Source organism: Eschrichtius robustus, chromosome X (assembly GCF_028021215.1).
Source record: "Eschrichtius robustus isolate mEscRob2 chromosome X, mEscRob2.pri, whole genome shotgun sequence".
In the NCBI taxonomy this organism is placed as follows: domain Eukaryota; kingdom Metazoa; phylum Chordata; class Mammalia; order Artiodactyla; family Eschrichtiidae; genus Eschrichtius; species Eschrichtius robustus.
The window spans coordinates 12566034-12710212 of record NC_090845.1 but is presented as its reverse complement, the minus strand read 5'-3'; the positions used below and the strand labels follow the sequence as shown (position 1 = coordinate 12710212).

Sequence of the window (144179 nt, the reverse complement as noted above, 5' to 3'; positions counted from 1 at the left end):
AAGTGGAAGAGCCTGACTGTGAGCAGAAGGGTTGGCTCCAAGTCTTGCCCGTAACCACTAAGCTACAGTGCTTTAGGTCTTTGGGGCTCAGAGAGCCTAAGTGATTGGCTCAAAGTCACAAAGCCAGTTATTTCAGGACTGAGACTAGAGTTGAAGTCTCCTCGTTTCCAGTTCAGTGCTTCACCCCTATTTCCAGGCACCACCATCCACACTCGTTGTTCCTTTTCCAAAGCACAGTGAAACTCTTGGAATGTCAGGAGCTAATCTGAACATGCTCTCAGGAACCATTTGAGCAACAGAATAAAGTAGTGTTAGATTATAACCCAAAGTATAAGATAAATAGGCGTGCATCTACACTAATATCTGTAAATGACTGACAAAATAAATAAATTGGGGAGAAAAGAATTCTTTGACTTTCACTCTACCTGAATAACTCAAAAATAGGTAAGAAGTCTCAATTACATATATTTGTGGTCCCAGGTTGAAAGTCGAATAGAGAGAAAAACTTTGTCACTGGTTTAGTTTCCCGACAGGATTCTGATGATTGTCTCAGAGCTGATGGCAATTCAGAATTTCTTAGGCTTTGCAGATATTGTCCTGACCGTTCTTGACTTTTTTTGATCCTTGAGGTTTACCTTTGTTTACACTGACTTTATAATTAATATCTTTTGGCACCCTTGGGAGTGTTACCTTCGTATATGTTCTCTGTAGTTGGATAGTAGTGTTGATTAACACCAGTTGTTCTCTTCAAAATGTTTCATTTTAAAATGGAAGCATGACTTTCAAGGTTTGTAGGCTTTGGGAATGCTGTTAAGATTTTTTCCAAACCCTGAAACTATCTTTCCTGCTGTAGTATTCAGATTGACGCTGAAAGATTGCGGAATACTAACGGTGATCATATTTTCTTTAAAAATATGTCAATATCTCAGGGTTTCTTGGATTTTCATGGAAAGTGGGTTGAAATTCTTAATTGAGAAAATTATCACTTGGATTCATGATTTAATTGTATTATGGTCTGAAAATAATCAAACTGAAGAAAAGCATTTCCAAATTTAGCAGCAATTGTAATAAACATAAAATTTGTAAAGGGCATTTCCATTTCCAAAATGTTCTTATTCGTGTTTTCTCCCTAGAGTCTAACAAAACCCAGTGAAGTTGGCATTATTGCCTTTCTTTTTATAAGTGAAGAAATGACCCAAGTTCACTCAGCTAGTTGTGGGCTAAGCTGAGATACCATCATTTCATGTTACCTTGAGTCCTTAAAAAGGGAGGATTATAGTAAGGCAAAATCTTGGCAACATGTCAATAATCATTGCTTTGACAGATACTACGTATTAATTCATTATTCTTAGATATGCCACTTTCATCAAAATGACAACCAACATTCACTAGTTTATTATGGTAATAGAAGATGAAATAAAATCAAGATCAGTAGTGGCCATTTATTATGATTTTACCCACATTTCAGAAGTGGGAATTTTAAAAGTCATTGTGAAGCAAATGTCTACCATAACATAGTGGGATAACAGATCAAATCTCTCAAAGATAAATTTTGTAAAAGAAAAGATCACAGTGCCTTAAAAATACCTAGCATAAAAATTGATATTCAGTAATTATTTTTTAAAAATAGTAAGTGATGCATGGTGAGGGTGGGATCTTCAGTCTTGGACTTCAACCTCTGGGACTTATTAGTTGGGATGTTTAATAGGGATGATAGAATCTTCCTTGCAAGGTTGTTGTATTAGAAATGAGAAATTTTATTTCCCTTGGCTAAGACACTATCTGGCACTCAATATTCATATTTTTGTTTATATTTTTATTAAATCATTGAATGTCCAGCTACCTGATTTAGGTAATCTATGAATAAAAGCTTTCTTTTCCCTGGAGTAGAAAATGTCAACCTTGAGATTTGTTCTTTTTCCATAGTTGCTACCATCCAGTGCTTTCAAAATTAATGTGCCAGAGAATTACTTGTTTAAGGCTCATAAAACCACTTCTTACTCTATTTACTTGGAAATGAATTCCATGGAGGGGAAAACAGCAGGCAATAGGGCAGGAGGAGAATTTTCTCTAAATGTGATATCAAGGAAGTGTGATGAGTATTGAACCAGCAGGTACTTCCGATGAAGAAGTGTATGCTTTTCAAATAAGGACGAAAGCCACATGAAGCAGAACAGTAGAGACAAGTCCAATCTGTTAAACAATCTTAAGATATAGAAGTAAAAGTTCAAACATATTCAGCCTCTGCCTTCACACCTGAAAGGAGTTTTCTTCCAGTAACCATGGTTACGTTATGTACTATTCAAATACTCATAAAGTGAAAGAGATGAGTGAAGAGTAAAGATAAGCCCTACTAAGGCAGGGACTGGTAAGACAATGGAATTTCCTTTTGCTTTGAAGATTTAAATTTGCATAGACACTGATCTATGCAAAAAATTTTTTTCCCTTTTTCTAAAAAATTTATTTATTTATTTGTTTATTTTTGGCTGTGTTGGGGCTTCGTTGCTGCGCATGGCTTTCTCTAGTTGCGGTGAGCGGAGGCTACTCTTTGTTGCGGTGCACGGGCTTCTCATTGTGGTGGCTTCTCTTGTTGTGGAGCACGGGCTCTAGGCGCGCGGGCTTCAGTAGTTGTGGCACACGGGCTCAGTAGTTGTGGCTCGCGGGCTCTAGAGTGCAGGCTCAGTAGTTGTGGCTCAACGGTCTTGGTGGCTCTGCGGCATGTGGGATCTTCCCGGACCAGGGCTCAAACCAGTGTCCCCTGCATTGGCAGGCGGATTCTTAACCACTGCGCCACCAGGGAAGTCCCTGTTCTAGTTATTTCTGTATGTGTATTTTACACATTTGATCAGGTAGATAATAATGTCTTATAATCTAAAAACGCAAAACTTCTCATAGAAAAATAGTATACTAACTGGTGGTAGGATAATGAAAATAATATGGCAGTAATCAATTAAGCATAGCATATCAATCGTAAGAAACACTACAAATCACAGTGTTTATGAGAAGGACACACAATTACAGTCAAGGATAAAAAAAATACAGGAACTCTTCCCCAGCATAAAGCAATAAGTGAGTCCAAAAAGCTGAATTGTGTTACTGCATGATGAATGAATCATTTGCTGCAAGCCTGTGCAGCTAGCTGACCACAAACCCATTCTTTTTTTTTAATTAATTTTTATTGGAGTATAGTTGATTTACAATGTTGCATTAGTTTCAGGTGTACAGCAAAGTGAGTCAGTTACACATATACACATAGCCGCTCTTTTTTAGATTCTTTTCCCATATAGGTCATTACAGAGTAGTGAGTAGAGTTCCTGTACTATTAAGAGTTCCCTGTCCTTATTAGTTATCTATTTCACAACCCATTCTTGTCCTTGCTCTGGTTTAACATCACCTGGTGACAGTTGTCTGCTCCAGCTTAAATCTTGATGGGGATGATTCTGGGTTCCATGGATAATTCTAAGAATCTTTCTGTTATATGGTACCCCTTTTGTTAACCCAATGTATGAAAGTTGATCCAAGAGAACGCTCAGGTCACAAAGGCATACATTCCACCTCTGCTTCCCAAAGTAAGGTTCGCTCCCATTTATTTTTCTAACAGATAACAATTTTAGAAAGGCCCTTAATATTAGTTGAAAGTCCCACTAATATTTCCTAGTCAACTCTCCTACTCTCTACAATGTCTAATTTTCATTTTAAAAATGATTGAACTGAAGCATCTGCATAGTAAAAAGCAAAGAGGACTGGAGAGCTTATGAAGAAAAAGAATAATCTCTTACTTCACCCCATACTACCATCCAGTGATATTCCTTGATGGGTCTCTTTAACCATTTCTATTTTTAGTTCTCCTAGTGATGATTTCTATAATTCTAAATAATATTCTTGACTTATCAATTATGATAATTTTACTGATGCCTCTAGGAAATGTGAGAATTAGCTCATTATATACTTTCCTCCACCTGTTTCCCATATCCTATGTCCAGTGTTTATAGTTATGTTATTATTGTAAGTTTTTCTTTTGGTTACTTTTGTAATTTTAAATAATGTATTTATATACCTGTTCTTGTTCCATCAGGAATAAGAGATCCTTTAGTTAGATTCCAAACTTGATGTAAGATAACACTATTATGTTCCTGAAAAAGGGGAAATTAGCAACAGAAAACAAATAAAACAAATATTAAAAAATAGAAAGATGATAGATTTAACCCCAAACGTAGAAATAATCACAGTATGTGACTTCCCTGGTGGTCCAGTGGTTAAGACTCAGCGCTCCCAATGCAGGGGGCCTGGGTTTGATCCCTGGTCAGGGAACTAGATCCTGCATGCATGCCGCAACTAAGAGCCCGCATGCCACAACTAAAGATCCCGCATGCCGCAACTAAGACCCAGTGCAGCCAAATAAATAAATAAATAAATAATCACAGTAAATGTAAATGGTCTAAACACTCCAATTAAAAGAGAGAAATCATGAGATTAAATAAACAATCAAGACCCAACTGGGGGAAGGGATAGTTAGGGAGTTTGTGATTTCCATGTACACACTGCTATATCTGCTCAATATTATGTAACAACCTAAATGGGAAAAGAAGTTGAAAAAGAATAGGTACATGTATATGTATAACTGAATCACTTTGCTGTACACCTGAAACTATCACAACATTGCTAATCAACTATACTCCAATATAAAATAAAAAGTTAAAAAAAAAGACCCAACTATATATTGCCAACAAAAAAATCACTTTAAATATTAAAATACAAATAGCTTCGAAGTAGAAGGATGGAAAAGATATTTCATGATAACCCTAATCAAAAGAAATCTAGAGTGGCTATATTAATATCAAACAAAGTAGATTTCAGAATGAAGCATATTACCAATGATAAAAAGGCAAGTTTCAAAATGATAAAGGGATTAATTAATCAAAAGGACATCATAGTTCTAAATGACCTTAGACCTAAAACAGCTTCAAAATGCATAAAGCAAAAATTGATAGAACTCCATGGAGAAATAAATTCCCACAATTATAGTGAGAGATTCTAACGTATCTTTCTCAATAATTGATTAGAACAAGAAGAAAATCCACAAGGATATGGAAGACATAACGTGATCAACCAACTTGACCCCTTGACAGTTATAGAACAAACTAGTGAACAACAAAAAGTGCACATGAAACATTGACCAAGATAGATAATATTTTGGGCCAGAAAACAAGTGTCAATAGATTTTAAAGGATTTAAATTGTACAAAGTGTATCATCTGGTCACAATGGAATTAAATGAGAAATAACTAAATATATCTGGAAAAATTCCCCAAATATTTAGAGACTAAATGCATTAGTTCGCCAGGGCTGTTGTAACAACAATGACAACAACAAAAACAAAAACTGTGTGGCTTAAACAAGAGAAATTTATTGTCTCACCGTTTTGGAGTCTAGAAGTCCAAAATCAAGTTGTAGCAAGGTTGCTTCCTTCTCAGTGCTGTGAAAGAATCCAGGATCCCTTCTTTATTCTTTTGTAGTAGCCACTTTCTTTTCCTTCTCACCATCTATTTCTCATGTCTCACATTTCAAGCAACCCTCTATTTCCATTGGAGACCCATGGGTTTTAGGTGCACTTACTTTTCTCTCAGGCCTGTGAGTCAAACATGAATTCAGGCAAGCTAGTCAGAACATTTCATCTTTCTGGCCATCTACTCATGGGCGGGCGCATCTCCTATGCCTGTCCAATGGAATGAATCTCAGGACTGTTGGGGGGAACTCTGAAACACAAACCCTTTCTCCTTATGGACACTTTGGTATGCAAATGTGAAGACTGGAACTTCTTCCACAGTTTACCATTATGGTGAAAGCCTGTCTTGGAAGAGTGCTGACTCCTGAAAAAGGGAAGGGCTGAGGGGATGACAAAGAAATGGAGCCAGAGCCCTGCTCAAACCACACCTGAAGCATGACATTTAGTCAGGTGAGCTCTCTATCTCTACCACAAATTCAGCAGATAATTTTTCCTTTTATTTCAAGGAGGAAGAAGAAATTATTAAACAGCCCATCACCAAATTTGCAAACCAAATTTACAGTGGTGGAATGTCTTTTCCTTTCTAAGCCTCGGGTGTCTCCCATGCTCCGGATCCCAGGTCTTTCTCTCTCTCCATTAACATTCAAAGTCACTTACACCTCTCCCAGTTAAAAATCCCTCACTCTATCCAATTTTCATCAAACAGATGCTCTATTTTTTCTCCCTCTTCTCACCCAAACACCACAAAAGGATGCTCAATACTTTCCATTTCTTCACTTTTCTCTCACACCTCACATTCTGATTCCACAACTTCCATGTGATCAAAACTGCTTTTACCAAGATCATTGGTGACCTCCATGTTGCTAAATCCAATGGACAGTCTTCGGACTTCTGACTTAACATCTCACTACCTTTGACAGTATTGTGCTCTCTGTCTCTTTCTTGAAACTCTCTCTCTCTCTGTGGTTTACGTCCACCATGCCTTTCTGGCCGCTCTAAGGCCCTCTTCTTTTAATCAACTCTTAAATGTTAGAGTTCCTGAGACACTGACCCTAAGCCTGCTTTTCTTCTTCATTCTTACTCTCTACCTGAATGATCTCACCACTTGCCATGGCCTCATTATTGTCTGTGTGTCAGTGGCTTCAGACTGGTTCTCTCTCATGAACTCTAGATACATTTATTATCTCTGGGGCATATTAGGCTAATTGTATCTAAACTTGAACTCATCATTTTCGCTTCCAAAACCTGCTTCACCTTCAGGGTTTGTATCTTAGTAGATAGCCTTCCATAATGTTGTCCAATGCTAAAAGCAGAAACCTGAGAGTCAAAAGTTGATGACCGCCTCATCCTCTATCAAGTCCTGTCATAGGAGTAAGAGAATGAGATAACCATACCATACGAAGTTATGAACTGAGAGCAGTACTTCAGAGTCCAAGATTTTAGAGGTGGAAAACTTTCAGGCAATGTTATGTTCCAAAAGGTGACTAGGAGTGTAGAAGTCCTAAGTGGATGGGGAGTGAAGATCATAGATTGAGAAGGTTAAGGCAGTTATGACATTAACATGTTGGAAGTTTCTACATCATTCTAGAAAAAGCTTAAATATCTGCATACATTTAATTAAAAACAAGCATTAGGGGGGCTTCCCTGGTGGCGCAGTGGTTGAGAATCTGCCTGCTAATGCAGGGGACACAGGTTCGAGCCCTGGTCTGGGAGGATCCCACATGCCGTGGAGCAACTGGGCCCGTGAACCACAACTGCTGAGCCTGCGCGTCTGGAGCCTGTGCTCCGCAACAGGAGAAGCCGCGATAGTGAGAGGCCCGCGCACCGCGATGAAGAGTGGCCCCCACTTGCCGCAGCTAGAGAAAGCCCTAGCACAGAAACGAAGACCCAACATAGCAATCAATCAATCGATTAATAAATAAATCTTTAAAAAAAAAAAAACAAGCGTTAGTTTTTCTTAATTAACATTCCCTCAGTGCAAATTGTTTTGCCAGGAGTTAGTGGACACATGGTTCTAAATGATTTCCAGCAACATGCAAATGAATTCTGAGACAAATAGAGACATTCTATACAGTTAAACATTAAACTGCATACTTCTTTTTTCCCCAATTAGGAGAAAATGATTTTTTTTTCCTCCTAACCTTGCCCATTGAAGATAGAACTAATTTAAAAGCTCTGGTCTCTTAACAACCATAGCTGATTCACACACTTAGCGTGGATAGTACATGTGCTTTTCTGGAAAAATTTGAAGTTACTATCTAAACTTCCCATAGAATGTTTTTAAAATGTATTTAAACAGGATAGAGCAAGGGTATTTTAACAGAGATAAGAGTACTTTCATCTCAGTAGTCATACCTTATACATAATCTTCATGACAAATCTACTCCAAGTTTCTTGACTTCCCACTCTTACCTGGCTACAGTGGTAGAACACGTTGGCTTGCTCTAATTCAGGGATTTGCATTCAAATTTGGTCTTCTATGCCACTCACAATAAAATGTTAGTAAATTGTTATTCATTACAACACTGTGTTTTTCCAGCCACTATACTGGTTGATGCACAAGTACATTCTGACTATAGACTCACTCCCTTGTTCGGGATTCAACTTCTACACTTCTTAACTCAAGAGCCACAAACTTTGTTGAAAAATCTCTTGTCACAGTCAAGGTTATTAATTATGGTTGTAGAGGAAGCTGTCAAAAAATGGCACAGTAAGCTCTTTGTGGGAAATTTAGTCATGGCCGCGTGTTTTGTTTTGTTCTTTTTCCAGGGCAGAAATACACATTCATGTAATTGCTTTCAACGTACATCAGTAAGAGGAAGGTCAGAAGTTCTCACGTTTGATTTTTGTATTTACCCCATAGGCTCCAACACTTAGTCAGGGGCTTTCAAATTGATGGAATTTGATTTAGTTTCCTCCAAATAATGAATGTTATAGGTGCTTGGTCAGTAGTTTAAGGAAATTAAGAAAAAACATTCTTACAGGCAATGTAGAAAGAGCACAAAGAACCAGAGAGAGAAGTCAAGCAATTTTCAAATAAGCTTGAGGATAGAGCTCAAACCTGAGGAGGAAATTCATTAGAGAATAAAGTTCCTCCCAGATGTAAGAGGTTTCTGGGACCATTTACAGTCTTTTGGCTCTATTCAGTCACCAGTTTTTCTGTTCCTTTCATCCCTAACTGGAACATCTTCCAATCATCCTCTGTTGATAACTCTAACTAAATAAAATCAGTGAAATTCCCTTAGTCTCCCTTGGTTCTCTTCTGCCTCACCTGGTTTAAATCATGAGCTATCTCTAGCACAAGCCCAGGTACCCTAGGCGTCCGTTAAATATTTATGGCATAAATAAACTCATCTTTCTGAAATACCAGTGAAATAAGTTTCTTTAATGTTTCATCTTGTGATACAACATACAACATGTGCATAAGACATAAATATTTAGTTTAACAAATTATTGACAAACACCCGTGTGTCTTCCCTGCAGGTCAAAACATAGAATGGCATCTGCCCCCTAGAAGGCCTCCACCTGTCTCTTCCTGATCACAATCCCAAACTACCTCCTATTGGAGACCGTTATCCTGACTTCCACTGTATTGTTTTGCTTCCTTTGGAGTTGTGCATAATTATTATATAGTTATATTATCAGTATTGTATTGTATAATAATAATTTAATTTGGCCAATATTTGAAATATAAATATATCAATGGGATCATACAGTATGTAGTCTGGCTTCCTTAGCTCAGTCTTTTGTGCTTCAGATTTATCCATGCTGTCGTATGGAGGTGTAGTTCATTCATTTTCTCGCTGTAGAGTATGGTGTGGACCTACCTCCATTTGCTTACCAGTTCTACTGTTGAGTTGTTCTTATTTGAAGCATCTACTAACAATGCTATTGGGAACATGCTAGGGCATGTTTCCTGGTGCACATAAGCATGCATTTCTGTGGGGTATAGAGAGCCAGAAATAGAATCGCTAGGTCATAGTGTGTACACATTTTCAACTTTATTGTCAGACACTGCTTAAATGTGATTTTACACTGTTTAGTCCCATCAACAGTGCATGAGAGTTCTCATTGCTCCACATCCTTGTTAATATCTACCAAACCCATATATGTAAAAAAATCTTGCCATTCTGATACACGCGTATTATCAGATGCCACTCTGACGTGTATGTAGTGACATCTTGCTGTAGTTTCAACTTGCATTTACCTAGTGGCCAATGAGGTTGAACACCTTTCCATATGATATTGACCACTTGAATTTCCTCTATTGGAATGTGCGTGTTCAGGTGGTTTTCCTATTTTCCCCTTGCATTGTCTGTCTTTTTCTTATTCATTTGTAAGAGGTCTTTATATATCAATAGAAAGGTTGATCTTAATCTTCTAATTTGCCCTCACCAGGCACTGGACGTGCTAATGTGTACATTTTATCTGTATGTACTTTATGGTATTAATTTCCTTGATGGTTCATAGTGGGCTATCTGTAAAGTTGAAAAAGATTAAGATGATTAAGCTAAAATCTATTTAATTTTCAACGTACCTTCCATTTTAATTCTTATGCAGTTCTATTATCAATATTTTCCTTTTGTTTTCATTATTTATAATGAAATGGTTTACTTAGCAACCATTTTATCACTTGGAAGTGTCTATCGATCAGTCCATCTAATCTTTCCCAAGTACAGGACAAATTAAAGTATATTTTTCAATGGAACCATGTTTACTAATACGTGTAATAATAACCTGAAAGGGATAGTATTCTAAAGTGATTAGCACATAGTATGAGCTCAATTGCACTAGTTATTAGATTCTATTTAAGAATAGCATTAATATTACCTTCCTAAATCCTGATTCCTTAAAAGTAGATAATCTATATCTCGTTAAAGTTTTAGGAAACAGAACTTTGATTAACCAGAATACTTTATTTCATCTAAACTATTGCATAACTGCACTCTCATTCAAATCTAGAAGAGAAAAATAGTTATAGTCTTTTATATCTGACTTACAATATTTCATTTTAATACACCTTCAACTATCCTATATCTTTGCAAACATTCTTTCTATTTTTCCTCCTCCTGAGCTCTACCAAAAGAGAAAGCATTTATCTGAGAACAATATCAGTTCTCTAGAGGACTTGGTTTAATATGGAACCCTGCCTCCTGTGGTTACGTAACAAATTGCAAAAGGATATTTGCATAAATGAAAACACAACTCAAATTCCAATACATTACAAATTTCTCATCATTTTGCAACTCATTGGGCCTAAAACTTGTAAGACTAAATGAGAAATTTTAGTATTAGCTGTAGAAGGCAATTTCTGGCAACTCTCCCTGAAGAAAAAGAATTCTAACAGAGAAAAATATTTCTTCTGATACTTTCTGAAGAATTTCTGTTTGCTTTAGAACGCACTTGGGACAGAAAGACACCAAGGGCTCCAATGATCAATGTCTCCTTGGCATCATTGGAAACTGTGCTGGAGGAAACTTATGGACTCCAGAACCTCCCTCTTTAGCAGTTACAGCCTAAGTGGCCCCCTTAGGTATTTTACAAAATGTAAATGCTCAATGCTTTGATAGACACCCTCAGCCTTAGAGCAGTGCAGGATCCTTTCATCATAAATGGTCTTTGAGAATCAAAGGTTCCCCATCCTCAATGTGAAGACCCATGAGGCTAACATCTGAAGTGCTTTTGTAACTTCTTCTAACTTACTACTTTAGCTCTAGGGCACCAGAATTGTGATTTCTCTTCCTTTTCAGAGAACACATTTTACAGTGGATTTAAATATTATGTTCTCATACAAATTCAGCATGACAGAAAATGTATGGAGACTCTTTGAAGGCTTCGAATTTGATGGGATCCTTTCATCAAACTGATGGAACTGGATGTTAGCAGCATAATCTATATTTCTGCTTGGAGCTGGAGTCTATATACTGTGATTATATTGGACCAGACTCTTAATAGGATACAGACCCTCTATTAAGAAATGACTGAACTGTGAGAAGCTATCTCTGCTGAATTTGCATTACTATTCTAGGTGTAGATATGATTTTTTAATAATGAAAAGAAATATAATGACCCAAATACGTTCTGCCCATAGCATTCATGAATTACCAAGTGAACATGGAAATGGAATACTGAGATTATTGAGTTAAGCAGGGGTGCTTTGTAAAATAAAACAAACATTAGATATTTCATGGTGAATAACTCACCTACACCACTGACCGCTAATGGCATATATCAAGGTCCCTTTTACTAAAAAGCACAGAAAGGCTGCCTATAAAACATGCCTGGGAGTGTCCACATCTTAAAAAAAAAAAAAAAAAAAAAAAGGAGGAGGGGCTTCCCTGGTGGTGCAGTGGTTAAGAATCTGCCTGCCAATGCAGGGAACACGGGTTCAATCCCTTGTCCGGGAAGATCCCACATGCCGCAGAACAACTAAGCCCATGCACCACAACTACCGAGCTCTGTGCTCTAGAGCCCACGAGCCACAACTACTGAGCCTGCTTGATGCAACTACTGAAGCTCACGTGCCTAGAGCCCATGCTCCACAACAAGAGAAGCCACCACAATGAGAAGCCCGCACACCACAACGAAGAGTAGCCTGTGCTCGCCACAACTAGAGAGAGCCTGCACGTAGCAACAAAGACCCAATGCAGCCAAAAATAAATAAATAAATAAATAAATTTTTAAAAAACTCTAACCATTATTATTCATATTTCTACATATAGATAAGTTAGGAAGCTGCCATCTTTGCTTGTCAGTAATGGTCAACTATCAGGGACTTCCCTGGTGGTCCAGTGGTTAGGACTCCGCACTTTCACTGCTGAGGACCCGGGTTCAATCCCTAGTCGGGGAACTAAAATCCCACAAGCCACGTGGTGCAGGCAAAAAGACAAAACAAAACGGTCAACTATCAGCACTTTCATACGGTTCAACCTAACACACACCATGAGAGCCCCTCTGATCTTGGGACCCGGCAGTTTACCCTTTAAGGCTTTGATTCAGTGAGCTAGAAGCCAGCACCTGCTTTCCTAACCCTTAGCTACACTTAGAATTCTTGGAGCCTAAAAGTATTTATCACCTTGTACTATTTCTTGTGAGTAAGGCTCTTCGTGTCAAATTCCCCTTGTGAGGACCTGGGCTTTTGCTGCCCTCATCAAGCGGTGGGCAAACTATAGCCATGGGCCAAATGGGCTGCCACATGTTTTTGTAAATAAAGTTTTATTGGAACACAGCTATGCTCGTTCATTCATGTATTGTCTGTGCCTGCTTCTGCACAGTAACAGCAGAGTTGTGTAGTTGCAAACACTATGTGGTTCACAAAGTAGAAAATATTTACTCTCTGCCCCTTTACAGAGGAAGTTTGCTGCCCCCTGGTCGAGACTAGAGATCTGTAAGAAATAGAGTCCACACCTTTTAGGGATGCACAAGATGTTCTAGTGTAGTACAGGGGAAAGAAAACTTTTCTTTACGGTTATTTTTCTCATTATTAATAAAAGGGAACAATTAGATCTTCTAGTATGTCCCCAGATGGGCTCATGCATCTGGAGAAAGTACTGGCATCTCATAGTAGGGAGGAGTGGCCAGTGGCCCCTTTGCCTTCATTTTCTGGCTGTCAGTGTATCGTGAAATAGTGGACTTTACAAATGCCCATGCAGTGTGTCTCCAGATTGTATTATCGAGTGGTAACTAACTTGAACCCCCCAAATGGACAAATGACTTTAAAAGATACCAGTAAACAACAATAATATTAATAACACTAATAATGCCAGCACCAGGGGGAAGAAAATGAGATGTGTATCAGTCATGTTAGGAATGAAAACCAATCAAATCTAATTTTAAAAGGTCCGCTAAGAGAAATCCAAAATGATCAAGAAGTTTACTTGAAATAAAGCTTCTCATGCAGTGCAATTAAGAATAAAATTCACCTGAAACTAACACAACATTGTAAATCAACTATACTCCAATAAAAATTTTTAAAAAAAGAAAAAAATTCACATTAAGTATCTGTTGTGTTTCAGACTTTTAAGATCTCTTTTATTTCATCTGTATCATATTAAGTTTGCAAATTTGCTTTCTTTTACAATCTATGTACTGTATCAACTATAATATATGCATATAATTTAAAAATAAACATACAACCAAGCATGTAACAGTAGGTGGGTACTCAAATTTCCCTTTATTTCCCCTTAGAGCAGTAAGGGGAATACAATACATCAAAACTGGGCACCATAAGTCCAGGCTTCTGTGTGCTGGAGCTCCTTTGTAATGCCTGTATTCAATGGTGTTTCTGTGGGTGCCCCCTCCTCCCTTCCCATGTTGACTTGTACCTACAGTCTCCTTGTTCAGCTAAGCTAGTGAAGTATCCAAGGCCTTGCTGGATGACTATTGGGTAACCTTTTTACTTTGAATCAATTTCCTCCAGACTCTGTCTTAAATATCTCTGCGGGAGTGGGGGGAAGCTGTAGCGACTAGAGAGCAATGTGTTAGAGTAGAAAAGTCATGCAAGTCCTGGGGATGTAGTGCTAATGTAAAGCAGACTTTCCCAACTAGCTCAGTACCCACGTGTGCTAGCACATTTGTTCCCCCAGCCTCCAAGGTGGAGGGCAGAGTCTAGGACAGCCAGAGACCACAGGTTGGTGGCCTCTGGCCAGAAGTAGCCTCTTCCTCTGGTTATTGCCGTTTCCCTTATAAATATCATTTTGCTCCTTGTGCCATGATGCGGGAAAAGGTTAGGAAGCAATTAAAAACCATAGGCAAACCCCTAACCTCACTGAGTTTTCATCCTATTACAAGACCATACATATATTAAACAATAGTTTGTATAGTTATTATTTATGATTACTTCATTACCTTTGTGATAAGTGCTAAGAAGAAGTACTAGATGCTAAGAAATCATATAACGGAGGTCTCACCTATCTGGGAATCAGGAAAGAGGTTTTTTGGTGGAAAATATACTTAAACTGAGAGCTACATGATGAGCAGAAAGTTTTCTATGTTGGGGGTGGAGGATTGGAGGAAGGAATGAGGACGTGAAATACCCTGGTAAGAATTTTGAATTTTATACTAAGGAGCAAGTGGAAGAAATTGAAATGCTTCAATATGAGCAGGTTTGCGTTTTAAAAGGTTATCATTAGTAAACTGATTGAAGGGGACAAATTGCTTTTAAGGAACACAGCATTGTTGTAGCAAGCCAGTACTAGGCTGGGGCCATGGGGATGGAGCAAAGTACAGAGTGTCAGATGTTTAACTGTCTGGATTTGGGATGTAGACATGAAGAAGGAGGTATCAGGAGTGATTCCTGGGCCTCTGACTTTTCTAAACTGTGTGGGTAGGTGATGGGGCCATTCCCAGAGAGGGGCATCCCTAGGATGGGAGAAAGGGCGCATGTCCAGTTTGCAGCATGTTAAGATGGAGACGCTTCTGCAACAACTGGATAAAGATGGCAAGTCAAGAGTTAGGCATACAGGTCTTTAACCCGTGGCTGAGAGAGGTACAATGGGTAAATCAAGCCAGAGAGTGAATGACACGGGTAGAAAATAGGAAGAAGAAAGGGGAGAAACAAAGGGGAAGGACTAGGCTTCAAGGTCAAGTAGAAGAGACAAGGGGATTCCGAGGGAGCATCCAGAGCCTTAGGAAGACAACCAGAAAAACTGGTGTCATGCCAGCACCATGAAGAGGATGATTTTGGAAAGGGAGCAGTCACCTGTGTTTAATGATGCCAAGAACTCAGGAAGGATGGGGGCAGAAGAGTTTTTCTGGGATTTAGTGGCTTGCAAATCCTGATGACACGAGAGGGAGTTGTTTGGTGAAAGCCTTGTTGGGAAGTGAATAAATGCTGAAAGTTCAGACACAAGGTGTAGTTTAAAGGGAGAGGGAAAGGGGAGCACTTTCTGGGGGTAGGAGGTGGGGTCGAAATGGACTCGAAGGAGGTTTTCTTTCTTTTTATCCAGATGAGAGAGACTTGATCATGATCAAAACCTAATAGAAAGGTTCTTTGCTCAAAAGTCAGCTGTGTTCTAATTTTAATACCGTCTTATTCACGTGGGGAACACTGGTTCCCCCTAAATGCTAGATTAACGTCACCTGGTCCCTAATTACGAATGCAGAAAATGGGTTGAAATAGTTACATAGGGGGCTTCCCTGGCGGTCCAGCAGTTAAGACTCTGTGCTTCCACTGCAGGGGGCACAGGTTCGATCCCTGGTTGGGGAACTAAGATCCCGCGTGCCGCGTGGTATGGCCAAAAAATTTTTTTAAAAAAATAGTTAAACAGTAGCACATACTTTCTAGTAAAAAAAAAAAAATATATATATATATATATATATATATATATAATTTCTAATTCCAATTCTCCATATCTTACATTCATTCACTATTCAGCAAATATTTACTGAGCATGTACTATGTGCTAGACTCTGAGTGAAGCCTGGATACAGAGGTAACCAAGATCTTTTGTGGAGAAGACAGAATGTAAGTAGGTTAAAATAAATAATTTATACATATATTATTATTATTAAAAATAATATGATTTTATTATAATATTATGAAAATAAATAATGTATTTTAAGTGGAGTTCAGTGCTCTGAGGACAGTAAAGCAATGTAAAGGTGTGGAGAGAGACAGATGACAGGGGTGGAAGCAATTGACAAGGGGTGGTCTAGGAAGGCCTTTCTGTGACTCACTGTTGGTCAGAGACCTGAATTATAAGGAGGAAGGAGGCAGCAATGAAAAGACCTGGAAGGAGAGCATTCCAGGGAGAAGGACCAGAAAACAGAAGTCTGAGGAAAGTGAGTGACGGCAGCAGGATAAGACCTGGGTGACGCCCCAACCTGAGATGTAGCGTGTAAGGCATGGTAAGGGCTTTATTATATGTGCTCCCGGAAATCACTGGAGGCTTGTCTGCGGGAGAATGACATCATTTTAACCTTGCTCAGCTTTTGCCAGTAACATCTTTCCCATTCCAACTTTAATAAAGGATCAGTTTTGTTCCACGGGTGCAGAAGTCTGTCCTAACAGATTTTCCATGAGATTAGAGTCTTGCTTTGGTTATTCTTGGTGTGTAAAGCAAAGTCATTCTTGAGTGCAGTATTAGAGAGAGGAATTATGGTGTGTGATCGTATAGTGATTTCTGCCTATTTGCAACATCCACGGAGAGCAGCTGGTTGGAGGGTGACATGAGCCACAGGGAACTGCCCTAGTGGTGCTTTGCAGCTGATCAAGGCAGCAGAAGCATGCCTGGCAGCGTCAAGATGTCCATCACCTTGGCCATGTTCATTAATTAGATAGGGGGAATCCTTTCACAGTATATATGTGTATCAAATCATCATGATGTATATTTACAATTTTATTTGTCAATTGTACTTCAATAAAGCTGTGGGAATAAAAGGATATCTGTCACCTGCTTGCTCGCTGGCATTCGAGGAAGAGAGGGAGGACAGGAGTTAAACATGGCATTGAATTCAACTTGAGAGTGTGTCTGAATTCCCGTGAGGTCTACTCAACTCCAAAAGAGTTCTCTGAGGATGCGAGGCCAGGTAGCAGGTGTTTATTAAGCAGCTGACCTCTCACAGAAAGACACATAAACCAGTGGAGTAGAAATCAGACTTGTGGGCTTTTGGCATTTGGAATATGTCAGAACATTTGCAATCATCCCCTGCTGCTCCCCAACCTGGTTTTGTTTTATTCATTTTGCATAAAAGTTTGCCTCTGGCTTTGGATTTAAATCTCTTGATAGGAAAGGATGCCCCAGAGCTGGCTTCTGGCATGATTGTGCGGCTTTTACAAGGCGGGTCTCATAGTCATTGTAGTGAAATTTCTACAGGAGAATGACTGGACCCGGAAATTATGGAATGGCCCTAGAAATCTCAACAGAATGCAGAGGGGGCATGTGACCTCTGTAAATTCGGGCTAAGAATGCAGTTGATGCTTCTAACTCAATGTTTCTGATTCTCTACATAAAGCAAAGGGGATTCGTCTGGAACTAGGCTCAGGGATGGATGTGTGCTTAATGGTGGAATTATTCAGTTAAGTAATGAACGGGAATGCAATGGGTGAGGGAAACGCTGGAGGATCAGTCTTCCATAGATGGCCCAAGATCTCGTTATGTGACATGAAAAATGGTGGTTGGCTGTAAACATACCGTTTCTTGAGGTGTTTCAGTGTTCAACTCCAAGACTTCTTATGGTTTACCAGACTGAGCAGTTCATTTCCAAGAATTGCTTTTCTTCTTTCTTCAGTTCTAAGAGTCCTGATCACAGTTCTGGAAAAATGAGCTTTTCAAATGCACTTCCTAGGCTGGCAAGAAAGAAGGAAATCTATAAAGGTCAAAGGGGAAGGGAAAGTGGGAATCCCAAGAATTGAGGCGGGCTCAACCTGGTTTTCACCCTGAAGGTGTCTGATGACCCCCAAGTTCTGTTTTAGAGGCTTCATGGGGCCCAGGGAGCAGAAAATAAAGCTTAGGAAATACTAAGGTAGAGACTTTAATAGGAGAACCCTCCGTAAGGCTAGGATCATGAAGAGTTTCACCCTTAGGGTTAGAGTGAACAAGAAATCCACCCATAATGCAGAGGAGACAGCTCAGAAACTCCCCTGTCTCCACTTTTTCCCCAGATGGAAGGAGTGGGGAACCAGGCATATTGATGCGGTGGAATACTATACAGCAGAGAAAATGAATACACTATAGACAGCTCCATGCACCAGCCTGGGTAAATCTCAGACACGTAATACTGATCAAAAAAGCAGCAAGTCACAGAAGAACACACGTATGATTCCATGTATGTAGAGTTATATGACACCAGTCATGCTGGATTAAAGACCCACCCTACTCCAGTATAATCTCATCTTAACTAATTACATCTACTACCACCCTATTTTCAAACAAAGTTGCATTTGAGGTACTGGGAGTTAGGACTTCAGTATATCCTTGCGGGGGGTATAATTCAACTCATAACAGCATAGGCCAGCGCCCCACAACAAAAGATTATCCCATCAAAAATGCCAATATTGCTGCTACTGAGAAAACCTGGAGTACGGCAAAAAAGAAAGCAAGGGAATGATTGAAATAATTTTGAATACCTTTTGGGGGTCGGGGAGTAAAAATATGAGACTAGGGAGGGTACTTCAAAGATCCTGGAATGTCTTCTAGCTTCAGCTTGCTGGTGGGTACACAGATGTGCATTTTATAATCCTCAAATATACTTATATATTGCATACACTTTTTGCCTGTATAATTAAATTTTTACAAGATAATAAAATTCAAGAATTATGAGGATACAGATAAGTTATAAGTGTAAGGAAACAGGCATAGAAGAAAATGAGCCTATTCTGATGCCTGCCTGCATTAATTCATTTAAGGTTCCCATAAGGTTATGTTTGAAGGTGTTATTTTGGGTCTCAGCCAGGAGCAGTCGTGAAAAATAGACCACGTGGTTGGCCAGGTGTGAGCTACCTGAGAGCTTCTTCTTATGACTATGCCACATGTGTTGAGGGTTCCCCAGTTGTTGGGGTTCCCTGATTCTGCCAGATCCCTGCTCTGTTCAGCTGCAGTTTCATTCCTGAGAGAGAAGAGAAACCACACACACACACACACATTACCTTCCACTGGTGGTTGGATCTCCTCTCCCAGACCCTGAAACTGCCTAGTTCAGTGGATACAAGCATGAGATCTGGAGGGAGACTGCCTTGGCTCTTGGCTCTGCCACTTGCAGAGTGGTCAAGTTCATTTCTCTGGGCCTCTGTTTTTGCCCTTACAAAAGGAGAATATTAATAGTACTTAATAATCGGGTTGTTCTGGAGGGTAAATGAGGTAATCTGTGTAAAACTGTGTAACAGTGGTGGCACGTGATTACCCCTTAATAGTGTTAGTTATCTCATCATCATCATCATCACCATCACCATCATCATCACCATCACCATCATCATCACCATCACTGTTATTATCCCTGCCTTGTCTCCTCTGGTGAGGTTACTTGGACACTGTGTGAATCCGTCTTTTCATCATTCTCATCCTTTTTTTTTATTGAAGTATAGCTGATTTGTAATGTCGTATTAGTTTCAAGTGTACGGTGAAGTGATTCAGTTATATATATATATAATATATATAGAAAAGAATCTGAAAAAGAATATATAAATATATATTAATTAACCATATGTTAATTATATAATTAATATCAATATCTATTAATAATAATTATTTATTATTAATCACCACTTATTGTTAATTGTATAATTAATATTGATTATTGTTTATTGTATAATTAATATTATAAATTATAATATAGTTATAATGATATTACTAACATATTCTTAATATATTAATTAATAAATGACATATTAATTAATAATCATTCCATCAATCAATTAAAATTAATATATTAATTATTAACTAATATATATTAATTATTTATATTGATATGTATATTCTTTTCCAGATTCTTTTCCATTATAGGTTATTACAGGACAGTGAGTATAGTTCCCTGTGCTATACAGTAGGACCTTGTTGTTTATGTATTTTATATATAGTAGTTTGTATGTGCTAATCCCAAACTCCTAATTTATCCCCCCACCTTTCCCCTTTGGTAACCATAAGCTTGTTTTCTATGTCTGTGAGTCTATTTCTATTTTGTAAATAAGTTCATTTGTATCTTTTTTTTAGATTCCACCTATAAATGATATCATATGATATTTGTCTTTGTCTGACTGACTTCACTTATATGATGATTAATCTCTAGGTTCATCTTTGTTGCTGCAAATGGCATTATTTCATTCTTTTTCATGGCTGAGTAGTATTCCATTGTATACGTGTACCACATCTTCTTTATCCATTCGTCTGGCGATGGGCATTTAGGTTGCTTCCATGTCTTGGCTATTGTGAATAGTGCTGCAATGAACATTGGGGTGCGTGTATCATCATTCTCATTCTTAAAACCAACACAAGAAGTAGACCTAAGCAATCAGCTTCTCCTTCTTTGGATCCCCATACTCTTCTCTTAGTAGAGGGACTCTCCCAAGCCCAATTGCAACAGTCTAGCAGCAGAGAGGCATAGCAAGAGGGGTCCACAAGGAGGAAGAGACTCTCTTCCAGTCCTCTGACAAATACCTTGCTCTCTAGGATGGGATGGGGGCTGTGCTGTGAACTGGGTGACCCATGGTTCTCTCTCCACATCCCTAAGTTCTGCTTCTCCATGGAAGGTAGACCGTGTTGGTTGCAAGGTATACTAATTAAAATATGGCTAGCTGCTGTAAAGAATTACAAAAGGTGGAATGATTCAAACACAAAAGAACTGTATTTCTCCATAAAGTCAAAAAGAAGCGTTCCGAATTGGCAGGAAGCTCCCTTTCCATCTTGTGGCTCTGCCATCTGCAACACATGGCTTCCAAGTTGCTGAACTCATTTGCACAAAGTTGGCAGAGGGGAGAGCACTTAGAAGATCACGTGGGGAGAGATTTTTATGGGCCTGGTCTGCATGCCACGCGCATTATTTCTACTTACATTCCATTGGCTACAGTCCAGTCACATGACCATACCTAAGAGCAAAGGAGGCTGTGATTGGTAGACCACTAGGGAAGAAGATGATGGGATTTGGTGAACAGCTAGTGTGGGAAGGAAGGGGGGGGGATGTTATTGAATAACATGTCCAATGCAAATCACACATTTCACAGAATTTTGGTGGTGGAGGGAAAGGGGAATGCCTGACGACTTAGAAATTCATTTGCAAGGCTTAGGCCGATGCACATCATATGGAAGAATATCCTGTCCTCTGAAATCTGATTTCACTGAGCAATGCTAAACATCGGATTGCTAAGGGCTCATTGAATCCAGCAGTCTATCCAGAGGGGCACAATATTCTATGCCAGGAAATCTGGAGCATTTCATGCAGTGAGGCTAGGTAAGAGAAATGAGTATTTCAGCTGTTTCTGGAGTTTCCTTGCCTCCTCACCAAAGACAGGATATTAACACGCTCAATGGGGCTGAACAGCAGACATCCTCCTGACATTATCTGGGGTTTGCTCTGACTCCAGGCAAGCAGGAGGGTCTCAGCAGCAGGAGATCTTCGCATTCAATGGAGCACAACTTTGCCAGTCATTTTGCCGCTTTTCTTGCACTTGAGATACATTGCGGCATCAGCCCCATCTAGGAGCTTGTTAGAAATGCAGAATCTCAGGCCCCACCCCAGACCTACTAAGTTGGAATCTGCATTTTAGCAAGATCCCCGGGGGAATCCTATGCAATTTAAAATGTTAGAAGTGCCCTTCAGGACACTGACTCTTGAGCTTGGTTGCACGTTGGCATCACCTGGGCAGCTTCAAAAATGCTAATGCTTGAATCCACCTGCAGAGATGATATTGTAATAGGTCTGGGCTAGGGCCCGGGCTTTGGATTTATAAAAGCTCCCCAGGTGATGCCATTTTGCAGTGAAGTTCGAGAACCACCACTTTAAACAGCCCACTCTTCCTCTCCAAAGATTCCTCCTTGGTCAGTGTGGGCGCTTGTTTAAAGGATTGTTCCAGGGCGTGTTTGAGAGCTAATCCAACAGTCCAGATCCATTCACCTGAAACTGAAAAAGACTAGGGGTATTGTGTGGACCGTGGTCGGCAGAGAAGCAGCTGACCACGGTGTCACAGCTGGGGGCTATGTTACAAAAGGCTTGGGCTGATAAACAACGACTACTTTTTCCCCTAAAGGCCGCTGCAGGTACCCAACACCGCCACCAGCACCTTCTTCCTGTTTGGCACAAGCTTGGATAGAAGAAAAAGAGTTTCAAATAATTTTTTTCTGTTCCTCTGTATCATTTTCTCAGAACACACAATTGATATAATGTTCTGATTTGAAGACAGTCCTGTATTTCAGGTTTGAAATATGCACAGAAATAGGTTACTGGCATTTTTTCCCATTTCTTGAAAGGTCCTAATAACGCTAGAAGACATCCTTTCCTTTAATTTCACGCTCCGCCCCAATCCCATCATACGCTTAATAAACAATGAAAGAGTAAACCTGGGTTGCTCCTGTCTGCTTGGGAAAAATGTAAAATGTATAAGAAGATCGCTCGCGGTGTATAAAACTTGGCCTGCATTTCTTCTTAGGTTGTGTTGCCCTGTGTTTATTTTTATTCACTGTTGGCCGGCAAAGCCTAGAGCAGTGGTTCAGCTGTGGACTCTAAGCCTGCATCGTCATTATCCCTTGAGAACTTGCTAGAAATGCAAAGTCCACAACCCACCCCAGGTGTTTTAACAAGCCCTCCAGCTGATCCTGATGAACACTCAAGTTTGAGAACTGCTGGGCTAGAGGTTGAGTTCAACTCGAGAAGCAAACGGACCACGCTCTGCCGTCTTCTGTCTCCGTAAGTTTTTCAAACTGTGAACCACAGTTTCCTCAACTGTAAAGTAGCGATAATAATAATGGTACCTAATCTGTGGAGTTGATGTGAGTTTTAAATGTGTTAGTGCAAGGAAAGTTATTTGCATGCAGATAGCCAATGTCCCATGAATGTTAATCATCATTGTTTGCTGTTACTCAGTTACGTACTTTTGTATTAAGTATCATTTATACATTTGTAAACAGTTTTAAGTACATTCCACGTGCCAGTGGAATTGTCTTAGGTAATGTAGATGCCAATTGGGACAAGGTCCCACACTCACCCCCAAGGGGTTTGTTAACGCAAGTTCGTGCGCCCGAGAGACACAGTGACGCCAAACAAACTGAAACGTAGGAGTTTGGCGCAGAGAGAGGTTTATTGCCAGGCCATGCAAGGAGACAGGTGACTTATGCCCTAAAAAGCCCTGAGCTCCCCGAAGGGTTTCGGCAAAGCACTTTAAAAAGCCAGGTGAGGGGTGATGTCGCAGGGTCTGTGATCAGCTTGCGCACAATTCTCTGATTGGCTGATGGTGCAGTAGCAGGGTGGTGTCATAGGGGTTAACATTATCAGTCCTTAGGCTCCAGGAGGCCTGGGGCTCTGTGCTCATGGTCCTCAAGCAGTTCTTCAATTTTTTGGAGAGGGGGAGGGTTTTTTTTTTACATCTGCAAAACGACTCAGGAAGTGTGCATCAAATGCTATCATCTAGTTACTTCAGAGAGGAGCTAAAGCAGAGGACGTGGCGGAAGGCCCCCATGGGGTTCTGCTCGGTTACAGGTTCTTGATCTAAAGGAAGAGTCAGACAGGACAAGCAGAGAGTTCCTAACTGGAGTGAATCAGGCCTTGGGTGGTGTTCTCTTCAGGGAGTCTGGGGAAGGGTAGGGAGGGGAACACTTTGTTCATGAGGAACACGAAGGAGAGCGGAATATGCCGCCCCAAAATATGCCTCTTTGGCATAAGGATTATTTTGAGCTGATTATTGTTAAGAAACAGCTGACACAGGAGAAGCTCTGAGAACAGAGTAGAAGTTACCCTTTTATTAGAGACATTAACATTTATAAGGGAAATCTCCATTTGTAAAGGTGTCTCCCTCTCTGTACCAGGAAGAAAAGGATGACTGTAAATCTCTAGACACTCTCTCGGTGGCGAAGGCATCAATTTAAATCTGCATAACAGTTTTACCCTTGTTTACTGTGCTTTGCCTGAAAACTTCCCCTTAACCCACTCCCCTCAACCCGACATCTTTTGTCTTTAGCTGAAGATGGTATTTAAAGTGGTGGCTTGGGCCCTTTTGGGGAGATACTCAGTTTTGCTGGGTCTCTCCCATGTATACAGGAGGTATACATGCTGTTAAACTGCTGTTTGTTTTTATCCTGTTAATCTGTCTTTTATTACGGGGCTCAGCCAAGCATCAATACCTAGAAGGGTAGAGGGAAAATTATTTTTCCCTTCTACAAACACAACTTAGAGTCTGAGTCTGGAAGCAGAAATTCCAATCCCAGTGGAACAGGGAAGAGCCAAATCTGACTACATGTTGGATCTGTTTCTTTTACTTTAACCTTTGCTTCCTGTTGCTTTTGTTCACTAAAAGGATACTGTCTATACATAATGGCCTGCCTCAGGGAACCCTGCCCCTCTGCCTGAATGTTAAACGAAAGTGCCTTTGTTCAGGGAAACATCCGGACCCTGTCCACCTGTGAATGGCTACAGGCAAGAAGAAATTAACACATCCCTTCCCCGAGGCTGGCCATTCAGGGGATATTTGCAAATCCTATGGCCTTTTTACTTCACTTCCTCATCTCCTCGCGCTCTGTGTGCTATAAAAGAAACTGGCATCCAAACCCCGATAAGATCGTTATTTTGAGACTTTAGTCCGCCATCTTCTCGGTCTGCGGGCTTTCCGGATAAAGTCGTCTTCCTTGCATCAACACCTCGTCTCTGATTTATTGGCCTGTCCTGTGGCGAGCAGAGCGAGCTTGGTCTCGGTAACACCAGGTCAGCTTCACCTGGCTGTGAGGCCCCAGGGCATGTCACTTATCTCTTGGCATTGGGTTCTTAACTACAAAATGATGGGGTGATCCAAGATCAGTTCCAACTGTCCTCCCGCTACAGATACCTAAGTTTTAATACTAAAAACAAAGGAACCCAGTGATGTTGTAACCAGTTAAGCCATCCATCTGAAAAACAGACACGTTTATGGATCAAGATTATTCAAATGAATATGCAAATGGAGACTGACCTGTAATACTTCGGCTGGCCTTTGTCCCCGTAGTTCCCGGGAGGGAAATTTTAATCCTTGGAATTTCCTGAGTGTTTGAAGCGTCTGTTATTCATGGTGGGTCCTTGGACCACGACTGGGTTTATGCTAAGGAGACGACTCATGTGATTAGACCAACCGTTACCGAATCCAGGCTCGCTCTGCTCGCTGCACGACAGGCCAACATATGGAGAGATAAGGTGCTGAGGCAAGGAATAGCGACTTTATTCGGAAAGCCGGCGGATCGAGAAGATGGTGGACTAGGGTCCCCAAAAAGCCATCTTATTGGGGTCTGGATGCCAGTTTCTTTTATAGAACAGAGAGGGGGAGGAGGTGAGGAAGTAAAGTAAAAAGGCCGTTTATCTTGCAAAATAGGAGGGGATGTGTTAATTTTTTCTTTTCTGCAGCCATTCACAGGTGGGCAGGGTCAAAATGTCTCTCTCTGAGTTGAACAAAGGCCTTTCGGTTTAACAGTCAGGCAGAGGGGCAGGGTTCCCTGTGACAGGCTATTATGTATGCTTGCAGCTATAGACAGTGATTATAATAACAAAAGCAACGAGAAGCAAAGGTTAAAGTCAAAGAAACAGATCCAACATGCAGTCAGAATTGGCTCTTCCCTGTTACACAAACCTTGTGATTAGAGGGTTGGGGCTTTGAGCCAGGTGATGTCAGCTGGACCTTCAGGGAGCGGAGGGGGACTGGATATTGAGTCCAGTCATGTAGCCAATTATCCAATTAATGATGCCTATGTAATGAGACCCCAGTAAAAACTCAGGACACCAGGCTCCAGTGAGCTTCCTGGTGCGTGAACACACGTGTGCTGAGTATGACGTGCCCTGATTCCACGGGAAGAGGACACAGTAGCTCTGTGTTTGAGACCCTCTCGGACCTCACCCTATGTGTCTCTTCATTTGACTGGTCCTCATTTGTATCCTTTATCATAAAACTGTAATCTTAGGTATAGAGGTTTCCTGAGTTCCATGAGTCATTCTCATGAATTCTCAAACATGAAGGAGTAGTGGGCCTCCCTGAATTTGTAGCCAGCTAGTCAGAAGCGCTGGTAGCTTGAAGACCCCCACACTTGCAGCTGGCATCTGAAATGAGGGCAGTCTTGTTGGGGACCTTGCCCTTAGCCTGCTGAGTCCACCCTAACTCAGAATGGTATTGCTGAATGGTAGAGATAAAACCAGCTTCTTCCTTCTTCCCATGGGGGAGGGAAGTTGATGGACCCTCCATTTGCATGTCTATAGGCAATAATTGTTTCGCTATCAGTTATCTCCAGCTTACAAAGTTGTTAAATAGCTTTCATAGACTCAGAATGAGATCATGGGGAAGGGTGAACTATAGACATAGCATAGCTTCCCCTTGAAGCACTGACTTTCCTTTACATGCTCTCTTTACCTAAAGAAGAAATAGCACTTGAGACATCATTAAATCCATTCTCCTGCATCTAGGACAGTCTAACTAAAACCAGCTCTGGCTGACCAATAAACAGTGGTCAAGTCCCAAATTTAAATCTTCAGGGAAGATGAACTCCACTTCCACTGGCACCGTATCCCAACATCACAAACGTCCCAACTATGATATTCTTTCAGATGTGTAACTCAGCACAACCCTGTGCACCCTGTGGGCATTAATAATCATGAAATTAGTAAATAAATAACCAAAACCCTCCTGCTCCATCCCTCAAGGCTGGTCTGTCTTCCATATAAAAGATGAGCATCTCATCCACAAAATAACATCCCTTCATCTTCTGAGTCCTTCCCCAGTCCCACACAGACTCTGCATTCTGCATGTGGGGTTTGGTATTTCCCTTTACGCTCCCACCAGTTTTTTAATGTTATTTTTCTTGTTTTGCAGTCAGCTGCTGTTTCGTATATGAAACCAGACGTTGCTGTCGCACCAGTCACATCATGGGCATCCGCAGTCAGCATCTTCCATGTGACTCCAAATCCTGTGCTCACTTGACCTACTGGGGTCCCAAATATCTACAAAGAAAGAGGTACTTGGGTGCAAGTGCTCAGAGTCATGTGTAAGTCATCCTTTGTGGTTAAAAAATACCCAGAGTTGTCCTCAGAGCAGTGGCTCGCAGAGTATGATCCCTGGCCCATCAGCATCTTCTGGGGACTTGTTGGAGATGCAAATTCTCAGGCCCTAGCACAGACCTGCAGCACCAGAAACACTGAAACGCTGGGGGTGCATCTTAACAGGCTCTCCAGGGGATTCTGATGCACGCTGAAGTGTGAGAACCACTTGTATAGATTTTTAATTGTACTGGAATTTGAAACTCAGTACGGAAAAGCCAGTGAGCTTCATGAAATGCAATTGCTTCTCGTCTCTCTATTTCTGGCTGTAACCTGGAGACACAGGTTTGCCAGCAGAATCTCCTGAGCTTCCCGGCTGAACCTAACAGAGTCATTCTATTCCCTGGTTGAGTCATCTGTTTACCCCAGGACAGACTGCCCTTTGTGTGGGAAGAGGACCATGTCAAACCAGTGGGAAGTTTAGAAGTAACATTTTCCTTCTAACCCGCATTTTTCTCGAGTCCACATCTCCCATCTGCATGTGGTGAGAGCTTCCAGGGGGCTCAGCTGGGCGAAACCACCACAGTGTCTCCCAGACGTTCTGTGTGTTTGCTTCCAGATCGCTCAGCCCAAGAAAATCTGAGGCAGCAAGATTTCATCCCACTTGTCTGCCTTTAGCCATGGTTCAGAAGGCCCCTGTTACATGCTGTTCCTTGCTATTCACACTCACATCCCACTCGGTGTGACTCATCTTCTGGCATTCATCCCTTGCAGGCAGAGGATGGACTTTTAACCACAGTGCAAAACACCCGATTCTCTCTTAATGACATTTATTTAAACTTCTCTTCCAAATCTCCCTAAAGATTGCTGCCAGGGGTGGCACCTCCCCTCGGATGCTCATCTGGAAACTGAAAGTGTCCTCTGAAAAGGGGCAGAGAGGATATTTTAACTGGGGAAAGTGTCTTCCACTACTGTGGAACCTGGGAATGAATGCAGGCGGATAGCTTCAAAATGAAGCTGTGTAATTAGGCACGTCTGGTGAAAATGACAGTCCGCAGGTGGCACACCGCTTTGGAGGTGTGATCACAAACGCCAGCCCCCCTCGGGAGATGAGGTAGAGGCAGTTAGGACTTAAATTAGTTTATCTTTAATTTGCATTTGATGTTGGTATAACATTGGCCCACCAGGAGGTAGAGAGTTGATGAGTTGAGAGTCACTGATTTGCATAAGAAGTACTTTGCCTTCACATCTGTAGAACTGGGCATGCGCGTGAACTCTGCATAGATCATGCCAGAGACTCTGATACACTGTAGGCCTCTTGGCTGTGGGAGGGGGCGACTTAGATTTGGAATACGGTGTTCCCAGGAATGATTCACCTACAAGCATTCTCTGTTGCATTTATGAACGCTTCACCACATTGTTTAGGAGTCCTTAGCTTGAACATACGACACATTCTGCATGCCTGCTTACCTTGTTGACTATTTTTGTTAGGATCTTTTGGTGCAAAGTCAGTTTCCCAACACTAAATCAAATCTCAGTTGGATCAATTGTTTTCAAACTTAGCTGAATCTTAGGATCCGTGGAGAATCTTAAAAATCCCAAGGCCCTGGGAATTCCCTGGCGGTCCAGTGGTTCGGACTCCACGTTCCCACTGTCGAGGGCCTGGGTTCAGTCCCTGGTTGGGGAACGAAGATCCCACAAGCCTTGCGGCACAGCAAAAAACAAAACAAAACAAAAACAAAAACCCAAGGCCCAGGTTGCACCCCAGACCAGTTACATCAGACCATCTGGGGTTGGGGGCCAGGCATTGGTATTTTTTAAAAGTCTCCAGGAGATTCTAAAACGCAGCAAATTGAGAACCACTGACTTAGGCAATTTACATGGCCATTGGATGGGTGGTTGGGAAGGGTCTTGTGGGCTCAGGATAGGTGAATCCATTTCACGAGGGAAAGGGGATATTGTGCTATGCCCTGGTAATGAGGCTAAGTGGCAAAAGTTGCCCAGCCTTAAAAACAGGTAAAGTAATCAGTGATTTTGGAGAAACAGACAGGGTTCTCTCCCGCCCCCCAGCCTGTAAAGTTTTCTCCTACCTATGAAAGCATTCACTCTTGAATCCTGTGTGCCAAAACACAGCTGATATTGAAGCCAAATCCAGCCTCTGTACCCCAACACCAAATTAAATCTTGGAGGTAGAGTTTTGGGTGAAGTAGAAAAGAATAGCTTTATGGCTTTGCCAGGCAAAGGGGGACACAGCAGGCTAATGCCCTCAAAACCGTGTGTCCCGACCTGGAGGGGGTAGTGAGGAGTTTTATAGTAATGGTTCACAGAGGGCGTGATCAGCTCGTGGACATTCTTCTGATTGGTTGGTGGGGAGGTAAGTGGGCGTCAGCATCATCAACCTTCTGGTTCCAGCTGGTCTGGGGTCTGCGTGCTTGTGGGCAGCATGCAGTTAACTTCTGCCACCTGGCGGGGCTTTCAGTATCTGCTAAACAGCTCAAAGATATTGTTATGTGTGTCCCTTGAGGGGAACCAGGACCCTGCCCCAAGGCTGCACTGTTGTTTCTCTTGACTGTTCCTCCCTTGTCTCCACATCCCCTCCCTTCCCTAATTAGCATCGGTTTGAACCTGCTCCTTGGAACTCAGTGAAGGTCAGGGAGGCTGAATGAAGCCTATTTCCTGTAATCAAGAAATGGGGGACACAGAAGGGCTTTTGTGCTCAGGAGCCCCACAGGGTCCTGCTCCCGTAAGGATATTGCTGTTGAAGATAAGGGAAGATGAATACCTAAACTAGTGGTTTTCAATCTTGACTCCATGTTAGAAGCCCTTGGGGAGCTTTAAAAATCCAGCTGACCTGACCACACCCCAGAGCAATTAAATCAGGGTCTTTGGCTGTCAGGCATCAGGATACTGAAAAGCTCCCATAAGTAATTCCAACTTGCAGGCAAGGTTGAGAGCCAGTGGCCTAAAACAGTGGTCCTCAAATTTCCTTGCTGTAGGGGAGGAAAAATAATTTCCCTCAACCCTTCCGAGTTCTTAGCTGAGACCCTGTGATAAAAGATTAACAAGAGAAATACAAAGAGAAGTTTATTGACATGTATACCTCATGTACACATGGGAAACACCCAAGGAAAATGAGTAACTCCTTGAGGTGGCCTCGAGACGGCCTAAGTCACCACCTTAAGTACCACCTTCCACTAAAGACAAAAGAAAAGTGGTGGGGAGAGGGAGTCCAGTTATGGGAGGTGACCAGGAAAAGCACAGTAAACAAGGGTAAGTTTTGTTACGAAGACTAAGGCAGTGCCTTCTCCACTGATGAGTTTCTGGTGATTTAGTCATCTTTCTCTTCCTGGTAGAGAGAGGGAGACCCTCTTACAAATAGAGAGTTCCCTTGTAAATGTAAATGTCCCCTACAAGAAGGTAACTTCTACTCTGTCTTCAGATCTTTTCCTGTGCCTGCTGTCTCTCAAAAGAATCTTTGTGCCAAAGAGTACAGCCTCTCTGTACACTGGTGCCAAATCGAATCTTGGAGACAGAGGTTTGGGTGAAGTAGTAAAGGGTAGCTTTATTGCTTTGCCAGGCAAAGGGGGACACAGCAGGCTCCTGCCTCGAAAAACTATGTGTCCCAACCCAGGAGGATTTGCTGAGGAGTTTTATAGCAATGCTTCCCAAGGGTGGGGTTGCTGACAAGATTAGGGTGTGTGCAGGGTCTCAGGTGGTGGGTCTCCTAATCTTTTTTTTTTTTTTTTTTTTTTATTTAAACATCTTTATTGAAGTATAATTGCCTTACAATGGTGTGTTAAATTCTGCTTTATAACAAAGTGAATCAGTTATACATATACAATATGTTCCCATTTCTCTTCCCTCTTGCATCTCCCTCCCTCCCACCCTCCCCATCCCACCCCTCTAGGTGGTCACAAAGCACCGAGCTGATCTCCCTGTGCTATGCGGCTGCTTCCCACTAGTTATCTATTTTACATTTGGTAGTGTATATATGTCCATGACACTCTCTTACCCTGTCACATCTCACCCCACCCCCTCCCCATATCCTCAAGTCCATTCTCTAGTAGGTCTGTGTCTTTATTCCCGTCTTGCCACTAGGTTCTTCATGGCCTTTTTTTTTTTTTTTCCCTTAGATTCCGTATATATGTGTTAGCATACTGTATTTGTTTTTCTCTTTCTGACTTACTTCACTCTGTATGACAGACTCTAACTCCATCCACCTCATTACAAATACCTCCATTTCATTTCTTTTTATGGCTGAGTAATATTCCATTGTATATATGTGCCACATCTTCTTTATCCATTCATCTGTCGATGGACATTTAGGTTGCTTCCATGTCCTGGCTATTGTAAATAGAGCTGCAATGAACATTTTGGTACATGACTCTTTTTGACCTATGGTTTTCTCAGGGTATATGCCCAGTATTGGGATTGCTGGGTCGTATGGTAGTTCTATTTGTAGTTTTTTCAGGAACCTCCATAATGTTCTCCATAGTGGCTGTATCAATTTGCATTCCCACCAGCAGTGCAAGAGTGTTCCCTTTCCTCCACACCCTCTCCAGCATTTATTGTTTGTAGATTTTTTGATGATGGCCATTCTGACCGGTGTGAGATGATATCTCATTGTAGTTTTGATTTGCATTTCTCTAATGATTAATGATGTTGAGCATTCTTTCATGTGTCTGTAGGCCATCTGTATATCTTCTTTGGGGGTCTCCTAATCTTGATGAGCTTCTCTGGTCCCTTTAATCTTGCCTCAGGTGGTTTCTTGGCTGTTCCTCCCTTGATTAGGAACTGTTCTAATGTGTCCTTTGGAACTCAGGGAAGGTCATGGAGGCTGGTGTCTTGCCTACAAGAAAGGGGGACCAAAAAGAGGCCTCCGTGCCTGGGAACCTCACAAAGCCCCGCTCGGTTTCAGAAGGTGAGAGAATATAAGAAGGCATCACAATTTAATCCCACCTGGTCAGGTTGCCCAAATCCTGTTCTTTCTAGTGGATAGAAATAGCTGGATCTCTGGCTAGACATTATGCTGGAACATAAAACATCCTGAGAACAAGCCGCATTCTCTTATTTGGGAACTGAGTGTGAAGATAACCCTCAATCAGAAAGCTCCAAGTCACTACCTTCCCTCACCTGCCTTCAGGCTCTATTTTATCAATTCCTATTAAGCTACATTCTTTATCCCCGAAGAATTGTCCTTAACCTTAGCCACACGTTAAAATCACGAGGGGGAGATTTTAAACTCTCAATGCCCAGGCCATACTCTAGACCACTTAAATCAGAGTCTAGAGGAGTGGGAGGGTGGGAAGGGGGGTGGTAGTACTTTTTAAAATTGAAATTTGTATTGAGATCATTGTAGATTCCAGTGCAATGGTTTTAATTTGCATTTCGCTAATGGCTGATGATGTTGAATGTCTTTTCATGTGCTGATTTGCCGTCTCTGTATCCTCCTTCAGTGAAATAATCTGTTCGTGTCTTTTGCCCATACTCTCATTAGATGATTTGTATTTTTACTGTTGAGTTTGAGCCTTCTCTGGGTAGTCTAGATATGCGGTTTGCCAGTATTTTCTCCCAGTCTGTAGTTTGTCTTCTTCAGTGGGCTTTCACAGAACAAAAGCTTTTGATTTTCATGAGTCCAATTTATCCATTTTTCCCTTTATGGATGGTGCTTACGGTATAAAGTCTAAGAACTTGCTGCCTAGCCCTAGATCCTGAAACTCTTCCCCTTTGTTTCCTTCTACAAGTTTATAGTTGGACATTTTACATTTAAATCTGTTGATCCATTTTGAGGTAAATTTTGTGTAAGATATGGGATTTAGGTCTAGAGTTTTGTTGCTTTGTTTTTGCTGATGGATATTTTCTATATATATATATATATGTATATATATATATATATATATATATATATACATATATATATATATATACACAAAATTAAAAATTTTCTAGTAGCCCCATTCAAAATTAGGCCAAATTAATTTTAATAATATATTTTATTTAACCCAGTATATTGAAAAATTACTTCAACTTGTAATCAAACTAAATATTGTTGAGACATTTTGCATTCTTTTTTCCGGACTAAGTCTTTGAAAGCCAGTATGTATTTTGTATTTATAGCACATCTAAGCTGGACTCACCACTTTCTAAGTACTCAACAGCCACATGTGGTTGGTGACTACTAAACTGAAAAATAGAGTTTTAGACAAAGACACTCTTGTTCCCCACCCCCTGTTCTTTGCATGTTTGCTGACTGAATATGAAATTCTTGCGCTATTTCTACCTGGCACAAATGTAAGGCTACTCATTTCAAATAATACGGGCTGTATTTAGAAAACCTTGCTTCTTCTTACAGCCGCGTGAAACAATTCTCTTCTAGACACATGCACTCGCGGTGGAATGTACTTTCATAAATATTTATGTTGCGCCAACAGTGATGGGCCCCCAGCCTTGGAGTCACGATGCTCTCCCCCCACCCTTGGATTCTTACCTTATTTTCCCTCAACTCAAATTATTAAGTTCACTTGAGTGTGCAGTGTTCTAAGTTCATGAGGACCCTGTTGATAGATGGCACTGTGCAGCAGTGAGGGCGGAACAAGGTAAATTTTACATGTCATCATTTAAACTGTCTAAGGAACAAAGAGCAGAGCAGGACTGATTTCCATTCGACCAAGCACGGCAGTTTAAATAAATGTCCCCTTAGCCGTACGGCGTGGGCTAGAACCGAGTTTCTCATCCTCGGCGCTGTTGACCTTTTGGATTGGAGCACTCTTTGTATGGGGGCTGGTGGGGCTCTTCTCTGCACCGGACGATGTTTAGCAGCGTCTCTAGGATCTACACATTCCACAGGTGTGACTACACACAGTGTCTCCAGACATTACCAGATGTTCCCTAGGGATCAAAATCGCCCCCCCCCCCCAGCTGAGAATCACTGGGCTGGAATGAAATGAATTTCTGAGTCATGTATGGCCTTTTTGGTGGATTTGGTTTTGTTTTGGGTTTTTCTGGCCTAATTCGAACTTTTACATGACTGTGTTCGAACTCTTAAAAGATAAACTGAGGCTTATTAAAGAATTTGAGTTTATTTAAGCAACAGTGATTCAAACTGAGCATCCAATTTAGCAGACGGAAAACTCTGCAGAGCTGTACAAAATGAAAACATGAAAGACTCTCACAGAAAGAAGGGAGTGGAAACAAGGAAGTTACATAGGGGAGAAAAGCAGGTTGGTTACTGCAAGGTGACTTTCCTTTCGGGCAGGTGACCTAACTAGTGCTGATCAGGTGATTTCTGATTGACTGGTTTAAGATTCCATTTTGGGGAGAGCTAAAACTGGAATTAACTCTTGGGTTGGTGATGTGGAGCTTAGCATAAGCCACTTCATTTGGGGCCTGTTGTCTGGTTTTGTAACACTTCAAATTATGGAATATTTCATTCTCCAATTTGTTTTCTTCTTTGGGGGAAATTATGTTTCTAAATGTACCTATAACAGACTTTAATCGTTGGGAAAATGGCACCCTTAGTTTCAGGCCACGGTACTGTGGACTCTTTGAGACACAAAAACAGATTCTCATCTACTCTACGATGTAAGATTTATCTTCGAAAAAGACCTCTATTGGCTGCTTGATGAATTCTCTCTCCTCCTGTAAGGCCAGCCCAAATGCCGCCTCATTTGTAAAGTCTTTGCTAATTTCCAAAGAAAAATGACGCCTTTGTCAGAGGTCTGAAGCTCCGCTAAAAGCATCTATTCGTTATTACAGTTATCCCTGCATAGTGAGCGAATGAAGGAATGATTCCAAGTGACATTATGGGCAGGAGCTGGAGGATGAGGCACAGCCAACTCTTATTAAACCAAGAAGCATGTTTCATGCACCCACAGTCAATGGACAGAGCAAAAGCAATCAGAAGTAGATGCATGCTTGGAACATGGCCGAGAAGCTCTGCAAAAATATTTAAAAATTAATTAAGGGGGTGATAGCATCCATAAAGAGAACACCCAAGACCAGAATTGTTAAGAAAAATGGTCATCAGTGCTGTTCATACCCTTAAGTAAACTGGAATCAATGTTGCAAACTCCTCTCGCCCTGTAATTTGTGACTTTCAAGATGTCTGAATCGACGTTCACAGTAAATGTCCTTTAACAGTCAAGAATCTCTATAAAAAGTTATTGTGCAGATGCTGAAATACTCATTTACACAAAACATGACACTACTGTCACTAGATGGAAATTTTATTTTTTTATAAATTTATTTATTTTTGGCTGCGTTGGGTCTTCGTTGCTGTGCGCGGGCTTTCTCTAGTTGCGGCGAGCGGGGGCTACTCTTGGTTGCGGTGTGCGGTCTTCTCATTGCGGTGGCTTCTCTTATTGCGGAGCACGGGCTCTAGGCGTGCGGACTTCAGTAGCTGTGGCACGCAGGCTCAGTAGTAGTGGCTCGGGGGCTCAGTAGTTGTGGCTCGCGGGCTCTAGAGCGCAGACTCAGCAGTTGTGGCGCACAGGCTTAGTTGTTCCGCAGCATGTGGGATGTTCCTGGTCCAGGGCTCAAACCCGTGTCCCCTGCATTGGCAGGCGGATTCTTAACCACTGTGCCACCAGGGAAGCCCAGGTGGAAATTTTAGAGTTTTACTTTATCTCAGTGCACATCAGGGAGATGGCTAAACTCTCCAAGTAGGTCTGTCTGGCTAAGCTGGAATGTTTGGAAGAAACATAAATCAATTCACTTCCACCTGTGATCAAGAACAAGGATTCCAAACACGCCGAATTTTGCTTTCCTAAGCACCAACATCAAATTCAATTTGCCTTTAAGAAGAAATACTCAATTCAGTCGTTCTCCACCTTGAAGGTACTTGAGAATTTCAGACACTCAAGCTGCCTGATTTCCTGGAGGATTCTGATTCAGGAGGCCTGCTGGGGCTTAATAATCTGCTTTTCAAATAAGCCCTGCAGATAATTGTGATGTGCATTGGCCTATAATCATTCTTGCAGAGAGAATGATGACCTCTAACCTAGTGATTCCCAACTGGGGGTGATTTTGCCCCCACCCCCATTCCACCACCAGGGGCGTTTGCTAATGTCTGGATACACTTTTGGCTGTGACAGCTGAGAGAGGGGTGCTGTTGGACAGAGCCCTGGGTTGCTCCTAAACATCCTACAGCGAACAGAAGAGCCCCGACAATAGAGAATGATCTGCCTCAAAATGTCAGTGTCGTCACAGTTGAGGAACCCTGTGCAAACCCACTGGTTCTGAACCTCGGCTCCATACTGGAATTACCTGGAGAGCTTTAAGAGATTCTTATGCCTATGTCTCAGCCCCAGAAAGTCTAATTAGTCTGGCCTGTAGCCTGGAATTTGGGACTTTTAAAACTCCCAAGGTGATTTTTAATATGCAATCAGGGTTGAGAATCATGAATCTATGCCAGCGGTTCTCAAACTTGACAGTGCATCAGAATCACCAGGAGAACATTAAAAACAGAGATTGCAGGCCTCCACCCTTAGCGGGTCTGATTCAGTAGGTCTTGGGTGGGATCTGAGAGTCTGCATTTCTGCAAGTTCCCAGGCTGTCCTGGGATGCATTGAAAAGTAATTCTCACTCTTTGGTCTCATTCTGAGCTGCGATTTTAATTTTGAGACTGCTAAGCTACAAATAGTCCTGACGACATGAAGAAGAAGAGAGGAAGAAACTTTAATTGACATGTACACACTGCTATATTTTAAATGGGTAACCAACAGGGACCTACTGTACAGCACAGGGAACTCTGCTCAATACTCTGTAATGACCCAAATGGGAAAAGAATCTGAAAAAGAACAGATACATGTGTATGTATAACTGAATCACTTTGCTGTACACCTGAAAGTAACACAGCATTGTTAATCAACTATACTCCAATATAAAATTTAAAAAAAATTTTAAAATAAGTAAAATAAAGACCAAAAAAAACCACAGAAACTTTAGATACCTTGACTTGAAGGAATGAAAAGCTCACCAGGGGCAGGGGAGGCAATCCTAACCATTGTTCAGCATCCGTCCCCTCTTTTGCGGAAAGGGGCCTGAGACTTCCCATCCCAGAGCGGCTGAACAGCAAAGGTGCTCAGGATTTTGTCTTTTAATCTACCTTGAACATCAGCTTCCACGATCCCTGCTGAGGACGAACAGGCAGCTAGAGATAGTGACAGAGCGTAGCACAGATGTGTGACTGTGGCTCACGGGTTGTCCTCAGGGTCTGCCCGGGGAGAGAATGCCCGGTTTCGTAGCTACTGCTTCCAGACCAGACTTGCAAATTACAGAGGGGTGAAGATGGAGTGAGTGGAGAACGAGGATGTGAGTGACCAGCTTCTAGTGTGGGGCAACGCTCCCAATACTGACTGCCCGCTCGTTCTGTGAGAGGCACTCCTATGGTACCCAACAAGCCTGTGGGAGAAACAAGGATGGGTAGGATGCATTTCCTAAAGGTACGGAACTTATTTACATTAGTTTCTTCATGGTGCTTCTCATGACCAGCCTGAGAGCACACAAATCATAACTTCCAATTTCTTATTCTACTGGCATTTCTTGTTTAAGTGACTCTCACCTTGCAAGACAGGGGAGATGGGTAGAATCGCAGTTTTGGATCCATTGCGCTTGGGTTGGAATCTTAGCCCGGCTGCTCACTACTTTTATAAGCTTGGCCAACTCTTGTCACCTCTGTGTGCCTCACTTTCTTCAACGGTAAAGAGGGAACAATGATAGTACATGTTGTGTAGGTTGGTCACAATGATTAAGTGAGATAATATATTTAAAGTGCTTAGCACTGTAACCCACACATAGTGAGCTCTCCAAAAGTATTAGTTCTTATTATAGCATCCCAATCAGAACTCTTATTATGGAATATAAGCTTTATGAGCAGCATTTTAATAAATCAACAAAGAAGTAAAATCAACCATGTTCTTTATTTTTAAAAAAATACCAGGCAATAGCAGAGGGCAGATTATTTTTAAGAAGAGCTTCAGTAAAGATTGCAAAGACCTCATTTCCAAGAACTTCAGGAAATCTGTTAGGTTCAGTTGTTCACATGCATTGGCCCAATTGCCAATGAGCATGTTTATCTTCAAAGAGTCATTGACCCTGCCAAAGTGAAAAAAGGCTCAGGTCATTGAATGAAAACTCTCCGAAATGAAATGATTTCTCGGAGCAATGCAAATAAGCATGAACAACTTTAGATCCATCGCTTCCTATTTTTCTTCAGCAAAACTTGTGAGAGCCTATTGACGTGTGTTTGGAAAGTTATATTCAAAGAGGCTTAAACAGCAACTGCAAGTCCAACAAGAAAAGAGTTTTCATTTAGTCCTGTTCGAGATGGTTGCCAGAAGGGTCAGCAGAGGATTTTGTGTAACATGAACATCTAAGCATTGCTTTCACATTAGCGCTCGCACACATTCTAAATGCAAGATTGAGAAACCACAGAGCCAGCTGTCAAAAAAAAAAAAAAACTGATGAGAGGGGAAAAGAGTCATGAGGCCCTCTTGCAGCAAAATCATCAGACTGTGCTTCTCTTTTTGCTCTGCCTCGAAGGAATCAAGGGTGTCAGGAAGAGGGAAGAATCTTTGACACAAAGAAGAAGAAGGGCAGAAGATTATCATCAAGTCTAACCCTGTGAGCATGTTGAGCACGTGACTTTTCCGTTGGTGGTTCTGATGGGAAGAAGCAACTCACCAGCTGAGAAGAGGCACAAGAAAACAAAAGTCTTAGGCCCTAAACTGGCTTCAGATTGTGGGTTTAGATCTTTAGGTCAGGGTTTCTCAACCTCACACTACTGACATTTGGGGCTGGATCATTCTTGGTGGGCGGGGGTCGGGGGGGTGGCTCTGTCCTGTGCATTGTGGGGTGCTGTTGAGCTGCAACCCTGGTCTCTCCCCACCACATGCTAGTAGGACCTGCCCCTCCTCTGCAGTTGTGAGGATCAACAATGTCTACAGACATTGACTGGTGTCCCCTGAGAGGCAGGATGACCCCCAAGTTGAGAACCACTGCTTTAGATCTGACCCAGATGAGAAAACTTCAGAGTGGTCCCCAAATGATCTGCAGAGAAAACCGGTTTTGAAAACGTTTCCAATCCATCGTGAACCAAGACATTCCGAAACACGATAAAAATGAATTACTTAAAAAAAGTAAAGTAGCAAAAGGACGTAAAATACAAACCAATTTTTTAATGGTTAGATTCAAATGAAACAAAATTACTCTATGAAGTTGGCAAAAAGGTTTCCAAATGCCTACTCTCCATTTCTGTACTTACCTCATATGGATGAGTAATGACCAGTAGACTGGCTTCAGTCCTCAGTAGTACTTATTTGGAGCAAGTTTGACTTAGAAAAAATGCATTGAATCAAGTAATTGCAGCATAGTAAGAAATTGTTCTAAAGTCTTTATATCATGTTCAACATTTCGTCACCTTTAAATTAGATGATTTAGGGCTTCCCTACTGGCGCAGTGGTTAAGAATACGCCTGCCAATGCAGGGGACATGGGCTTGAGCCCTGGTCCGGGAAGATCCCACAGGCCCCGGAGCAACTAAGCCCGTGCGCCACAACTACTGAGCCTGCGCTCTAGAGCCCGTGAGCCATGACTGCTGAACCCGCATGCCACAACCACTGAAGCCTGCACCCTAGAGCCTGTGCTCTGCAACAGGAGAAGCCTCCGCAATGAGAAGCCTGCGCACTGCAACGAAGAGTAGCCCCCGCTCACTGCAACCAGAGAAAAGTCTGCATGCAGCAACGGAGACCCAGTGCGGCCAAAAAAAAAATAATAATAATAAAACAAAATAATAGAATAAATTTATAAAAATATATAAATAAGATGATTTAGGTTAGCTTTAGTGGTTTTGTTGGTGACTTCTATTTAGTTTTTAAAAGGAGTACATGCCTTTGGAAAGGCATGATAATTTTGTTTGTTTGTTTTGTTTTTTTGGCATGATAATTTATAGCTGTTATCCACCAGAAAGCTGGCTATGAAGACTCCCGCTGAAAAATAGCATTTGTCTTGTAGATAGTACATCATTTCTTTGATTCATTCATTGATTCATTAATTCAACATGTATTTGTTCAACAGTCCACAGTGTACCAGGCATTGGGTTGGGCACTGGGGATCCAAAGATAAGTGAGGAAGAAGTTCCACCTCTGAGAGGAGGGTAGTGGCATTCAGAGAACCTTCCTGGAGGAAGTGATATCCAGCAGGACCCAATGCATGACTAACAATTCACAGGACGAAGCAGAGGAGGCAGAGAGTGAGTTTCAGGCAGAGGGTACTGCATGCGAGGCAGTCAGCAGTCACCACCCTTCCAGGGAAGTGAAAGTAAAGCATGGCTGGAGTTGAGAGTAGAAGGGGAAGAGGCAAAAAAGATGATGCTGTAGAAATAATGCAGGGATCAGATCATGAAGTCCTTGTCGGCCCTTGCCATGCCAGCTATGGTGCCAAGGACCAGTAGCACTAGCATCACCTGGGAACTTTTCGGAAAGGCAGACTTTCAGGCCCTACCCCCGGATCGGCTGAATCAGAGTCTGTGTTTTGATAAGAACCCCAGGGGATTCTCAGTAGAGCCTGGGAAGCACTTCTGAGACATAGGAAGGCTGAATTTTTTATTGAGCCTTTATCCTCAGGGATACAGGTAACGATTACAAGGTTTTTAGGCACTGGAGGTTGGCTAAACTAGTATCCCGAGGCACTCTTGCCTGCCTTTGCCATAGGTGCCAGGTAGATGTGCACGTAGCTCAATATTGACTTTCCCAGACTCCCTTGCTGCTGGAGGAAGGGCAGAGCACCTCAGTGGAGATCTTTAAGAAAGCTACTGCTTTCCTGATTAAAATAACATGTGTGGCCGGCAGGTCCCTTGGCTGTTTCTTTCTGCGTTTAATGAGGTTGTATTCCTGGAGCTGTGGCAGCCATCTTGACTATGGGAGAAAGGCCAGTGTTAGGCTAGCCTTGATCTGTTGGACTGTGGAACCGAAGTCAGGAGACACTTCCTCCAGATACTATTTGTGGTTTTTTTTGTTACTTGCAGCTGAAAGCCCTCCTATGACTAGCCTAGAATGATACATCATTAACATATCACTTAGTGTTGTGTTTGTACATACACAAAATCCAAAACAACATTTACTTAAGCAAGAAATATATTTACCGCTCTCACATAGAGAAAATACAGCAATATGCAGTCTAGACTAGAATGGCAGTTCCTTACCACAGAACACCAGGAACTATGTTTATTATCTTTGTCTTTTTCACTGCTTGACTTCTATCCTCATGATAGCTGCTGACATTCCACCCATCACATCTCCCCGCCAGGTCAGTGGACCACTTCCTAATTTTTCAGGAGTCTTCCTTGAAATCCCACACCATACTTCTACATACAGTTCATTGGCCAGGACTTGCTACGTATTTACACTTTGCTGTGAAGGAGGCTAGGTGATGTATTTGTTTTTCTGGGTTGCCATGTACTAAACTAAAGACTAGAACTGTATGACATAGTAAGTAGGAGGAAGAAGATGTTTGATATCCATACCTCTCTGGAAAATTCTATCACAGTCAGGTTGACATTTCAGGAAGATCATTCTGCTAGCAGTGAGGAGAACAGGTTGTAGGGAAAGAACACTGGAGGTGGGCAGAACAATGGATTAGGCGGTGGAATACTCGAAGGGGGGGGGGGTGACAAACTACTGGCCATAAGCTAAATTTGGCCTCCTGGGACTTCCCTGGCGGTCCAGTGATTAAGACTCTGCACTTCCACTTCAGGGGGCGTGGGTTCAATCCCTGGTCGGGGGACTAAGATCCTGCATGCTGCGCGTGCGGCCAGAAACAAAAAACAAAAAAACCCCAAAAGAAACCCCAAACAAATAAATAAATAAACGTGGCCTCCTGCTTGTTTTTGTAAAGAAAGTTTTATTGCATCATAGTGAGGTCACACACTTAGATATAGTTGTGTAGAGGGAAACAATCATTTTTTCCCTGTATCCTTCTGAGTTCTCAGCTGGGAACCTTGTAATCAAAGACAGTTTAATAATAATGTATACCTCCTGTATATATGGGAGAGACCCAGAAAAATTGAGTAAGAGTCCCTGAAATGGCCCCAAGCCACCACTTTAAATGTCTTCTACTTAGTTAAAGACAGAAGACACATGTTGGAGAGGGGAGGGAGCCAGTTATGGAAGGTTAGCAGGAAGTGAAGCATGGTCAACAAGGGTCAGGTTATGCGGATTTAAGTGGGTGCCTTCTCCATGGAGAAGAGTTTCTGGAGATTTAGTGTCATCCTCTTCCTGGTACAGAGAGGGAGATGTTAACAAATAGAGATTTCCCTTAAAAATGTAAATGTCCTTTACAAGAGAGTAGCTTCTACCGTGTTTCTGGAGAGTCTTCTGTGTCTGCTGAATATTTTATTTCTTAAAAATAATCAGCTCAAAATAATCCTCAGGCCAAAGAGGCACATTTTGGGGTGGCATATTCTGCTCCCCTTCAGCTGCTTTCTCGGTATGACAGCGGAGTTGAGTAGTTTCTACAGAGACTTGAGATGTATCATTATTTATGGTCCATTAACTAAAGAACCAGAAAAGTAATTCAAGTTTTGAGATCTTGGCTATAATGAATAAAAAATGAAAGGGCCCTAGTGCTAGAACGGCCATGGAAACATGGAGTGTCTACAACATGTCATAGACTGTGCTAGAGTTGTGTTTATGCTGCTTGTTAATACCCAGTGACAGTTCTTTTTTTTTTTAAATTTATTTTATTTATTTTTGGCTGCATTGGGTCTTCGTTGCTGCGCGGGCTTTCTCTAGTTGCAGGGAGCGGGGGCTACTCTTCGTTGCTGTACGCAGGCTTCTCACTGCGGTGGCTTCTCGTTGCGGAGCACGGGCTCTAGGCGCGCAGGCTCCAGTAGTTGTGGCACGTGGGCTCAGTAGTTGTGGCTCGCGGGCTCTAGAGCACAGGCTCAGTAGTTGTGGCACACGGGCTTAGTTGCTCCACGGCATGTGGGATCTTCCTGGACCAGGGCTTGAACCCGTGTCCTCTGCATTGGCAGGCGGATTCTTAACCACTGAGCCACCAGGGAAGCCCCAGTGACAGTTCTTTTTAATTTTGTTTTTTGATGATTGATAGTTAACATTTTTAAAGTATCAAAATATCATATAACTAACGTAAGTCACAATTTGTTTTTATTTTGTCCTGTATCTTTATCCTTTGTCATTGTATGATCTTTGCCTCGTTTTGAGTTCTGTTAAAAAACAAAATTCAAGTGAGTAAATTTGAAAGATCTTATTGGCTTTATTCAACGATTCATGAAGGGCAGCATCCTGTCTAGCAGATAGAAAGGAGCTCTGAGGAGCTGTACTAAGTGAAAGACTTTTTACAGGCAGAAGGGAGCAGGAACAAGGAAGTCATTCTGGACAAAAAAGCAGGTTGGTTATTGCAAGGTTCCTTTCCTTCAGGGGATGGCAGGGGTCTATCACGTGGATTACCTAACTAGTGCTGATCAGGTGATTTCCTTATCGACTGGTTTAAGTTTCCGTTTCTGGGAGAGCCGAAAATGTAATTAAGTCTTGGTTCGGTGACATGAGGCTTAGCATAAGCAATTCCATTTGGGGCCTGCTGTCTTGTTTTGAACAGTTCAAAACCATTCTGAGGATTTGTGGGAGGTGCCTGGATTTGCACAGACCTATGTGAATTTCAGAGGTCCTATATTTCCTAACCTGGAGAGACACGTCCTCCACATAATATCCTGAACATCCCACCATCTACTCAAAGGGCTTTTTGAGCCAAGAGCCCTTTCCAGTACAACCAAGCACTTTCCTCACTTGGGAAGAAGGAATCTAATCGTTGTGTTGGCAGCGAAGCCTGCGAGTTGCTGCTTTTGTTCGGTGGCTATTTGTAGAACCTATTTGTAGATGCAAACTTGCCCTTTTACTCTCCCCTTACGAGTGACAGGCAGGGTTGCTATAGCATGCAAAACAACTCTTCTTTCCCCATCTGCCTTCCAGTGACATTTCTTGGCTCTAATCATAATCTAAAAGCCCTGCCCTTCTCTCCAGTCCTGGCAATACTTGGTAGCTAGCCCTAGATTCAGGAATCCCCCCCTTTTAAAAAACATTTATTATTTGTTTATTTTTTTATTTTTTGGCTGCATCGGGTCTTAGTTGCAGCTCAGGTCTTAGTTGCGGCACGCGGGGTCTTCGTTGAGGCGCGCGGCTTTCTCTCTAGTTGTGGCGTGTGGGTTTTCTCTTCACTAGTTGTGGCGCGAGAGCTCCAGGGTGCATGGGCTCTATAGCCGTGGCACGCGAGCTTAGTTGCCCCGAAGCACGTGGGATCTTAGTTCCCTGACGAGGTATCGAGCCTGCATCCCCTTCATTGGAAGGCGGATTCTTTACCACTGGACCACCAGGGAAGTCCCTGGGAATCCCTTTTTGATATAAAGAAAATAAAGGAGACCAAGTAGTGGAGTTACGGGTTATCTAAAGGAGCTAAATAAGAAATGGAGTAATTTCACAGATCCAGCAAAGCAAAAATCCATTTAATTAGCACCCAAAGAAAACATACTTAATAGGAGCGATTGCCAGGAGAGGATTCGGTTAGTATTTTCTGTTTCCGAGGACCATCTTAGAGGGTAGAAAGTTGTTAATGGCACCTGTCAAGGTGTCTCTTTTATAGGTGCTTTGGAGAGCCTCAGAATGTTGAATAATTGGTCCCCAGAATAAACTCTGTTTAGCTAATGGGTTTCAAACATTAAATGAATCCATTAATTCTCAGTGGAGCATTAAGCATCTGAATTCGTTTTGCAAAGCTGAATATCAAAGTAATTTTTGAAATGAGACTAAACCTAGAGCCACTTATTACTAGTGATTACACCAGCAGTTCTAACAACTAGACCCAACCAAACAGAGGTCAGGCCATACCCTGCCTTTTTTTTTTTTTTTTTTTTTACTGTGCAAGATGAACCCTGCACAAGGGGTATGCTTCCACCAGTGCGGAAGAGGGTAATCATTAATTGCCTCAAGACCAGTGCAGGGATGTGTTATGGTTAGTGTTCTAAGCTGTTTCCCCTAAGGCAGATTTACATTGTCTTTCATTCAGCAAATATTTATTGAATGCCTCCCCTGCTTCAGATGCTACATTTCCAGGATGAGTTTTGTTAGAATAAGGTCAACTATTTTCCACATAAGTCTTTTGGAAATTTGCCTCTCCTGTCCTTCTGCCTCTGAAAAGCCCACACTCTCTAAACAGTGTGCTTCATTAGCCAGCTCCCAGCATGACACAGCTGTATAAGTGGGAAGGAAAGAGTTAACAGCTGATCTGCAATCCAGCTTTTCCCACCTTGGGGTCACACCAGGGGAAAATGACCGGAGCAAATCTTGTAGATTTGCTAGCTGGACTTCATGATGGTATTTGCTAATGGGGAGTCCTTACCTATGGGATGTTTTTGTCAGGATATACCAGGTTTGTATAGGATTACTTATGGTAAATGTACCTGGAATCTATGGATTTCACGGCCAGCTGGAAAATGTCAGTGTCATCCTTTTAATTATCAGAGTATACAATGAATAAGTTTCATGACAAAAATAGCTCCTTTTGTGTAAGTGATACCCCATATGTTAAACCTGGGCCAGGGCCACCCCATCCGAAGGCTGTGATTCCCTGAGGATATAGAGCCCACGTCTTATTCCTCTTTGTAACGCTGTGCCCAGCACAGTACCCAGTACCTAGAGAACAGTCAATAAATGTTTAGCTTATTTTAAAGAATATACATACGTAGCCCACTTATAAATGGCCACAAACTATTTAGCTAGCAAAATCCATAAAAAGAGCATAACAGCTTCTAACCAAAACTGTTGCAGCCAAGGGAATGATGAAAAGTCAAATAAAATGGGAAGGCCCTTAGGAAAAAGGACTTTGGAGCAAAAGGAAGGAGTTTAGATCAGTGTTTTTTAAACTTTAATGTGCATATGAACCACCTGGGATCGTGTCTATATGCAATTTCTAATGCAGGGGATCTGCTGTGGGCCCTGAGATGGTCTTTTCTAACATTTCTAAAGCCTTGTGGTCGGGAGCTGCAGCATCAGCATGACCTAGATGCTTGTTAGAAATGCAGAATCTTCAGCCCCGCCCAGCCTTTCTTAATCAGATTCTGGCTCTTTTTTCATAGGTTCTTGATTCCTTCGAACTCACTCTTTGAAAAGGGCCAAGGACTCTCTATTGTGCTTGCTGTCTCTGTCTCTGTCTCTGTCTCTCTCAGGTTACCAGGTCCTTCTTGAGAAGTGATATTTTCTTTGGTGCCTCTATAGCTCCTTCATAATTGATTGGCTTTTCCAGGCTTATGGTTGAGGGGCAACAAAGCAGATTTCTATCTCTTGTAACTTCCTGAAACCATAAAACTTTGAACTTGCAGTCCAGTTGATTCAAGCCGTGTTTGTTTAGGGGCTGCCTGGCAAACAGTCTAATACTATTATGCATGCTCTTTACTGGAGGACGGGCAAATCCAATATTGAATAATGAGTCCTGTGGGCAAGGAAAGGCACGTGGAAATTTCACCTATAATTGAGTCAAAGAACATTAGATTCAATAGCTAGAGAAAATTGTACCTGGAGTAAATAAAATGCATTTGTATTCAGGTACCTCACAGGAGTCAGTCACCTTTTTATTCTCCCCTGAACCTTGAACAAAAAATGTATACTGATTTTTTTTTTTTTTTTTACATATTTATTTATTTTGGCTGAGTTAGGTCTTTGTTGCTGCGCACGGGCTTTCTCTAGCTGCGGCGAGCGGGGGCTACTCTTCGTTGCAGTGCGCAGGCTTATTGCAGTGGCTTCTCTTGTTGCGGAGCATGGGCTCTAGGTGCGTGGGCTTCAGTAGCTGTGGCTTGCGGGCTCTAGAGTGCAGTCTCAGTAGTTGTGACACACAAGCCTAGTTGCTCCGCGGCATGTGGGATCCTCTTGGACCAGGGCTCGAACCCATGTCCCCTGCATTGGCAGGCAGACTCCCAACCACTGCGCCACCAGGGAAGCCCCTGTATACTGATTTTTAAGCCATGAAATGGAAGGGTTAATAGGTACAAGTAGCCAAAGATCAGTGCCAGAACCTTTGAAATTCAAAGATGTAAGTGAAGAAGAAACTACTACTGGCATGAAGTGAAGTACTCAGCAGAATTTCTGTCTTCAGAGAAACATCAAGATGGAAAAGAAGACTCAAAAAGGAAATGCCATTAACACAGGGAGAGAGGCAGGCTGAGATGATAGGATTATATGCAGTTATATCCAAGTCTGCCAATACTTAGAAAAATGCCATTAACTTGAAACATACTTACATTTAGTGGCTGTAATGAAATCCCCTAAATTAGGATTCTCATAATGGCCTTGAGGTCTATTTGGATTTGCCCTTAGTGAAGGAAAGCCAACAAAAGCGGGTGTGTTTCCCGGAGGTAATAGCTGCCTATGGGCTATGAGCTGTTCATGATAAGCTTCCATCTAAGGGAGTCCCAAACACGTTTCACATATTTGATCCACAGAAATGTAACCGACAAATATTGGTCCAGATAGGGTTAGGGAGGAAGGGAGAGTCAGACATAGGCAGTCTGGTCATGACTAAAATATAAACTAGCTATAGGGGGGAAAGTGGACATCGAAATGCAAATCCACAGGAAGGTCTTGGAGCGTGCAGGTAGCATTGAGTTAAAATACACTTTCTGCCATATTCAGTTACTTTTACAAATGGAATTTAGAAAATGAGAGTCTAAAGAGCTATACCAGGCTGAACAGTATAGATCTTTATATTTACACGTGTCATGGCATTTTAACTTGGAAGCGTCACCTTTGGCTCTGACAAATTTCTGTTGCAGGCTGGGCTTACAGGCATACAGGATCCCTTCAACATGTGTTAATACTCCTAACACAATGTTTTCCCAAGTGTATTCTTAGGATACTTAGTCCCAAAATATAGTGCTTGAAAAGAGGATTCCATGGTTATAAAAATTGGGGAAATACATAATATTCTCAGAGATTTGTCAGGCACATTAGTACACTAAAGAGTCTGAGAAAGTTTATGGGGGGAAAACTTCAGTTTTGTTTAATAGTGTTTCTCAAAATTGTATGACGATGGAAACCTTTTGGCCCAGAGTAAACTATAGAATTAGTATTCTAAGGGGTCTCCTTGGGGGGAAATGCAGGCCTATGGAGAGAGAAAGCAGCACTTGAGAAACTGCTCGGGCATGATATTAATGAAGCTATAGTCATTTCTGCTGAGATGCGAGTAGGGTAAGAAAAGCTCGGGGAAGCTCCCTGCTCACTCAACATCTGGGTGAGCCTGAACACTGTCCGGCTCTAGTGAGCCCATGACGAATGACGGAAGGAATTCCATCATTGTGACGCTTGGAAAGACAATGGCCTTGCTGACCTATAATTCCCCTCAGGGCTGCAAACCAGCTATTCTAGGTTCTTTGAGAACAGCCACTGTCTCTTTTACTTGATATTTTTCCTATGCCACCAAGTTACATGCTTTGCCTAAAGCTGTGCTTGGTAAATGTTAATTAATTGACATGAACGATTAATTAATTCTTAATTAACAAAAGCTAGAAACGAGGATGGGAAAGGCTAACCTTGAACTTCAGAAGAGTCTATTTTTTAAAGCTAAGGAATTAATTCCTTCATCAAGTAGGCTCCACCCGTGTGGCAGGTAGGTGCTAGGTGCTAGGGACTGGAGGGTGAATGTCATCCCTTCCCCTTGTGGAGTTTATAGTCTAATGGGGAGAAAGTCATTAATAAATGTCACACAAGCAGCAACATGGATGGACCTAGGGATCATCATATTAAGTGAAGTAAATGAGAGAAAGACAAATATCATATGATATCACTTATATGTGGAATCTAAAAAAATGTTACAAATGAACTTATTTACAAAACAGAAATGGATTCACAGGCATAGAAAACAAATTTATGGTTACGAAAGTGGTGGGGGGGAGATAAATTAGGAGTTTTGGATTAACATATACACAGTACTATAGGGCTTCCCTGGTGGCGCAGTGGTTAAGAATCTGCCTGCCAATGCAGGGGACAAGGGTTCGAGCCCTGGTCCGGGAAGATCCCACATGCCATGGAGCAACTAAGCCCATGCGCCACAGCTACTGAGCCTGCGCTCTAGAGCCCGCGAGCCACAACTACTGAAGCCCACGCGCCTAGAGCCTGTGCTCCGCAACAAGAGAAGCCACTGCAATGAGAAGCCCGCACACCGCAACGAAGACCCAAAGCAGCCAAAAATTTAAAAAAACAAAAAAATATATACACACTAATATATATAAAATAGATGAATCTGAAAAAGAATATATATATGTGCATATATATATGTATAACTGAATCACTTTGCTGTGCATTTGAAACTAACATAGCATTGTAAATTATACTTCAGTTTTAAAAAAAGTCACATAAATATCTAAATATAAGCAGCAATAAGTGCTATGAAGAAAACATGGTGGTATCATGGGAACATCTGATAGCGGAAACTGATCAACCACGTCCTTGGAAAGAGAGAGGCCTTTTCTTTTTGAGATAGCATTGATATAGAACATTATATTAGTTTTAGGTGTAAAACATAAGGATTCAATATTGGTATATATTGCAAAATGATCACAACAAATCTAGTTAACATCTATCACCACATGTAGTTACAGAATTTTTTTTTCTTGTGTTGAGAACTTTTAAGATCTACTCTCTTAGCAACTTTCAAATATCCAATACAGTATTATTGACTGTAGTCACCATGTTGTACATTACATCCCCAGAACTTATTTATTTTATAACTAGAACTTTGTACCTTTTGACCCCTGCACCCATTTCGCCCACCCTCCACCTCCATGCTCCGTAGCTATGAGCTCATTTTTTTGGTGATTTTTTTTAAGAGTCTAGAAATAAGTGAGATCATATGGTATTTGTCTTTCTCTATCTGATTTATTTCACTTAGCATAATGTCCTCAAGGTCCATCCATGTTGTCATTAATAGCAAGATTTCTTATTTTTTTATGGCTAAATAATATTCTGTTATGTATATATTGTGTATTTATCCATTCATCCACCAGTGGACACAGGTTGTTTCCATGTCTTGGCTATTGTAAATAATGCTGCAGTGAACGTGGGGGTGCGTATATCTTTTTGAATTAGTATTTTCATTCTCTTCGGATAAATACCCAGGAGAGGAATTGCTGGATCATATGGTAGTTCTGTTTTTAGTTTGTTTGAGGAACCTCCGTACTGTTTTCCGTAGTGGTTGCACTAATTTACATTCCCACCAACAGTGCATAAGTGTTCTCTTTTCTCTACATCCTCGCTAACACTTGTTATTACTTGTCTTTTTGGTGATAACCATTCTGACAGGTGTGAGGTGATATCTCATTGTGGTTTTGATTTGCATGTCCCTGATGATTAGTGATGTTGATCATATTTTCATGTGCCTTATACAGTTGACCAAAGGTACCTTGCTTACTGGCCATCTGTATGTCATCTTTGAAAAAATGTCTCTTCAGATCTTCTGCCTATTTTTCAACTGTATTGTTTTTTTTTTGTTTGTTTGTTTGCTATTGGGTTGTATGAGTTCTTTATGTATTTTGGATATTAGCCCCTTATCAGAAATATGATTTGCAAATATTTTCTCCCATTCTGCTAGTTGCCTTTTTTATTTTTGTCTGTGAAGAAGCTTTTTAGCTTGATGTTGTCCCACTTGCTTATTTTTACTTTTATTGCCTTTGATTTTTGGTGTTAAATCCAAAAAATCATAGCCAAGACCACTGTCAAGGAGCTTACCCTCATGTATTCTAAGAGTTTTATGATTTCAGGTCTTACATTCAAGTCTTTCAGGTCTTACATTCAATTTGGAGTTAACTTTTGTGTATGGTGTAAGATAGTGGTCCAGTTTCAGTCTTTTGCATGTGCCTATCTAATTTTTCCAACACCATCTACTGAAGAGACTATCCTTTTCCCATTACATATTCTTGGCTTCTTTGTCATGAATTAATTGACCATATATGCATGGGTTTTTTTCTGGGCTCTCTGTTCTTTTCCATTGATCTATATGCCTGTTTTTATGCCAATACCATACTGTTTTGATTACTATAGCTTTATAGTAGAGTTTGAAATCGGGAAGCATTATGCCTCCGCTTTGTTCTTTGTTCTCAGGATTGCTTTGGCTACTCAGGGTCTTTGTGGTTCCATACAAATTTTAGGATTGCTTGTTCAATTTCTGTGAAAAAATGGACCGGAATTTTGGTAGGGATTACATTGAATCTGTAGGTTGCTTGCTTTGGGCAATATGGACCATTTTAACAGTATTAATTCTTCTAATCCATGAACACAGAGTATCTTTTCATTTATTTGTGTCTTCTTCAGTTTCTTTCACTAATATTGCTTCACTGTACATGTCTTTCACCTCCTTGGTTAAACTTATTCCTTGGTCTTTTATTCTCTTTGATGCACTTGTGTATGAGATTATTTTCGTAATTTCTCTGATAGTTCATTATTAGTGTATAGAAATGCAACGTATTTTTGTATATTGATTTTGTATCCTGCCAGTTTATTGAATTCATATGTTCTAACATTTTTTGGTGGGGTCTTTAGGGTTTTCTATATATAATATCATGTCATCTGACAGTTTTATTCTTTATTTACAACTTGAATGCCTTTTATTTTATTTATTTTTTTGCCTAATTGCTCTGGCTAGGACTTCCAATACCATGTTGAAGAAAAGTGGTGAGAGTGTGCAGAGAGGTACCTTTTATGAACAAATGAGGAGCTGAGAGCCACCTTGAAGAGGTGAAGGTGGGAGGTTGGGATGGGGGGAAGTTCCAGGCATAGAGATGGAACCAGACTATTTAGAGGGAGAGAGAGGGGGAAAATGAGGCTGGGAAGGTCATCCTTCAGCAGCTTGTAGGCCAAGTTAAGAAATTTAATCATGGGCTGAGAGCCATGGAAGACACTTAAGGTTTTAACCTGGGGAGTGATATGATAGGATGTGCATTTTCAAAGGGTCCTCAATGTCGCTGACTACAATATGAAAGAATGACTGCAGAGAGTCAGAGGGGAGGCCCAGACACTGCCTGAGATTGTTGCAGAAGTCCAGGTGAGAGATGCTGTGGATTGAAGAAGGGGGATGGCAGTGGAGAGGGCAGGGGCCCTGTACGGTCAAGGATGAAGGTCAGGTTTCTAGCTGGTGTAAATGTGTTACTGAACCAAACTGGGTTCTGCTCGCTCACGTGCAGTAAAGCTGATCTATTGACACTGGGTTGTGGTGAAGGAAAGTGCAGCATTTATTGCAAGGCCAAGCAGGGAGTATGGGTGGCTAAGGCTCAAAAGACCTGTTGGCTTTCAGGGAAAGGTTTTTAAAGATGAGGTGAGGGAGAAGGTTCTAGGGTGTGTGATCAGCTCGTGGACATTCTTCTGATTGGTTGGTGGTGAGGTAATCGGGACTCAGCATCATCAACCATCTGGTTCCAACTGGTCTAGGGTCTATGTGCTTGTGGCTAACATGCAGTTAACTTCTTCCTCCTGGTGGGAGTTTCAGTATTTGCAAAACAGCTCAAGGATATGGCTCAGAAAATTATCTGTAGTCCTTGAGGAGGAACTAAATTTGTTCCGTAGCTAAACTATTGTTATTTTGTCTTGCTTGTTTTCCTTTGTTTCTGCTTTTTCTCACTCCTCTGATTAAATTTGCTCTTTGTAACTCGGGGAAGGCCTAAAAGGCTAAAGTTTTTCTATAAACAGGAGGCAGGCAGAGGACCTGGCAGGGGGAATGTCTGTCCCAGGAAGGCCCCATAGGGTCCCGCTTGATTACAATCCTCCCTTTTCCTTGATACTCCTAAATCTTGAGGGGAAATAGGTGTGGAACAAGAAAGGGAATAGAGTTTTAGATAGAGAGGTTAATCATAAACTCAGCAGAGGAACTCAGTTTTAGGGGTACTTGGTTTTACATGGATGGAGGGTGGTACCATCCATTGAGATAGGAACTGGAAAACTAGGTCTGGGGGAGGATCATGAGTTGTTTTTGACATTTTGTGATGGACACCTGGAACTGCTGAGTTGATGATGGATACATATATCTAGACCTAGAACAGGAGGTATGGTTAGAATATCGAAGGGTTAATGGCTTGCTGGTGCTAATTGCAGCCCTGGGTGTAGAGGAGATCACCTATGGAGAGAAAGGAAAGAGAGCCCAGTTCTAACTTTAACGTCTTGAAGACTTGGTGGAGGAAGGTGAGCCAGTAAAGGACACTAAAGTGGGAGAAAAGAAAAGCAGGAGTTTGTTGTCTCAGAAACCTAGTGGTTGATACAGCCAAATGCTGCTGCAAGAACTCACTTCGGATTCAGGCTGAAGCAAGTGCAGTGGAAGAAGTGATAAGGAGGTCGTTGCTGGACCTTAGCAAGTACTGTTTTGCTAGAATGATGGGAATAGACACTAGGATGGAGTGAGACAGCAGGGAGCAAGGTGGAAGTGGAGATGTGGTGAGGACCCTTGTTAAAGAGGTTTGTCTAAGAGGAAGCCCATATTTTACTTCTGATTTTGGCCTTAACTATGTGAGAAACCTCACTTATATCTGGCTCTCAGCTCTTAGAATCAAGATGGTCTATTCCACTGTATATAGAATGGTAAATATGAATGTTTTCCTTTCATTCATTCCCAATTCTCTTGTGTCTCTTAAGAGAATCTTGCTGATGGTGATTCTAGTTTTAAAGACAATACATATATTTATTATACTACATGACCCCCCCCCCAACACACACACACACTATGAAGCAAACCAAATGCTTTATCTGGTGTTAGAAAGGTTTGGACTCACCAAGATATGGTTACCATATCCATCTCTATTTTGGCACCTTCCCAATGAATTTAGGAAAGAAAATTCTGACTATACTCAATTCTACCCTAAGCACTGAGTTTAGGATATAATTCCTCTATAAGGTACACCTCCACCTTTAATGACTAAGATCTTAAGTGGTTTAAGAGATCTCAGAGCAGTAAATACTGGGTTTACAAGGAAGCTTTGCTTTTTACATCAGTTTCCTTTTAAGCAACTTATTAGTTCAGCCACATGAAAAAAATTTAAATTTTGGTAGACTGCATCATACCATTGTTATTCCCCCTAATTATAACCTTCTCCCTCTCCACCCCTGCAAAAGGAAGTAGCTGGAGTCACGGAGTATTGGAAAAGTACCTAAAACACATTTTTGACATTTAGTTTATGCCTGAGAACAGTGATTTGGTATTTGACTCAAGCACATTTGCCTGTTAGTGGGTGAAAGCAGTTCAGGGCAAATTTAACTGCAAATAGTAAAGTTCTACTGAATGAATCTGTATGACAATATTAGGGTGAGGGTTTGCTGCAGAAAAGAGAGAGGAATATTGGCATGGGAAAGACAAATGATTCACGTCTTAGTTTGTTATAGTCCCAGATCCTGCAAAAGGGGACAGTCATAATATTAGTAGTTTTAAAGTTTCTTGCCGTCAGAAACAAACATACATAGAAGGTAAAATCAAGTTTGAATTCATGGGGCAATAGCAAATCCATGCAGAAGGAGTTTTGGGTGACTTACAAAAGCTAGTGACATTTTCAACACACATACACATACACTGCTCTATAATGACCTGAAAATTTGCAGGGGACTTTTTGGAATAATAGAATTCAAGGCACTGGACTTTGATACAAAGTAAATTAGACAGTAAATATGCTGGGAATCATGATGCAAGTCTCCATAAGAAAAGGATTTTTTTCCTTTCTTAGTTTTAATCTTTTCTCATAGCTACCTTAACAGAGCATATGTATGTCTGAGAACACTAATTTAAATAAACTAACTGAAATGGATTATTCGGGAAAAAAAAAAAGGAAAGTTAAAAAAAAATGAATTGTTTTTCACTACAGCTTCGTTTACAAAAGCACACAATTACTGGAAGTCCTCTTTGCCCTAGCACATTAACTCGTCGTGAGAATGTTTCTCGAGTGTTTATGATTGAATCAATGTTTAAAATAGTGGAGACATACTTTCCCTTAACAAATGATTTATAAAAGTTTGAATATTTGTGTGCACTGAAGTTATGAGACTGGAGAAAGCCAACCAGGATAGAGACATACTGTCCTCCATGACTATCATTTGATGCCTAACACAGAAGTTCTAGTCTATTTCTTTTCATGTGAGGACATCTGTGAATTCAAAGCAGTCAGACTGGGTAAGATTGGGTTCAGCTTTCTGACCCTCTGTCTCCTGGTCTGCAAAGTGAGGGGACCAGATTGGATGAGCTTGCAGGTTCTACCAACACACGCTCTATATAACCCTTTCCCTTGAGTGGGGGCTGGGGCTAGTGAATGTGATGGGATAACACTCCCATGATTTAGGTAAGCTTACACAGAAGGAGGGATTTGTCAGATGTAATGTTTCTAATCAGTTACCTTTGAGTTCATCAGAAGGGAGATTTGTCCTGGGTGGATCTGATCTAATCAGGTGAGCCCTTGGAAGTGGATCTTTATCCAGTTGAGCCTCCACGGAGGATGCCATTGGCTGACAGTCTTGTGAGACCTTGACCAGAGAACCCAGCCATGCTGTACCAGACTCAGCCCACACAAACTATGAAATAATTTGGGTGGTTTTAAGATGCTAACTTTGTGGTAATTTGTTACGTGGCAATAGAAGACTTCTATATGATCTGATTGTGTTAAACACATGACTCCTTGAGGTGACTAGACTATGGCTGCGACAACTAGTAGCGACACACCCTACTAGGTGCCCTTCTACAGAGTGATGGATAAACCTCTCAGAAGGTTGATGCTGCACAACACAGCCCTCCATCAAAGTAAACAGTACATTAACCTGTACGTTTCAAACCTTTCACAAAGTAAGTTCTGTCTGTAGCTTAGAATACCAAGTAAGTTTCCAGCCAAGGGTCTTGAGTGGTTATTTGTGTTTTGTCACCTCTGCTTCTCAAGTATTCTATCTTCTCTTTTTCCTCTCCTGCTGTTTAGGGTAGGTAAAGTTCTCAGAGCTGTCCTTTCAACATTGTAACCTGTTACTCAGATGTGGCAGTTCTGAGCGGTTGTAACAAGCAGTGGACTTGGGAGACTAGTTCAACTCTTGACTCTGAAACCAAGTAGCCTGTGACCTTGGGAAAAAGAATTATTTCTCAGGCTCTTGGTTTCCTTATCTGTAAAACACAAGGTCTTATCATGTATTCTCACATTGTTCAGACAAAGGAACACGGACAACTGGTAATTTCAAGGACCACTCAAATTCTCACTCTAGAAAGACTTGAAAGTGTGCATGATCTTGTTCCTATGGGTCAGAGAGATGTTCCTCTGTATTCTTGCCAGTTGAACCAGTTGTCTCAAATATTTTAACACGTGCAAGAGATTGGCTTTACTTTGCATGGCAGGGGACATGAGTAGGGTAGGGAAGAGAATCTTTGGACATTAGAGGGAAGTAATTATATTCAGCGTTAAGGATGAAATTGTTACGAAGATGTGAAAGATCCTATGTGATATTTTTATGGAATTGTTACAAATGTAAGGGGAAACTGTTATGGGTGGGATATTGCAAGATGAATTCCAGGTGTGGGTGTGGTGTTATGACGGGGTGTGGGTGCCATGGTGGAAGGAAGCATCAAGCCAAGTCTTCCTCAGACTGGTAAGGGATACTCCTTTACAGGATTCAGGGCAGTGGATCATTACTGGCCATCTACACGCGTCCCTTGACCTGGGCACCAGAATCCAGAGTGAAGTACCAAGAAGGCAAGGATGGTAGTACAAAGCAGGGAAAAGTTTGGAGAACTGACATTTGGCTTTGAGTGAGATGGGATATTCAGGACATCAACCCAAGTGTGGAAAGTTCTAGGGAGCTGGAATGGAAGGTGTTGGAGGCAACATCAGCAAAGCCAGGCTAGCCTCTCCGGGGCTGCTTTTAAATGCAAGATTTCCTCTCACTCTCACACTCATCCTGGGAAGTTGTACTTTGATATCAGAGGCACTTAGGGATGAGGAAACTGAGGCTGAAAGAGGTTAATTAACATTCCCGGGTCACACAGGTAGCAAATGTCAGAGAGGGGACTTGAACACGGGCAGTCTTCGTTCAGAGCCCTCACTCCTGACCACCACTCCCTCAGCTGGGACAAATGGGAGGACTTCCATTCCGTGCCCTTGGGCCGGGGAGAAAAGGAGCCCTATGCTTCTGGGGACCCACGTTGTTCTCTGACATCAAGAAACCTCGTTACTGGTAAAATTCAGAGAAGAGCTGGGTTGCTGTAAAGTAACTAATTCTTTTCTAGCTGGAGCTTTCCCCACAAAGGAGCTCTTTCCTAGAAAATTGCATCTTTCGGAAAAGGAGGCCACACCCTCAGAGTCCTGGGTAGGTGTGGGGCTCCTTGGTAGGTTACCGGTCTGTTTTTGTGGCTTCGTTTTGAATTTCTCCCATGGTTTTGTATCTCGACCTCTTTTGCAGTTTAGAAGATGGACCTGTCCTTTTCATTCTATTTTATGGAGCTGCACGTGGGAGTTGTGTCTTCCAGTGGCGAGGGGGGAACCACACCAACGATCCCCAGGGCCTTTGCCATCACTATCCGGGGCCGCCCCTCCTGAACCACACCCACGTCCCGTGCGCCGGTGCCTTCTCACCGGGACCACCTACCATGCGCCCGGCAGCCAGGTAGGACTTCTTGTCAGCCTGCTTCCTGCAGGTTCCTGTCAGCAGGCAGGTGTATAGGTACTAGGATTGGGGGATGTGGGGCAATTCTGACACGTGTGGCCACTCTAGTGATAGGTTCTGTGATGGAGCCCCCAGCTGTGACAGTGAGGCCAATGCTAAGTCGGGAAAATGGAGAGCTCCCCTGAAGAGCAGCCAGACCCTGACCCAGGGGCGAGGAGAAACGGGACACACAAAGGACGGGTTCACCTGAGGACACAATTGTGTCTTTGGAAGTTTGTGGTGCCGTCCTTATAAAAAGGTAAGTAGGTCCAGAAGAAATTAATGTGATCTTTGAAAGGTCAGAGTGAACCTGAGCACTGATTTTTAAGATGCTTTATCAATTAGAGACCAGAGGTTTTTCCTGATGATATTTATTGCATAAATGTAATTATTTTTCTAAAACATATTAAAATAGAAAACATGTTCTTTTGATCAATTTATACAAAGAAAATACCAATATAGTAATAAAAATACTGAAAATATATGAAAAGCACCAGAATATTAGAGAAATTACACCGGCAACAATTCTAGGAATATATTTTTTTTTTTTGCAATTGTACAATAAAGTGCTATTAAATCCAGTCAAAATTAGTGGCAAGATATAAAAACAGTTATGGTATATTATGAAATTTGAGGCTAGGTTTACCAGCAATTGTATTTTTAGGCTACTTGCCTCTAGTGATATTTCATTAATGTTTTCATGGAAACTCTATGAATTTCCATTCCAAGTGAAAATAATTTAAATCTGAACGTTGGTCCTTGGTAATTTGGTCATGAACAGGTAATGACATATTAAAAAATAAAATTATTAGTTATAGCGTACTCAAAATAATCATACAAATGTGGTTAAATAAAATCAAATGAAGACAATAAAATCAAATGTAAATGTATGTGATCAGTTAAGACAAGTACAAAAGTTTAGATGCCTTTGATTTTATGGTTAATTTTCAGTAAATTTTGCTTAGTCACATTTAATAGACACACAAATGTTAACAAGAAACGTTATTAAATTCAACTGGCCAGACATCAGGGAAAAACATTTTAGTGAGTCAATGTAATTTTCATGTGAAACATTAAAGGGACACCGTTAGGACAATACATTTCCAATTTTGACTATTTCCTCGCTTATTTGCTGAAGAACAAAACACATACACAGATACTTTGGGATTAGATTATAACAAAGCCAGGAATCTAACATATAAGGGGAAACCGCTGTGCACACACACAGGGAGATACTATGGACAGTACTTAGGGTGGGCTGCAGTCACTTTCACGTCTGGAGGTGGCAAACTGAAACAGAAAAACCCAAATTAAGACAAAGTATCAGACCAGTGTCCATTTAAGGTTTTATTTCCTAGGGCAATTTTGAACTCTATTTTTTCATTCTTCATAATGCCATTTTGGATCACGTTCTCAAGATGAAAGCCGCCAACACTACAACCTCAGAATAAAACATCCTCCAAACATGGCTCAATCAAAACTCAAAATTTATTTTACAGGCAGACTATTTTTTTCCTTCATATAAAGTAGATTTATATGTGAACCAACATGGACCGAAACTGGTTATGTTAAATGAGAAAACAAACTACTTTCATTAGGCTCTGCTCCTGCGAGGTGTATCATGTTACGAATTGAGGAACCGTCCTCAGTATTGCTGTGACAAAGGCAGAATATATCAAGTGAGTCAATTAACCCTGGTCTGAAGTTTTTACAGTATTTTTCACTCTGAAACGGAGAAGTGACACTTTCGATTTTTTTTTTTTTCACCCTTACCGATACGCCAGTCTTTCGTCAAGTTCCCTTCTCGTGGCTGATTTTAGCAAGGAATTGAAACGTAAATGAATTATACTGCTATGCATCTCAAAAACTAACTTACTTTTCAAAAAAATTTTATCTAACTCCTTTCATTTAGAAAGGAGGGTGAAGGTGGTCCAATGGAGGATCAGGCCTTTAGAATAAGTGAAGCAAAAGGGTCTGAGTCCAGCCAGAGAGAGCAACGTGAAACTGCGTAAAAAAAGACTGGAGAGGTTCTTCTTCTGGACGTTACTGACTGACAGAATTTAGAGAAAATCCAACCAGACTTAGTTCCCCAAATCCTAGCTAAACGAGAGAGAGTGTGAGTGTTCATTAAAAAGTCTGAGATTAATAAAGGGCAGGCAGGCCGTTAAGGAAGACGGATAAGAAACAAAGGCTAAAGGTGGTTTGGCATTAAGTAGTTGTACATTCCAAAAGAACATCGACTAGCATCTGTTAGTAGTTCTCAAAATTACAAAGTCATGGTTACAGAAATTACTCTGTATGTTTTTTCAATATACATGTTCTTCTATATACATAGTATAGAAAAGCTAGTAAGTTGGCTCAGCTATAATAATTCTGTCAAAAAAAAAAAAAGCAGATGACAGTTTTTGGCTGCAACAAAGCATGTTACTTTTCCGTTCAGCTAACATATATACATGATAAAACAAGCTTTAAAAGTACTAAATCAAAAGGGAAAAATAAATTATCTCTATTAAGTCACACAACAGATATGCCTTTACTTACTTGACTAACTACCTATAGTCTCTTATAATCAATACCTTCAGCGTTTCCTTATTCTAGCAGTTTATTTTCAAGACATGTTTCAGCTCGCCCCCTAAATGCCGTACATTTCCTCGGAGGAAGCACAGATGTGCGACACTTTCAGCACGGTGGAGAAGTTCTGGGTGTTACTTTTTCCAACTAATGAACGGAAAAACCATGTTTCCTACCGAGCACCGCTTCTTTAACTGTACAACAAATAGAAGAAAGAGATGACAAAAGCAAGCGAGAGCACTGTTAAGGAAAGCAGCCATTGCTGGAACCAGATACAACGCTGAACTTGGTCTTCAAGCTTCCTATTGCTTTCTAGTAAACGATTGAGCTAAAGAGGGGAAAAAAGGACGAAAGGTTTGTATCAATAAAACAGTACAATAATCATGTGCACGACAAACAGGAATATTAGAAATCCCACAAACATTTACGGGATAGAGTCCATCTACTCTGAAAGGCTGGGAGCTGGAAATGCAATGCAGAATTAGATTGGGTTGGTGAACGGATGTGTATCTGTTTATTCTCATTTTGAAAAGGTCTAATTCTCTAGTTGAGAAAGGAACAAAGCAATCATTTCCTGGAGGTACTGAAACCAGCTATTCAGAAAGAGAGCCCCTCCACCTTTTTCAAATTTAAATGCACTACATGGTACCTCTTCCATGAGATCAAGTTCTTCCATACCCCCCAAAGCACCATGTGCTTTGCTATAAGGTCCCTAGCCCAAATTGAAATAGCCAGAGCTTTCAGAAAGTTAGTTAGAAGATCTCCAAAAGTAACTCACCACTTACCATTTCTGATCTGGCTTCCCTTCACAAAGAAGAGAGCATTTCTGTCGTGTCTACGCCAAAGGTTTTCTTTATGTCAGTGGGGAAAAAATGGATTTCTAATATTGATTAACATTAAAGACTTTTAGTTAGGAAGAAAGAACACTTACTTGTAGATAGAGATCCTCAGTGGTTTTCTCTGACATGTTAAAGGCATGGTCTTTTAATGTAAGAGTGGTTGGCTTACTGCTCTCAACAATATGGCATCTTAACCTATGAAAGTACAAAGGAAACATAACTTCTTAAAGTTTTTAATGAATTTTTGGATAGTAAAATGTAAAATGAAAAAAGTTAAACACAGAAGTGTATGTAACAGAGGTGAAAGTACTCATTCCTCTCCCCAGATATACCTAAGGGAGCAGCTAGCTAGCTCAGTGTGTGTGTATCTTTGAAGGGGAGCAGAATTTACCACCCCAAAACGTGCCTCTGTGGCACAAGGTTTATCTTGAGCTGGTTATTTTTTAAGAAAAAGCAGACAAAAGTGGAAAGCTTTTTCACTTTTCAGTAAAAGCTCTGAAAAGTGAATAGAAGTTACCTTTTTGTGAGACACGTACAGTTACAAGGGAAATCTCCATTTGTAAGGGTGTCTCCCTCTCTGCCAGGTAGAGGAGGATGACTTTGTATCTCTAGAAACTCTTTATCAATGGAGAAGGCAGAGACTTAAATCCGCAGGACAACCTTAGCCGTGTATGTTGTGCTTTTCCTGCCATCCTCCCAGAACTGGCTCCCTCACCCCCAACATCATCTTTTCTCTTTAGCTGGAGGTGGTACTTAAGGTGGTGTCATGGGCCATTGCAGGAAGTTTTACTGTTTTCCTGGGTATCTCAAGTATACAGGAGGTATACATGCTATTAAACTTCTGTTTTTTTCCTGTTTTCTTCTGTTCATCTGTCTATGATTACGGGGGGATGGGGGGAATCTTAGCCAAGAAAAATAAAGGGAAAATTATTTTTCCTCTCCTACAGTTTGGCAACCTACCATGGGAGCTGCTGAGATACCATACTCACTTGGGAGCCTGCAGATGGGATTCTGGAAAACTGGCAGAAGCCCGAGAAGGGTAAGAATTCTTACCAAAGTCAGCTCTCCTGGATCTCAGTCTGGTGCAGTTGAGAGAGGAAGGTAAAAATTTCACCTTGTCCCTTCTTTTCCAAATTGAGATTAGCAGGAGAAAATATTTGTGTCAGCTAGTTCCTTAGGTATTGTGACTTTGGTAGAGATTTTTGTTATGAGTATTTTTGTCTTCTACTGGTCCTCTTTCCTCCCAGAGATGGTCATTGTTTTCTTTTATCTCTGTCTTTTGTGTTGTCATAAGGAGAACCACAGGACAGATGAGATTTTCCTCTTGTTTTATTCTGTCTTGAGAGCTTGGCTTTATGACCAGTGAGAATATTCTCTCTGGTCTCTGCCAGCTGGATGATGCATGTGTCTGCATGCATCTGGCGACCACCTGAATAGGCTGGGGATCCGAGACACTAACTGATAAGCAGCATTCTCCGATGGTACCGGCTCTCGTGGGCGTCTGTCATAAGGACCCCTTGTCTCAACCTTCTTGTCTTATTTAGGGCTGGAAAAGTCCTATTCCAGTAGCGCTTACCCAGTGTCGCAGGTTTGTAACTGAAGGCATATCACATTCTTATGGGAAACTGGAGACACTTTTCACGACCCCATTCTTACCACCTGTGACAATGAAGGTCTTTGCTTTCTTAGGCTAACTGTGGGAGTGAGCTTTCTGAATCTTGTGAGGGCTGCATCTCTTGCACCCCCTTTCGGGATGCCTCTTGCATCCATGGTTAAGCCAGAAAAAGGCTTATAGGTTTGAGTTGCTATTGAGATTAATATAAGATCCTACTGCTCATCATTGGCCAAATGATGGATCTTTTGAATTGGAAAAACTTCTGTGTTCAAACATTTTTTAGAGAGCTCTCAGCCTAAACAACTGTCTTCTTGGTATCTATGGAAAGACCAACTTGAAAGGAGGACATGAAGGAGTATGGTGGCCAGCCTTAGGGACGTCCTTAGTAAGATGAAATTACAAAGCTCTTTTTACCTCCACTTTCAGAAGATATCTACCAAATTTAGAGAAGAGTTAAAAAGATCAGTGGCCATTCAGTTCCCCACTCACAGGGACCTTGATTGGCTGCTAAGGGGTGTTCTTCACACCCATGATTATACTGTAGTTGTCAGCCAAGCCCGATGGCCCCCTAGGGAAAACAGGCACACTCACACGGGCAGCATGACCAGAATTCCTCCCAAATTATCAGGAAATGGATCAGCTGAAGGCCAGTATTCAGGGGCTGACAGAAGCAATAGTAGGGTCTTTTTCCCCTAAGGTGAATTGGTCCAAGGTTGAATTGTGCACTCAGAAAAAGGAGAGCATTCAAAGGCCTTTGTTGAACGCTTTATACAGACTTTGTAAAGGCATGCTGCATTAAGCCCTGAAACTCCAGAACATAGAAATCATTTGATTTCCATCTTAATTGGAAATCTCCCTGATATAAAGCAAATTGAAGAAAATGTAGTTGGATGGGCAGGTCAGTCCCTTGATGTCATTCAGGCTGCAGTCCAATTTTTTGAGGAATTAAAAGCAACTGTCTTTGTCTTGCAAATCTTCACAAAACCAGAAATTCAGCTCTAGAAGCAATTCAAAGTTCACCTATTCTAACCATTCCAAAACCTGCCCTATTTATCTCAAGATACTTGTAGGTATTATAAAAGACCAGGTCACTGGAAACAGAACTGTTCTGTACTTAGAAAAGTAAGAAAAAATTTAAATGGTAATTAATTACTCTAAACCTCTGATAATAGGTAAAGTACCCCCAAAACTCCAGGAAAAAAACTTACTTTCTCTGTCCCTTTGAGATATAAATTTTCTACCCCACCTTCTCTAGGACCTGATAGCCAGCTCTTAGAAATGCAAACTTTAGGAAAATGAAGCTCATCAGAAGTTAAAAAAAAAAGGAGCTATTTTGAAATTGGGCAAATGAGAAAAGCAAAACAAAAACCCCCCCACACAAATATCAGTTTAAAAAGAAAAAAAGCTTTAGCACTCTAAGTAGGTAAACTTATTCCAACTGCCAGAAACACAGTTCAGATCGAACTGTTCTTTCATAAGCTAGTGAGTTTTGTCATTGTACCTAATTCATGGCTAAAATTTTGGAACCAGAGCTATAAGGTCTCTGGTTTGCATCTGTATGTTTACATGTGTTTATATATGTATGTTATAAATGTTTGATATTTTTCTACCTCTGAATGGTACCGCCAAGATTAATTCATAAAAACTATTCAACTGGCTTAAAGAAAAATAAGTGCTTTTCAAATTAAATATTCCTAAAACTCTCAGAAATGTAGAAACTAACCCCCAATTTTTTTCTTCAAGTTCACATGATCTGGGATAATCTTTCTTTGGTAAATAAAAGCTGGGTTAAATCAAGACAGTATGGTACTGGCACAAAAACAGAAATATGGATCAATGGAACAGGATAGAAAGCCCAGAAATAAACCCATGCACATATGGTCACCTTGTCTTTGATAAAGGAGGCAAGCATATACAGTGGAGAAAAGACAGCCTCTTCAGTAAGTGGTGCTGGGAAAACTGGACAGCTACATGTAAAAGAATGAAATTAGAACGCTTCCTAACACTGTGTACAAAAATAAACTCAAAATGGATTAAAGACCTAAATGTAAGGCCAGACACTATCAAACTCTTAGAGGAAAACATAGGCAGAACACTCTTTGACATAAATCACAGCAAGATCCTTTTTGACCCACCTCCTAGAGAAATGGAAATAAAAACAAAAATAAACAAATGGGCCCTAATGAAACGTAAAAGCTTTTGCACAGCAAAGGAAACCATAAACAAGACGGAAAGACAACCCTCAGAATGGGAGAAAATATTTGCAAACGAAGCAACGGACAAAGGATTTATCTCCAAAATATACAAGCAGCTCATGCAGCTCAATATCAAAAAAAAAAAAACAAACAACCCAATCCAAAAATGGGCAGAAGACCTAAATAGACATTTCTCCAAAGAAGATATACAGATTGCCAACAAACACATGAAAGGATGCTCAACATCACTAATCATTAGAGAAATGCAAATCAAAACTACCATGAGGCATCACCTCACACCAGTTAGAATGGGCATCATCAGAAAATCTACAAACAACAAATGCTGGAGAGGGTGTGGAGAAAAGGGAACCCTCTTGCACCGTTGGTGGGAATGTAAATTGATACAGCCACTATGGAGAACAGTATGGGGGTTCCTTAAAAAACTAAAAATAGAACTACCATATGACTCAGCAGTCCCACTACTGGGCATAGACCCTGAGAAAAACCATAATTCAAAAAGAGTCAAGTACCACAATGTTCATTGCAGCACTATTTACAATAGCCAGGACATGGAAGCAACCTAAGTGTCCATCGACAGATGAATGGATAGAGAAGATGTGGCACATACATACAATGGAACATTCTTCAGCCATAAAAAGAAACGAAATGGAGTTATTTGTAGTGAGGTGGATGGACCTAGAGTCTGTCATACAGAGTGAAGTAAGTCAGAAAGAGAAAAACAAATACCGTATGCTAACACATATATATGGAATCTAAAAAAAAAAAAACAAAAAACGGTTCTCATGAACCTCGGAGCAGGACAGGAATAAAGACACAGACGTAGAGAATGGACTTGAGGACACAGGGAGGGGGAAGGGTAAGCTGGGATGAAGTGAGAGTGGCATGGACATATATACGCTACCAAATGTAAAATCGATAGCTAGTGGGAAGCTGCCTCAAAGCACAGGGAGATCAGCTCGGTGCTTTGTGACCACCTAGACGGGTGGGATAGGGAGGGTGGGAGGGAGGGAGACACAAGAGGGAAGAGATATGGGGATATATGTATATGTATAGCTGATTGGCTTTGTTATACAGCAGAAACTAACACACCATTGTAAAGCAATTACACTCCAATAAAGATGTTAAAAAAATACGATACAAGGATGTAATGTATAGCACAGAGAATACAACCATTATTTTATAATAACTTTAAATGGAGTATAATCTATAAAAATATCAAATCACTATGTTGAATACCTGAAACTAATATAATGTAAATCAATTATACTTCAATAGAAAACAAACAAACTGGGTTAATTGGTTGGTTTAATTAGACAGGCAGGTCTTCAGAGTTAGCAACATTAGATATAATAGAGACATGCAACCTTTATTCTACCTGGGCTTACTATTCAAGTAAGTTCATGTTATCTCTGTTACAAAATTTGTCAGCAAGAACACCACCTTGGCATGATGGCTGATTTTGCGTAATGTCTCCTGGCGTTTGTGTGAAGAGTCTAAACAATTGTTGGGAGCAAGTGATTTAGATACATGTCAGCGAGATAAAAGTTAGGTGAACTTATCAGCAATGAGTATGTTTTATGGTATATCTTTAAAAACAGTTTTCCAAATGTCTTTGGTAACTTGAAACTTTATAGAGTTTTGCTCAGTTAAATGATAGGAAATTCACTGAATATCTAGATCATTTCCAAATAAGATAAAATACTTCTTAAACATTAATTACTACACATAGGTTTATCTACTTTTGGCTTCTTATTACAGAATGAAAGCTATTTGGGTATATTAGTAAACATATCTTGTGCCACAATGAAATACTATGAGGAAGTATCTACTTCTAGAAATTATGAAATATATTCATAATTTCTAGAAATTATGAAATATATTCATAAATTTGCCAATCTAAAGAATGCTGGTGTAACAGACTGCAAATGCTTATTTATTAGTTTTCACTAGAAAGTAAGGTTTCTAAGGATTATTAAAGCGACTAGAAATAAGTATATATCAACCCTGTACATAAGAATTAGGATGTGTTTTTGGCCAAGAGAAGTAGGGAGATGCATTTTTGTTAAGGGAAGTGAAAGTGATTTTATCCTAAAGTAGAGCTATAGTTATTTCAGAGTAGAAAGTAGGAGAATAAAGGACAAACTAAATGGATACAGAAAGTTGGGAAGAGAGAGAGAGAAAATTTTACCTTGTGTAGTCGAGCTGGCTAAAATTGAATAAATTTGTTTTAAGGGTTTTAAAAATAAGCTTAATAAGCTTAGTGTAATTGCATAAGACTAAATTTTCTTTTTTTGCTAAGAGGACAGTTTTACTGGGCTGTTGGTCTGGTCTGCTCCTGATAAGAGATTGTGAAAGGTTTTTCTTTACCTTTTTAAGTAATCTGCCTAGAAAGCAAAGATTTTGCACTTTATCAAAATAATTTCCTGTGCTTCATGTTATCTTTATCATCAGGTCTTTGATTAAAAGACTCAGTTTTAAGATTAAGGCTAAGTTTTGCTCGAAACTATGTGACCTTCTGTATTTGCCTTTGAAATGTTTTTAACTGTCACTTTGGTTAACTGGATAATTAAGTATTGTTTCATAATGATTTATGATTCTATTTAGTCAAGCGTCCAAAACCTTTTGATATTTTTGACAAACTTCCCCAAATCAAATTCTAAATGAAGTCTTTTTGACCTCAAACTAACTTTGGGATTTTCCCCAGGGCCCCTGGAACATCTCAAAAGATGTGTTCTCTCTCTTTATAAAAAGATATTAAACCACTTAGGCTTATTTGATATGTTAAATTACGTGGGACACATTGTCAAATAAGAATACTAAACCTTCTTGATTGTATTTGTATAGAAACATGTTTCACCTTCAAAGAGATTCACAGAAAGGACTCTGACAAGTACTCTAGAACACAGGTTTCTGATAACTTGAAGATTGTAAAACTGAGCTGGGTAAGAATTTCCAGAACGAATGGAAAAAACTGAATTCAAGCAGAAAAAAAATTAATAATGTGGGATTGAATGAATTGATGAGAATGATTACACTTTTTATGACTTTTTGTTTGAAACATGTTTTGTTTCTCCAGATTTAAGGGAAACTTTTCCTCTTAAGCTATCTATGATTTACTGCAATTTGGTGAATTATACCTTTGTAAGCAGAATTGAGACAATTTTTCTCCATACCTGATCCCTCCAGAATTTAGAAACTCGTAGTGAATATTCTCATTTTCATGGTGATATAGTTATTTGCACAAGTTCAATGAGAATCTGTTCTCCTTGTAACAGGACACAATTGGAAACATGGTTGTATTATCAAGGTTTTGACTTGAATGTCATATTTGAAAATGAAATGCATAAAGTCGGATATGACCAGATGGCTTTAAGGAACTAAAGACCCTTGGAAACAACTGACCTGGTACCTTGCTTACAGGGTTCCAGACAGCCTTACTAGGTGAGTAAGGAAAGTCACTTCCTGGCAAGCTCAGGAACCTCAATATTTTGGGGACCTCAAGAAGAGAGGAATTTGCCTAAATTGGCATAATAACCTTACCCTTGTTTACTGTGCTTTTCCTGATAGCTTTCCTCCACCCCACAACATCTTTCTTTTGTCTATCACTGGAGATGGTACTGAACGTGGTGGCTTGGGCCATTTGGGAGAGTTACTCAGTTTTCCTGGGTCTCTCCCACATATACAGGAGGTATCCATGTTATGAAACTTCTTTTTCTCTCCTGTTCATCTGTCTTTTATTACAGTGGGTCTCAGCCAAGAACTTAGAAGGGTAGAGGGAAAATTATTTTTCCTTTCCTACATCCTCCAGCTTCTTAATGCAGGTATAAATAACACAATTACACACAGTGCTCAATAACCTAAGAAAAGTTTTTTATGTGATATTCAGTAGAATTCACCTGATCTTACGATGTGAAGGAAACCACCCTTTCTAGATGGGAGGCAGTGCTTTCACCTGGGCCTTCAGTACCAAACCACCAAGTCTCCCTGTTTCTGTGAGGTAAGTGATTCTCTTTTGACAGTTACAGAAGAGCAAGCCATTAGAAGTTGATTTACAAAGCAACTCATGTATAACAAAACCAAAAAGAAAGAAAAAAACCCCATAATTTTGAGGTACTGTTTCGTAAGAACTTCAAAAGTAGGCCCTCCTGAAACATAACTTGAAAATTTAAACGTCTACTCCATCTAAAAACACGTCACAACTGGCATGAGCCTTATCTAGATCTGTGTTCCTTCCTACCTCGGCTTTAGGTTCTGTTCCTTCTAACTTTCTCAGGAATTTCACTGTCAATGGTTTATCTTGTAAGGTCAGCCTCTCCTTCTGAAATGGTCCTTACTATGGTTTTAAACAACGCTCAAATATCTCCCATTACAAAATCCCAAACAACCCCTTCTCAACAACACAGTCTTCCTTCCAACTAGGGCCCTGGTCCCTCCCCAACAAGCCAAACCTCCAGAAGTCTTACTACCTCTGTTTCTTTGGCATCTGGCTCCTACCAACTGAAAGTGTTCCCCGTGAGGTCATCAATTATCTCCATCAGGTCACCAGCAACGGCCAGCTCTCACACCTCATCCTTGACTGACACTGGCAGCACTTTGTGAAACACACTCTAACCTGGGCCTTAATGACACAGCTCACCTACTGCTTTCCCTCCTGACTCCCTGGATGGTCCTCCTTCATTTGGCTACTAAATATTCCTCTGAGCTCTGTCTGTCTAACTTTCACCCTCTCTCGCTGGGTACAAGTTAGACCTAGCCTAGAGGCAATAAAGCTCATCTTCCCAGGCCCATTCTTATTCTTCTTGTTCTCCTACGCTCTATGAACTGCCCGCAAAGGGTAATCTTGTCCAAGGCATTTCAGATCAGGTCGACGTTCTCCCAGTGGTTTTACAATGGTGCCCAAGCTGCTCCTCTGGGCGCTGTCTGCCTCCAACATTCTTTCTTACTATGAATCCTCTCACACTCTGTTCCAGCCACATCTGGATTCTTTCAACTCCTTATTTGAAGATTCAACTCAACCACAACCCTTACTAGGTTTCTCAGCTTCTCGTCTATAAAATGGGAAAAATAACTACCTATATGACCTAGGGTTGTTTTAGTGACTAAATGAATAAATAAGAGTAACACACTTAAATAGAACTTGCTATATGCCAGCGCTAGTCTAAGTGTTGTTAACTCAGTATCACTCTTTCACCTATGTCTGCCCACAGTCTATTTTTCTACAAAGCCTCCCAGAGTACTCCTTTAAAAAAAAACAAAAAACAAGCCGATCACCTCCTCATGGCTCTGCTCAGCACCAACTAATGGTCGCTCCTCTCAAAATCACAAGTTCTCACTATGGCAATGATCTGGCATCCCTTACTGGATTCAGGCTACACTGACCTTGCTGTTCCTCACCCAGGCCAAGCACACATCTTTTTCATTTATGGTTCCCTCTACCTGCAAAGCTCTTTTCCCCATTATCTATGTGGCCTACGCTCATTTCCTTCAGGTCCTACTCAAATGTCATCAGTGTGGCCATCCTTAACTACCCTCAACTGAGCTTTCTCAATCTTGGCACCAGTGACATTTTGGGCTGGATCATTCTTCGTCCTGGGGAGCTGTCCTGTGCATGGTGGGATACTGAGTAGCATCCCTGGTCTCCACCTACTAGATGCCCACAGCACCCCACTGTCCAGTTATGACAACCAACAATGTCTCCAGGTATTGACAAGCGTCCCTTGGGGGGCAAAACTGGGCACACTCCGAAAAAAAACCCCACAACCAACCTTCTTCTCTATTCTCCTCCTCTTTTCTATACATCTTTTTTGCACACATGCACAGACACACATGTGTATGCCTATATATAGTCACAGGGTTTTCTATTAAATAGGATAATTGTCATACGTATTTTTCTGTGAGTAGGCTCTTTTCTTTTCCTAATAGTATATCACAGATGTCTTTTTCCTGTATCAGAACAAACAGACGTACTACACTCTTTTGAATGGCTTCAGAGTACTCCTTCTCAAATGCGTTCCACTATTACTCTACTGATGAACATTTAGGTTCTTTTCCATTTTTCACTACTACAAACAATTTTTGTGAAAGAATGTTTCACTGCAGCAAACATTCTAGTACGTAAGGTGAGCATTCCTACAAAGGTAACTGCTGTAAGAGAAAATCCGTGTTTGTAATTTTGACACATCCAGATTCTTGCACAGGCTGGCAAGCAAATCTCTATTAGCAATCTCCCAGAGAAACTCCAGGTCTTATTCACCTGGGTACCCCAGAGCCTTGTAGGGGTTGGGGCCCACAGTGTAAGCCTAGATATCTGCCAAATGCCAGGAGGAAGGGATGCCTGCTTAGCCCATGTAGGCGCATTCCTCTTTGGGATTTTTCCCATTGCAATTTGAGAGCCTGTAAGGGAAAAGCATACCTATGCTCCATTACTTTGTTTCTAGGAACTTCTTTCCAGAACTGAGTCAATTCTGCTGGGCCCGTGCCAGATGACTGTTCCATTTCTGCAGCCATGATCAGAAAACGGTCTTGGGCAGAGACTGTTAACCCTGCATTCCAAAAAGGTAACGTATTATATAACAAACAAACAGGAACCTTTACAAAGGGACAAAGGGTTGGCTACGTGGCTTAGGCATTATTCTAGAAAACAACACTAAGGAAAAAGAATAATATGGAACTACCTTAAAAAAGGAAAAAGTTCTCCTAAAGAAGATGAATTTTTTGGTTTGAAATTCAATTTTACTTGTTAAAAAAAATTTTGTTTTAATGACAGCCATTCACCCGTCTCATTTTACAGGTGAGAAAACAGATGCCCAGAGTGTGGCGAGGTGACTCGCTGATACCCTGCTAATTTCTAGATTCCAGTCCAGCTTTGCTGAGTCATCACCCAGCCCCAGGCCCCCCGTAACACCCCACTGTGGCCAGCCAGGTGACAACTCACCCCCGTGGGGAGACACAACTATATCAACTGATGCACCCGGGTCACAACTGCTGTTGCTTGGCTTGACTCTGTACTTTTCTGGAGCAGTTGTTCTCACCTGTTTATGAAAAACAGTAGTCACATGACCTTTACACTCTCTGGGGGCAAATGGCTTTAAAATGACTTAAAAATCATTAATAAAGTCTATAAAACAATCTTGGTGGTTATGTATAGACTATATATTTTCCCATCTGCAGGAAAAAAGCATCTCAATCAAGTAGAAAAAACACACTCATCAGTCTGTCACTTAGCCTTCCTCTTAAATTAAAAAAAAAGAAATCCAACTGTTAAATATTTATCCTGTTAATCACCTGAATTTAATAATTCATGTTCAAAAAACAACACACATTAGAACACATGTTACAATAGTGTCCAGAAATTTAAAAGCAGTAATCAAAGGACACTAGGAAGTAGATGGTTCAAGGAAGGAATACCCTACAATATGGGGCAGTGGTGGGCTCAGTCCTGTTACACTTAATGCTCAGTGTCTGTCAGGTTAGTATCCAGTATAAACTGTACTCCAGAATATACCACACTTGGGGGAAAATGCACTTTAGATTTTATAGTTTTATTTTTTCACTCTCTCTATGAATTAAATTATTCATACAATGAAAAGTGATTCTTTTTTTTTTTTTTTAAAACAAACATTAAATCCTGGGGCTAATTTGGACAGTACCCTATTGCTGCACATTAAAGACTAAGATACAGACCTCAGAAAATTTTAGATAAGCTGTGACACACGGTTAGAGATAGAAGGCAGTATAAGCCTAAAAATATAAATAAAAATACCGTGCAAGTTCAAAATTATCAATCTTTCAATTTTCACACATAATTTATGTCTTTCAGATATTTACCTTAAATGCCACTATGTTTTTCGTTACATTTGTCAACACTATTAAAGCTTTCTTCTCTTCAGGTTCTGTACTTCCAAAATACAGTTCTTCCGCTGGGCTAGGTGGCAACAAAAGCATAAGCCAATGGTATTGCTCAGAATAAATGACAATCTAATCATCAGCTTGAAGAAAAATATTTGGTTAATATTTTACACTCATTTGTATAAAGAGATTTCATCAAAGAAGATTACAAAACAATTACCTAATGTATTTTGTATTTTAATCTTACTGATTCAATGCACGCTATTTAAATGTCCTATGGTTTCCCCCAAGATCTAAAAGCAAAATAGGAAAGAACAGGAGTGAATTAGGAATTCTGAATTAGTCCTATAATCAGCACCACCTTAAGGTTTATTTATTAAAACTCTTTGGTAGGTGATTGATTGATAGATAAAGATCAGAGAAGAAATTCCTGCTTCAACTTTACCTAATTACAAACATTAGAATGGGGCACATTTTTATACATCAACAGAAAAGAGTATAACTTAAAAAGATCATCAGGGATGTATTTAAGTAAAAGAGTAAGTCCTGACTATAGAAAGGTTTTTTTCTAAGTAATATGGAAGGAGATAAACACAAAGTATGGGGTGGGAACTACAGGAAAAAATTGTCAAAAAATCAGTGAGGCTCAAAATGCAAATTTTACTATTATTGGCCACTGTATATTAAAAATAAAAAGACTCAAGCAAAGTTTGTGTAGTTTAATTACATGAGCCAAATCGGGTGCCTCCAAATAATGCAAAGGACTGTGATTTTTATGTATTTACTTACTTTTAAAAAAATTTATTTTTATTTTGTTGCTGCACATGGGCTTTTCTCTAGTTGCGGCGAGCTGGGGCTACTCTTTGTTGCAGTGCACGGGCTTCTCATTGGGTGGCTTCTCGTTGCAGAGCAGGGGCTCTAGACACACGGGCTTCAGCAGTTGTGGCTCTCGGGCTCTAGAGCGCAGGCTCAGTAGTTGTGGCACACGGGCTTAGTTGCTCCGCAGCATGTGGGATCTTACGGAGCAGGGCTCGAACCCATGTCCCCTGCATTGGCAGGCGGATTCTTAACCACTGTACCACCAGGGAAGCCCGGACTGTGATTTTTAGATAAAAAGGTGAATTCTTCAGATAGCCCTTGACTTTGAGCTCCACCTTTAAATAGATTCATTTTATATCAGGAATATCTGCATATCAGAGATATTTATTCATGTAAAGAACACACATTTTAAAATAAGTGCTCTCCCAGGAGAGCTGTGCCCAGCTTTGGACAAGACATAAATTAGTATGGTTGCTGGTGTCTTTTTAAAACCCAATCCGAAATATACCACAGAAAAGACAGGAAGGTTATGGATCTCAGAACTGCTCTCAGTATCCAGCACAGAAACCATGAAAAGCTCTAGGGAGACAGAGGTTGGTTAGGTCCCTGTGTGTGTGTGTGTAGGATAAGCACTGATTTTCTGGAGGGATGGGTGGGCATTGCAGAGTTGGCTTTCTCCCTAGCTGGATCTTTTAGCCATACGTTGATAGTTATAAGCCAGGACCTATGGTTTTGACAGGCCTCCAGAGAAAAAACAGTAACTTCCAAACTAGTAGAGGGAAAAATGGGAAACAAACAAATTCCAGAGTGGGGGAAACGACAAAGGAAAACCATGGAAAAGAGAACATGCACATGTGTTTCCCTCCTTCCCTCTCACACACACACTCATGCAGATGGTGAAGATAAATCCAAATAGAACAGTAATCAAAATATATATATGTAAACAAACTAATCTTGTCAGAGAATTTCAGATTTGATGTTTAAAATGTCTGGCTCTATTGTTCATGAGTCTTTAACAGTTACATAGAAAGGTTTCAAGTAAAGGGATAGAAAATGATACAGTAGGCCATTACTAAATAAAGTTGGTAAAGCAGTATTAACATAAGGCTGTACAGATTTACCAACCAAAAGCATCATTAGTGAGAAAGGTCTTTACATAATGATAAGGAAACAATACTGAATTTTTTGGATTGAACAACCTAGAAAGAAAAATAGAGATGTGCTGAAATTTGGCTTTGGTAAAAACCCTATTTTTCTGGTTCAGCTTTAGCTTTTGGAAGGTCAAATCGATAAATGGCTACTTCAGTGTCATTTCTGGCAACCTCAAACTTGTGCAAGTCAAACACTATCAGTAAAATGAGAAAACTACATGTCATTCAGATTTGTTGTTAATATATGAATATTCACTCTTATTACCTGATGTGGGATAAAGGCCCTTTAAACACACTCAACAGAATAAATAACAAAAAGGTAGCTACAAATATCCACTATATCTGGAAACCAAGGTGAGTCTTCAGATAACCCTTAATTTTATATTTCCAGTTTCAAAAACAGTCCAGAAGTTTTCTTAATTTTGCAGTTCCCTCAAAATGATCAAGATATATCATGAAAGCACAGCTAATAAAATCCTCAACTAGTACCTGATGTGTAATAAGGGCCCTTTAAACACACTCAATGGTTTCTTGAAAGCTTTCATTTTGGAATCAACTTTTTCATTCTCTTCTGCTTTGGAAGTAGGTTCCGTTACGTTAACCTAAAGACAAAAAATATATATATATATGAAGAAAGAAAGAAAAAGAAATTGAATTTCACACTGATAGGAAGTTCATTAGGTCACAAAGTTAGCATTATAGTGACTCAATCCAAATTACAATCTTTAACATAGGTTTATTATATCTAAATTATATATTTAACATATAGTAACCTGATGATTAACCTATATTTGAGTACCTACTATGTAAATAGGCCCCTTTAGAAAATGTAACATGGTCTTTCCCTTAAGAGTTTTTATTTTTATTTTTTTGGCTGCCCCACACGGCTTGTGGGATCTAAGTTCCCCAGCCAGGGATTGAACCAGGGCTCTCAGCAGTGAGAGCACAGAGTCCTAACCACTTGACCACCCGGGAATTCCCCTCCCTTTTAAGCGTTTTAAAATCTGTTCTACATTGCAATATATTTATCCCTCTATCAAGTCCCTGATATCTCATAAAAACATAACTAAGTGTTCTTTAAAAATGAAAAAGAGAAAGTAAATCAAGGTAATGTTTTCAGTTAATTACTTTTTATTTATTTTAGATAGATAAAAAATATTTTAGATAAAAGGATTCTTTTAAGATGCGTTTAGCCAATTTTTACACAAAAGCAGGGAATCAACCTTTTATATACTGTAGCACACTACCAGTCAACTAGTGCCATCCTCCTTCTTTCTTTTTACGTACAAAGATGTGGAAGGGCAGCAAGTTAAGTGAATTACCTAAAATTACATAGCCAGCTAGTGGCAGAATTGGGGCTAGGTCACAGCTTTTGTCTCAATTTCATTTTTTTTTTTGTGAAAATTACCTTTTTAAGAAGAGCTGTTTGTTCTTCATTAGAAATTGTTTCCAAGGTTTCTTTGCCATCACTTTCTATATCTTCTTTACTTGAAGCTTCATCCTCACTGGCAATAGGCCCATTTTCACACAACGGTGTCTGGAAGTCATCATCTACAAGTGGTGGATAGCTATACTTGAAAGGATCCTGAGAGAAAAGAATTTTGTATCAGCTTGCTAAGAGGTGGGTGGAGAAATAATTCTCTTAGTAAAGTTAAAATCCATTCCTCTGGCCAAGAAAACAGAGTTAATTAGATAGTGAAATTTAAAACAAAGCAAGCATTTCGAAACAGCAAGGGAAAAAGCAGGATGTGGTGTGGGACAACTGGCCAGCCATCTGTAAAAGAACCAAATTGGATCTTTAGCTCATTCTTTTTTTTTAGAAAAATTTATTTATTTTATTTTTTTGGCTGTGTCGGGTCTTAGTTGTGGCATGTGGGATCTCTCGTTGCAGCGCACGGACTTCTGTCTAGTTGTGGCGTGTGGGTTTTCTCTCTCTAGCTGTGGCGCATGCGCTCTGCAGCTGTGGTGCGCGGGCTCCAGAGTGCATGGGCTCTGTAGTTTGCGGCATGAGGGCTCTCTCATTGAGGCACACAAGCTCAGTAGTTGTGGCGTGCGGGCTTAGTTGCCCCGCAGCATGTGGGATCTTAGTCCCCCGACCAGGGATCGAACCTGTGTCCCCTGCATTGGAAGGTGGATTCTTTACCACTGGACGACCAGGGAAGTCCCTAGCTCATTCTTTATACCAAAAAGAATTTCAGATGAATAAAAGCTTTAAATGTGTGTGTATATTTTTAAAAAACAACGTAAGCTCCAGAACAACACATAGGAGAATTAAAAAAACAACAACAAAACCCGAAAAACACAAAACCTAAGTAAGGGAAGGCCTTTTCTAAGTAAAACATGAAACCTAGAAGGCATAAAAATATTGACAAAAATTGAGCACGCCAAAATGAAACATTTTTGATTGAGGGCAGAGACAAGACGGCAGAGTAGAAGGACATGAGCTCACCTCCTCTCATGAAAACACCAAAATCACAACTAACTGCTAAACAAACACTGATAAGAAAACACTGGAACATACCAAAAAAGATATTCTACATCCAAACACAAGAAGCCATAACGAGACGATAGGAGGGGTGCAATCACGATAAAATCAAATTGAATACCTGCTGGGTGGGCTACCCACAAACTGGAAAATAATTAGATGGCAGAGGTTCTCCCACAGGAGTGCAAGTCCCGAGCCCCACATCAGGCTGCCCAGCCTGAGGGTCTGGCATCAGGAGGAGCCCCCAAGAGCATCTGGCTTTGAAGGCCAACAGGGTTTGATCACCGGAATTCCACAGGACTGGGGGGAAACAGAAACTCCACTCTTGGAGGACACACATAAGGTCTGATGAGCACCAGGACCCACAGGAAAAAGCAGTGACCTCACAGGAGCCTGGGCCAGACATACCTGCTAGTATTGGAGGGTCTCCTTATGAGGCAGGAGGCAGATGTGGCTCACTGTGGGGACAAAGACACTGCTGGTGGTAGTTCTGGGGAGTGCTCATTGGCATGAGCCCTCCTGGAGGCTGCCATTTTCTCACCAAGACCTGGCCCCACCCAACAGCCTATAGGCTCCAGTGCTGGGATGCCTCGGGCCAAACAACCAACACGGTGGGAACACAGCCCCACCCATCAGCAGACATTCTGCCTTAAGTCTTCCTGAGCCCACAGCTGCTCACCAGAGGGACAAGACCCAGCTCCATATACCAATGGGCAGGAACCAGTACCTCCCACCAGGAAACCTGCACAAGCCTCTTAAATAAATGGTTTTTTTTTTTTTTTTTTTTTTTTTTTTGACCACACCGTGTGGCTTGAAGGATCTTAGTTTCCCCAACCAGGGACTGAATGTGCACCCTCAGCAGTGAAACCATGGACTCCTAACCACCGGACCGCCAGGGGATTCCCTGCAAAAGCCTCTTAGACAGGCCTCATCCACCAGGGGGCAGACAACAGAAGCAAGAAGAACTACAACCCTGTAGGCTGAGGAACAGAAACCACAATCACAGCATGTTAGACAAAATGAGACCAGCAGAGGATTATGTCCCAGATGAAGGAACAAGATAAAAACCCCAGAAGAACAACTGCATGAAGTGGAGATAGGCAATCTACCTGAAAAAGAATGCAGAGTAATGACAGTAAAGTTGATCCAAGATCTTGGAAAAAGAATGGAAGCACAGACCGAGAAGATAGAAGAAATGTTTAATAAAGAGCTAGAAGATCTAAAGAAAAAACAAACACAGATGAACAATATGATAACTGAAATGAAAAATACACTAGAAGGAATCAATAGCAGAATAAATGAGGCAGACGAACAGATGAGCTGGAAGACAGAAAGGTGGAAATCACTGCCATGAAACAGAATAGAGAAAAAAGAACAAAAAGAAATGAGGGCAGCCGAAGAGACCTCTGTGACAACATTAAATGCACCAACATTCACATTAAAGGGATGCCAGAAGGACGAGAGAGAAAGGACCTGAGAAAATGTATGAAGAGATAATAGCTGAAAACTTCCCTAACATGGGAAAGGAAATAGTCACCCATGTCCAGGAAGTGCAGAGAGTCCCATGCAGGATAAACCCAAGGAGGAACACCCTGAGACACATATTAATGAAGGTGACAAAAATTAAACGCAAAGAAAAAATATTGAAAGCAATAAATAACATACAAGGGAGCAGAAGCAAGAAAAACTACAATCCTGCAGGCTGTGGAACAGAAACCACACTCACAGAAAGACAGACAAGATGAAAAGGCAGAGGGCTATGTACCAAATGAAGGAACAAGATAACACCCCAGAAAAACAACTAAATGAAGTGGAGATAGGCAACCTTCCAGAAAAATAATTCAGAATACTGATAGTGAAGATGATCCAGGGCCTCGGAATAAGAATGGAAGCAAAGATCGAGGAGATACAAGAAAGCTTTAACAAAGACCTAGAAGAATTGAAGAACAAACAAACAGAGATGAACAATACAATAACTGAAATGAAAACTACACTAGAAGGAATCAATAGCAGAATAACTGAGGCAGAAGAACGGATAAGTGACCTGGAAGACAGAATGGTGGAATTCACTGCTGCGGAACCGACTAAAGAAAAAAGAATGAAAAGAAATGAAGACAGCCTAAGAGACCTCTGGGACAACATGAAACGCAACAACATTCGCACTATAGGGGTCCCAGAAGGAGAAGAGAGAGAGAAAGGACCAGAGAAAATATTTGAAGAGATTATAGTCGAAAACTTCCCTAACATGGGAAAGGAAATAGCCACCCAAGTCCAGGAAGCGCAGCGAGTCCCATACAGGATAAACCCAAGGAGAAACACACCGAGACACACAGTAATCAAATTGGCAAAAATTAAAGACAAAGAAAAATGATTGAAAGCAGCAAGGGAAAAACAACAAATAACATACAAGGGAACTCCCACAAGGTTAACAGCTGATTTCTCAGCAGAAACTCTACAAGCCAGAAGGAAGTGGCAAGATATACTTAAAGTGATGAAAGGGAAGAACCTACAACCAAGATTACTCTACCCGGCAAGGATCTCATTTAGATTTGATGGAGAAATCAAAAGCTTTACAGACAAGCAAAAGCTACGAGAATTCAGCACCACCAAACCAGCTCTACAACAAATGCTAAAGGAACTTCTCTAAGTGGGAAACACAACAGAAGAAAAGGATCTACAAAAACAAACCCAAAACAATTAAGAAAATGGTCATAGGAACATACATATCCATAATTACCTTAAACGTGAATGGATTAAGTGCTCCAACCAAAAGACACAGGCTTGCTGAATGGATACAAAAACAAGACCCATATATATGCTGTCTACAAGAGACCCACTTCAGACCCAGGGACACATACAGACTGAAAGTGAGGGGATGGAAAAAGATATTCCATGCAAATGGAAATCAAAAGAAAGCTGGAGTAGCTATACTCATATCAGATAAAATAGACTTTAAAATAAAGAATGTTATAAGAGACAAGGAAGGACACTACATAATGCTCAAGGGATCAATCCAAGAAGAAGCTATAACAATTATAAATATATATGCACCCAACACAGGAGCACCTCAATACATAAGGCAACTGCTAACAGCTATAAAAGAGGAAATCGACAGTAACACAATAATAGTGGGGGACTTTAACACCTCACTTACACCAATGGACAGATCATCCAAAATGAAAATAAATAAGGACACAGAAGCTTTAAATGACACAACAGACCAGACAGATTTAGTTGATATTTATAGGACATTCCATCCAAAAACAGCAGATTACACGTTCTTCTCAAGTGCGCACAGAACATTCTCCAGGATAGATCACATCCTGGGTCACAAATCAAGCCTCAGGAAATTTAAGAAAGTTGAAATCATATGAAGCATCTTTTCTGACCACAACACTATGAGATTAGAAATGAATTACAGGGGAAAAAACGTGAAAAGCACAAATACATGGAGGCTAAACAATACGTTACTAAATAACCAAGAGATCACTGAAGAAATCAAAGACGAAATAAAAAAAATACCTAGAGACAAATGACAATGAAAACACGATGATCCAAAACCTACGGGATGCAGCAAAAGCAGTTCTAAGAGGGAAGTTTATAGCGATACAAGCCTACCTCAAGAAACAAGAAACATCTCAAGTAAACAATCTAACCTTACACCTAAAGGAACTAGAGAAAGAAGAACAAACAAAACCCAAAGTTAGCAGAAGGAAAGAAATCATAAAGATCAGAGCAGAAATAAATGAAACAGAAACAATAGGAAACATCAATAAAACTAAAAGCTGGTTCTTTGAGAAAATAAACAAAATTGATAAGCCATTAGCCAGACTCATCAAGAAAAAGAGGGAGAGGACTCAAATCAATAAAATTAGAAATGAAAAAGGAGAAGTTACAAGAAACACCACAGAAATACAAAGGATCACAAAAGACTACCACAAGGAACTCTATGCCAATAAAATGGACAACCTGGAAGAAATGGACCAATTCTTAGAAAGGTATAACCTTCCAAGACTGAACCAGGAAGAAACAGAAAATATGAACAGACCAATCACAAGTAATGAAATTGAAACTGTGATTAAAAATCCTGCAACAAACAAAAGTCCAGGACCAGATGGCTTCACAGGTGAATTCTATCAAACATTTAGAGAAAAGCTAACACCCATCCTTCTCAAACTCTTCCAAAAAATTGCAGAGGAAGGAACACTCCCAAACTCATTCTATGAGGCCACCATCACCCTGGTACCAAAACCAGACAAAGATACTACAAAAAAAAAGAAAACTACAGACCAATATCCCTGATGAATATAGATGCAAAAATCCTCAACAAAATACTAGCAAACAGAATGCAACAACACATTAAAAGGATCATACACCACGATCAAGTGGGATTTATCCCAGGGATGCAAGGATTCTTCAATATACGCAAATCAATCAATGTGATACACCACATTAACAAAGTGAAGAAGAAAAACCATATGATCGTCTCAATAGATGCAGAAAAAGCTTTTGACAAAATTCAACACCCATTTATGATAAAAACTCTCCAGAAAGTGGGCACAGAGGGAACCTACCTCAACATAATAAAGGCCATATACGACAAACCCACAGCAAACATCATTCTCAACAGTGAAAAACTGAAGGCATTTCCTCTAAGATCAGGAACGAGACAAGGATGTCCACTCTCACCACTATTATTCAACATAGTTTTGGAAGTCCTAGCCATGGCAATCAGAGAAGAAAAAGAAATAAAAGGAATCCAAATTGGAAAAGAAGAAGTAAAGCTGTCACTGTTTGCGGATGACATGATACTATACATAGAGAATCCTAAAGATGCTACCAGAAAACTACTAGAGCTAATCAATGAATTTGGTAAAGTTGCAGGATACAAAATTAATGCACAGAAATCTCTTGCATTCCTATACACTGATGATGAAAAATCTGAAAGAGAAATTATGGAAACACTCCCATTTACCATTGCAACAAAAAGAATAAAATACCTAGGAATAAACCTACCTAGGGAGACAAAAGACCTGTATGCAGAAAACTGTAAGACACTGCTGAAAGAAATTAAAGATGATACCAACAGATGGAGAGATATACCATGTTCTTGGATTGGAAGAATCAATATTGTGAAAATGACCATACTACCCAAAGCAATCTACAGATGCAATGCAATCCCTATCAAATTACCAATGGCATTTTTTACGGAACTAGAACAAATCATCTTAAAATGTGTATGGAGACACAAAAGACCCCGAATAGCCAAAGCGGTCTTGAGGGAAAAAAACGGAGCTGGAGGAATCAGACTCCCTGACTTCAGACTATACTACAAAGCTACAGTAATCAAGACAATATGGTACTGGCACAAAAACAGAAACATAGATCAATGGAACAAGATAGAAAGCCCAGAGATTAACCCATGCACCTATGGTCAACTAATCTATGACAAAGGAGGCAAAGATATACAATGGAGAAAAGACAGTCTCTTCAATAAGTGGTGCTGGGGAAACTGGACAGCTACATGTAAAAGAATGAAATTAGAACACTCCGTAACACCATACAGAAAAATAAATGCAAAATGGACTCGAGACCTAAATGTAAGACCGGACACTATAAAACTCTTAGAGGAAAACATAGGAAGAACACTCTTTGACATAAGTCACAGCAAGATCTTTTTTGATCCACCTCCTAGAGTAATGGAAATAAAAACAGAAATAAACAAATGGGACCTAATGAAACTTCAAAGCTTTTGCACAGCAAAGGAAACCATAAACAAGACGAAAAGACAACCCTCAGAATGGGAGAAAATATTTGCAAACGAATCATCGGACAAAGGATTAATCTCCATAATATATAAACAGCTCAGGCAGCTCAATATTAAAGAAACAAACAACCCAGTCCAAAAATGGGCAGAAGACCTAAATAGACATTCCTCCAAAGAAGACATACAGATGGCCAAGAAGCACATGAAAAGTTGCTCAACATCACTAATTATTAGAGAAATGCAAATCAAAACTACAGTGAGGTATCACCTCACACCAGTTAGAATGGGCACCATCAGAAAATCTACAAACAACAAATGCTGGAGAGGGTGTGGAGAAAAGGGAACACTCTTGCACTGTTGGTGGGAATGTAAATTGATACAGCCACCATGGAGAACAATATGGAGGTTCCTTAAAAAACTAAAAATAGAATTACCATATGATCCAGCAATCCCACTACTGGGCATATACCCAGAGAAAACCGTAATTCAAAAAGACACATGCACCCCAATGTTCACTGCAGCACTATTTACAACAGCCAGGTCATGGAAGCAACCTAAATGCCCATCGACAGACGAATGGATAAAGAAGTTGTGGTACATATATACAATGGAATATTACTCAGCCATAAAAAGGAACGAAATTGAGTCATTTGTTGAGACGTGGATGGATCTAGAGACTGTCATACAGAGTGAAGTAAGTCAGAAAGAGAAAAAGAAATATCGTATATTAACGCATGTATGTGGAACCTATAAAAATGGTACAGATGAACCGGTTTGCAGGGCAGAAGTTGAGACACAGATGCGGAGAACAAACGTATGGACACCAAGGGGGGAAAACCGCGGTGGGGTGGGGATGGTGGTGTGCTGAACTGGGCGATTGGGACTGACATGTATACACTGATGTGTATAAAATTGATGGCTGATTAAAAAAAAATAATAATAAATAAATAAAAACAACATTAGCAAAGTAAAAAAAAAAAAAATAATAACATACAAGGGAACTCCCAGAAGGTTATCAGCTGATTTTTCAGCAGAAACTCTGCAGACCAGAAGGGAGTGGCACGATATATTTAAAGAGATGAAAGGGAAAAACCTACAACCAAGATTACTCTATCAGCAAGGATCTCATTCAGATTCGACAGAGAAATCAACAGCATTACAGACAAGCAAAAGCTAAGAGAATTCAGCACCAGCAGACCAGCTTTGCAACAAATGCTAAAGGAACTTCTCTAGATGGGGAAAAAAAGGCCACAACTAGAAACAAGAAAATTATGAATGGAGAAGCTCACTGGTAAAGGCAAACTAACAGTAAAGGTAGGAAATAATCCACACACAAATATGCTATCAAAACCATCAATCATGAGAAGAGGGAAGTAGAAATGCAGGATACTGGAAATGCATTTGAAATTAAAAGACCAGCAACTTAAAACAATCTTATTCGTATATAGACTGCTATATCAAAACATGGTAACCGCAAACCAAACATCTGCAATAGACACACAAAAAGGATAAAGGAATCCAAACAGAACACTAAAGTAAGTCATCAAATCACAAGAGAACAAAAGAGGAAGGGGAGAAAAAAGACGTACAAAAACAAATGCAAAAAACAATTAACAAAATGGCATTAAGAAGGGAATTCCCTGGTGGTCGAGTGCATAGGACTTGGTGCTTTCACTGCCATGGCCCAGGTTCAATCCCTGGTTGGGGAACTAGGATCCTGCAAGTCATGCAGCATGGCCAAAAAAATAAAATAAAATAAAAAATGGCAATAAGAACATACATACAGATAACTACCTTAAATGTAAATGGATTAAATGCTCAAACCAAAAGACACAGACTGGCTGAATGGATACAAAAACAAGACCCGTACATATGCTGTCTACAAGAGACCCACTTCAAATCTAGGGACATACAGACTGAAAGTGAGGGGACTGAAAAAAGTATTCCATGCAAACGGAAATCAAAAGAAAGCTGGAGTGCCAATACTCATATCAGACAAAATAGAGTTTAAAATAAAGACTGTTATAAGAGACAAAGAAGGACACTACATAATGATCAAGGGATCAATCAAAGAAGAAGATATAACAATTGTAAATATATATGCACCCAACTTAGGAGCACCTCAATACATAAGGCAAATGGTAACAGATATAAAAGGAGAAATTGACAGTAAGACAATAATCGTGGGGGACTTTTAACACCTCACATCAATGGACAGATCATCCAGACAGAAAATCAATAAGGAAACACAGGCCTTAAACGACACATTAGACCAGATAGACTTAACTGATATTTATAGAGCATTCCATCCAAAAGCAGCAGAATACACATTCTTCTCAAGTACACGGGGAACATTCTCCAGGACTGGTCACATGCTGGACCACAAAGTGAGCCTTGGTAAATTTAAGAAAACTGAAATCATATCAACAATCTTCTCCGACCACAATGCTATGAGACAGAAATCAACTACAAGTAAAAAACCGTAAAAAAACACAAACACGTGGAAGTTAAACAATATACTACTAAACAACCAATGGATCACTGAATTAATCAACGAGGAAATCAAAAAATACCTAGAGACAAATGACAATGAAAACACGACAATCCAAAACCTATGGGATGCAGCAAAAGCAGTTCTAAGAGGGAAGTTTATAGCGATACAAGCCTACCTCAAGAAATAAGAAAAATCTCCAATAAACAATCTAACCTTACACCTAAAGGAACTAGAGAAAGAAGAACAAACAAAACCCAAAGTTAGCAGAAGGAAAGAAATCATAAAGATCAGAGCAGAAATAAATGAAACAGAAACAAAGAAAACAATAGCAAAGATCAATAAAACTAAAAGCTGGTTCTTTGAGAAAATAAACAAAATTGATAAACCTTTAAGCAGACTCATCAAGAAAAAAAAGGGAGAGGGCTCAGATCAATAGAATTAGAAATGAAAAAGGAGAAATTACAACAAACACCACAGAAATACAAAGGATCACAAGAGACTACCACAAGGAACTCTATGCCAATAAAATGGACAACCTGGAAGAAATGAACAAATTCTTAGAAAGGTAAAACCTTCCAAGACTGAACCAGGAAGAAACAGAAAATATGAACAGACCAATCACAGGTACTGAAATGGACACTGTGATTACAAAATTCCCAAGAAACAAAAGTCCAGGACCAGATGGCTTCATAGGTGAATTCTATAAAACATTTAGAGAAGAGTTAACACCTATCCTTCTGAAACTATTCCAAAATATTGCACAGGAAGAAACACTCTCAAACTCATTCTATGAGGCCACCATCACCCTGGTACCAAAACCAGACAAAGAGATCAAAAAAAGAAAATTACAGGCCAATATCACTGATGAACATTGATGCAAAAATCCTCAACAAAATACTAGCAAACTGTATCCAACAATACATTAAAAGGATCATACACCAAGATCAAGTAGGATTTATCCAAAGGGATGCAAGGATTTTTAATATCTGCAAATCAGTAAGTGTGATACACCAAACTGACAAACCAAAGAATAAAAACCATATGGTCATCTCAATAGATGCAGAAAAAGCTTTTGACAAAATTCAACACCCGTTTATGATAAAAAAAAAACTCTCCAGAAGGTGGGCATAAAGGGAACATACCTCAACATAATAAAAGGCATTTACGACAAACCTACAGCTAACATCATACTCAATGGTGAAAAGCTGAAAGCGTTACCTCTAAGATCAGGAACAAGACAAGGGTGTGCACTCTCACCACTTTTATACAACACTGTTGTGTATAGGACTTCCAAAACTATCAGAGAAGATATAAAAGGAATCCAAAATGGAAAAGAAGTAAAACTGTCACCGTTTACAGATAACATGATACTATACATAGAAAATCCTAAAGATGCTACCAGAAAACTTACTAGAGCTCATCCATGAATTCAGTAAAGGTGCAGGATCCACAATTAATACACAGAAATCTCTTGCATCCCTATACACTAACAATGAAAGATCAGAAAGAGAAATTAAGGAAACAATCCCATTTACCATTACATCAAAAAGAATAAAATACCTAGGAATAAACCTACCTAAGGAAGCAAAAGACCTGTACTCTGAAAACTATAGGATGCTGATAAAAGAAACTGAAGATGACACAAACAGATGGAAAGGTATACCATGTTTTTGGATTGGAAGAATCAATATTGTCAAAATGACTACACTACCCAAGGCAATCTACAGAGTCAATGCAATTCGTATCAAATTACCAATGGCATTCTTCACAGAAGTAGAACAAAAAATTTAAAAATTTGTATGGAGACACAAAAGACCCCAAATATCCAAAGCGATCTGGAGACTATACTACAAAGCTACAGTAATCAAAACATTATGGTACTGGCACAAGAACAGAAATATAGATCAATGCAACAGGATAGGAAGTCCAGAAATAAACACACCAACCTATGGTCAACTAAACTAGGACAAAGGAGGCAAGACAATCTCTTCAGTAAATGGTGCTGGGAAAACTGGACAGCTACATGTAAAAGAACGAAATTAGAACACTCTCTAACACCATACACAGAAGTAATCTCAAAATGGATCAAAGACCTAAATGTAAGACCAGATACTGTAAAACTCTAAGAAGAAAACATAGGCAGAACACTCTCTGACATAAATTGTAGCAATATCTTTTTTGTTCCACCACCTAGAGTAATAAAAATGAAAATAAAAATAAAGAAATGGGACCTTATTAAACTTACAAGCTTTTGCACAGCAAAGGAAACCATAAACAAAACAAAAAGACAACCCACAGATTGGGAGAAAATATTTGTAAACAAAGCGAGACCAACAAGGGATTAATGTCCAAAATATACAAACAGCTTATGCAGTTAAAAAAAAACCCAAACAACAAACAAAAAAACCCAATCAAAAAATGGGCGGAAGATCTAAATAGACCATTTATCCAAAGAAGATATACAGATGGCCAAGAAGTACATTAAAAGATGCTCAACATAACTAATTATTAGAGAAATGCAAATCAAAACTACAATGAGGTATCAGCTCACACTGGTCAGAATGGCCATCGTTTAAAAAAAAAAATCTATAAACCATAAATGCTGGAGAGGATGTGGAGAAAAGCGAACCCTCCTGCACTGTTGGTGGGAATGAAAATTTGTACTACCATTATGGAGAATAGTATGGAGGTTCCTTAAAAAACTAAAAATAGAACTACCATATGATCCAGCAATCCCACTTCCTGGGCATATATCCAGAGAAAACCATAATTTGAAAAGATACATGTACCCCAACGTTCACTGCAGCACTATTTGCAATAGCCAAGACATGGAAGCCTAAATGCCCAAGAGAGGAATGGATAAAGAAGATGTGGTACATAGATATAATGGAATATTACTCAGCCATAAAAGGAAAGAATTAATGCCATTTGCAGCAACATGGATGGACTTAGAGATGATCATACTAAGTGAAGTCAGACAGAGAAAGACAAGTATCACATGATATCACTTATATGTGGAATCTAATAAAAAAATGATACAAATGAACTTATTTACAAAACAGAAACAGGCTCACAGATCTCAAAATCAAACTTACGGTTACCAAAGGGGAAACATGGGGGTAGTGATAAATTAGGAGATTGGGATTAACATATACACACTACTATATATATAATAGATAAGTAACAAGGACTTGCTCAGTTGCTTGTTCTACTGTATAGAACAGGGAACTCTACTCAACGCTCTGTAATATATGGGAAAAGAATCTGAAAAAGAATGGATATATATGTATATATATGTATAACCGATTCACTTGGCTGTACACCTGAAACTTACACAACATTTTAAAGCAACTATACTCCAATAAAAGTTAAAAAAAAAAAGACAGAAATAATTGGATGTTTAAGGGGGAAAAAAGAAACATCTCTGCAGCCATCTTTAATGACCATCATTCAGTAATAATAGAGACTTTTCATTTGGTTTTTCAGATGTCTGGGAATCAAGATACTTGTAACCAGTTTAAGGTCCAATTTGGCTGAAGAAATAATTGTGCATGTCTGTATAGGAAAAATTTAATTTTCTGTTACCCCCACCCCACCCAGTTTCTCTTGCAGTGAGTTGAAGTGTGTTGGGAGTTCTGTGGAGGATTATGTTGAGTTCTGATAGTCTGGAAACAGAATCTCAGACCTAAGGATAATATATATTTGTTATCCTTTAAAATAAATCTGAGTCTCAGATCATAAGTGTTGTCTAGGGACTTTGTACTATTTCTTCTTTTCTTTTTTTTCCTTTTTAAAATCATCTTTAGCTGGTTGCCAAAAGCTGCTGAGAACTTTCTGTATAACACACCATCCTCGTGGAGAGTAAGAGTAAATTGTGGTTTAGATATTTTATTCAGTTGCTGAGATGATCTTTGATAGGTTCCAGATGTATTGTACAAATAAAAGATGTATTGTAAAAATAAAAGGTTGATAATTCCCCCCAAAAAATATTGGTTCAACTTTTTTAAAATGAAAGAAGACAAAGTAAAGCCCACACCAAAACTTTTCATTTTGCTAGTCCTTTGGTTCTAGTTGAATACAATTTTGCCAGTACAAAGTAGATTGTAAAAATCAAATAATTGAAATATTATTAATCAAATTAACCCAAAGCATACCAAATCCATAGGTTTCACAGTTTACTTTAAAAAGTCATTATCCAAATATGTTTCATTGTTATGGAGTATTAAAAATTTAACACATATCTACTTACTCCTGGTCTCTTACTTCTAAGTAGTAAGATCATTTCCAAAAAATGGAAATGACAGTATATATTACATTTTAAATTAAAAACTGTTCAACAGTAAACAACTGGAAGCAAACTAAAGACACATCAAAAGGAAATTAAATAACTTATGGTTATTCCTTAAACAATTTATGGTTCATCTCTAGACACTGGAATACTATGCAGCCATAAACAAGAGTAAGACAACTTACCACATATTGATTTAGAATGATCTGTAAGACGTGAAGAAAAAAGCAGGATACACAAGTGTATAAATACACTACTTTTTTAAAACAGGTGGGAGCGAGAAAGAATTATATATATACTATAGTTGCTTATATATATACTGCATATTTACTATAGTTGCTTATATAGGTAACAAAGATCCCTGGAAATAAAAATAAGAAATGAAACTAGGGAGGGGAACAGTGTGGGTGGCATAGCAGTCCAAAGACTTTTTACTGAATACTTGTTTCTGAATACTTTTACTCCATAGGTTTCAGTTTAGAACCATGTAAAGACATGACCTATTCACAAATAAAAATTTAACACCTCGAAAACTTAAATAAAAAGTGTCTGTAACACTGCTTGCTATTTTAGGGTATCTATGATTTTTCTTAGGATGGTAAGATATTGCTTTTCCTTTTTCCTTGAGGAAAGAATACAGCCTCATGTGCCATGACCCAGTCTTATTTTAGAAACAGGTTTCAAGTACTGTACTTACAGTTCCGCCCATGTGAAGAGGCAGGTATTCTACACTGACATAGTCTTGGACGTCATTTTTACTTGTAAACTTCAACAAACTCACTGCTTCTGGACCAAGCCAGGATTTCACAATTTTGAAAGCAGCTGAAGAAAAAACAGTCACTTCATTAAATTGCTTTCATTCTCTTTCTCGATTTACTTACTGTATGTGCTAACCCACGTCCTCTGAAATTAGTTCAGGCTAAAATCTGTTAATATGTATTTTTCCATGGCACAGTACTTAATTCACATTCTCTAATCTCTGTAGGCATCTACATTTTGACTGTCCCTTATGGGTTTCAAATGTTCCAGGAAGATTCAGGAAGATTAAATTATCCTGATGTTCATTAATAAACCTATCAGGGTTTTGGCCTCTGTACAATCCATCAATGATCCCAACTACTAAGATTTCCAGACAATGAATCAAACAGCATTGTGATTCACTAATATGTACAATAGTATGAGAAGAGTCATTTGCCTTATGCCTCTCTGATAAACCCCCAATCTGAAAAACCTTCTCAAATGAGAAGTCAGGAAGAGAAAAAAGCAGGCTTCCTCATTATGCGTGAGCCAGACCCAGACTTTCCATCCTAAGCCTAAACTTCTGTGCCTTTCTCCCAAGCCCTGCAGCTTAGAACTGTGACGATCTTATAGAACCTGCAAGAATAAACTGTTATCAAACACAGCTGTTTAGTAATTACAATTTTGTTCTGTCATGCCATTCTGATTTATACTTAAACTTTTAAACCTCGTTTCCATCATGACTTTCTAAGCACACTTTAAAGGAATTAAAAGAGAAATCCAGCATTAAATTTGCAAAAGCGTCAATGAAAAAAAATCAGGAAATAAAACAGCATGATAAACATTAAACAGTAGTTCAGAAAATTGCATTTTTACTTTGGCTAATTATGCTTAAAATTTTTTTACATAACATTTACATTTTCATTAATTTCAATTTAAAAAGTCTGAGTTGACATGTTTGAAGCTATGCTACTTGAATTAACTGAAGTGCAAAATCTGACTTTTTATAACAGCTTTATGGAGATTAAACTTACATACCATAAAATTCACCCTTTTAAAGTATACACATCAATGGTTTTTATTTAGTATATTCAGAGTTGTGTAACCCATCACCACTATCTAATTTTAGAACACTTGTCATCACACCGAAAAGAAATCTGCACCCACTGGCAATCTCTCCTTATCCTCCCCCTTCTCCCATTCCCTGGCAACCACTAATCTAGTTTCTGTCTTTATGGATTTGCCCATTTTGTATAAATGGAATCATGCAACATGTGTTTTTTTTTTCCTACTGGCTTTGTTCACTCAGCATGTTGAGGTTCATCTGTGATGTAGCATGTATCAGTATTTAATTCCTTTTTATGGCTGAATAACTTTCCATTTTATGGATATGTAACATTTGTTTATCCATTTATCAATTGATGAACTTTGGATTGTTTCCACTTTTCACTATTATGAATAATGCTACCATGAATATTTGTGTACAACTCTTTGTGTAGACATATGTTTTCAATTCTCTTGGGGATATACCTAGGGGTGGAATTGCTGGGTCATATGGTAATTCTATGTTTAATGTTTTCAGGAACTGCCAAACTGTTTTTCCACAGTGGCTGCACCACTTAACATTCTCACCAGCAATGTATAAGGGTTCCAATTTCTCCACATCATTATCAACACTTTCTACTTTAGTCTGTCTTTTTGATTATAGCCATCCTAGTAGGTGTGAAGTAGTATCTCATTTGGTTTTTACTTGCATTTCTCTAATGACTAATGATGTTGAGCATCTTTTATGTATTTATTGCCCATTTGCATATCTTCTTTGGAAAAATGTCTATTAAAATCTTTCACCCTTTTTAATTTGGCCATTTGTCGTTTTATTGTTGCATTATAAAAGTTATTTATGTATTCTAGACCTAAGTCCCTCATCAGATGTCTTATTTGTAAATATTTTCTTCCATTCTGAGAGTTGTCTTTTTACCTTCTTGATGGTGTCCCTTGAGGTACAAAAGTTTTCAATTTTAATGAAATACAATATATCTATTCTTTTGTTGCTTGTGCTTTTTTGGTGTCATACCTAAGAAACCACTGCCTACTCCAAAGTCATATAGATTTACTCCTATGGTTTTTTCTAAGAGTTTTATAATTTTAACTCTGACCCATTTTGAGTTAATTTTTGTATATGATGGAAGGTAGAGGTCCAACTTCATTCTTTTGAATGTGGATATTCAGTTGTCCCAGTACCATTTATTAAAAAGACTAATCTTTCTCCACCTAATTGTCTGGGCACCATTGTTAACAAATCAATTAATCATAAATGTTAGGGTTTATTTCTGGACTTTCAATCCTGTTTTACTGATCTATTTGTCTATTCTGATGTCCACACCACAACATCTTAATTACTATAGCTTTGTTGTGAGTTTTAAAATCAAGAGGTACAGGACCTCCCTGGTGGTCCAGTCGTTAAGAACCTATCTTGCAACGCAAGGGACGCTGGTTCAACCCCTGGTTAGGGAACTAAGATCCCACATGCTGCGGGGCGACTAAGCCCACGCATCACAACTAGAGAGCCCGTATGCCGCAACTACAAAGCCCACGCGCTCCGGAGCCGGCGTGCCACAACTAGAGAGAAGCCTGTGCACTGCAACAAAGAGCCCGTGCATTGCAATGAGAACAAAAGATCCTGTGTGCCTCAACTAAGACGCAACCCAGCCAAAAAAAAAAAAAAAAAATCAAGAGGTGTTGAGTCCTGCCATTTCACTGTTCTTTTTCAAGATTATTTTTACTACTCTGGGTCTCTTGCATTTCCATATGAATTTAAGGACAAACTTGTCAATTTCTGTAAAAAAAAAAAAAAAAAAAAAAAAAGTGGAGGAGGCAGTTGGGATTTTGACAGGGACTGCATCGAATCTTAGCAATATTAGGTCTTCTAATCTATGAACAAGAGATGAGTATTTACTTAGGTCTTGAATTTCCTTTGATGGTGTTTCGTAGTTTTCAGCATATGAGTCTTCAACTTCTTTTATTATTTCTAAGTATTTTGTTCTTTGTGATGCTATTATAAATGGAATTGTTTAATTTCATTGTTGTATTATTGATTGCCAGTGTACAGAAATACAACTGGTTTTGTGTATTGACTTTGTATCCTGCCACCTTGATGAACTCATTTATTAGTTCTAATAGGCTTTTGTGTGTGTGTATTCCTTAAAATTTTCCATATAGAAGATGTCACTTGCATATATAGATAGTATGACTTCTTCTTTGCCAATCTGGATACTTTTTATTTCTTTTTCTTGCCAAAGTGCCCTGGCAATGTAAGTGGTAAGAGCTGACAACCTTATCTTGTTCCTGATCTTAGGGGGAAAATATTCATTCTTTTACTGCTAAGTATGATGTTAGCCGTGGGTTTTCATAGATGTTGGTTTTACATAGATGCCCTTTATTGGGGTGAGGAAATTCTCTTCTGTGAAAAATTAACTTTACCCAAAGAAAGGTCTGGCCTTTACCCTCAGCTTCTGGAGGTAACCTTCATGCCTGTTGAGTGTCTTTGTTTGCCTAGGGACCCTGAGTCACACTGGAACAATACAATTTAGGGTGGGGGCTTTGGGTCACACAGCATCTGTAGACCTCTGGAGAGACTGGAGACTGAGATGAACCATGTGATAAACTGATCAGGCCTAGGAAATGGAGCCCCAATAAACACTCTGAACACTGAGGTTTGGGTGAGCTTCCCTGTTTGAAAATACTTCATGAGCATTGTCACATACTGATGACGGGAAAGTAACACACTCCACATTTGGTACTTCCCTGGATTCTGCCATATGTTTGTTTTTTTTTTTACCCTTGGCTGATTTTAATCTGAATTGTTTCCTGGTAATAAACCATAACTGTGAGTACAATAGCTTTCAGTGAGTTCTGTGAATGATTCTAGTAAACCTGAGGGTAGTTTTGGAAACCACTTGAACTTACAATTGGTGTCATAAGTGAGGGTAGTCTTGTGTGAACTACTGTGATCCAACTAACTTTGCAGTTGTCCCAACTCTTTGCACCTTCTATTCCTAGTTTCTTAGGTGCTTTTATCAGGAGAGTGTAGTGGATTTTGTCAAATACTTTTTGGGTCTATTAAGATGATCATATGGTTTTTTTTCTTTAGTCTATTAATATGTTGGATAACTGGTTGATTTTCATATGTTGAACTAACTTTGCATTTCTGAGATAAATGCCACTTGATCATAGTATATAATCCTTTTTATATGCTGCTAGATTCAGTTTGTTACTTTATTGAGGGCTGGTCCATTTATATTCATAAGGGATATTAGTCTAATATTAGTTTTCTTTTTCTGTGATGTCTGTTATTAGGGATATACTTGCCTCATAAAATGAGTTGGGAAGTGTTTTCTATTTTTTGGAAGAGTTTGAGAAGAATTGGTGTTGATTTTTCTTTATATGTTTAGTAGAATTTACTAGTGAAGCCATTTGGGGTCTTAGCTTTTCTTTGTGAGAAGTTTTTTGATTACTAATTCAATTTCTTTTTTTATACTTCTATTCAGAATCTTGAGTCCATTTTGATAGTTTGTGTCTTTCTAGGAACTTGCCCATTTCATCTAGGTTATCTAATTTCTTGGCACACAACTGTTCACAGTATTCCCTTATAATCCTTTACATTTCTGTAAGGTCAGTAGTAATGTCTCTTCTTTCATTCCTGATTTTAATAATTTGAGTCTTTTTTTCTTCATCAGTTTAGCTAAAGTTTTGTCAATTTTGTTGAACTTTTCAAAGAACCGAGTTTTGATTTCATTGGTTTTCTCTACTGCTTTCTATTTAACAATTGATTGGCAAACACAAATGAAAATGCACATTCTGAAAATAACATTAAATTTACAACCACATCCGAGTTGGTAAAGAATGTTTTTCAATGGCTTAAAATTTTTTTTTTTTTGCCAAAAAATATACCATGACTGTCCTAAGGATTATGTGACTATAGAGATTTGGACTAAATTTTAGATTCATCCCATTTTCTTCCTCAACACCTGAAGCCCATGAGAGAACCTAGCCAAGGTCTGCATTCTGTGACATATCCCATCTGTAGATGACAAACAGGCTTCTGGCTATAGTTTTACCTGAATGACTGACATTTTAAAACTGTTTTTAGACAAGACTAATGGGTATCCCCAGAGCCTGGGGGTACAATGTTAGCCCAGTTTGCTTAGGAACAGCCTTTGCGTGTTCTAGCTCCAGCCTCTTAAAATTACACACCAAACACAATAACATTCTTTTGTAAACCACCATAGAAATATGGCTAAATTGGCAAAGAAAAAAAAAATCAGACGTTTTATGTTAGGAAAGTATAAGTAACATACTCACCGTTCATTATCCAAGGCATATCAAAGATCACCATTTTTGCTGAAAGATGAAAAAAAATTCATTGTCTGTGACTTAGTACAACAATAGTAGTCATTTATACCTGGCCTAAAAAAAACTAGTGATCTAAATGTATCTAAAAACTGAGATGGATGACTCAGTTTTAATTCCGTAAAGTGTGAGTGGTGCTAGAACTAAACTGACTTCTCACAATGGTGAGGGGCTCACCTAGGAGGATGGCTTGTGTGAAATGAATAATGTACTATCACTGCCCTTTGGCAAATAGCGTGTTCTTTTATTCATTTATTGCTTTTGTTGTTTGCAGAAAGGTACCAAAAAAAAATAGTAAGTGGGTAAGTGGAAACTCTGGACGTGGCATGTCATATTAGTGCTGAAGTCCACTGAGCTTTAAAATGATTTCAATGTCTAATTTATGGCTTCAATTCTAGTTTTCTAGATATTATATTGTTAAACCCACTCTGACAGTTGCCCCATTTTTAATAAACCATTATGTTTTAAGAAACAAAAATTATTTCAACTTTTCTTAATATTATGAGCCTCAGGAAGCCAATAATTCCAAAGTATACAGAAATTTCATTTGTATACTTAGATGAAGATATTAAGCAACCCTATTAACAATTGTGAGAAAGAATCAGAACCCACAGAGGGGATTTTTGATAACAAATTCATTCTTCTATTCCAGATGAATCAAAACATAATTTCATTCTTCCCTGAACAGAGAACTTCCTAGAATGATTATATTAATGTAGGACAAATAATGTACATGTAAGGAACAAGGTACTTGCAAAGAGGTACACTGGTGCTCAATACCTCAGTCTTCATCTGAGATATGCCTAAAAAGATTTGGACTCAAGATTTTAAGAATATTTATATTTCATGACAAATTTTGAAACATGATCAACTTAAGATTCTATAAAATTCAATGTCTGCAAAACATTATGTAGCTAGAATAAATACATTATCTCTAGTTATTTGGAATGAGTGTTCAGTTCATCTTTATATAGACCCATGAATTTATTAATAGTTTTCTCAAAAGAATCTTAGATGTGTTTTATAAAGTAATAGTAATATTTATGCTCTTTATAAATAGCTCTTCACAAACCCCTTTGGATATTTCAATAAACAAGTGGATATTTTACTTTCATTTTGTACATGAAAGAAAAAATCTAATAATACAGGGCAGTGATTCCCTACTGACCAATGACTGGCACCACTCAGCAAGTCTTAATGAATCAGGGTATATGCCAGATCCAGGAAGAATTCAGAAGGAACAGCAGATCCTACAGGTTCCCCAAACTAGACATTACTTTTACCTAAAAATGTTCATGAACACTCTCTCTGAAGACACGAGAGCACAGGGCTAGGAGTGGCACTGATCCTCCATATCCACCATGCTTTCTGTCTGTTTCTCACATCACATTAACACTAATGTGAAAGCACATCAAAACAAAATGACTTAGGCATTTCATGCTTTAGTGTCACCTGAGTCACAAGTCCCCAAAGATGCTAATTGTGGTATTTGCCAGGGGTGTGCCCAGGCAGACCTGTGAGTTTCCATTTCTGATGACCCTGTTGCCTCTCTGCTGTCTCTTCACTTTCAACCCACTGGGGTTTCTGAAAATATTTGACTGTTTATGTGGAATGGCATCTTGATTTTCCTAGGGGAAAGCCATCATATAAACCTATTCAGTCAAAAATGAATATATAAGATTTAGGAGTTCTTCATTCAGGTAATTAATAGAAGAGTCACAATTAAAAACAAACTCCAAATGCCAGATTCAAAGGTCGTGCACACTAGTCAAGTGTTTTCTTAATGACAATTTAAAAATAGCAACTAGAAACACAATGTACTTTATGTATGAGTATAGCCTATCACACAGTATACTTTACTTACCAATACTGCTCATCTGTTTCTTGCATGTAAGAAGTTCCAAATAATATTTAAAATTAATTTCTCAATTGAAAAATTAGTAAAAATGGGATAATCTTGGAAATAAATGTGTTTTTACGTCTCTACGTGTGTGTGTGTGTGTGTGTGTGTGTGTGTGTGTGTGTGTGATAGGATGGCATATACACAGATTATAACTTGAACTCTTAAAACTAACTGTAAAGGACAATGATTATTTATGAAAAATTTCTCCTGTACCTACTAGGATATGTACTTCAACTTCTAGAACACATTTAAGCTCTTCACCAGAAAACAATGTCTCAGGTATTAAAGTCTAAAATAATACAAAGCTCCACAATTCTTAGACACTGTCTACGATTTTGCTATATTGTATTTTTATAAAGGAGGAAGTTACTTACAGAGGTATTTAGGGTAATAAACCTTAAAGCAGTTGATGATGAAGCGTACAAAGTCCATGTCCTAAAAGAAAGATTATACATTTAAATCTTTAAGACTGTCCACATTAGAGAATTTTAGATTGCATATTTCTAAAGGTGATAAATTATTAAATATAAATGAGGTAATTATTAAATTCTTTTAAAAATAGCTCATAAATAAATATTTATATTCCCAGGAGTTAGTTTTTAAGTTATTAAGCTACTTATAATAATCAGTCCTAAAACTGAGTTAAAGAAATTAGCTTAAACATCATTCATGTTACCTCAGACTAGTTAGATACTTCAGGCTGCTAAGGTAATGTGGCATTATAAAACGGATCTAATGAGGAACCCCCATAAAGAAATTCTAAAAATCTGTTGAACAATTAAAGAATTATTAGAACAAGTATATAGTTTACAACCTGACTACTTGGTACGACAATATATATGCATGTTAATTCTGATATGTTTGTTTTTTAAACCTAATTTCTATACCTCATAATAGAGTCAATAAAATATATTTTACTGATCTTTTATACAACAGTTAATCTGATCATATTGGTCTGCTGTATCTACTTCACTTCTAGCTTCTTTCCTCTTGTGTAGGAACCCAGAATAAGAATTAGAGTTTTTTAGTTTATATTTAAATGTTGTTCACTGACTTCAATTTCTAGGAGACACAGCCGACTATTGGTTCTACTGCACTGAACACAGCAACATGAAACTAAACTATTAGGGTTACTATTCACATGGATCATTTCATTCTGTGTGTTTCCACTGACCACAGGCTGACTTACTGATCAGCCATCTTATAAGGACCGTAGGATGAAAGATACAACCAGGCAAACTTAAATCCATCAGTTACTCAAAGGTGAGCTGCCCTAGAGATCTGAGTCTATAAAGTTATTCCTAGCATGTGAGTTGTAACATCTTTAACGCTAATAAACTGAAAATAAGCAACCATAACTATATTACGTATTTATTATGGGATAAATCCTAGCATATAATAATACCTTTATAACTAATCATTATATCCACTGTGCACAGAGTTGAATAATTTGTAGTTAAGTAAGAGTCAAAGAAGATATCTCAAAATAATTAGTTATGTAAAGATTTGGTTACCTATTATATGATCTGTGGCCTCCAGACTTTGCCCCAAAAGTCTCTGTCCAATATTCTTTTCATCTTTAATTGAATAACCTTGCTTATAAAATCCCAAATCACTGCTAATTCAAGTCGATTTGATAGGATGCCACTGGTGTACGTGTATTAGTGGGTACTACATAAAGAAGCTCCATGAAACCCATTGCTCTGCATTCTGTGAGGATGTTTTCAAGGACGCTATTCATTATCTTGTAAAATGTCTTCCCTTTGAAGACCCACGAAAGACTTTTCTGGACTTCCCTGGCTGTTCAATGGTTAAGACTCCACGCTTCCAATGCAGGGGGTGCGGGTTTGATCCCTGGTAGGGGAACTAAGATTCCACATGTGTGCAGCCAAAAAATAAAAAATAAATAAATAAATCAAAAAAAATTTTTTTTTAATTAAAGAATAAAACTTGAAAGAAAAAAAAAAAAAAAAAGAAAGACTTTTCTTCTGGTTCAAGTATCAGCAATAGATACACTTCTCCTAAGATGCTGGTTTTAAAGTATGTCCACTGAGTTATTTTATTTTATTTGTTTTATCTTTACTGGAGTATAACTGCTTTACAATGTTGTGTTCACTGAGTAATTTTAAATGATTCCATTTCTTTCAGGCAAGCTTAAAGTCAAATTAGTGGCCTAACTGTAGTAAATAATTTAAATTTTGACTTGCAATTATGTATACATCTTTAAAGGTTGACTTAAATCTTTTCTGAATTACGAGGGTCATGTATAAACATAATTCAGTAAGATTCTAGTATTTGAAAACATTAATGATTTAACTACTTAGTAATGCAAATAAACTTTATAAATTAAAGATAATGAAATAGTATATAAGTAGCTTGAAAAATAATCAGCTCAATTCCTTGCCCCTGTATTTGTCAATAAAAAACATTAAGATTTATTTTTTATGATTCTGGGTTAATAAGTCATACATAAAGGATAACAGAATCATAATTTATTTTTATGCAATATTTATTTATCTAGGCATTTTGATTTAGGTTTTGGGTATAAAATGGTTTAGTCTGTAATCTAGAACTCATTGACATGGAAACTAGATTGAAAAAATAATCCAGGGCAAATGACTCTTAGGGACAAAGAAAGATGAAAAAAAACTTGTAGTCCCACTGCCTAAAAAAACTCTAGCCTGTTTTTTGTTTGTTTGTTTGTTTTTTTAATGTCTAAGGTTTCCCTTTTGGGGGCTATGTATCACTATGATATATAACCCTGTCGCCCTTTTCTCTTAAAAAAAAAAAAAAAGCTATTTTCCAATATTACTACAAATTCTTTACAAACACCATTTTACATAGCTACACATACTCCATCAATTAGATACACCATAATTCGCCACTTCACTGTGTTGACATTTACATTTTTTCTAATTTTTCACCATTTTAAATGATACTCTGAAAAAACATTTTGATGTACACTTTTTCTATACTCAGGTTTATTTCTTTAGAATAGATTTCCAGAAGTTAGTTACCAGGCAAAGAGTATGAATGTGAACACTTCAGGGATATTAACATATTTTGCCAATTGGATTTTGAAAAAGATTTCAACACTGCCCCACGCGTGTCTCCGAACGCCACTTCACTGCTACCAGAATTAGCCCCGCTTTGAGTGTTAGAGACAACAGCTCTAATAAATGTGCCAACAAATCCCCATCGCTGCTGAAGGGTTTGTAGTTAGCACTAAGGTCACAAGGGCCCAAATTAAAGACCGGTAGGTTTTATTTATTTTTTAAGCTTGGCAAAATCACCTGAAGAAAACTGGTTTCCAAAGCTAACCAAATCAAACAGAAAGTGAACCTAAACAAGCACACAAAAAACCTCAACAAAATCACAAAGTGCTGGATGTGCAAAAGTGCAGGTGAACATCTCGCCACTGCAAAACATGGTATGCGGGTAATGGTACGCTGGAGAGCATACATTACTGTACTCCACATTTCCTGAGTGCATTACTCTGCGCCAGGCACAGGGGAGGTGCTGTATAGGGTATTATTAGCTCTGATAGAAAAGTTCACTGTTACCACATCTACTCATTACCCTGTCAGCCTCGACGTCTTCCTTCCATATCCTGTGTATCAGACAAGGAACATTTCTAGGAAATCTACAGTTTCAACGCCAAATACTGAAGCACATTTAAGTTTTTGCAAATCCTATTCCACGTTTGACTTCAGTCACAATGCAGGGGGTGGAAGTAAATCCCAAACATGACTTGGGTAGCTCTATTTTATAGGACTACTTGGTCAAGGGGGTAGTGGCAGGGAGGACAGGAGAGAGGGAGGATGCCATGATAAACAATGATTTAGAATTAATGAAAAATGCTTACTATGCTATTTATTCCAGTCTCTGACAGGTCAAACATCACTGTTACAGGTTTCCCATTTTCTCTCTTAGCATACCGTTCCAACCAGAACGCAATAAGCTTCTTTTTGTCCAATATGGTCTTATGGTCTTTTATATGATACTTCACCCTGATCCAGACTTTAAGCAGGTCATAAGATAAAAATAAGAAAAAATATTTATGGCATTATAATATTATTTATGCATATATTATATCATTCCTTTTCCTTAACATTTGTCTTTATTTTGTTTCTCAGATTAAAAACATCTCTTCGAAATAGTATATACTTGGGAACCTTAAAGAGTAGCAGAAAGGTAAACTATTTTCCCCCCTTAGAAAATACACTTCCCCCCTTAGTAAGTAAGGGAAAAAACAATATTTGGTAATAACCTAAAAGTACTCTACACTGTGCTTAACAAAAAACAGAGCACTAGGAAAATGTTCCGTCCAGAGGAAAAGCCCAGACGGAAGCACGATGGCAGCATGAGCGGGTGTCGTGTGTGGGGACGGAGCCTGGCAACCGTTCACAGTGGTGGCAGCTAGGACAAAATGTGACCAGCGGTGAGAGGAGCAGCTAAACAGAGAGACAGGGGGGGCTTGAAGGACTCTGCATGAAATGCTAAGGGGGTAGGGGTTGGGAGTGAACTGAGGAAGTGCTACTGAAATCAGAGGAGGGGCTAAAGTGAAGCTCTGTCAGAGGAAGAGCCGATGGCTGTGGGCCCGAGCTGGGAGTACAGGGAGGGCGGGTGGTGGGACGCATGTGGTTTAGCTGTGTGTTGTATTGAAGGCGGCCAACCATCAATGCGGTGGGCAGCTGGATGTGTACATGCATGTGGCCTGGGGACAGCCTGGGGTCACCGCTGTTGGGGGGAAGGCAGCTGAAGGTGCCAAGGTACTTGAGCTCACCCAAGGAGACTGCATCAGCTGGAAAGTAAAAGAGGCCAAGAAAGGAACAAAGCCTGGGAAGCACATGTGAGGTACAGGTGGAATAAGAGGAATGGGAAAGGAAGATTGAGGAGGAGGAGCCAGCAATGGGAGGAAAATGCTACGAGAGTATGTGGGAGGCATGCAGTCTTAGCCGGAGGTAACTCCTGGAGGAGACAGTATGTCTCTCACAAAAAGCAAAGCCCTTACCCTTGACTTGGAATGCACTCTTTGTCCCAGGCCTGAGGGATGTAAAAGAGATTAGCAAAGCTATCTCAGGCCAGGAGACCTCAGGGAACTGAGAGTCCTGGTTGTTCCTTATGGCTGGGGGCTGTGTGTGTGCCTGGTTAGGGGAAGATAATGTTCAAGGATGGTCTTGTAAACTTGTTGACGTCCATGGTGGTGAATGAACTGAGACGATAAGCAATTCTAAGGGTTCATTGTCTAATAATGAGTTCCTCTTCCGTCCATATAAGATTCAGTAGATTCTAAATAAAGTATCTTGCAACCATCAGTTGTCTTGGTCCTTCTGACCCCATACCCACGGTGCTATTCAGTCCCTTACCCCTCAGCGTGGGGACCTGGAAGACCCCCTGCGGTGGCTGGACCATCGCAAGAGTACTGTTACAACAGGAGCCGACCATGGGCCACACACAGGGTGCGCAAGGTGGGCACGACCGTGCAGGAAACTGCCTTGGCAGGACATCTGCTCAGGATGGGGCTCTGACACTCCTGCTGAGTCCCAGCATTGGTACAAACCAAGTTATTCCTGTATCCCCTTTGCCCAAAATCCGGCTTGGTCCATTTAGCCACCCTTAGTGACTATCAAAAAGATTTTCCATAAAGATACTGGGTTGAATTTTAACATCAGTAAATTAGAAAGAAGATAATGACTCTGAGTTACATCATTTTGGCTGTGTGATGGGATGTGGCATTTGCCTTTACAGCCTACTTTATTATGATGCAAACGGTACATTCAACTACTAAGTGTCTGACGCTTGGTCCAGCTGGCCCTAACAATCCCTATTGTAGGAAACCTGACGTGTGGTACATACCACACGTAGAAAGCTCTGCCTATTGTTAATTCAGTTGAGATGGATGGCTACATCTCAAAATCCTGAAAAGCCAGTACATACATTATACTTACACAACTTGTTGCCTTCTTTGTCATAACCGTGGAGATAAATACCACCAATTTCCAATAACCACCTGGGAATGGAGGCTTCAGTCAGGTCTAAAAAGTGATCAAGTTTGATGAGTAATTGTAACTTAGAGGCCTTTTAAATAGAAAACTTACAACATAAAGGTTACTGTTAATATAGTAGCTCTGATATAAAAAAAGATAAACTTATTAAAAAAAGAAAAAGCTTATGTAAACATCTGGAAAGAACCTCTGACGATAAAAAAATGGTGTTTCTTACTAAGTAGAAAAAAAACTACATAAAGACACAGATGACAGAAATGGAAAAAATCCATTTCCTTTTACATAACAGCCATTATGATGTAGACACATCTTCATGTTCTAGTTGTATTTCACATAATGACTTGCAAACAAATATTATCACGATTAGACAATTTCAAAAGAACATAGCAGTAAATATCCACATTATAGCCTCAGAAGTGGTATAAGAAATCAAAGTTTGATAACCAGTAGAGTCTAATACATTTATAATCTTGGGGCAGGTGGGAAATACTTCAAGAAAAATGCTAGATCCTTCAGCAGGAGGTCCACTCTCTAGTGAGGCCCAGAACCAACACAGCAAGGCAGCAAATGTCAAGGCTTTTGTGTCATTCATCAGTACTTCTCCGAGAACTCTCAAAGATTTCTTTATCTTTCCCCACCCACCTTTCATCATCTCTCTGCTGTCTGCCACTAGAAACTAGCAATTCTATGTAAGAGAAAACAATTGTTGAGTTTACAGGTTTATTCTGTACTTAAATGATTTAGAAACATCAGGTTTACATTTCTTTGCTTGACTAATAAATGCTTCACTGTTGAAATTACCTACAGTTTTTATATTTCCAATCAAATTATTTTTTAAATACTCTCCTTCTGATAGATTCCTTCTCCAAGTAGGATGACTGGGGAGAGTATCTGCTCTGGATTTATTTGTTGACTATTTTGTATTAAGTCTCCAGACTCAGTCACTCCAGAGTTTATAATCCTCAAGGTCAGGAAATCCTTCTTTATACCTCATCGAAACTAGTAGTTGTGCCAGTTTCTTCCTGTCAGATTTTTTAGGAGGAGAGAGATAACGGGTAACCTTTCCTGAAAAGAGTTCTCCATTTACTTGAACACTATTATAAAATCCCCTCTAAGATTTAAAACTCCTTTTTTGGGGAGGTGGGGAATTTCAATCTAGAACTGGGCCTTGAAATCGAGAAGTTAAGAGGAGGCTGCTATAGGCATCCTTTGGGATAAGCTTGCTTTTTGGGGACTCCCATTCGTCTTAGTAATTCCACATGGAGCACCTATTAGCACAGGAATTCTGGGAATAGAGACAGACACCAGGCAACAACTGAGAAAAACAGGCAAATGGTATCCCCTTATTTCTAGGCCTAGTAGTGAAGATGCTGTCTTGGTATTTTAATGGTTCTAAACCAAATAAACACAGAATAGGAGACTCTGCTGTGAGTGAAGAATGTGACTGTGATTCTGCTCCTTGATGATCTGATTTCCTTATGAATAATCCTATTTTAAGATTTACTCATAAGATGTTCCTTTCAAATGTTACTGGGTTTTTATAAAAACATTACATTCTGATATTTATGATGACTGCCAAGAATATTTGCAAATACGCTGTAAGTGTAAAATAGTAACATTTATGCAGGGGATATAGTACACGGTCAAGGTTAAATTGAACAGCTTACCATTGACAGACATTTCTTTCCTCCACTGAAAACTCTCATCAAGCATCTTCAATGTTTCATCTACAACATTATGCCTCCAACATAAGTAACTCTCAACCCAGTTATCATCTTGTTGTAGTCTTTCAACATCACGTGGATCATACTTATCTGACTTATCTAGGGGAAAAACAGTAATAAATATCCAAGTCAGATAAATTCAGCAGTGAATGATAACCAACACTAATACCAAAGGAGAAGAAAGACCTGGAAGATAAAGCGAAGCTACTTGAAGATAGACACAGGGATGCAGTTCAGAGGAAAATGCAATTTAAAGGATTGATGGAATTTCTAAGTGTGACTAGAATAAAGTTATCTAAAAATTGCAGCTTTATTTTAAGACAAGCCACCACAGATTTAGAAAATAAGACCATAGTAAAATATTTTGCATAACCCTCTAAAACCATAAAGCAACATCTGGGAAGATCGATTATGTTATCTGAACTTAAAATACTCACTCTAGTCAACGAAAAATGAACTTTTATGTATAAAGAAAGAACTAGGTTGTACTTAAAAAGACATGTGTTTGCCAAGTGTCTTTTTTGAAAATGAACTAAATACAAAATGGAAAACTGTGTATGTAGCAGTCAACATTTCCCATAATTCATTGGAATAATTGTTGCCAAAAATTTCTCATTATCCACCTACACACATGCTGTGTTCTCACCAACCTCTACATACCTCTATAACCTCCTTCCACGCCCCGCTCTATTTTTCTGTAACTGAATTTTCCTTGTCTCCTCACAACCACCTTTGCACATCCAAATTCTACCACGCTGCAAGACTCCTTTCAAATGCTTCCTCTTCCATAAAAATTTTCCCTGGGCCTAGAAGTAATTCCTTCCCTCCTGTGAATAGCTACAGGACCTAAACTACGCACTTAGCACCCTTGAATCAGAGTTACTCGTGTTTATGCCATATCTTCCCATATAGAGATCGTAACAGCACAGTCTATATACATCCTAAGAAGCCCCCAGAGCAGATTACATAGTGCCAATGAAAAGGCCTTCAGGAAACATTTGTTGATTGAATCTATTTTTTATTTTCTCTGTCAGTGGTACCCTCCCAGGGACCCAAGGAAGAAACTTCAGAAAATTGCCTGGCTCCTTCATCTCTTTTTTTTTTTTTTTGCCCCTAGTTAGTTGCCAGATTGTATAGGTTCTCTCTCCTCTCCAGTAGTTCTGAGCTATTTCAGGCCCTAAGCGATAATAGCTGAAAGGGCGGGGAAATATAAAGAGCATCCATGGAATTATCTTCTTTGAGTCCCAATTTCCTTATCTTTAAACTGTTTTAGATACTCACAGGGTTGTGTGAGGATCAGAGAAAAATGTATATATGAAAGTACTTGAAAGTTTCAAGCACTATAAAATAAAAGATGAGGCCATAAATCATGTATCTGTAGAGTGTTACCTTGGATATGGCTTTCAATATCTGGGCTCTATTTTTCTAATCTTTACAATGAGTGGTTCTGTTGTAGGTAAACCTTGGAAAATGGTATTTTAGCTCTGTCTATTCAAAAGTTCATCAGTATTCAAAGGACAACTTTTCTTTAATTATGATTTATAAACACGAGTTGAGATATAAAAGAATTTATATACTGTTTAGCAGCAAAAAGGACCCTGGGAGCACCTGCCCCTAAAGTCAGATCATCCAGTTTGGCCACTGGACAGCTCTCTCCACTGGACCAATATAGTGTTTTCCTTGAAATTACTGTCTGACTTCAAGAAAATTTCTCCCAAATACCCCAGTCTGAATAACCATAGTTTACTTAACAGTTGTTCTTTCAAATAAAAATGGTGGTCCATGAAAAATGTGACTAATTTAGCTAGCAACTCAAATACGCATAAGTATTTAATGTGTACTTCCTGATTTTGTTACCCAGAACATTTAAAGTCCATGTACTCAAGGGTCAAGATTTAATAAAATTTACTGCTTCATCGGGGGCTTTCTAAAATAAAACTGACTTAAAAAAAAAAAGTTTTAACTGAGAGTGCTTGATTCGGGCCAAGGAGGCAGCAGTTTTGCCCACCATTGCTTCCGTGTAATCAGAGCAAACGAAAAAGGGAAAAAAGCTTCTTAGTATCACTGTGAAAACAGCTTTGACCTCATGGGCTCCTGAAGAGTCCTGGGCATCTCCAAGGGTCCGCAGACTACCACTTCCCCAGGACAACACGTGGCAAGTGGTGAAAACTCAAAAAATATTAGCCATAAGAAGAAGAATCAGGGCTTCCCTGGTGGCGCAGTGGTTGAGAGTCTGCCTGCCAATGCGGGGGACACGGGTTCGAGCCCTGGTCTGGGAGGATCCCGCATGCCGCGGAGCAACTGGGCCCGTGAGCCACAGTTACTGAGCCTGCGCGTCTGGAGCCTGTGCTCCGCAACAAGAGAGGCCGCGATGGTGAGAGGCCCGCGCACCGCGATGAAGAGTGGTCCCCACTTGCCACAACTGGAGAAAGCCCTCGCACAGAGGCGAAGACCCAACACAGTCATAAATAAATAAAAGACCGTGAATTTCAAAAAAAAAAAAAAAAAAAAGAATCAAACATTATTGTTGTTATTATCATTATTCCTACCACTGCTGATATTACCACTACAGATACCATAAACAAGACAGTGCCCATTACCAAGAAATGTAAAGCTTATTGCTCTTGGATAGCTTTTAGGGATGCAGTTCTTTGAAATTAGAAATCTCCATTTAGATTAAAATGATTAATTATTGTTATTAATAGGACATGTACTTACATATGAGACACCTGTTGTTAAACATTTACCCCTAGAGACAGGTAGAGATGGAAACAGCTAGAAAAGACAGAGCAAGAGAGGACTGGGGAGGAGGTCACGTAGGAGTGGAGGGAGAGAGGCTGTAGAAGAGTAGGGGCAGAAGAGGATAGAGAAGAGGGCTGAGGGGAGGAGAGGGAGAGACAGAAGGACACACAGGGAGAAACAGAGAGAAAACTGAGCATTCAAGGTAAGGAAAACTTGGCCTGGGACCACAAGGCCAAGTGTAATAATAACTGCTTATGACAACACAATTTGCTGCTTTCAAACACAGCTCCCAGACAACTGAACTGAGGGGAAGCAAACCACACAGCCCAAAACGTACCTCTTTGGCATACTGATTATTTTGGGCTGATATTTTTAACAAACAGCACATACAGGAATCTTTAAAGTGAGTAAAAGTCACCCTTTTATAAGAAACATTTACATGTATAAGGGAAGTCTCCATTTGTAAGTGCCTCCCTCTCTGTAACAGGAAGAGGAGAATGATTGGAAATCTCCAGAAACTCTTATCAATGGGAAAGGCAAGCACATAAATCTGCACAACCATACCCTTGTTTACTGAGCTTTTCTTGGTCACCTCTAATAACTGACTCCCCACCCTAGCATCTTCTGTCTTTAGCTGGAGATGGTATTGAAGGTGGTGGCTTGGGCCACTTCGGAGAGTTGCTCAGTTCTCCTGGGTCTCTCCCACGTATACAGTGGATACACATGTTATTAAACTTTTGTTTTTCTCCGGTTCATCTGTCTTATATCAATTTAATTATTAGGCCAGTCAAAGAACCTAGAAGGGTAAAAGGAAAATGTTTTCCCCTCCACAGAACCCTCAAGTGTTAGGGAGTTTTCTGAAAACCAGTCCTTCAGTAAATCCAGATGTTACAGGAAGACGCGAAAGATGTACACTCAAAAGGTATCTGAAGATATCAAAACACACATGTGCGCACACCCCTCCCCCCCACCTAAGACACATCACTTTGAAAGACTTTACCTCTCAGTGATTAAAGCATAGAGATGAGGAAGAGATCTGCCTTATACACAGATATATATGTGTATACTCTCATAATACCTTGTCCTTATTACTTTCACCTTGCTGAGGACCAGGGAAAACTTCATCACAAACCAACATTAATCTCAAGTGGTGGACTTTTAAGCCTCATCCTTACATTTGTTCAGAATAGCTCAGAGCTCATTTTTGGCCACTCCTCTGTTAAGAAACCTCAGTGAACTATCACCACACCTATATGGTTCACTGTCTCTTTCTACTATTTATTTCTTCTTCCATAAATTTTGCTCTGTAAATTGGTCTTATATTTATACAGTGTATCCCCACCAAACAAAGTGGAAAGTTCCTAATTTTGCAGAGGAAGGACTAGATAAATGGCAATGGTAATTCACCTCTGGGTTAGACAGGACTAAATGTTCCAGAGTAAAGATGACCTCTCAGCTTTTTGTTTCTTCCTCTCTTCCCTGCGTGTGCATGCTCACCTCCTTCACGCTCTCTCTCACATACACAATTTTAAGTGTTGCAGGATAAACAGAATACAGTGCTTACTCATAAAACAGAGAATTCCATTATTAACTTTTCTTTTTCTCTCTTGCATTTGTTGGCTGGTGAAATTACCAACCAGCCAGAAACTGTGTTTTAAGGTTAACAGGTGTGAAAAAAATTCATAGCCAGATTCAGGATACTGGGCAGAGTGATGAAATCAGAAGGCCCCTGCTACTACAAACTATGTACAGGGAGACTGAGCAAGTCACTCTGGGCTTGATTTTCTTCTCTGTAAAATGGAGATAAGGTCTGCCTATCCACAGTCTAATGAAGATCAAGGGCACTTTGAAAATTTTAAACACAATACCAATGAATTTTCATTAACATAAGGTAGAATGCTCCCTATGAACAGAAGATTAAATTCTAATTGACCTATTAGTCGGTTGAGAAAATCTTAAAAGTATATTATAGTTATTGTAAATGTGCCTAGAATTCATATAAAAAGGTTGAAAAAATACAAAAGTATTCTGACAATGAAAACCAGAAAACAGTTATGAACTGGGTGGCATACTGTTCAAAAGCAGCAAATATACAGCTATCAAACATCAACAGTAGTTTAAAACCTCTTAGCATCTGTTATTTCTCCAAGGACTCTGAGCACTGATGCACTTAAAGTCCTGGTGGGACCGGGGAAGAGCATTTGTACTGGATGGACCACTTCTATTGGCTGGACCATGTAAATGTCAACAATGGGTGTGATCAGGCTGAAATAACGAAATATTCCCTTTAGGGCATCCTCTGCTGGTTGGCCACAACCTACCCTGCATCTCCTCTTTCCTGTGAAGCTAGCTGGTGAGAGACTGAGAGGCAGGTGATCATCTACGATGGGATTAAGCCATTGGCCTACAGCGGCGATTCTCAAACTTTAGCACCTCTCAGAGTCAGCAGGAAGGCTTGTTAAAACGGGGATAACTGGGCCCCACCTCTCGAGTGTCTAATTCATGGGTGCGATCCCAGAATCTGCACTTACAGCAAATTCCTACAGGATGCCGCTGCTGCCCCAGGGACCACACTTTGAGAACTACTGGTCTATCACAGGAGTTGGCAAAATTGTTCGGTAAAGGGCCAGATGGTAAACATCTAAGTATCTTAGACTTTGAAGCCACAATATGGCCTCTGCTGCCGATTCTTCCTCTTTTTTTTTTTTTTTTAGCAACACTTTAAAAATACAAAAAATATTCTTAGCTCAAGGGCTATTAAAAAACAACAACCATGACAACAGGACTTTGCTGACCTCTGGTCTGCTGTAGAGAGGGGAGGTGCTTTGTGCTTCAGCTCCTATCCTTGAAGAGCTGAATTCATATGCTGGATATGTACGAGATATTATATCTTGGATGACTTCTCTCCCTTTTTTATCTATTGTTTTCAGTGTTCTTTAATAATACTTTATAATTTTCTCCATAAAAGAAAAAAAGTTGTGTATTTCTTCTATCAGATTATTAAGCAGTCTAGAGATTTTTGTGTTGCTACCACGAGCCAATAATGACAAGACTGGCAAACGTTATACCTCTTATATTCCTTGCCATATTGATAACTAGGTTATTTTATATCCAGTAGAATTACAGAAATAATATTGTAGATCACTGTCTTTTTCCTGACACTCTGGGAATCATTTTGAAGGTTCATAATTAACCATGACCTTTGCTGTAGAATTTTAGAAGGCACGCTTCAGAGCTAAGAAAGTTTATCTTGTTTGGTAAAAGTTTTGTTTGTTTTTCATAAAGGTGAATTATAGCCAGTGTGGTTTCTGTCTTTACTGAAATAAACATTTTCCCTCATTTAATTTGGTTACTGCAAATATGTTTGTATTTGCTTAAACAAATATAGAAAAAAGAAACAGAAAACAAATATGGCTAGCTAAAGAAGGAAGAGGAAGAGGGAGTGGAGAGGCACAAGAGATGTAAGACACTTTGCAATGTGTACCTTTTTATATAGTTTTGGTTGTGAACTGTGCCCGTTCAAAAACTTCACTGAGAAGCATTTTGTTAACGTGGTAAATTCCTCTGCTGCATTTTCTGATTATGAATTATCTTTGCATTCCTGGGGCTAACAAAATACCTTGGGCCTTATGTGTATGTGTGTGCCTTTGTGATGGTGGGGTGGGAAGAGTGGTAGAGGTCTGTGACTACCAATTCAATTTCTTTAATAGTCATTGATGTTATTTAGGTTTTTTACTTCTCGTTGAGACAATTTTAGATGATTTTTCTTTTCTCCAGAAAGTTTTCCACTTAATCTAAGTTTTCTAACTTACTGTGATAAAGCTGGTCATTGAATTCCTATGATTTTTTAAATCTCTACCACATCTATAATTCTATCTGCTTTTTGTTCCTAGTGTGTATGTGTTTGCCTTCTCCCTGTCTTCTAATCAGTCATCCTAGGTTTGTTTATTTTACTAGTTCTTTCAAAAGGCCAACTTAGGTTTATCATACCTACTATCTTTCTTTCCTATACCATGAATATCTGCTCTTTTTTCCTTCTACTTTCTCTAATTTACTCGTGTTCATTTTTTAGCTCCTTGAATTGAATCTTTAGCTGATTTTTATTGGGCCTTGTTTTCTAATAAATGAAAGTGAGACCATAGATATTCTCTTGCTCAGCTTTTAAGTATTTTGTAATTTCCATTGTGATATCCTCTTTACCCTACGAGTTATTTAGCAGAAGTAAGAATTACACACATTGCTGGAAAGTTGTTAACCCATGGGTTATTTAGAGGTGTTATTTTAGTTTCCTAACATTTGATTTCTTTTTAAGTACCTTACCTCTCATTTAGTTGCTTAATGGGGTGAGAATATGGTCTGTATGATCTAGCTGCTTTGGAATTTCTGAGACTTCCTTTATGACTTAATATGTGGTGAATGTTTGCAAAAGTTCCAAGAGCACAAATATATATTCTACCCACATAAAGTTACAACATCATATTATACTCTCTATTAGCAGAGGCTTGATATTTTTAGACATGTATTAAGGACAAAAATTGATAAAATCTTAACACATCTTGTCCTCTTCTTGTGATCATGAGAACTTTAAAAGGTTGACCTGGAGAATGTTGGAGTAGAATTTAAGGAAATCCAAGCGCGCGCGTGTGCACGCGCGTGTGTGTGTGTGTGTGTGTGTCTGTCTGTCTGTTTGTCTACCTACCTATCTTCTAAAGGCCTCCTCTCTTGGGGATAATACATAATTCATTAGTTATGAGGACTAATTTATTATCACCCACCATATGTTAGCTCAAAAGAGAGCTAGGAATTGCAGACGCAAAGATGAATAAAGCCTGAGCTGATCCCTTGGATGGTTCATAATCTAGAGAGTTTACGTAAAATGTCCAGGAGTGTAGTTCCACTTTGTTTTTCTTAACATTTTTATTGGAATATAATTGCTTTACAATGGTGTGTTAGTTTCTGCTTTATAACAAAGTCAATCAGCTATACTAGTTCCACTTTAAATGCCATTTTCCTTACACCCTTCCTTTCCAGAGAGGGCAGTTGATAAGAACAATCCCGTTTTTATGTACCTTTACGTACAGAGCTTCCTTCTATTCACTGATCTTCCTGTCCTTGAAATTCTCCTCTCAGAGATCATCTATGATACTAACATTTCCTAGTTCTTCTACTTCTCTAACTACTTTGTTTCCGTCAGCCTAATAAGACGAAGGCATTCTGCAAGGTTAACTGCATAATTTAAAGAAAACAGAGAAAATAGAGACATTTTCAAAATTAAGTTTACCACCAAGACCTCACCAAGGGAAAATCTAAAGGTTATACTTAAGATGAAACAATAATGCTACCAGATAAAAGATCTGAAACTTAAGGAATGATAGATAAAGATATTGGCAAATACATGGTATGTAAGCAACCACTGGTATATAAAACAACAAAAATCAATTGGAGGAGGGGTGATTTATGGGAAACCAGGTTAGAACTCCACAATGACCATACCTTTTAGGGAGTAGAAAAGAGGAAACACTGCTAACTCATTTTATGAAGGTTGCATAATTTTGATGTCAAAGTCACACAAGAAAAGTGCAAGAAAAGAAATTTACAGACCAATTTTTCCATACAGATGCAACACGCCCAAACAAAATATCAGCTAACCGACTACAGCAATATATTTTAAAAACCTGAGTAATATAATTTACCATATTAACAGATTAAAAGCGAAAAACCAAGTGAACATTTCATCAGATACAATGTGTTCAATAGATGAAGAAAATGCATTTAGTAAAATTCAACCCTCAACTGTGATGGGAACAAAACAACAAACAAAACCCCAAAACTAGCAAAGCAGGAACAGAAGGAAACTTCTTCATTTTGATAAAAGATATCTACAGAGATCGTGTCCGGGGGTATCTCTCTAAGACCGGGAATAAGACAAGTAGGCTTTTATCAATGCTTCAATTCAGCAGTGTTCTAAATGTTCCAGTGAGTATAAAACAGAAGCACTTAAAGCTCTAAAAATTGCAAAGTTAGAAAGAAAACTATCATTATTTCAAGGTGATATTTTTGTCTACATAGAAATACAACTTATCTAGAGATAACTTATTGAAATTAATAAGAGTCAGTAAGGTTGAGTCCAATATTAATGTAAAAAAAGTCAAATGTACTTTCTATAAACCAGCAACAATCATCTAGAAAATAAATTCTGAAGAGATACTGTTTAAACCACCACAAAAATAAAACATATAAAGTATCTGGAAATAAACTGAACAAAAATGGGTTAACCTTTATGGAGAAAATTATAAATCTTTCAAGAAGGAAGAGTTCAGCAGATAGGTATACCAGGTTCTTAGAAAATTTAACCATGATGATGTCAAGTCCCCCAAAACTGATCTTCTGATTTCACATGATTCCACTCAAAATCCCAAAAGAGGTTTTGTTTTGTTTTTTGGGGGTTTTTTGCAAAAACATGATAAACTGATTCTAAAATTTATATGGAGGAACAAAGGGCCAAGAAGAGCCCGAAGAAGTGATTTTCATAAGCAGAAACCAAATGGCCCATAAAGATATGGAGAGATGCTCAAACACACTGGTACTTAAAGAAATGCAAATTAAAACCACAATGAGATATCCCAACACCCCCATCAGATGGGCAAAAATTTAAAAAAACACTAACAATGCCAGATTTCAGGGTGTAGAAAAACAAGGACACTCAAAAAGTGCTGGTTAAAATGAAAACAGATGCAATCAGTTTGGAAACTAGTTTGGCATTATCTAGTAAAGTGGACCGTGTGCCTATTCTGCTACCCACCCGTTTCACTGTTGGCTACAAACTAGAGCAGCAGTTCTCAAACTTCTTGGTCTCCAGACCCCTTTTACACTCTTAAAAATAACTGAGGGCTCTAAAGAGTTTGTTTGTTTATATGGGTTATATTTACTGGTAGTTACTATATTAGGTATTATAACAGAAAAAATTTAAATATAAGGACACACGAGCACACATTCTGTCATCTGTCAGAGCAATATCATCACATGCCATGTAACCTCTGGGAAACGCCACTGTATGCTTGTGAGAGAATGCCAGTGAAAAAGGAAAATGATGTCTCAGTGTTATTATGAAAATAGTTTTGGAGTCTCAAGCCCCTTGAAATGGGCTCAAGGAACTATAATTCCTAGACCAACTTTGACAGCCACTGCCCTAGAGAAAGTCTAGGCACCAGGTATATCTGAGAATGTTTATAGCAGCATTGTACATAATAGTAAAATCTAGAAAGAACCCCAAATCCATCAACTGGTATTTTCATTCTGTGAGCTACAACACAGCTATAAAAAGGAATCAACTACAGTATGAATGACTCTTGAGCAACAGAAGAAGCAAGTCATGGAAAAAAAATATTCAGCTTTTATTGATATTTCAAGTTCAAAAAAGAGGTAAACTTAATAGAGTACTGGTGAGGAGTACGTCACAGGTGGTAAAGCTAATGAAAAGCAAGAGAATGAGTAACGGCAAATGTAGGATAAGCAGCTGCCTTGTGAATATCCGGGTTGAGGATACCCACAAAGTTCTTTTTCTTTTGTTGAATAGTGAGTACAAGGGTGTTTATTTCATTCATGTTTTATACATTTTGTACATAAAAGATATTTCAAAATTAAAAATAAGAGGCCAAGACAAAACAAAAAGACTAGAAAAAGTTATTGGACGAGAGACAATTATTAAACTTAACAGCAATGGGAGAAACCACAAAGGAATGGGTAAGTTTGAATACATTCAAAAAAGGAAAAAAGTCAAAGTGACATAAATAAGAAAAGCCCAAAGCAATTTTAAAAGCCATACTAAAGAAAAAAAAATTTTAAACTACAAATGGATGTAAACATATGAAAAGAAGTTTATTCTCATTAGTAATCAAATGCAAACAAAGAGGCATGAGTTAAATGGTCCTAAGGCTGTGCTGAGACTAACACTTTCATATGTGCTGGTGGGAATGAATCGTGGTGCAACTTGTATGGAGGAGAATTAAGCATACATATGAAGTATCTTAAAATATTCACACTCTTCAAACCAACAATTCTACTTCTACACATGACTCTTAAGGAAAAAATCTGAACTACTGTGCAAAATATTGTATTAACAAAAAACTGGAAAGAATCTAAATGTCCAAAAGGGACTACTTCAGATAAAACATAAGAAAATTCTCTTTTATTTAAAAAACTGAATATTAAGTAGTAATGTAAAACGTGGCTTACTTCGTAATATGGGGAAATAAGATCATGTCAATAAAAAAAATGCAACACAGAAAAACTACATACAGAATGATCTTTTAACTATTTTTTTTAATGTATAGAAAAAAAGGCCAGAAAAAAATGCACCCACTGTTAGAAGAGCTATCTCTGGATGATAAGCTTATAGGAGATTCTCCAGACTGTTTCTGGTATCACCCAAATTTATTTAAGTGAATTCATATACTTATAGAGTCAGAAAACAAACCTAAAATTACAAAACCCACAATCCTCTCAGTTGCTCTTAAACCTCAATAAAGTACAAATGCATCGCTTTGGTGGCCAAGGCTCTCTACACTATATTCCCACTGTTTTTAGGCAGGTGTGCTTACCCTCCTTAAGGCTCATCAAAGCGGACTTCCTATGGCTTCCCGAACAAGCCCCACACCTTCTCACTTAAGCATCTCAGCTTGGACTATTTGAGCCACCTGGATCACATTCTCTACCTAGCCGAATTCTAGCATCTTCCAAAGTTCTTGCGAAACACCACCTTTTCTAAGAAGTTTTTTCTAACTCGGTGCTAACCCAGTCACCCCCACTAGATGTGATTTTTTCCTGCTCTTTGACTCGTACAGAAATGATTTTTGCACTCATTCCTCTTGATAGAGCTGTTTTAATGACTCTGCTAGATTGCAGTAGTTCAGGAAGGGGCTCTATCCTTCTTCGGCTCTTTCTCTAATATTGACACAGCTTCCCAGAATTAAGCACATAGTAAGTATGTGAGGAACTGAATACATTATTGTCACAAGGGATTAGTCTCTTTCCTTGGCCACAAGAAGGAGGAACAGAGAAGGGAAAATGTTTCTCAGTCGAGACTCAGCATGAAATTTCTCACAGAAACAATGAGGACAGAAACAGTAGTAGTGCTACAACAATTATGGACTTAGATTTTATTCTTTTTGCAGCTACAAATCTATCCATAATTGGTAACTTAATTTCTGTGGAAACACAAACATGTTCGGAATTCCCAAGAACCTACTCCCCAAAGAGGTGTTGGAGTACAGCCAGTGTGTAAGGCGACATACTTGCAAATAATAAATATTTTCCTTTAGGAAAAACATCATGTTTGCTTAAGTCTGCCTTAAGCCTCTTCTGAAACAAAATATTGTTAACAGTAAGAGAAAGGGGAAAATGAAAGACAGAGGAAGGAGGAAAGTGGATGTTTCTCAACACCTAATTTCTAAAAAGTAAACTTGAAAGGGAGAACACAGGCAAATCAAAAAACCCTTTTCACCACTTTCCTACTCTACCTTTACCCAGTGCTGTATTTCAGGAAACAACTGAAACTTTAAGGGGAGAAAGTCTTTAAAGAATTTTTATTTTCGTTTCCAACGCAAGTCTTTAAATTAATTAAATTAATATTTGCAATGGCTATGCAGATAACTGACCCACATACATTCACACATACCCAGGTGTGACAAAACCCTCCCTATACTTAATGCCAGACAGTGCTTTACTTTGAAATAACACTGGTCTTTAGGAGACATTTTGTGAGGGCTGCTCTTTGCCAGATTTTGGTGGGGGGGGGGGGAGACGGTCAGGACAGCTCTTAATCTAGACTTGGACTCATCTTCGTATGTATGTATTTAAGCATTGCTATATTCAGTGACTATGTATTCAGAGCTAAGTATACAGAGGTGAGTCAGACCCTGCCCTCAAGGCCCACAGGCTGCCCCAGACCCACTGACATTCTACTGAAGGAAATGAACAATAAGGAAACAAATGAACAGGGAATTACAGGTTATGGTAAGAGCCGTAAAGGAGACAAGACAGGGAGGCTACTTAATAATTGGCAAAGGCCTCTCAGATACATGTAAACCAAGATGGAAAAGAAAAGAAGAACGTAGCCATGCTCACTCCCTATAAAGAGCCTTCCAGGCAGAGAGAAGTGGAAAGGTCCCGAGATGCAAACAGACTCAGTCCATCTGAAGTGCATAAAAGCAGCAGTGTGGCTGGTCATGTTATTCAAACTGTGGGTCACATTTGTAGGCTGAGATGTCAACTTTGCGGGTCATTGTATCAGGGAGTCATAGGTTTTCAGCATAAGTATTCTTTAATGAACTTTTGCTTCAGTTATGTGTGTGCATGTGTGTACTAAGTTACAACGTGTAATACGTTTCTTACTGTGGGCAGTGGTGAAATCTGTACTAAGCAAGAGGAGTAGTAACAGATGAGGATGGAGCTCATCCAGCTCGTGCATAAAAAGATTACTAGAGTGAATTCAGAAGAGCTGAGCACCAGCCCCGGCCTAGCTACTAACACTAGGGCGTTTGAGCAAATCACTTCATCTCTCTAGAGCTCACTTTCTTCACTGTAAAAATGAGAAGGTTGGACCAAGATGACCTTCAAGATCTTACCTATCGCTAAATTCCATGACTATATCCTGCTTCCTCCCTCGGGCCTAAGTAAATGACCATTAGGGAGCACTAGCTCATTAGGTCAAGTTCTGGGTTACTTCTTACAATGTTATAAACCATGTAGCTCCAAGAGTTACATTTCTACAGAAAGCAATTTTAGAATTCTCTCTTTACTGGAACCAGCTGTCTTATTAGAAATGAGATCTCTGGGCTAAAAGTGAATCAAGTGCTTTTGCAACTCTCTGGTACAAAGTTTGGAATGTGAAGAAAACTGACGGGGAGGGATGAAAAGATTTACTGACTAGGTTATTCCGAACAGATTTCTTTATCTGTTCTAGGTTATTAACTGACATACCATCTAGGGCAGTCTAAAGCTGTAGGGAACCTCCGCTCAGCACTAAAAGTCCAGATGTAGAAGCTGAACTTTCACATAACCAAAAAGACTACTGAGGAAAAATACTGAGAGCCTACGATATGCTAACCCCATGCTACACAGTTTGATATATGCCTTTTCATTTGATTCTCCTAACCTAATTATTCACATTTCACACTTATGGAATCAGGGGCTCAGAGAAGACAAGCAAGCTAGTAAGTGGCAGGATCTGGATTAGACTACTTATTCCATATTTATAATACATTATCCTGCAGGCTTCTGAAAATTACTGTAATCTTTAATTACAAAGATTAAATCATCAGTTAAATACTGGACTACTCAAGTTATCTGTGACATCTGGACACAGAACGTTCACCCAATAAGTCAATTCTGGACTCACAGGTACTTTGCTACGTACAGTGTGGGATGAAAAGATAAGAACTTGCTCCAGCACGTGGGGAGCCTGCTGGGTTGTAGGAAGTGGAATTAGGCAAAATGGCCGAGGAATTCAGATCCCCAATTAAGCACACGTGAGTAGTATCACAGCTGTTTCCAGGTTCATTTTCTCGATTGTTGCTGGTGAAAGGTCATCAGAGGAACAGTGCCACCTGAGCCGAGGGCCTAACAAGTGTCCTGCAAGTCCCATGAACTCGAGACGCTCAAAACACGTCCAACCTACGTCAACCCTTATAGGAAGCAACGGACGCATCACTTGCCCAATTGCAGCAGTGTCCTCGCCATATTACGGAAAGTAAAACCCGGGAAACGTGGAGGGCACGGCCCCTAACCCCGTGAGGATCGAAATGGTCCCTAACGCCTCCCACAGACACTCCCGCAAACACCCCAGCAAAGTTGGGGACGCTCATTGCACACCTGCCTCAACACCGAGATTGCGGTACCCACCTGTCACGTACTCAGCTTCGAACCTCCGTCGCACGTCAGAGATGAGCTTGGCTTTATTCTGGGCTTGATACTATAAGGAAGACACGAAGGGACGCTTAGACATTACGCGCACCATCCCACTTCCCCGCAGCCCAGCCCACCTGCACCTGGGCGCGCGGCCCCCGGGCCTCAGAGGCGGCTTCGGGGTCCGAGTTGGAGGGGCTCGGCAGCGGTGCGGTCCGCTCCTCACCTCGGCCATGGTCGCGGTCGTGGACGTGATTGCAGTTGCCGTCGCCACTTCCACGACTGCACTCCGACTATCTCATCACAGGCCAAGCCGGCCCGGAGGTGAAGAGGGAAGGGCGGGAGGTGGAGGCGGTCGCGTGACAATGGAAGGCGGGCAGCAGCGCCGCCACGCCGCCCAATCCGGCGCGGCCGCCTGGGAATGGAGGCGGGACCAGGCCCTCAACCTGGCTTCCCATTCACTTCCCGTTCGGACGCCGCCCCCCGACGTCTCCTGCACTGCGGACCCGCCCCCGCCAGCCGGCGGATCGCGGGCGCTTCCCTCTTCAAGCTCAGCCCGGGCTAGCTCCTCCTGCCATTCGCTTTCACAACATTCCCCGGAGGCCCCGCCTCCTCAGCCTCCCTTGGCAACCGAGTCCTGGCCGGCTAGGCAGGCTCCGCCTCCTCTGCGCTGGACGCAGCCTCCGGCCTGGGTCTCCCAAGATGCAGCGCGCGGGCGGGAGGTTTGGAGCCGCCTGGTGCTGAGCGGGTTTTCGGCGTCGGGGACGTGGCGGCCGCGGTGTGCTAGAGCCTCACACGCTGAGGTAGGGCCGGTGGCGTGTTCCCTGACCCAGCCTTCGCCGAGGGGGTGGCGACGGCGGCGCAGGGTTTTGCTCCCCTAAGTCCCTTTATTGCGGAAGAGCGCGAAGGAAGTGGGCTTCCCGGGGCCTGTGCCCACCCTTCTCTGGAAGGATAACTAGATTACTCCAAGTGCTTACTCTATTCGGGGATTATTTCGCTTGACACTTTCTTCACCTCTGCAGCATCTTTCTCACTTGGAGGGTGAAATACTTAACAGAGGATATATCTTTGACATCTTTAAAACAGGTATATAGAGTTAAAAGATGTAAAGCGTCTTACGGTTTAAGTAAGGTAGTTCTCAGCCGGGGCAATTTTGCCCCCCCGGGGGACATTTGACAATGTCTGGAGACATTTTTGGTTTTTGCAACAGAAGACTACCAAGAAATTTTAAGAACGGCCCCCATATTCCCACCAGCCGTAGTCAACCACGATGGACACTCTTTTGCCCCAAATTTTGTTTATATCTTCACTTTTTTTTATGGGGGAAAAATGAACACTGTTTAATAAGTATTTGAATACGTCCTTGAAATAGTATTTCAGATATGGCTAAAGTCTCTCTCTGGCTCCACTCGCCTACTCTGATATTCCTCTTCTCCAAAATCAACAGCCATTGGGATTTGGCATGAATCTTTGCACCTTTGCTTTTTTTGTTTTGGACCAGGCTGCCTAGGTTTGAATCCTGGCTCTGTCACTTCCTATCTGTAGGCCTTAAACTCCATGCCTCAGTTTCCCCATCTGTAGAATGGGATAATACTGCCTACAGCATAAGGACGTCATGAGGAATGAGTTAGTCCAAAGTGCTTAGAACAGTGCCTGGCATAGAGAAAGCAGTCGGGGAATACAGCCATTGCAGGTAAACAAAATATATCATGCTGTTTTATGTGTTTTGATTTTGATACATAATGTACTACGGTATACATTTTTCTTCAACTTAAATTTTTTTCATTTGACTTTTGAAGTCTAGCCACAATGATACACATCTAATTCATTCCTTTTAACTGTAGTATGATATTCCATCTGTATTTATTCATTCCCCTATTGGTGTTCATTGAAGTTTTTGCTTTTTAAAAAAAAATGCAAATAACAGCAAAGTGAACATTCTAGAGCAATGTCTTTGTGCACTATTATGTAGGATTATTTCTCTGGGTTCATATCTAGAAATGAAATTGCTGGGTATATATGCATTTCTGTTTACTGCCAAATTGCCTCCCAAAGTCTCCCTTTAATTAAGTACTTGTAATGATTTCCTAACAGATGGCTCCTCCTCCAATCTCAATTCACTCCCCCATCTTCAACACTGTCACCAGGATCTTTATTATTCAGAAGTACAATCCTGTGATTTCTATTTTTGAAATCTTTCAGTGATTTATCATTGCTTAGAGAAAGCTAGAATTCCTTAGTATGGTATCAAGAACCTTTAATTTCATCTTTCCTGATTCTCTTAGTGGATCACCATCCCCCCACATTCATCTACATTTCAGGTACACTAAGTGTTGTTGGGAAAGGGAAAGGGGAGATTGATTCTGGGCAAGCCCCAACAAATGACCTAGGTATATAGGTAGAAAAAGTTTTAACAGTGGACCCATTCTGTAGCCAAGTTAATTTACTTAGGTAAACAATGTCCTATATGTTGGAAAAATGATATCTATGGGTATTACGCTCATAAGTTTATGTTTAATATTATTAGGTGAAGTTTTTCTTTGGGAGTCTTAACTCTATCTTTTTTCCAAAGGTACGATTCCAAAGACACTTTCCATTGGTCGCAATCTATCGATTGGTTTCTTAGAGTTTTATAGCTTTCATTTGCAGGTAATATATAGTGTCTTTTAGGATCTTCCTGAACCAGACTTGTAGTTTATTTAAGAGTTCTGAAATTTATAATGCCAAATGTTATTATTAGCATTGAACAGGAACATTGTTTACTTGGTGGGAGGCCGGGAGAGAAGGGTGATAATTCGTTGCCCATCTACTATATTTAGGTTAGCATGTATTGTTTTTCTAGTATACTCACACATCTGTTTTCATTTTGTATGTAAAATAATACAGTCAACTTTGATGTGTGGTAATACAGAACAGGAAAAGCTCAAATTAACTACCTAGTATTTTGCAAATAATCTGCACCCAAATCTCCCCTCCCTCCCTCCCTCCCCCACCCTCCTCCAGAGCTGAAACAGGAGGTAAAACTTAACTGGTTTGAGTTACCTGTTTTATTCTGCAGCCACTGTTATAAGAGTACCAAGTAAAAAGTCAAGTGACTAATAGGCTGGAATACTAAGCCTGGTGTCCTGATTTGATTAATCAAGCCTTGTTTATATTGGTTTAAGAACCTCTAAATTGAACCTGGGTTTGTTTCCAGATTATTTCTATTTGAAAAAAGAACATTATCACTTATTCCATAGCCTTAAAGATTTGTCTTATGAACATATACTCAGAACTTTTACTTTTAAAAAAGATGTTGCATAGTATAAAATAAAACAGGTGTTCACAGATATGTGAATTCAGTAAGCCTTGAGATTACAGAAAGTTTGAGGAAAAAATTTATCTTTATAAGTATATTAAAGTTTCTAATTTTTAACCCTGAAGATGGTCCATTTAGAATAACTTATCTTAAAAATGTGCATGTTTTTGCAGTAGTATTTAAAAATAAAAAAATAATGACCTTTTATGTAACAGTTATGTTTTTTAAATCTATTTGAGTCTAAGTCCATGAGAAGAACTTTGCTTTTTGCCTACAGCTCATGCTAAAAGCATGTTGGGTTAGGATTATAATAGGGCTTTGAATGCCATGCCAAGCTTTTTAGCAGTGGCTTGCACCTGTTTATCTCTATGTCATTCATACGTTCAATACACTGTTTCGCATCTGTCTTTCCAGGTAGTAGTTTAGGGATCATAGATCGTAGATCTGGGCGGTGGCGGGGAGTGGCGGTAAGTGCATGCAAAGCTTTTAAATTAGGGGACAGTTACCCAGTCAAGTTTGTGTTTTAGAACAATAACTGAGGTAGCATAAATGAATGGATATATTAGAGGGGAGAGAGACTAGATTAAGGAAGACTGATTAAAGGGCTTCTTTTATCGCAACGTAAATGAGAGATGAAAGCCTGATTCGTCGTAGTGGCAGTTGGATCAGAGAATTGGAAGAAAGAAGTTTCTAAGTTAAGGAACTTGGTGATAGCATTAAAAGAATAGAATGTAAGGGGCCTGATTTTCCTAACTCACTACTTTATGAAGGTGCAACAATACATACTCCAAAGTTTTTTGAAGGGGGCGGTTCTGTAACCTTTTACTTAGTGGTCTTACCACTAAGATCCTCCTTACTCCTGTCACACTTGGGTGTTGGTGAACAAGAGCATTGTGTTGATGACACATTAGTTGTGACATTTACTATTAAAATAACAAAATCCTTTCCTGGACAGAAGGTATTTTTGGTTGTTTTTAGTATTAAGAAATCTGAACACCTTTTGAAGTGAGTAGGTAGTAAAAGACAGTGAGTTCTTAGATCTTTACCTCAGAATATATAATTTATATTTACAATATATAATGCTAAAAAAAGAATATATCATTTAGTGCTAAAAAAGGAAACTTTCTTAGAAGTCCTCTAAGAGGTCTGAGATGTCTGTGGGAAATTTGAAATAAATTAGTAGTCATACATTTTGATGTAATATAACCAATATGTGTATTTCCTTTCAAGTAAAACGTAGTTTCATAAGTAAGAGCCACACCTTTGGTTACCCTGCCTATCTTCTTTACTGATGAAGCTGAAACTACTCTGGGGTACCTATTGTCCCAGATCTTCGCATGAATTGCTTAACAACAAGCCAGGAAACTGGCTTCTGCTAGTTTGTATTATGATCTAGTATCTCCAGTTACTTCACTAATACTTCTTGAAATTCTCAAAAACAATATCGATTTGAAAAAAAACCCCCAAATGCCATAGAGGAATGTATTTGTCTGTTGCTGCATAACAAATTACTCCCAAATTGAGCAGCATAAAACAACAAACATTTATTAACTTAAAATTTCTGAGGACCAGGAATTTGGGAGCCGCTTAGCGGGGTGGTTCTGCTCAGAAAGGCTTGACTGGAGCTGGGAGATGGGATCTCTGGAAGGCTCACTCACATGGCTCTTGGCAAAAGGCCTCAGTCCCTTGCTGGCTGTTGGCAGGAAGCCACAGTTCCTTGCCATGTGTACATCTCCGCGGGGCTGCCCGAGTGTCTTAATGATACGGCAGGTGGCTTTCCCCTGTGCAAGTGAGCCAAGGAAGAGGTCACTGAGGAAACCACCATGCTCTGTCACCCAGTCTTCTGCTGTATTCTGTTGGCTGGAAGTGAGTCATAATGACCAGGCCTCACTCAAGGGGAGGAGAATTCCTTCTTGATGGAAGGAATTTCAAATAAATTTGTGAGCATATTTTATTTTATTATTATTTTTTTGGCTGCATTGGGTCTTCGTCGCTGCGCGCGGGTTTTCTCTAGTTGCTGCGAGCGGGGGCTACTCTTCGTTGCGGTGCGCGGGCTTCTCATTGCGGTGGCTTCTCTTGTTGCGGAGCACGGGCTCTAGGCGTGCGGGCTTCAGTAGTTGTGGCACATGGGCTCAGTAGTTGTGGCACACGGGCTCTAGAGCACAGGCTCAGTAGTTGTGGCACATGGGCTTAGTTGCTCCACGGCATGTGGGATCTTCCCAGACCAGGGCTTGAACCCGTGTCCCCTGCATTGGCAGGCGGATTCTTAACCACTGCACCACCAGGGAAGTCCTTCAACCGCATTCTGTTTCAAGCACAACAGGAAAACAATATTACTTCCTTGTACATGACCTAGTTTTCATTTATTTCTAAAGTACTTTATTTTCCTGGTGTAAGTGATCCACAAATAAGAGAAAAGAGAGAGTATGAGTTAGAGTGAGTGACGAGAGACATTTCAGCATTCACAGACCATTAAGTATGCAACTATTCTGATGTTTCTAAGATTAGGTACTGTATGAGCCAGAGCCGGCCATGATGATGAGAATGATAGTAGCTAGCCTTTATTAGCACTTTCTGTGTGCCAGCTTCTGTTTCAAGTGAGTTGTATTAGCTAATTCCAGCACCTTGTGGGGTAGATACTGTTACTACACCCCATTACATAGATGTGGATGTGAGGCACGAAGGGGTTAAGTAACTTGCCATAGATCACACATCTAGTAAAAGGCAGGCCCAACGTTCAGAGGGTGCTCTAAAGGTGCACGGTTCTTAGCATATGCTAAGCATTTGGTAACTGTTACAGGAGTGACTCAGCATATATAGCTACTGGATAAAGAGACATCAACATCTTTTTCTTACATGTTTTCTTACATGTGTTCAGTGGAGGGGGTGTTCCTTTGTTCTGTATTCTACTTTACTAATTCTCTCGAGTCGCCTTTCTTATAACCAGTGTTCAGAGTAAGGGAATGTGTGCCAGGACACTGTAGTGGTTAAAAGTGTAGGTTCAGGAGCCATGGGCCCCTCTTCCAAATCTAGTGCCATTGCTGATTAGCTTTGTCAGCTTGGAAGAATTTTCTAACCTTTGTTAAAATACGGTTTTCTTGTTTATAAGATGGGATAATAAGAATACTTACTTTGAAAGAGTAGTTGCGAGCTTTAAGTGAAATAATGCATGTATTGTACCTGGCGTATAATAAGCATGAATAATTGATAGCTATTATTTAATTCTTGTGTTCATTATAATAATGATACTCTATTTTAATCCTCTGTTTTATAGAGGATCCTCTATTTTATAGATCCTCTATAATCTCCATTTTCTTCTACTTTGAATGAGGATAGTGACTTCCTTAGGGTGTAAAACTGCACTGTTTTTGCAAAGTAAGATTTAGGATTTATTTCTGTTACTCTTATGGAGATTTTTTAAAGCCATGTTACAGCATCTCCTGTTTTTCTTTCTGGGCTTTCATTTTGGCCATCGAGTCCGTTCGAACTCCTTTCTCAGGGAAGCAGGAGCCCAAGCGCCTGGGCTGTGGGAGTGCTCTAATTTGAATCCTTGACTGACTGAGTTGTCATTGTAGAGGGGCTGAGGCCGAGAGGGAGAAACCAGATTTGGTCGGTAGGTTTGAGAGACAGAAGTAGAACCCTTAAGAAATTCCCTGAGCCAGAGAGAATGTGTGCAGTTCCTTACAATAGAGCACCCACACCTTTTAATAGATGCTGTTAACACATTCGGTTATCTTTTGTGGTGCGATTATTTGCAAACTGTGTTTTTTAAGGGCTGTACAGAAATAATATTTGGGATACAGTTTTTTGATAAGCGTGACATTGTTAAAATAGCATGAAGAGCTTAAAAATGTCAAAGTTTATAGTTACCTGTGTGATAGTTCTCTAACAAAAACATGTGTTTTCTTTTCAGCTCTGCCTACTGGATGGCAGTTTCCCTCATTTCATTTTTAGGTTTAGAAGCATCAACTGGAATCGATTTACATTCGAAAATTGGACTTGATACTCTGGCTTTACTAGCAAACAAGCAATGTCATCTAATGAACAAGAAAGGCTCTTCTGTTATAATGGAGAAGTCCTTGTTTTTCGTTTGTCTAAAGGAAATTTTGTAGATGAAGGGCCTACAAAAACACCTGTGTTACATGTCAGAAGAATGGTATTTGACAGAGGAACAGGAGTATTTGTTCAGAAATCCACTGGATTCTTTAGCATAAAAGAAGAATACTCTCATTTAAAAATTATGGGTTGCGACTGTGTTTCAGATTTCAGAACTGGAATTAATCTGCCTTATATTATGATACAGTGCATTAAAGAGACTAACATTTTCAGATATTTTCTACTATTTCTTCACAGTACCAATAAATTTGAAAAGCGTTTGAGTTTTAGACTACTCTATGAGTTGAAGGACAGCATAAGGGTCCTTAATGGCCCTTTAGTTTTATGGAGACATGTCCAAACATTATTTTATATCTCTTCCCAAACTGGCAAAGTTGTTACTGTGTCCATTAAGTTTTCCTCTATTGAGTGGGCAGGGGAGATTGAAAATGTAGGTATGGTTTTGTTAGGACGAAAGACATGTTACTTATCTGAGGAAGGATGTACCCCACAGCCTTCAAAATCAGATTATGCAACTTGGAATACTCAATTTTGTGTATACTCCCTTGAAAGGGGAGAAGTAATAAATGATACATACATTATCCCTCCTGCTTATACCAGTGTGATAGCATGTGTGCATGTCTGTGCAACTGAGATTGTCAACAACCAGTTAAGAATGTCTCTGATTGCTCTTACTCAAAAGAATCAGCTGATTTCATTCCAAAATGGGACTCCTAAAAGTGTGTGCCAGCTTCCATTTGGAGATCCTTGTGCAGTTCAACTTATGGATTCAGGTGGAGGAGACCTCCTTTTCGTCATATCCTTTAGGTCCAGTGATGCTTGTGCTGTTTGGGAAAAGAACTTTCAGGTATGGTACTTTTAATCATTCAGTTGGCATAGTCTTAGACCAACTAAGCATCCCTGTGCTTCATAGGATTCATCCTGGAGTCTTATTATCCAAATCAATTTTTGGTGCTGCACTAAAAAGAAAATCATATATGTTACATCGTTCTTTTTTCTTAAAATTATCTGAATATTACTTGATAAAGATTTTGCCTTGCGATTTTGAGTCATAAAACCCTTGAGTTTTTGGAAATACATAAATACATAACTACAATTATTATCTATTTATTTGTCTTTTACTATAACTTTCTAATTTTCATTAATTGGTAATAATTGGCTTTGTATTTTTACTTAGAATAAGATCATAAACCTTTCTAGAAAACTCAAATCAGTCGTTGAGCTTTTTAAAAGTTGGTCATTATCGTTTTAAACTTAAAATGAAATCTAGAGGAATTCCTTGAAAGCTGTCATTGTCCCTTTAGAGACAAATAATTGTTCTCCAGAGAAAAGTGATGTGTTAATTTTTCTAAAAACCGTTGCTTAGAGAATTTCATTATGTTACATTTTGAAACTCAGAGTTGTCCTTTGAGCAAGCATTCACATTTTATCTACATGTACTCATGTCTTTTAATGTAAGGTTGGGAAATTGCTTTAAAATACTCAATGGTATTGAGCGTTCAATAACGAGTAAGAAGGTGCAGAAAATGAAAAGGCAATTGGAGGATTGTAACGATAATATTTCTCTGACCCTGGTGTTTTGTTAACATTGCGTCCTCCTGGCTTAAGATGTTTATCAGCACATTCAGTTAAGTGATATGAAGTGTTTATAGTTTAAGATCTTCCAAAGTAGTTTTTTTAGTACATTATACAACCTTTTAAGTTCTTGTGCTGCTTTGGGAAAAAAAGCAGATACTGCTTTACTTGATGTGCCCTGTCCATTTAATTAGAAGCTCAATTAAAATGTCTATCACAGGACTTCCCTGGTGGTCCAGTGGGTAAGACTCCGTGCTCCCAATGCGGGGGGGGGGGCCCGGGTTGGATCCCTGGTCAGGGAACTAGATCCCGCGTGCTGCAACTAAAGATCCCACATGCCACAAGTAAGAAATTGTCTCTGCAAGTTTTGACAAGTATCTATGTAGCAGGCATTTCAAAATTGAGATCATTGTCAAGTATATGTGAAACAGATAGTGGTGTGTTGTAGATAGAAAGAGGCTAATATGTTCTAGAGGTGCGATGTCTGATACGGTAGCCACTAGCCCCAGGTGGCGATTCAACATTTGAAATGTGGCTGGTGTGAATTAGAACGTGCTGTCCATGTCAAATACACACCAGATTTCAAAGGCTTAGTAAAAAATGGAAATAAAATATCTCTTTAATAATTTTTATTGATTATATTGCATTGAAATAATATTTTAGATAGATTAAATAAGTTTCACCTTTTTACTGCTACTAGAGAACTTTCTTTTATTGGCTACTGGAAAATTTAAAGTTATATATGTGCCTCGCATTTGTGGCTCACGTATATTTCTTTTGGATGGCGCTATTGTAGAGCTAGAGATTGCAAGCGTGTGTGTGCATGCATGCGTGCACAGCTCTATGGTGTTTGCGTGCTGAGCACATTCTTATTACCAGTGTCTCTTCACATGGTTCATTATAGTCCATGCTATTCATGGCGGGGCAGTGGGAGGAAGGGAGGATATGAGTTTACAGCTTTCTCCCTGCAAGAGTGAAAAATCACTGCTTTGGAATTAACCTTATAGGGGAAAGATTGATATTTCATTATATAGATTGAGAGTCTTATGTTCTTGCTCTAATGCTGGCTACCCTCCACCTAGGGGAGGATGTATCCGTGCGGGATTCTAAGTGGGAGTTTCAGCTTTTCTGCCTGAGGGAGAAGGGGTTTCTGATCCCCATGGTGTTAGTTTTCTAGGGGACCAATCTGGAAGCTTTCAGCTTTATGGATCTTTACGTAGTCGTCTTCTGTTTTAAACTTGGGGTCTCACGTTCTTGTATAAACTTAAGAAATCATTTCATTAGGCTAGGATGATTCTAGGTGCCCCACTATTAGGATCCCTCCCTTTCTGTGCCCCTCATAATGACTATGTTCTGTCCTACCAGAGTTTAGGGTATTAATTAATTTCATATGGACTCTTAAACGTTATTCTGCTTTGAGAGCTCTTAAAGTGTTTGCTAGTACCGTCTAGTTACCTAATGCCACTGAATTCTTTGTTTAATTGGTTTGATTATAAATACATATCCACTAAGGCTTATGGGAGTGAGGGTCATCCTTAAATTAACCAGTTAGAGAAAGAATCTTCACTAGAATTAGTCATGAGAAGTGTTAGAATTTATAAATTATAAAATTTTAATATAGAAATCAGGAACGTGACAGTCCCTGGACAAATGTTGATAAAGAAATTTCAGTACCTTGCTGTTTATAAATTGATGACTCCTTATGTCGTCTCATCTCCCAATATCTTTATTTTAGTTTCGTTTTCAGTGTTTACCCTACCATTTTCATTGCTTGTTTGTAAGATTGAAGATGACAAATTAGAACTACGTGCAACAAAAGGCTTTAGCTTACTTCACATCTGATTTTTTTCTTTCTCTATTCCTTCTTTACCACTCTCTTTCAGGTTGCTGCTAAGTGGGAGAAAGTTAGCTCAGTACTGATAGATGACTTTCTTGGAACTGGAACTGAACAAGTACTGCTACTTTTTAAGGACCCCTTGAATTCAGATTGCCTCAGTTCCTTTAAAATAACAGACCTGGACAACTTAAACTATTCAGTAAGTTCTGTTTACTTTTTATGCATTACTTAAGAACATTTTAGAAAATTTGAGCACTTTAAAGTTTTTGACTTACCCTTTAAATATTTTTGATTTCATACTTAAAGTAAGCTTTTAGAACTTTAAAAATACATACATTGAATCTTTTAAATAGTACAGTGACTCTTCTTTCAACAAAGGTTATACAAATTGACTTTTTAAAAATATTTATTTATTTTTATACAGCAGGTTCTTATTAGTTATCTCTTTTATACATATTAGTGTAGGTGTTTTTGTTATAAATTTGGAATATAGTATATCTGGTATTCACTCAAGTGACAATAATACTGTAAATTAACTTTATCATTGCTTCTGAAAAGCACATTTTATACCAATAAACATGATAATATTGGATTAATTAAGGAACAAAATAAAGCGAAACTGCTTTACTAAAAGAAGTAACAGTTCATAATATCTTAAGATTTTGAGCATAAGGAAAATAATACTCTGGAAGTTTCAGATCTATATAAAACATCTCTGAGCCTCAGTTTTTTTTTTTTTTTCTGTTTTTTTTTTCCCGTTAGTAAAATGAGGATAATTCTTATTTTCTCTAGTTAAGGGATTTTATAAAAGCCTAGTAAGCTGATACTTTTTGAAGCAGTATACAAATGTTAGGTGGGTGGTAATAGTGGAAATAATAATTTCTTTTTTCTAGTTATGAGAAGATGAGGGGGAAAATATGTATCTTGTCTTTTATATAACAATGTGTATTGTGGCACACTGCCTTTTGGATAAACTTTCATTGTATTTTGTTAATCTTAAGAATTTTCAATTTATTTCAAAATTTCAGTTTTAGTGTATTGTTTTATTTATTAGAGTGAAACATTGGATTACAATGAAGATGACTTACTTGACAACAAAAAGAATTATTTGGTGGTTCCACCTCTGGAAAGAAGATTGAAAGTTAGTGTCTTTGTTTGGTTTTTGCTTTTGCTTTTTTGGATTAGTGCTGTTCTAAATGAAGGAAAGAACATTGAAAGAAAGGTCCTTGAAGTATAAGAAACTGGGTGATTGGGAGGGAAAAATATGGTACAGGTATCCCCTGCTTTTTGAAAGTTCGCTTTACGCCACTTTGCTTTATGCCGCTTTGCTTTATGCCGCTTTGCTTTTACGAAAGACCTACGTTAGCACCTGTTTTTGCTAACCGAAAGAAATCCAAAGAGGACTCGCTTTTATGAAAACAGGCGAAAGTGAAAATAGCACTCAGCATTTGTTTTGCAAGAAGCTGGTTACAGAGGCAGCGCGCGTCCCGAGAAGCGAGAGTGGCCCCACCAAGCTCCTTCCTGGGGACTGCGCTCGGCATCTCAGCATCCAGCCGCCATAGCTCTGACCTGTGTCTGTGAGCACCTGTGCTTTATCTCTCATTTATCTTGTGCATCCCTTAGCAAGATGTGTCCTAAGGTAATTGCTTCTTTGCTTTACATCATTTCATAATGGCTTTCAAAAGGTTTCATAGGCATGATCTACTTTTGGGTAGTGGGGAAACCTTTATTTCAAAGGATCTATTTCCTTTTTTGGTACCTCTGTAAAAGCTATTATGACATTACTTATAAATGTGTCATCTAAACATGATACCTTTTTGTCGTAAGATTATGTAAATTTAATAAGCCTTATAAGATAAAATAGAGGCTGACTTGTGAAAACACATTCTTCCTAGTTTTTAGGATCAGTATACCATAACTCTTAAAGGAGCAGCAAATATGATGAATCATGACATGCTCTAAACATGATCAGTTTACCTTCAAGTTTTCCATACAAAGCTCTCTAAAAAAGTTTTTGATTTTTTTCCAAATGTACAAAGGTAACACACATTCCCTGCAAAATACTCAGACTATGCCAAGAAATATTCAAGAGACACTAACAATTACCTATGATTCCACTACTGTGATATAGCCAATTTTAACACTTTGACTTGCATATTCTTGTTGATGTTTTTAATGAATATATGCAAGTTTACATGGAAATGTGATTATACGATGCCTGTTCTTATGTAACCTGCCTTTTTTCATTTATAAAAATTTTCCAATATACAGAAAATTCATAGACTAAAACAGTGATTATCTCTAGTCCCCATGTAGATTCAACTATTGTTATTTTATAAAAAATCACATTTGTCTCATCTGTTTCTGCTTGTGTGTGTGTGTATGTACATGTATTTGTACATTTTTGCAGAACCATTTGAAAGTTGCATATATTCTAATACTTCACTCCTATGTGTTTTAGCAGGAATCTCCTAAAAATAAAGACGTTCTCCTATGTAACCCCGATACCATTATTCACTTAGAAAGTTAGTATAATAATCTCTTAATCTTATTTACTATTCAGTTCATATTCAGGTGGCTTCAGTTGCCACAAAAGTGTTTTATATGGCTGCTTTTTTCAGGATCCAATCAGTTTACACTTGCACTTGATTATTATATGTCTCATTGGTCTTTTTATCTAGAATTATGCCCTCTCCCCCTTTTGAAAAAAGTGACACTAATGAGGAGGCCAGGCCAGTTGTCCCTCCTTTCTGATTTGTCTGTTTCCTTGTGTTGTCATTTATCTTTTTCCTTTATCCCTGGCAAACTTTTTTGGGGAAGGGCCAGATAGTAAATATTTGTACTTTGCAGGCCCTTTAAAAGTTTTTTTTGCAAGTATTTTAATATTAAAGTGAATTCAGTAAATGCTTAGTGAACACATATTAGATGTGAATGTGAACAGTAGATAAATAAAACATAATGGACATAGAACCATAAAGGAAAAGATTGATTACATTAAAAACTTTTGTGCTGCAAACAAAGTAAAATAAATAAAAAGACAAATTATATAAAAAGAAATTGGAACATATTTGACAAAGGATTAATTTTCTTAATATAAATAGGCATTCTAAAACAGTATTGTTGAGTATGTAAAGTGGTCCAACCTCCTCAGAAGGAAACTTGTTATAGCTATTAAAATGTGAATTGCACATATCTTTTTACTCTTGCAGTTTCACTTCTAGAAATCTGTTCTAAACATATACTTATACATGTAAGCAAAGCTGATTTCACAGGAACGTTTAAGTAGTATTAATAAAGTTCAATCAAAATCTAAATATCCATCATTAGGAGTATGGTAAATAAATTATGATATAACTGAACCATGGAATACTATGCAGCTGTCAGAAAGAATAAGGTACCTCTTTATACTGATTTTTAAATGATGCCAAAATAATTTAATTTATGAAAGCATGACTTTTAGAAATTCCACTTCTGGTAATATGTCACTTAATTTATTTGAATCAACTCTGATGATAAAAACAACTTAAAATGATAGGTGAAATATGTTTTTAAAATCTTCTTAAAGGCTTCAAAAAGCTGAAAATATGAGAATAAATTAGCGGGCCAAACTCTAAAGGCTGGAACCCAGGGAGACAAGCAGAACACTGATGCTACTATTGCCCTGGGAGCGTTTGTATTTAACATAAAGCAAGAGTGCCCTAGTCACCTGGCAGAAACAACATAAAATCCTCTCTAGGAATACACATTTATCCTAGTCTCTTCTGAATCTCACAAGTAATTTTTTTTTTAACATCTTTATTGGAGTATAATTGCTTTACAATGGTGTGTTAGTTTCTGCTTTATAACAAAGTGAATCAGTTATACATATGTTCCCATATCTAAATCTCACAAGTAATTTTTTAAGGAAAATGAGCCACCTACAGAATAACTAAGCACATGAAGAAACAAGGCATCATGATTAATTATTCACAGAAAATAACCATTTCTATAAACTAAAAATAAATTGAAATTAAAAAAAAAAACAACAGATGAGTTTAACAGTTGACTCAAAGAGATGTGGAGCAAATAGGCAAACTGGACTGTTAGAAAAATTATCTAGAAGGTATCAACAGAGACAAAGAAGGAAAATATGAAAGAAACAGAGAGGGAAGGCAGGGACATATGAAGGCAGGGACTAAGAGATAGCTGAGCGTCCATGTTGTTTCAAGTATCCACATGTTACCACTAGCTCTCAATGTGGCTCAAAACATTTCTGAGCGCTGGAAGGCCTTTTAGAGATGAACAAATCTACCCTCTCCGCCATTTTGCATACGAGGAAGCAGATGGAGAGCCAGAAATGTGAGGTGGCTTGCAGAGTTAGAACTAGAGTTCGGCTCACTGTTCTTTCCCCTATGCAGTTTATTTTCCAGCCACTTGTTGGAGGGGATAAGGAGAGGCCAGGACCTTGGAGACACTTGTGCATATGTACAGGAATGTTCACAGCAGCATTGTTTGTAATGCTCCACAGCTGGGTATAACCCAACTGTCCATCAGCGGGAGGAAGGAGAGGGGAACTGGTGTAGTGAGTCGATGGGGTGCTACAGAGCAGTGCAAGGCACGAGCTACAGCTACTAGCGACAAATACACGACTCGAAAAGCGATTACATACAGAACGATTCCACTTACAAAAGCTCAGAAGCACAACACACACACACACTAAACATATTCTTTAGGAGTTCATATGATGGTGGTAAAATGATGAGGACCAACAAGGAAGTTATCCTGAAAGGCCAGGGTAGTGTTGCCTCCGGCAGAGAGAGGTTCTCCATCGGGGAGGGCCCATGGGCGGCTCCTAAAGTGCTGCTTTTTTGACCTGGGTGTGGTTCCAGGGGTGTCTACTTCATCATTAGTCTATGAACTGCTTTTTTGTCTTGCACACTCTTCTGCACATATGAAAGAGATCACAATAAGAACAGGAAAGCAAGATTCGGTGTCACGCAGTGCAGTGTGCTCCTGTATTTGGTTTGGGGTAGGTTTTGTTTATGGGGAGGAGAATGAAAGCATACCTTAACATATACATGGAAAAGTTCTGGAAAGGTAAGCAATCTTTTGGCTGTGCAAATGGGATTGAGGGTCTAGGAAGGGAAGGTGAGATGTCTTTTTATGTTGTTTAAATTTGTTATCGGGCTTATTTTCATAATTTTATAACAAAACTTGTAACAACATAGAATATTTAAGTAGTCTAATGACACACGATTTATTCCTGGAGTGGGGGTCACATTGAAGAGAGCAGGGAAGAGAGACCACGGATAATTTCTGAGGGTGCCCTCATTGTCAGTCTGCCCGTGTATCCTTCTCTTCCACTCCCTGCCCCTCCAGCAGCCTCAGACTTGGCTCTCCACCCCAGACAGGTACATCTCACGGCCCCACAGTCATGAGTTACTCGACTAATGACTGATGGAACGTGAATGACGTGGAGCCCTCAGAACTAGGCTAACAGATGAAGTTTTAAAACGTTAGGTAGACACTTCACATACTTTGTGCACCGAGGGAAGATAGAATTCAGTCTTTACTCTCCAACTTCTATTCATTGATAAAAGGAAAAAGAATTTATCTGCCTTAAAATGTAATTTAAAAGAAAGGCAAATAGAGGTTGCATCTTGTTTTTTTTTCAGTCTAGAAAAACATGTTATATTAAAAGCTGGATTAATACTTAAACAGTCTCAGATATCCATCTGAAATGAAACAGCTTCTAAATGTTCAGTGACGCGACTCTTTTTAAATTTTCAGGAGTAAAATATATTTCATGAATGTTTCATCCTTAGTGCTGAAATCTATTTACCTGGTATAATAAGAGGAACGGTTTGCTGTATGCCCAGTTCAGAGCCAATTTTTACCCCCGGTAGTTAAGACTGGACCCGAGCACTGAGTTTATTTGCACAACAATTAACGTGTGACAGTTTGGGATCTGTTACATGTTACCTTTAAAATTTTGCTATGAAGGTCATATGAACAGAGGATTTCAAGCAGTATCAAATCAAAAGTAAGCATTTCTGTTCATAATGATACATCTTGCTTTTTGAAGCAGAAATTATTTCAACAAGAAAAACAGTTTTCTTGTTGGAGTAGGAGTGTTGGTAGGCCTTGCTTTTTATTAATGTTGATTGGACTTATTCATATTCATATTGATTCATTACTTAACTCAGTAGTGAAACAGATGCAAATACATTGGCATTCTCTCAATTTGATATGTAAGCTATTGTAATTATTTGCTGTGTTTATTTTCCTTTGTAATTAGAGACTCAAAATTTGTAAATAAAATAGTTTTGCTCTGAGATGTATTCTTTACTTGTCTATAGAAAAATGAATTAATAAGCAAATTTGGAGAAAATACTTACGTATTATTGGTACGTTCGGTTTCATTTGAAATTATATCTCTGGCAATGATTTTTCTTTATACTCTACAGGTTGGTTTGGTTTCTGTTCAGGAATTACAGCAGCATCTCTTGCTTAAGGAAAAAATTATTTCAAAATCTTACAAGGCTTTAATGAACCTGTTTCAAGGGAAAGATGATAGCACATCAAGTGCAGAGGAGGTAAAGTTGATCATGTGACCATTTTATCATTTTATGAATTGAAAACCTACAAGCTATTGAAGAGTTCTTTAAATTAGAATATTGGAATATATTAGAAAATGCTGCACAATGGATCAAGAAGGAAAGTGGCAGGGATTATGTAATGGTGGGCTTTTATGACATTGAAAACTATTTGGTTAAAAAGCCAATATTTTACCAATTTGCGGATTATTCTGTAGGATATTAAAATCTCAGTTATCAGGAACCTCGGGGAACAAGTCCTTTTGTTTAAACAAGGTTTAAATATTAAACTGTTTTATTTGTATAGTTTGAATAGAAATTACTCCTAAGTGAACTACAGATAACCCTTGAACAACATGGGGGTCAGGGGCGCTGACCCTACACGCAGTGAAAATCCACAAGTAACTTTACTGTGGGCCATCTGTATCCCTGGTTCCCCATCTGCAGATTCAACCAACTGGGGATCAAGTAGTACTGTAGTGTTTACTATTGAAGAAAATCCGCATGTAAGTGGACCTGCACAGTTCAAACTCCTTTTGTTCAAGGGGCAATTGTATATGTTTTCTGACTTCTTAAACAGAATATACTGAGTATTGTTTTACCTTGTATTAATGGTGACATAATTTCATCATTAATATAATTATTCTTTTAGTCTGTTGCATGGTTCATTTCTAAGGATATTTATTCCTCTACTTAATGTCCCTAAATTGCTATGCTCTTCTAGTCCTCATATCTGCTTTTTATAATTTTACTCTCGTTTCCTTTGTGGTTGACCATCGTAAGAACCTCTTCAGGTACCTTGCAGTTACTTATGCCAGTATAGTAATGTAGAAAGTGAGCAAAAACTGCTTTGACTTCATAAAAAATAGGATTTATGCACATTTGTTCCCTACAGAGAAAGATAGCATAACAGAGTTACAGATAAATCAAGAAAAGCTGGACATAGGCACACTTGAAGTTACATTTTCTTCCCTCAAGTCACTCTAGTGCCTTGCTTTGACTTCCTTTAAGATTTACTGTTCTTGTAATGCTCTTTGCCTTGTGTCTGTATTTCGGTCTTAGCCATATGATGATTTTGGCCCAAAATATTATTCCATTAACATAAAAAACAAAAGCACATCGTCTTGCATTTCTGTATTACTGTTCTCATCTCCTGGGAAACCTAATGCGAGTCCTTGTAGAAAGTCACTGTTCAAAGTCTTCCCATTTCCCTTCCCCACTTGACCCCGGTGATTTTGCTGGTGTTAGAAAAGGGGAAGAAATGTTAGAAATTAATGCATTGAAGCCACTGCGTGCAAGACACTGTTTTGGGCCCTTTACATTGTTAACTTTAAGAGCATTTCTGGCAGGTAATAAAAATTTCTGCGGGTTTCAGGTGAATAGCCTGCCTCAAATCTGACAGCTACTGGCAGAAGTGCCAGATTCCTAGGAACATGTTTCGTTCACTGTAATATAAGTGCCCATATCTTTTTTCAGTAATTACCACATAGAGGGGCAGTATAGAGTAATGGTTAATATGCAACATGGGCTCTGGAAGCAGTTGCCTCTGGTTCAGATTCCAGCTGAGTCTTGCTAACTGTGTGACCTGGGGCGAGGTACCTAACCTCCCTATGCCTCAAGTTTCCTTATCTGGAAAATGTAGATAATAGTACTACCGACCTAGGGTACTAGAGTTACTGTGATGGTTAAACAAATTGACGCATGAATGGCATTTAGAACAGTGCCTAACATATAGCAAGCATTCAGTAAGTGTTGTGTATTATTATTATCATTACTCCTCCTCCTATTTCCATTTCTATTATAAATCCATATGTGTGCGGAAATAAGTGAGTGTGGCCTGGACTTTAAAGAAGAAAATTTTAGCATCAACTCTACTAGAATTTTTTTAAAAAAAGGATAAATAAAAGAAGAAAATTTTAGCAATAATCGATCAGCTGTCCTAAGATAGTTTAATCACTGTTATTCATACAAAAGTTTCCAGTTACATTTTAGAGCTAGTCACTGCTAAAATAAAGATTGGATTGTTCTCAGCATGCCTTGAGCACGTATTGTGAGATTATTTTTCAAAATGGACTCCAGGTTTACATCCCTGCTGGCTCTGTGTTGGGTACCCAGAGCCCTGTTTACAGTCAGGCCATGCTTCTTGATCCAAGTAGATGGTTAATTGTATGTTTTATAAGTTTTATTTTAGTGAATTATATATAATCTATAGTATATTATTGATGATAATTTATTTTAAAATATGTAAGCCGTAAGGCCCAGCCAAAAGCTGGTTTACATTATTTTTTTTAGTTTTGCTGCATTTGGCAGGTTGTTTTTGTTTTTTTTTTTTGTGATCAGTTATTTAAACATTTTTCCATAAGGAATGTCTTGTCACTCTTTGTGGTGAAGAAGAAAATCCTGTCTATACCTTTGATGAAAAGTTATCAGATAATTTTCAAGATTCAGAACAGCTGGTAGAGAAGATATGGTATCGCGTAATAGAGGATAGCTTGGTTGTTGGAGTGAAAACCACATCTTCTTTGAAGGTGTAAGTAAATTCTAACATGATAACATTATCTTGATGCTCTACAACAGCACTGTCCAACAGAAATATAGTGCATGGAGGTATTTCATTCTAAATAATTACCAAAATCGACTCTTTTGAAAACTTAGTAGTTTTTTTTTTCTTGTTTAAGAGGAAAGGAGAAAAATCTACCTCAAAAATAAAGTACAGGCATTACTTTACCTTTCCTTTCTCCTAAAAAAATTACTTCCTTAAGTCCAGCATATTTATAATGTCTTTGCTTTCCTATTTCAAGAGAAGTGCTATTACAGAATCTTTAAAAATGTGTTTGGCTTTTACACTTCATTTTCTGATATATTTTACATTTGAAATGATGTTTCCTAGGAAAGGAGAGAATAAAACTTTTTGGTTGTTGTTTGTATGGCATTTAATCATCTGTTTGATTTTAAAGAATGAGCTTTTAGAGTAAACAGAGCTCTGTATTTTTTACAGGTCCCTGAATCATGTGACTTTATCGCTGTCAATGGATCAAGCCCCTAACTCCAGCTTTCCGCTCATTAAGTGTCAAAATAGGGTGATCAAGTTGAGTAGGATATCTTCCCCAGTACCAGGCTCAGTGCCATATGAAATAGGATCAGAGGTAAAAAAAATCAAGTTGAGTGTTGAGAGTGAGAAAGAGGAAGAGAAAGAGGAAAGCATTGTTTGTGTACAACCATCTGAGAAAGAGTATGTGCAGATGATTACTGCTGTAACATCTCTTTCACCACTTTTAGCATTCAGTAACTTTTGTTGCATTGTGCTGCTACAAATTAGAGAGAGAGAGAATGGTAACCATTCTGCAACTCGTTACGTTCAGTGTGGCAGACTTTTTTTAAGTCTAGAAGATCTTTCAAGTGGGAAATACCTGCTGACATTTCCAAAGAAGAAACCTATAGGTAATTTTTGTGGGTCCTTTTTAATCATATACCTAATTGAATCAGAAAATGTTAAGAATTCCCTTTATGTGATAATGGGCAGAGTTTAATGACAGCACTTGTGACATGTTTTTGCCATAGAACACGTGGAAGATCTCTTTGCGCTTCTTGCGGCCTGGCAGAGAGCTTGTTTTCAAATCATATCACCCAGCTATGCTCTGACTTCAATGAAGGTGTGGCTCTTAGAACACATGGAATGTGAAGTTATCAAAGAATTTCCAGAAATTTGCTTTTGCAAAAGGCCAGGAAGTTTCTATGGGACACTCTTCAACTGGAAACAAAGAACACCATTTGAAGGGATTTTAATAGTCTATTCCAGGTAATGCACATCAAATTGGAATTGGTCCAGGGAAGTGTGTGTGTGTGTGTGTGTGCGTGTGCGTGTGCGTGTGTGTGTGTGTGTGTGTCAACAGGGATCCCCGTGGTAGTGTTCTATACCATTGTGGGACATGTCCAGGTCATCGCCTGGTACAACATGAATGAACAGGTGGTCTCATTTAGAAACTGAAGCCGTTTTGATTTTATGTTTGTTTTTGGCTTTTTGGTGGGGCTGATTAGGGCCTAATAATGACTTTAAGATTTCCCCTTACTGCTCCCCCACAATGAAGTTTTAAAAATATAATTTTGATCGTATTACTCAGAGAAAGAACTTTAATCAGGAAGCAACCTGATTAATACTGAGTTGGTTTAGGATATGTATACGGCTGTTCCTCTGTATCCATGGAGGATTGGTTCCAGGACCCCAGTGGACACAAAAATCCACGGATGCTCGAGTCCTAGAAGACGGCGTAGTATGGTCCGCCCTCCATACCCATGGGTTCCACATCTGCAATTCAACCAACCAGGGGGCTGACTGTATTTGATTGCTACAGTCTGAATTATGTCAGTGACCACATGAATGCATTATTGGTTCTGATGATTACTAGAGAGTTTAGAAATGAATATTAATTGATTACTACAGTATGTTGTACATGACCATTTTGCACTGTCCTAAGTTGTGTAATATTGTGTTTGGTTTTTTATTCCAGGAATCAAACAGTTTTGTTCCAGTGCCTTCATAATCTCAGCAGAGTTCTCCCTATAAACAGTTTCTTCAAATATCTAAAATTAGGAAGTGAGGATTTCCTAATTGGTCATTTGGCATTAGCTTTGGAGAAGGAGTTGGTTACCTTTGGTTCTTTTTCTTCTGCCTTAGTTAAGGTTGAAAGCAACTTGGTGCAGAGTTGTGAAGCAAGCAAAGAAAAGAGTAGTGGTGGTGTGGCTGCCTTATCAGACATAGAGGAAAGCATCCATCCCTACAGAAAAGAACTTCAGAGAGAAAAGGAGCAAATGTTGGGGACGAACCTAAAAGTGAGTGGTGCCCTTTACAGAGAAAAGACTTTGAAATTAGCTGAGGTTCAGCTGAAATCAGACCTTGCTGCCCAGAAAGTGACTGATTTATAATTACAATCTCAGCTTGGTTATATTTTAGAATACTTTTCCCTGCCAGAGTGTTTTGGTCCTACTTGTTTTCATCTTACATTGTATGCCTTCTCTGTAAAAATAAAGATTGAGGCTTACTGTAGAATCTTTGGTTTTGAAGATGCACAAAATAGCATGCCTTAGAGCAGCACTTCTCACCTGGGCTCATTTTGCCTCCCAGGGGTGTTTGGCTATGTCTGGAGATATTTTTTGGTTGTCAGAAGTAGTGGCAGGTGGGGAGGGCAAGAGAGGGGTGCTATTCAGATCTAGTGGGTTGAGGTGAGGGATGTGGCTAAACTTCCTACACAGCACAGCGCAGCCCCCGACAAGGGAGGGTCCAGCCCAAATGTGAGTAATGCCCGGGGTGGAGAAATCCTGCCTTAGTGTTTCCACTTAAGACATAGGTGATGGAACAATATTTTGTTCTAAATGTTCAAAAAACCTTAAATAGCCCTTTTATTATACTCTGCTTAGTAAAACCTAGCATATAAAAATGAGCTTCAAACAGATAAACAAGGTTGTCACGATTCAGAAGTTTCTGTAAACATCAAGCCCCTGTGGAAATTTAAATGGCAGAGTGTCTAGGTGAGACCATTATGGTGGAAACCCTTATTAAATTAAATTTTCTTAGAAAGCCTCTATGAAATTGCATAAGTCTATAGGCATGTGAAAATTTGGGGGCATTTCTTTGAAAAGCATCTCTCTTTCAAAAGGCTAAGCATACCTCACAGGCCACTATTTTTAAAAAATTGAAATTGCCTTTAAGCCACCTGAAATTCCAACTCTAGGCAAAGCTAAAATGTAAAATCCTAACTAAAGTAACTTAAAGAATATGGCACTCCTTAGGGACTGAGAAGTTTAAAAATAAGTGAAAATTCACTTCAGTTAAGTGATTTTTAAGGGGTCCAATGAGGCATTTCAAAGGGATAAAAATTCAACCTATTCTCTTTTCTTTTTGGAAAAAATAAGAATTCTGAAGTAATAAGAGCATGTCAGGAGAAGGGAAAAGACACAAAAGGATATGGGCCAAAAAGAATGTTTCTGATCCTTTTTGCTCTAAAATCCGTAAGTGAGATGGAAGTTTCTGTCTCAGATGAAAGACATAAAGATGATTATAGAAAGTGGTATTTCACACTTGCAGCAGTGAAGTGCTAATCCCCCCCACCCCGTGCCTCAGAAGTGCTTGTCCCTAATGATCTGGTGATGCAAGTGGGTTTTTGAGAAGCTAGGTTATTACTGTCTTGTCTCGGTTTTTATGGTTGTCCATATAATATGCTACCTCTTTTTTTAGTAATCCATTGCAAATTGAGTTCTATAACTCTATAGCTCGATTTCTATGAAATTTCAATGAAAAATATTTCACACTTTCTGGAAATGAAAATGTGATAATTTCAGGATTAATTCTGGAAGTCTGAAAGCAATGTGTGTCAGTAGATGTAGTGAAACTTCCCATGACATGTTCTGAAAGAACAACCAGGTAGAAAATATAG

General features: G+C 39.3%; 2 protein-coding genes across 6 annotated transcripts; one reads left to right on the top strand and one right to left on the bottom strand.

Annotated features, from left to right (window-relative positions):
* Positions 1-58326: 58326 nt before the first annotated feature.
* On the bottom strand, positions 58327-120683 carry MOSPD2 (motile sperm domain containing 2). Of its 2 annotated transcripts, none has more exons than XM_068533769.1 (15): positions 120574-120683; positions 120345-120414; positions 105645-105800; positions 103921-104007; positions 101835-101989; positions 98344-98404; positions 96019-96057; positions 90617-90741; positions 76294-76470; positions 75375-75487; positions 72895-72991; positions 72002-72098; positions 71480-71609; positions 61329-61431; positions 58327-60725 (listed from the first exon to the last, which is right to left on the bottom strand). In XM_068533769.1, the coding sequence occupies exons 1-15, from the start codon at positions 120580-120582 to the stop codon at positions 60588-60590; spliced, it is 1557 nt and encodes a 518-aa protein (XP_068389870.1). In that variant the 5' UTR covers positions 120583-120683; the 3' UTR covers positions 58327-60587. The 2 variants fall into 2 exon arrangements, with proteins under 2 accessions (XP_068389870.1, XP_068389871.1); XM_068533770.1 differs by having other exon boundaries at positions 58327-59116.
* A 378-nt stretch (positions 120684-121061) lies between these two features.
* Positions 121062-142749, top strand: FANCB (FA complementation group B). 4 transcript variants are annotated; one of them, XM_068533315.1, is made up of 10 exons: positions 121070-121150; positions 121849-122040; positions 127559-128608; positions 131220-131372; positions 132228-132314; positions 137620-137748; positions 140112-140278; positions 140747-141189; positions 141310-141547; positions 142257-142749. In XM_068533315.1, exons 3-10 carry the CDS (start codon positions 127676-127678, stop codon positions 142669-142671), a joined length of 2565 nt encoding a protein of 854 aa, XP_068389416.1. In that variant the 5' UTR covers positions 121070-121150; positions 121849-122040; positions 127559-127675; the 3' UTR covers positions 142672-142749. The 4 variants fall into 4 exon arrangements, with proteins under 4 accessions (XP_068389415.1, XP_068389418.1, XP_068389416.1 ...); XM_068533316.1 differs by having other exon boundaries at positions 121076-121150; positions 121893-122040; XM_068533314.1 differs by lacking the exon at positions 121849-122040 and having other exon boundaries at positions 121062-121150.
* The last annotated feature ends 1430 nt before the right edge of the window (positions 142750-144179 follow it).

Bases quoted from the DNA above. Each gene is read 5' to 3' on its own strand.
- MOSPD2 (XM_068533769.1), bottom strand. The intron at 98,405-101,834 runs GTAAGCATTTTT...TCTTTCTTTTAG, and splicing joins AGACTGGAATAAATAGCATA to GACATGGACTTTGTACGCTT. The intron at 90,742-96,018 runs GTGAGTATGTTA...TTTTTTCTTCAG, and splicing joins TATGCCTTGGATAATGAACG to CTGCTTTCAAAATTGTGAAA.
- FANCB (XM_068533314.1), top strand. From the start codon at position 127,676: ATGTCATCTAATGAACAAGAAAGGCTCTTCTGTTATAATGGAGAAGTC. The intron at 132,315-137,619 runs GTTAGTGTCTTT...TATACTCTACAG, and splicing joins CTCTGGAAAGAAGATTGAAA to GTTGGTTTGGTTTCTGTTCA. The intron at 137,749-140,111 runs GTAAAGTTGATC...TTTTTCCATAAG, and splicing joins GCACATCAAGTGCAGAGGAG to GAATGTCTTGTCACTCTTTG.